Below are 144179 nucleotides of genomic sequence, written 5' to 3'. Positions count from 1 at the left end.
AAAGTCGGTGTTTGTGCTATATGTTACTCGCAGAACCATTAATTAAGAGATAAGATTAAATCTTTATGAGTGCTTTATTCAGATGGCCATCAATCTGAGAAGATGGCAGGTTTTGTACCCTAAAAAGAGTGTTTTTATCTCAGACCTACCCTTTTTAGAAGTAGAAGATAAATGTAGGTAAAGGGTTTAGAATTCAGGAGAATATAGATAAGAGTTTGGAATTCAGGAAAAAAGGTTAATCAAACAAAAGCTGCCTGGTGATTTTCCAAGCATCTCTTTATCTGCTGATTGGTGATTCTACTTTTGTTTGTTTTTTAATCCTCAGCTGAGGATATTTTTCCCATTGGTATTTAGAGATAGTGGAAAGGAGGGAGGGGGAAGGAAAGAAGAGAGAGAGAAAGAGAGAGAGAGAGAGAGAGAGAGAGAGAGAGAGAGAGAGAGAGAGAGAGAGAGAGAGAGATTGGTTGCCTCATGCACTCATGCACATGCTCTGACCAGCATTGGGGACTGAACCTTCAACTCAGGTACGTGCCCTTGAAAATCAAATTCTGGTGCATGGGCCGATGCTCTAACCCACATGTGTCAAACACAAGGCCCACGGGCCAAATCCGTCCCGCCAGGCCTTGCAATGTGGCCCGCACCGGGCTGTCATCACTGCACGCCGCTGCGTTTCCATCACAATGACAGTTTATTACTATTCAGTAAACCATTCGGCCCGCGATTTAGGCTGGATTTTAGATTTTGGCCCCTTCTCTGATTGAGTTCGACACCCCTACTAACCACTAACAAACACTTTCCAGGGCTGACTGGTGATTCTTTGCATCCTGGGCAGCTGATGTTCTCTCCCTGGAGCACAACGGCTCAGATAATGTCTTGGTCACTTGCAGTCCTCCTGGGGCACAAAGGTCCAATTGCTTGCAGGTCTCCTAAAATCAGGCAGGTCCACTCATACATTCCAGTCCCTGGAACAATAGCTTTCTACCTGCATTCATCACCAAGCCTATTAACTATATAACTAAAGTCAAAGATATTTAATTTCTTGAGTCCTCCCCCATCATCCCACACTGTTATTCTTTAACTACCATATGTGAGATTACACTCCTGAAAGTAATCATTTTGCTGTTGAACATGTATCTTAGCACTAGACAGTCTCCTAGGGGTTTTAGGAATACACCTATTTGCAGATCCACATGAGGGGGAACATTGGAAGCAACAACAAGCTCTGGCACTGAAATAGATGAAAAGAAGTTACACACTCTCCAGCTGGGCTACATTAGTGACTTTTAAGGAAAACATTTCCCTGACCTTTAGAGTTGCCACAGGTCTCCAATAATAAATATCGGAGTAGGTCATAGACTTGTTGATATGCTGAAACAAAGAATAATTTTGAAGGCTTCCCAGGGGAGTACGATCACCTATAAGATGTGAAGTGGAAGTATATTCAACATGGGTTCCTCCTGAAAGACTAAAGTTGCAGATATTTAGAACGTTTCTTTCTTTGCTAATATTTTCATCTCATTTGAAAAGAATAAGTTCTCCATAACATGGGGTTAAACAGAAGTAATGAAAAGAATATGTCATTGTTTTTGAAAGACAACTTTCAGGTCTTGTGGTTTGGTGGTCCATTGTTCTTCTAGCACTTTCTTTACTCTGGTGTGATAAATACAAGGTTTTATTCCTGCCAATTTCACCTTGATTGGGGTGGTGACTAGCATGCCCTAAGATCCAGTCTACTTTTCTTCTAGTTGGCTCCTGGGGATCCTGTCTTCCAAGGCTTGAATAGTCCATTTTTATCTCCATGCTCAAAGGAATGCAGTGAACCTGTGGGGAAGTGGTCTCTATTACAAGCAAGTTAATGACAGCTAAGGTCATACTTAAATGCTGTATATCATTCTTTATCTTCACTTCTTGATCTACATACATATCTCCCATCCCAAACATAGCCTGAAATGGTTGCCTGTACACAACTTCATAAGGAGTCAATTGAATCCCACTTCGAAGAGACACCTCTATCTTGAGCAGAGCAATAGGTACAAGCTTGATCCAAATGAGGCTGAGTGTCTTGACACAGAAGCCTAAGTATAAATATTTCTTCTTTTCTGGGTCCAGTGCAGCTAGAGAGCGGTCTGGTTCCTGAGTAGGGGTGGCTGGGGATTGAGAAAATGAAAGAAAAAGACAGACACAGAGATAGAAGGAAAAAGCTGGAGCTGAGTGGGACAAGTGACCTCTGATGGAGAGACAGTGACCCAAAGCCAATACAGCACATTTATTTTTTATAGCAAAATACCAGGAAGCTTTACTAAAGCCCAAGACAAAGGAGATTATGTGCATTCTTGTAGTTTCTTTGTAATAGTCACTTCTGGGTAGGCCCAGATAATCTTGTTTGTTCCTGGTGCCTGAGCTGAAGATATGTTCTCCTGGCAAGATATGTTTTCAGGGCATGGCTCTGCTGGGTACCACTGGATTCAGATGACAATCAGCTCTGGGGCCTTTCCCAGGCACTCTCTACACCTGAGTTTTCCATGTCATGTGAAGTCTCCATTTGAATCCTAGAAATTTACTAACCTTCTGTGGAATTTCTGAAACAAAGCAGACCCATTATCTCTCTAGATTCTGCTGCATAGGCCACAGTGGGGAATTATTTACTTCAAAAAGGCCTTCACTACCTCCAAAGATTTCTTAGTTTTAATAAGATAGACTTTGGCCCATCCTGAAAAGGCATTAAAAAAAAAAAAGGAATAACAAATATTTCCACCCTGAGACCTCCAGCATCTGGGTAAAGTATATTTTCCAGTCCTCAATGGGGCATTGTCCTTGGTATTTTCCCCCTAATTTCTTTTGAGGGGGATCTGTCGTGGAGTTATTCTTCTGGCAACAGCACTTCTAGCTATTGTTTTTCACATGGACTTAGAAACTCTGGGACTTGTGAACCAGGTTGATACAGGGTGGTTAAAGAATCCCTTCCATAGCGAGTGGTCTCATACCAATGTTCATGACTGGCTCTACTAAGTGTTCAGAAAGCAGAGTAACTCCTTTTTTTCTTCCTCCATCCACCACAGGGATCATCTTTACCAGAACTTCAGCTCTTAGCTTTCTCTAAGTCTGCAGGCAAATGTTCATGGTCAAATTCTGACAAGTCTAAAACATGTACCAAAAGCATTATAAATGCTGCTTGATTGGCCATATTGTTTTCTTTAGCCACTCAGTGTCTTCTTACTGATGCCCAGGACAGTGCATACCCAGACAGTTTTTAATAAATTTGAAATTTCTGCTGCATGCTTAATTTACTTTGTATTGGAAGGTAATTGTCCTCTTTCCTCCCTGATCGAACCATGTGCATAAAAATTAGGAAAGTGTACTTCAAGTCGGTATACAATTTCTTTTGTGTGACAATTCTAGTGCCCTTGTCAATGCAATCAGTTCAGCTTTCTGAGTAGAGGTTTCCAGTGGTCAGGCCTCAACCTCTACTATACATTACCGAGTCATCTAACCTTTCTGTCTCCTTTGTCCATATAACTGCTTCTATTTGCATATAGTGTCCATTCTGTCTTTTTTAAAGGCTGATCTTGCAAATCAATCCTGCTAGAAAAACACACACAAAAAAACACCTCATCAATGATTTTAGCATAGCCATGCATCAGCAGGGCATAGTTGACCCAGGAGCACAGAGGTAGGGTTTAACTTACAGTTTTGAGGGGGAGATTGGGATTGTTGAGAGGAATTGCTTGGTACCTGCCCATCCTTCCAACAGGGAGTCACAAATTCCCTTTCTGCTCTAGCAGGCTCTACACTTGGTGGAGTGCCTACATAGTGATAGGTTGCCCCAAGGGAAACTGTCAGCTTACTGTCAAAGCTGGCAGGTGGCTGCCACAGCTCTCAAGCAGGCTGACCACCCCTGGCTACACTTTGTCCCCCGACTGTTAGTGTTACCTGAGGTTCCTGGGAGGTGACTTTAATAGATTCTATAATAATTGAACCCCTGGGTTTGGTCACACATCATTAGAGCTATTTTCTTTTCCCAAGAGTTCTCAGACTTGGACCCTTTTCCCTTGCTTGGGGCACTCATTTTTCAGTGCCTCTTTCCTTTGCAATATGCGCACTGACCAGTGGCAAGCATTTTATTTTATTTTATTTTATTTATATCTTATAATTTTTTTATTTAATTTATTTTTTTTACAGAGAGGAAGGGAGAAGGATAGAGAGTTAGAAACATCAATGAGAGACAATCGTCGATCAGCTGCCTCCTGCACATCCCCTACTGGGAATGTGCCTGCAACCAAGGTACATGCCCTTGACCGGAATCGAATCTGGGACCTTTCAGTCTGCAGAATGATGCTCTATCCACTGAGCCAAACCGGTTAGGGAAGTGGCAAGCATTTTAGATGGGGGTCAGGCACTTCTTGCTGTTGATGGAATTGCCCAGATACCTATTCCCCCAAACTACTGGCCACTTTGGCCTTTTCCTGTTCTATGATATTATAAAATGTGAAGACAATGTCTACTAAGTGGGAAGGATTCATTCCTATTCCTCCCTCTCACTTCTGAAGTTTCTGATATCAGGTGCATTTGAGAGATCAAGGTCAGACTCACTATTCTAATCTATTCAGGGTTTGTGGATCCAAAACAGTGTATTTTCTATAGGCCTGGCAGGTTCTTTCAAGAAACTGAGAAGGGTATTCTGTGGGCTTTTGTTGTATCACCTGCCTGTAACATATTTAGACTTTTCCTCAAAGGACCTCCTTCCTCCAGTCCCTCAAGGATGCCCTCTTGTTCTGCTCTAGGATAGAAGGACATCCTCATTAGGGCCCCTGTTGGGCTCTGTTAAAGGCATTGCCTTAGTAGGGTGGGGAGTCCCATGTGGATGTTCTTGGTGCAATCTCTGAGTCTCTTCATTTGTCTTATCAAATGGTGAGTGGCAAAAACCATCATAACTAAGTCAATCATTTTAGCAGCATCATCCCAATAAGAAGGAACTGAGTTTTTCCAGTTTAGCCAATCTGATAAAGAAATCAGAGGATGTGTACAATAATATCCATCAGTCTTGCTCTCTGACCCTACTCTCATGGGAAGTCTTGGCAAAGGGTACTGCCATGCCCTGGTAGGGGCTGGTCCTCCACTGACTGTGGTTCCCTGGGAGGTTAGGGATGGAGAGACCTGATCGGGCTCACTTTGTCCAGCTCCCACAGCCAAGTAAGGAGGGAGATCCCCAGGCTTGGAGGGGCCGTGGACCCCTGACCATGCTCTCAGAGGCATACCATCCAGGTCTTCCTTGTCTCTCTCTTTGGAGCTTCTGCTGTCTATCATAGGCAAATTCCCTTTTCTCTGGACCATTAATCTATTTCCTTTTCATCTTAATTATGTAAAGTCATAAAAGCTTGTACATAAGGTATTTTATCCCATTTCCCTAATCTTTGATAAAACAACTCTAATAGCAAGACAGGATAATACAGTCATTAAAAAACCTGTTCAGCGGCCAGTGCTCTCCTGAGCCTGGGTTACACATGAGCCAAGCAGTATTACAATAACCATCACTCTTCTCACTGACAGGACACCTTCTACCCCTGAGAGTTTTCTGTTTGAACTTGTCTCTGACTCTGCAAATGCCTTCCTAGAGCAGACTGAAATTTCTAGAATATGCATTTTAATAAAACTAGATGTATGCAAAGATGGACCCTAAAAAGACCATCTTACATCTCATCTCAAGCTGAACTCCTTTTATAAGGAGAAGAAAGATGTAAGTAAAGGGTTTGGAATTCTGGAGAAAGTAGGTAAGGAGTTTGGGATTCAGGGTAAAAGGTTAATGAGATAAAAGCTGCAGTCTAGGGAATTTCCAAGCACCTCTTTATCTGCATCCTGGGCAGCACAATGGCTCAGATAATGTCTTGGTCACTTGCAGTCCTCCTGGGGCACAAAGGACCAATTGCTTGCAGGTTTCCTGAAGTCCTGCAGGTCCACTCATACATTTCAGTCCCTGGAACAAGATCTCTCTACATGCGTTAGTTACCAAGGCTGTCAACTACATAACTAAAGCTAATACTCTATAACTTCCTGAGTTTCCTCATCAATATAAATCAAATTGTATGGTTCTTGACTTTTTCTGCCTTATTTATTTTGCTCTTTCCTTAGCCATACATTTTTTTCTTTAGTAAATGTCTCAGTGGTTTTATTGTGTTTTCCAGTGGCATCTTAATTTTTTTTTTTTTAAATAAATCGTGTTTGGATGAAAAGTAACTTTATTTCAATAGTATAAAAACTTTTCTTTCAATATACCACCAACACAATTTTAAAACCATTGTTTTATATAGGGTATTAAGCTAATTTATTAATACCTGGAAAGGGCAAAGAGAAAGCTAAATATTATAAGCATCCCCAGTAAAGTCTGGGTGATGCAGGGAAGGTGAATATTTGGCAGTCACACCATTGGCTGAAGTAGGGATGGCCACTGCAAACAAGGGACTAGTGGACTGCAGCTGCCTATTGCTACACTGGGCCAGCTCCACCCTGGGACATAAACTTTGGACACTGGCTTTACTTCTAGCTCAGCTGAAATGCCAGCTGCACATTTTCCAGGACCGGCTTAAGGGAAATGGGACTCTGGAAATGCAGAAATATAATTCCATGCAAATAAAAATCACTTATCCTTCCATGAGGATTACATATCTTCTCAAGATAGCATAAGGACCCAACCCCGAGCACACAGGGGAACAGGGATTCCCCCATTACCACTGCTGGATACCGTACCCCTGATAATAAAATGACTACAAACCAGGTATCATTGGACAAGAGAAATTAATTCTATCTTAGTTATGAATGCTAGTCACCCATATAAAGGTATCCACAGAGCCACGTTCCCTTTGAAAGCTCCAAAGAGGAATCCTTTCTTGCCTCTCCCAGCCTCTGGTGGCTCTCAGAAAACCTGACGCTCCTTGATTTGCAGCTGCATCATTCCCACTTGCCTCCATCTGCACATGAACATGCTGAGCTGTGTGGGCCTCCATCACCTGTACTGCGGGTCTCCTGGTGGAGCCGCAAGCCGCCCAGCATGCCTGGCCTCACTGTCCTCAGGGCACTGAGTATGCTCTGTCCTCTCAGCACTCTAAGACAGGCAAGACAGAAACCAGTCTCTTCGAAGCACCTCAAACTGTTTCTACAATGGGTTATTGTTTCAGTCTTCTTCTCTTTTCAGGAAGAAGTTAGGAGCTGGGAATTTTCTCTCTATGTTTCATGCAGCATGTAGCCAGGGAGAAGGACTATGGTAAGTAAATGCCACAATTTTCCCATCAGCTTCAGTAAGGCTGGTTTTGTGCTCACCTGGGATACAGAAGCCTCTTAACTGTTTTAAGATTTTCAAAGAAAATTTGGTCTGTGCATTATTGTTGAGTCAATGTCTCCTGGTGGGTGTAGGGGTATAGGTGGGAGGTCCCGAGGCTTACCATTATGCCACCTTGCTGATGTCCCTGAAAATAATCGTACACACTCCAGATTGTTTACATATGACAGAGAATTAATTCTTGTAAGATACAGTATGTTTTCCTTTGTGACATTCACTTATCAGAGACTTTAAACTAATGAAAGCAACAGCTGACCCTCAAAGCTCCCAAGCAGATGATTTAAGTGCTTTTTAAAATTAAAATATTTGCTTTGAGTATTAGAGATAGATAATGAAGCTTAATTAAGTTTCCATATGCTCCTAGGCTAGATCGAGTTTCCTTTGGTTAAACAGAAATGAAATGGAAATCCATCTCTGGTCTGATTTCCCTGTGTGCTCACTGTTCTTCTCCAGAGTTCCAAAGGCTAATTTTAAAATGGATAAATGTAGAAAGGGAAAAGTAATACATAAAAATGGCAATCCTTCCAAACTAAGAAAGAGCAGCACCGATCAACTTTCTGAATGCAGCTGATACTTTCTGAATGTCTGTAGAGTGACAGATAGCAAGGCTCCAAAGAGGAATCCTTTCTTGCCTTGAGATAACATAAGGACCCAACCTTAACATAAGCACTCAGGGGAAAGGGATTCATTCCCCCATTTCCACGGGTGAGTACCAATAGAATCAAGTTGTCTAATCATACCACTTCAGTATGATGATCCGAAGGTTGATAATTATTTTATTGAAGAAGTTTTCTGACTAGCTTCTTTATTTCACCTTAGCCTTCACACAGAACCTACCTGTGAATTCAGCATGACTAGTTTAAACTTCCTGTAATTGATAAGAATACAGGAAGCTGGGAATGGGTTTGTGATCCTTGAAGAGCTAGACCACACTTGAATTTTATATTTACATCTTAGGATAAATAGGATGCAATGACACTTTTGTGTTGAATCCATTTCTATAATAAGAAATTGGTTGATTGCTTACTACTGTAACTAAAGGCACTTCTTACCATTGTCACATGAAGAGGTCGAGTTGGAGATGGTGGATTTTGTCATCCCAAGGAATATATGGTAGGTTAGAAATCTATCTCTTGAGGTATTTAGGAACCATCCCCAATTTTGTTCTTAAGAAGATGATTTTTCAATTAAAGATCCTTAAAGGAACTGAAGCAGATATTAGACTCTATAATCATTATTTTATATAGGGTATTAAACTAATTTATTAATACCTGGAAAGGAGCAATGAGAAAGTTGAATATTATAAGTAAAGTCTGGGTGATGCAGGGAAGGTGAACATCTGTCAGTCACCTCTGGAAACAGGTCATTGGCTAGAGTAGGCATGGCCACTGCAAGCAAGGAACCAATGAACTGCAGCTAGCCTATTGCTACACTGGATATAGAGAATATAGAGAAAAGTAGAAACCATTAGAATCTCAAATTCCATGTTGAGTTGAGAATCACAGATAATGATTATCAAAAATGTACCTAAAAATATCCCGTGTTTTTGTGTGTCCTGTTGAGTAGACTAAGCACATAATAAGGCTTTATATTCATTGTAATGATTTAAATAAACAAGTTTATGTATTTTGTAAATAATGATTGAATTTAATTTTAATAAATTAATGTGACATTCTCAATTACATGTGTAATTTGTTCACTACTTAAGCTATAGTAAGTGGTTTTTGTATCCTAAAAGAAGTATGGATGTTTATGTTAACCTGCACATTTAATTAGCATTTAATTTGTCACCTTGATAACTTATTAACAGGCTCATTTCTGCATGCAATAACATTACTCTTCCTTCTGGAAGAACAAAAAAAATTATTAATATTCAGTTAGTCAATAAACAATTTAGGTTGCACCTTAATAAGGTAAATTATGTGGATAAGAAGTCAATCAATAGCAATTGGCTTCATTCTTCTTTAAACAAAACTTGTTCCAAATTAAATGTATTACTGGAAAAATATTTGTTGCTCTATTTTTCTTGTTTGTAAGATTCTTGGGAATTAAAAAAAATTAACATGAAATTCTAAATATGATTACAAATTGGTACAATATCTTCTAGATTGTGGTATATTTTCATGTTCTTTATGCTAAGTCACAATAGTTAATTTTATATAGATTGATTCTAGTCACCTCATCCAGACTGGCATCCAGCTGAGCATAGCTCCTGGTTGTGCCTCAGATCAAGAACAGAATTTCCAACTGCTTTCTTCTGTTCTTCAATTGAGTAGTAAGGATAATTTAGTCACTCTTAACATTTCTTCCATTCAAGTTACCTGATGCCATCTCTAAAAAGATAATGGAAGCTTCTGAAATTTTAATCATTAACATATTGCCTAAACTATGGTTTTGGTTTCTGGGATCTTTTTGGAACATTAAGAATCTGTTGTAGAGGCCCATGCATTTAATTCATGATATATCCTAAATACAGACCTTTACATGATTGTCCTCCCAGCACCTTTGTTTTATAGGTTATGTGACAGAAGTTATTATCTAATCAGTTCATAAGAACTCAAAAAATATATTCCTGAATGGTAGACCCTTTGAGGTATGCAATGTGGTATTTATAGTACTCATTAGTTAGGTTACTTTCCATTCTAATTTTCTTAATCAGAAATTTACATGTGAAGGGTATTTAGTTTGCATTTTAATTAAAAAGTTCTGCATAAGTGGCATCCAAAGTGTCTTATTTATCTCTATATCTGATCAATATCACTGTTTTTTTAATTAAAATTGCAAATATTAGAAATATTTTTTGTATGTGTCTGTGTTTTAAATAAGTGGCATTCAAGAATATAAATTTTCTAACACATCTTTGAGATAGTATTTACCTATCCAGGAAGAAAGTATAAAAATCTCAGAATCTATGTGCCTTTTAATATTAGAAATAACAACTAGGATTGTTTCTTACTGTTCTTGGGTCTTCTTGAATTGGAGGATTATTATTATAATTGACTGAAGCCAATGAGGTTAAGTGAAACTGCTTCCAACATATGTACATTTTAAAATATATATTTTATTGATTTTTTACAGAAAGGAAGAAAGAGAGATAGAGAGTTAAAAACCCCGATGAGAGAGAAACATCTACCAGCTGCTTCCTGCACACTCCCATTGGGGATGTGCCCACAACCAAGGTACATGCCCCTGATCAGAACTGAGTCCGGGACTTTTCAGTCCACAGGCCAATGCTCTATCCACTGAGCCAAACTGATTTTGGAAACATATGTACATTTTTATATCTAATAAATTATTCATGAGAAATGTAGTGTAAACTGTTAAACAATAGGCAACTAAAACTTTATCCAGATTATAAAGCAATTTAAATAATTGTTTTTATGCTTGCTTGATAATCAATAGTTAGAGATAAATTAGAATTCAATCTGATTAGATGTATTTTTATTTTAACCTGGTAGGTGGACATTCAGGTAATGATTTATCCTTGACAACAATTAGAGACTACTAACATCTGCAAAAAATAATCTATTAGTTATAAATTACAAAAATCAATATAGGTCACTTTGCAACAATTAAGTCTGTAGGCAATGCTCAAAATATTTTGGAGTTGCATGTCTTTTCATTGTGAGTATTTGTTTCACAAGACCCTTAGTCATATTGTCTAAACCTAAAGTCTCCTAACATATACTATATAATAAATAATATTTCTCTCTTGTAGGAAACAAAATATTAAATAGTAAAATATTGTGCCTTATTGATCATAAACTTCATAAGGTTGAATATTATATTCATGATTACTGTTGTACCCTAATACATTCTAAATGGGCCCACCATATTGGCATTTAGTAAATATTTGCTAAACTTATAGAGTTCATTTAACTCCTTAATTACTAAAGAGAAATTTCAAATGCAAAATTTTACTTGATACCTATAGGGAAATATAAAACATTTCACATTCAATGAATGAGCACATATAAGGGGTATTGTGACAAAATAGAAAAACACAGGTTCTGCATGAAGAAGAAATACATTCAAACTCTCACTTGCTATCCACTATTCACAACTTATTCAACTTTTCTAAACCTCCATTTATATTTATGTGTCTCTAGAGTGAAGACAATTCATCTAACTGGGTTTCTGTTCTCTCTATATATAAAAGCCTAAGCAACTGTCTGACCATCTTACTGTCCAACTGTCTGAACAGTAGCTATGATGTGAACTGACCACCAGGGGACAGACACTGGATGCAAGAGTGTAAACCACAGGCATGGAAACATGGAACAGACTGATGAATCTCAGAAGGAAGTGGGGAGGGTGGGAAGAGATTAACCAAAGATCTTATATGCATACTAGAGGCCTGATACACAGATTCGTGCACTAGAGGGGTCCCTCAGCCTGCCCTGTGGAGATCGGGTCAAAACCAGCTCTCTGACATCCCCCAAGAGATCCCACATTGTGTGAGGGTGATTCTCAGGTCATGCACCTCAAAATCAGGTCCCCTCCTCACTGGTTCCAGATGCATTATCCAAGAACTGCAGCTGTCAAGTCACTACAGCTCAGCAGCTTCTGCGTTGAGTGTCTGCTGCTGGAGGTCACTGAGCATCACAGCTACCAGTTGAACAGTCAAATGGTCAGATGGTTGCTTAGACTTTTATATATATAGATATGCATAACTCATGGAGTCGACAATAGTGTGGTAAAAGCCTGGTACAGGGGGCAGGTGTGGGCTAAAAGGAGTCAATGGGGAAAAAAGAGACATCTATAATACTCTCAACAATAAAGGTAAATTTATTAAAAAGTTAATAATAAAAAAGTCATAAGAGCTTGATTTGATGTAGGTTCTTGAAAATTGCCTTCCACATATCTGGTGTCTGAAAGATTTTATTGATTCTGATATTCCTTGCAAACATAATGATTTTTTCAAGGACAAACAAATATGTATTGTGTTATAGTTATATAAACTCTGGATGGCTTAAAGTTCAGAAATGTGTTTATCCAGGTTCTGGAAGCTGGAAGTCCAAGATCAAGGTTTAGCAACTTAAGCTTCTAAAGCCTCTCTAATTGTCTTGCAGATGGTCATCTTCTTGCTATGTCATCATAGGTCTATTCTCTGTGCACACATACTTGGTGACTTTTCCTCCTCTTATAAGGAAATCAGTTATTTTGGTTTAGGGTCCCAGTTTTGATTGTGTATAACATTAACTATCTCTTCAAATGCCATATCTTCAACAATATCAACATTGATTTATGGATGGACACAATTCTATCTATTAACTTTATCCTCTCAGCTTGTACTAGGAATATCAACAGTGCTGGGATCTAATTTAGAGTCATGGACATGTTTGTCATAGATTCTCCCATAAAAATATAGACAGTCCAATTGGAAACCATTCACTGATTCTTCACTGCACATGGTTTAGGAAACTTAAAACAGAGTTTAAGGAAAAGACTTCCTCTGAAAGAGCACTGCTCTGCTCAAGTGATTTATCGTTCAGAGTGAAATGAAAAAATTGACTAAGAGTACGTAGTCTGACAAACATTATTTTCATCACCCTCTGCACATTGGCTGTCTTCTGGAAGGATCATTTGCTCTTTTGTTGGTGTTATTCTATGCAAACAATAAACTACCTTTGGGTTTCCATTGTGAAGAAAGTACTCATATCTTATACTAGAGGCCCAGTGCACAAAATTTATGCATGGGGTTGTGTGTCCCTCAGCCCAGCCTGCACCCTTTCCAATTTGGGACCCCTTGTGGATGTCTGAATGCTTGTTAAATGGGCAGTCAGACATCCCTCTCATAATGTAGGCCTGCTGGCTCACAACTGCTTGCATTTCTGATTGTCCCTAACCGCTTCTATATGCCAGCCTGATCACCCCTTACCATACCTCTGCCAGCCTGATTGATGCCTAACTGCTCCTCTGCCAACCTGTTTGCTTCTAACTGCCCTCCCCTGGTACTCCCAACTGCCCTCCCCTTCAGACCTGGTCCCCTGCCTGCCATTTTATATTATAAAACTGTCCTTTTCTACAGGCCTGGGTCCCCCCCAACTGCCTTTCCCTGTAGGCCTGGTTGCCCCTAACTTCCCTTCTCTGCCAGCCTGGTCACCCCTAACTGCCTTCTCCAGCAGGCTTGATTGCCCCCAACTGCCTTCCCTTTCAGGCCTGGTCCCTCCCAACTGCCCTTCCTTGTTGGCCATCTTGTGGCAGCCATCTTGTGTCCACAAGGGGGCAGCCATCTTTGACCACATGAGGGAAGCCATCTTGTGTGACTGTCAACTTGCATATTACTCTTTTATTAGCTAAAATAGAGGCCTGATGTGTGGGTAGGGGCCACTGGTTTGCCCAGAAGTGTGTCCTGGATCAGGATGGGGGTTCCCTTGGGGCATGGGGTATCCTGGGTGAGAAGCCTGTGGTGGTTTTCAGGCTGGCCATGCCCCCCAGTCACCCAAGCAGAGGCTCTGGTTTCTGAGATTTATTTATCTTTTATAATTGAAACTTCATAGCCTTGAGCAGAGGCCAGGGCTGGCCAGAGCGTGTGGGAAGCTTGGATTCCTCCATTGCTGGGGAAACCCAAGCCTCCTGATTGCTCCGTAGCCAGAGAAATCTCGATTGTGTTTATTTGCATAATTACTCATGTTTGGCTTGTGGGCATGACTTGTTGGCGAAGTGGAGATATGGTCAATTTGCATGTTTCTCTTTTATTAGTGTAGATGGTAATCGAAATGGTAGGGTGAATATTTTTATATGTTAATTGATAGAGCAATGTAAGACTTTAATTTAAAACTCTAGACTTTAGTTTCTTTGTAATTTTATTTCTTTTTAAAATTTTATGGAATTTATTGGGGGTAACATTAGTTCACAAAGTCATACAGGTTTCAAGTGCACAACCCAACAAAGCATCATCTACATACTGAATTGTATGCTCATTAACCCAAACAGACTCTCCTACAATCCCCATTTTCTTACCCTTTTGCCTGCCTCAACCTACCCCCACCCTCCTTTTACCTGCTGGCTATCACCACACTGTTGTCTATTCTATACCTTCTTTCACTCACACTCCCCTCTCACAGATGACAGTTTGTTTTATTCTGTTTATCAGTTTATTTTGCTCATTAGATTCCACACATAATTGAGACCTTATAGTATTTGGGTGTTTTTTTTTTCCTCACTGGGTTATTTCACTTAGCATAATAATATCCAGGTCCATCCATGGTGTCATAAAAGCTAAGATTTACTTTTTTTTTTTAAATTTTTATGGCTGAGTAGTATTCTTCTATCTAAATGCATCACAACTTTCTTTATCCACTCATCTATTTATGGGCACTCAGCTTTTTCCAGATCTTGGCTATTGCAAATAATGCTGCAATGAACAAATAATGCTGCAATGTACCTGTATCATGCTGCTTTAATTACTGTGACCATATCTGATAGCTTGGTATTAGGTATTGGGATACCTCCAATAAAGGGGTGCATATATTCTTTGAATTAGTGCTTTAGATTTCTTTGGATATATTCCTAGAAGTGGAATTGTTGTGTCAAAAGGCAGTTTCATTTTTATTTTGAGGAAACTCAATACTGTTTTCCACATTGGCTTCACCAGTCTGCATTCCCACCAGCAGTCACAAGAGTTGCCTTTTCTTCACAACCTTACCAGCACTTGTTTCTTGTTGATTTATTGATGATAGCTATTCTTACAGGCATGATGTGATACCTCATTGTGCTTTTAACTTGCATCTCTCTGAGGATTATTGATGTTGAGCATTTTTCATGTATTTATTGGTCATCTGTGTGTCCTCTATTCATGTCCTTTGCCCATTTTTAAAATTGGATTGTTTGTCTTCTTGCTGTTGAGTAGTGTAAGTTCTTTATATATTTTGGAAATTAACCCCTTGTCAGATGTGTCACTGGGAAATATATTCTCCCATACAGTGGGTTATATTTTCATTTTATTGATGGTTTCTCTTCCTGTGCAAAAGCTTTTTAGTTTGATGTATTCTGATTTGTTTATTTTTTAAGTTTCCATTGCTAGCATAGATATATCTGTAAAATTATTCCTAAGATAAATGTCTGAAATTTTACTGCCTATGGTCTCTTCTAGAATTTTTATGGTTTGGCAAATTACATTTAAGTATTTAATTCATTTTGAGTTTATTCCAGTGTATGGTATAAGTTGGTGGTCTAATTTCATTTTTTTCCCATGTACCTGTCCAATTCTCCCAACCCCATTTACTGAAGAGATTGTATTCACCTCATTGTATGTTCTTGTCTCCTTTATTAAATATTAGTCACTACAGCAAAAGTTTATTTCTGGGCTCTCTGTTCTGTTCCATGGATCTATATGCCTACTCTTGTACCTGTATCATGCTGCTTTAATTACTGTGACCATATCTGATAGCTTGGTATTAGGTATTGGGATACCTCCAACTTTGTTTCTGAGGCTCTTTGGGGTCTTCTGTGATTTTATATATATTTTTGGATCATTTGTTCTAGATCAGTGGACTATGTATTTGACATTTTAAAAAGAATTGCGCTGATTCTGTAGATTGCTTTGGGTAGTATGGCCATTTTAATAATGTTAATATTTCCTATCCATGCACACTCTTTATGCTTCCACTTATTTGTATCTTCCTCAATTTCCTTCCTCCATATTTTATAATTTTCCAAATATAGATTTTTTCACATGCTTGGTTAAATTTATTCTTAGGTACCTTATTTTTGTTGTTGTTTTTGGAATAGCATATGAAATTGTATTCTTAATTTCTCTTTCTGATAGTTCATTTTTGTGTATAAAAATGCCACTGATTTTTTAATATTAATTTTGTATCTTCTATTTTATCAAATTCATTTATTAAGTCAAGTAGTTCTTTTGGTAGAGTCTTTGAAATTTTATATAAAAATCTAATGAAATATAATGATGTTTTATGTTCTTCTTTCCAATTTTGATGACTTTTATTTCTTTTCCTTCTCTGAATGCTGTGGCTAGTACTTCCATCATGATGTTAGTAAGAGTGGTAAAAGCTGATCACTGTGTTGTTCCTGATGTTAAATTTTGGGGTTAATTTGAAAAGGATAAGTGTTAGCTCTTCTTTGATAAAATTCTCTGGTGAAACCTTTTGGTCTAGAACCTTTGTTTAGTGGAAGGTTTTTGTTTTTTTTAATTTTTATTACTGCTTTGATTTCATTAATTATAATTGGTCTTTTCAGCTTTTAGGATTTTTCCTGATTCAGTTTTGGAAAGCTGTATATTTCTAATAACACATCTATTTCACCCAGTTTGTCTAAGTTGTTCATAGTATCTTCTTATAATCCATTATATTTTTGTGGTATCATCTGTTAACTCTCTTTAATTTCTGATTTTATTTGTGTCCTTACTTGATTAGTCTTATAATTAAACAATTATAGGGCTCAAAAACTAAGGTTAATGTTATATTTGGCTTGTTTGTATACAAAGTATTAATATATGAACTAAGAGTCAGAAATACTCTCTCCCCATCTCTCCCCTCCATATAATATCTGTTTAGGACATGTATATCTTTTATGCATATTAATCAACCAATTAAAATGAATGACATTATGAAGTTCAAGTAAAACCATTTCAGTAGGTGCCTAGAATATAGGTCCTGAATCTAACAGGAAACAATCCAGTTTCAGTTCTGTGCATTCTGTATTCCTCTCTATAACTACATTTTGTGAGTTTACACTTCAAATAAAAACAAGCAGACTGAAAAGTGTAACTGTGCCTTTTCAGCTTACTTGCAATGTGAGATGAATACTAATATTTCACTCCTTTGAAACAATGTGAAAAATTGGCCATTGAAAACCCTAAGTATGTTGGTGGTACACTTGCTGGGTTCAGTGCTTCATTCATTCGTACCTTGCTTTAAATTGAATTTCAACTCACAGAGAGAGAAAAATGAAAAGGGGAAAAAAAAAAAAAAAGAATCAGTGGAAGCAATAAAAAGTGTAGAGAGTATACACATGAACCTGCCTCCTCTCATTCTGCTACATACTGAGAAAAATGATTTTCTGAGACCCACATGGGAGAAACAGTGATTTTTATTTGCATGGAATTAAATCCCTGAGTTTCTGAGTTCTCCTCTCCCTCAGTACCTCCATAAAAGAAGTGTAGCTGTGGCTTCAAGTGGGCTAACATCAGCCATTGCCAAGAGTTTCTCTTCCATGTTGACGCAGAGTCCAGTCCAGAATCAGGCTAGGTTAGTTTGTGTTCTCCACTGTAGTCCATCAGTCCATTGCATGTGGGCTCCGTGGAGCCACATGGCTCTGGAGAAAACACAGGCGAATGCACGGAAGCAGGAATGAGAGAGCCCCATGAGCCAAGTTAAGAAACCAAGAACCAATAATCACAAGAGAGAGAATTCCTTTCTTGGGGGATTATGTATGCACAAATTTTTATGAGCTTGCATGCTGGCCAACAATCTCTGTTCACACGTGTGACAGACACTTTTCCTAGTCACCCCAACTTCATTGCGCATATGTCTATTTCTCCTTTGTTGAACCCCTTTCCCCCAGTGATCTGCAAGGAATGGGCAAGGTCATTCCCAAATAACATGTCTAAAATATTTGGCCTTCCCTTTGTTTCTTTTCCATCTACAATAATAAAAGAGTAATATGCAAATTGACCCAATGGCCAAACAGCAGAAGGATGACCACGCTATGACATGCAATGGCGCCAGGTCAACCAAGGCGATTGTGATATAATTGGTCTGAGGAAGGGGGAGGGGGCATCATCAATCACCCCTTGATTGACCAGCAGAGGGCGGCCCAGGACACCCTTTGTGGGGCGATGGATCAGGGGGCTCTGCAGAACAGGGGAAGTTGTTGGATATGTGGTGGTGGATGCAGGCAGTGCCAGGCCAAGGCGGGTGTGGGTGAGGGTTAAGGCTATGAAGCCAGCAGTTGGAGGAAGGAAGGAAGCCCTATCCTTTCATGAATTTCATGCATCAGGCCTCTAGTTATTAATAAGGAGCTAATTACAATGGTATTACTATTAGACATCTCCTTTTGAATATGTCACATCAACTTTATCCAAACCCACACTTATCAACTTGCTTTTTTCTGTATGTCTTTTCAGTAAATGCTAAATGATCATGCTGGAGTCCAGGCCACCATCATATATTCTCTCATCACTATGACTCTCATTCCTCAATCAATAAACAGCTATTACTGATTCCATATTCTCATTTTCTTCCTTCTTCTCAAGACTCTCCTTTTCACCATACCTACCTTAGTCATGATCACCGTTGATTTTATGGCTAAGAGTCTCCTAACTAGTCTCTGCACATGAAGTGGAATTTCTAAAGTGCAAACCTTAAGTCATCTTAAGACTCTCTACTGTTTTCCCATTATTACAAAGTTCCAAACATTCAGAAATGGCCCTCTCCAGCCTCTGTTCTCTGTCCTTTCATAGTGCACTTTGAGTTCATACCACACTCATTTATGTGCTTCTCTTTTCTTGAATCTTTACCTTTATGTGTGACACTACAATCAACTTTTACTCATTGTCTATGCATCCTTTATATTTCAAAGTGAATGGGGGGAGGGTAGGAGATATCTATAATACTTTCAACAATACAGATCAATTTTTTAAAAAGAAAAGAAAAAATTATAAACCTGTAAAAGAAAAATGTATGATGATACCTCTATACCCAAATATAATTACATTAAATTAAAAATGACCTAAATAAAATAATATCAGTTTAGTTTTAGAGCATGTTTTTCTTCATTAATTTTTATGATTTGATGTTTAAAGTATGTTCATAAACTGGGGAAAGCATTTGACATTTGAGGCTATAGTGATTAGATTAGTAACTTCTTATTTAATTACTATATATATATATATATATATATATATATAGTAATATATATATATTACTAATCTAATCTTTCCTTTATATATATATATATATAGAGGAAAGATTAGATTAGTTATATATATATATATATATATATATATATATATATATATATATATGAAAGTACACAGATCATAAATATAAAGCATAAAAACTTTGCACTTATTTAACTCATCCATATAAGAACTCAGATCAAGAGAGAACATTACCATAACATTTCTATAAGTGTAAAAGCTATAAGTTTTAATATGTATAAATAATTGAAAATATTTTGAAAGGATTTCCATTGCAAATTTTCATTTGATCTTTGGACTATATAAAAGTCTATTGATTATTATCTATGAAATAGGAGGTTTCCTTTATTTTTTTAATTATCTATGTCTTCTTTAATTTCGATCTGGTCAAAGAACAACTTCTCAATGATTGTAAACTTTGATATTTTTGAGACTTGATTAGCCAGCACTTGACTTTGGTAAACAATCTATCAGAACTTAAAATAAATTTCAATTACATCGAATGCAATGTTTTTTATTTGTAAATTAGGTCAGTTTTACTAATTGTGTTAATTAGATCTTTTATAAACCTGACAAATGACTTTTGTTTCTATTAAAGGGCTGTGCATTTATATCTCATCTATTATTCAATAATTTAGATTCTTCTATTTTTTTCTTTTTAGTTCTGCCAAGTTATGATTAATATATTTCAAAGCTATTTGTATTATAAACACTAGAGGCCCAGTGCCTGAAATTTGTGCATGAGGGGGTGGGTCCCTCAGTCGGGCCTGTACCCTCTCCAATCCAGGACCCCTCAGAGGATGTCCAACTGCCAGTTTAGGCTCAATCTGCTAGCTCCTAACCACTCACCTTCCTACCTGACTGATCTCCCCTAACGCCTCTGCCTGCCTGCCTCTAACCCCTCTGCCTGCTGGCCTAATCACCCCTAACCACCCTCCCCTGCCAGCCTGATCACTCCTAACTGCTTCCCTGCTCCACTAATTGCCCCTAACTGCCTCTTCCACTGCCCCTGCCACCGTGGCTTTGTCGGAAGGAGGACCAGACAACTGAAAGATGTCCAGTCAATTCAGTCTAATTAGCATATTACCCTTTTATTAATATAGATATAGATCTGATATTATGATGTCTTTCTGCTGAATTAGTTATCTTATCATGAAATACCCATTTTTTAATTAATATTTCCTGCCTTAAAATATTCTGTGTCTAAATTTGTATAGCTAAAAAAGATAAACTTTGGTCAGTGTTTTCATTATATGACTTCTTTTATACATTTGTCATCATTTTTTTTCTGAATGATGAATGTTTATATTTTGAGTGTGCCTTATATTATGTTTATTTATTTTTGGTTTCCTAGTCTCAAATATTATTCTTTTTTTATTTTGATTAGTTAATTTACATATATGTTAATTACTGATACAGCTATTTTTATGTCTATCATCTTCCTATTTGTTTTCTTTTTCTTTTATTTAAATTTTTTAAAAGTTTATTTATTTTGAGAGAGAGAGATTTATTATTTCACTTATTAATGCATTCATTGGTTGATTTTTGTATGCGCCCTGACTAGGGATAGAACTTGCAACCTTGATGCATTGGATGATACTCCAACCAACAGAGCTACCCAGCAGAAGTATTAATCTCATTTGAACTGCCATATTTTTATTAATGGGATCTTTTACTATATTTCTCTACCCTGCCTTGTTATTCACACATTTTTCTTTTAATTATATTAGCTCTAAAGCAGATGTTTTACATTTTGACATTGCTGATATTTTGGTCTTAATAAATCTCTGTTATGTAGAATCTTATGTTTATAAATATAGAATATTTAACAGCATCACTGGATTCCACTTGCTCAGATGCCTATTGCACCCAATTGTGATTTTCAAATGTATGGAAATTATGATATACCACTTGGTGGCAAAATTGACTGTTATTAAGAGTCACTAATTTAAACATATATCATACATTTAAAAATATTATAGTCAATAAAAATAATTTCATTTGAACAGTTCTATAATAAATACTTGGAATACTTTAAATTCATTTACCCTTTTCAAGTTCACATTATTTTAATGTAGTTTTAGTAATACATATATTTTAAGCTCCATTAAATACAGTAATGTAGCAATGTATTTACCATGTCTAGGTTTTACTTTTTATTTTTTTTTTGTTTATCTGTTTTGCCTTGGCTTTTAATAGATAAATGAAATAGTTTTTCTATAATTAGACTTCTCCTCACAAAAAAATCTTTCACTTTTTCTTTATACATTTTATTTGCAAATTGAGATATAATCTTATATAATAAAAGCCTAACATGCTAAGTATCCAGTCATCTGTTCAACCAATCAAAGCATAATCTTACCTAATAATAGATAAACATGTAAATTGACCATACCTCTGCTATGCCCACAACCAGTTATAGTGTGTATGCAAATTAGAAGGCCAAAGATGGTGGCTGCCCTGCTGCTCCAAGTGCGGAGTGGCCAGGTAGGGCAGGACACCTGCTATGAAAAGGAGGGCAGGAATGGAGGAATCCACAGGAGTGGAGTGCCACAGCAAAGACCAGACTGCAGACTCCGGAGTCTGCAGCGAAGATGAAGATGGAGATGGCAGACTCTAGCTGGAGTCTGCAGCAAAGAGGAAGAAGGCAGACTCTTTCCTGAGCAAAGGCCTGGGTCCCAGGTGCCAGAGGAAAACCGGTGCAGGAAGCCAGGGGAAGGAAGGCCTATTGCACCAATCTCTTCATGCAGTGGCCTCCGGTATGTTATTAATGCTAAGGCCAATCACTTGCTCGCTATGACATGAACTGACCACCATGGGACAGATGCTTTGACTAGCAAGCTAGCTTGCTGCTGGGGTCTGGTCTATTGGGACTGAGATGGGCCAAACATGCCCTGGAACCCTCCCATGGACCCTCCCCAGCTGGCCAACCTCCTGCATCCCTCTTTGGCCCTGATCATGCACCAGTGGGGTCCCTCGACATGGCCTGCACCCTCATGCAATCCGGGACCCCTTAGGGCATGTTGGAAAGTCAGTTTCAGCCCAATCTCACAGGCCAGGCTGAGGGACTCCCTTAGTGCTTGAATTCGAGTACCAGGCTTCTAGTTGATATATAACATTATATTAGATTCAAGAGTGCATATAATAATTACATATATATTGCAAATTGATCGCCACAATAAGTCTAGTTACTGTTCATCACCATACATAGTTATAATTTTTTCTTGTGATAAGAACTTCTAAGATCTAATCTTGAGCATCTTTTAAATATGAAATATGCTATTATTAAGTATAGTCATCATGCTTTTACAGTACCAAAGTTATAAGGGTGCAATTTGAGAAAACAAGTCTTATACATCACAGTGACAGAAATAAAATTGGATACATGTTGCTAGAAGAAAAATGTTCTAACAAATAACCCTTCTTCTTATCATGGGATAGAGTGTGCTGATTTTATCTTGGTGTCATACCTACTGATCAAAGCTCAATTGGAAATTGAAAGGAAAAAAAAAGATACTTAGCAAATTGTTGACATATGTGAGCTTTTGTTTTTCTCTTTACGTATGCTGTTCAAAATATTTCATCATTCACTCAAGTGTGTATGTTTAAAAAAGAGAATATGCCCAGCCGGTTCGACTCAGTGGATATAGTGTTGGGCTACAGTCTGAATGGATCCCTAGTATGGGCCCTGGTCAGGGCTCATGCAGAAGGTAAGCAATTGATGTATTTCTATCACATGGATGTTTCTGTCTGTCTTCCTCTCTCTCTTCCACTATCTCTAAAGTCAATACTCTTTGGTCAGGATTAATAAAAAAATAACACCAAAAAATAAAAAAAGAGAAAACTCATGGACAGGGACAACCGTGATGGCAGTGGGAAAAGTGTGGGTAGAGGTGGAGGAGAGTATAAAGGGCGTAAATGGGGATGGAAAAACAAAATAAAGAAAAAAGTATAAGCCCAAAAGTGTTCATTAGAACAAAAATACAAACCTTCTTATATTATTTTTTCAAAAGAGCAAAACATAAATCTCATAATTAAAAAATACATAGTATATATAAATAATACACAATATTATACAATATGTTGATAGAGTCAAGACAAAAATTATTAAGTAATAGCAATAAAAGGAAAGGAAAGTATTAATACAAAATAACTTTCAATTTGCCCTACAATATAAAACTTATATATCTGTTATATATTACATATACATGGAAAATAAAGTAGCTCAGGAAGGCTCAGGAGCTCCAAGTCCGATAACAAGGTGGCTAACTTCTATGATGTTACTAACAGCTCGGCCTGTTCCTGGGACCGGAAAATGGTCAGCGTTCCCGAGAAAGACTCCTGGAGGGAGTCAGGGTCCTGGCACAGCAACCAAATCTAAGCACGTCCTGTCCTTGGTCTGTTCTCAAAATGTATTTTATTTTCTAAATAATGGACCCGTCGAGGCATCTTATCTTTTTAAAGCCTGGTGTCATCCTCCAGTTTCCCATGGTCTGTAAGTAAATGCCTTATCTGTAGTTAGTAAGGTGAATAATTATTAGATAACTGTGGCTCTATTCTCATTACATGCCCTTCGCACTATATCACTCAGAGTATAAGTAAACCGAAAGAAAAAAAGTTTAAAATTTCCCCAGATATATGTACCAATATAGGCTTATTGTTTGACATGGGACATAGCCCATAAAATAATGAAATTTTATTTTGCTTTTTGATTAAAACACAATCTTTATTTATAGTTTGTATTCTGCAGAGGATAACATGTATTAAGAGGAGCAATTGACATTTTTTACTATTCTTTATTTATATTTTTATTGTGGTAAAAATATAAATAACTCAACATGAGATACATTTTTTAAACAAAATCTCACTTTTTTAAGTGTACAATACAGTACTGTTAGCTGTAGGCACAATGTTGTACAGTAGATATCTAGAATTTTCTAATTACGCATACGTCAAACTTTATATTCTTGAACTTAATGCAGTAGAGGGAAAGTTTCTGGGAGATTCCACTGCTCTGTGTATGAGTGCATATAAAGCAAAACGACTTCGGTATAATGTGGTATCCAGAGAAGAGCATTGAGATTGATTATATCATTTCTGGGTTTGAGTTTAAATGTTGCTACTTAGGAAATGTACGATTTTTAAAATTGCTTCTTAATCTTTAGAATAAGCATGTTAGTAACTGACTCTCAGAAATATGAGAAGAGGAAAAGTAAAGGATATAAAGGTTTTGTGTTGTTCTTAAGTCCAGAGTACTGAAGATCTCTCTGTAAGTTGCTGTGTTCTTCTTAGACCCATATCTGATACTTTATTGATATATAATATTCTTAGGGTATCTGGTCAGACAATTAAAATTGGGCACTAAATGCTAGCCTTTTTCTGGTATTGTAGCAATGTTTTTGCTTGGGAGAATAAGCAAGAATGATATGAATATAGAGATTCAGACCTGTGACACTGGCTTAAAATTAATACCTGTTTACCTGAACATTCAGAGATTGTACAATACATGAGAGATCTGTATCTAGAAATACATCTAGGAGACCTATTTTTTAGTCCTGACTCTGTTACTCATTTACATCTCACTGGGCCTCAGTTTTCTTCGAATATTAACTCTCCAGAGAAGATACTCATTTTATTTAAACTGGGCAAGATAGTGGCCACCGGAGGTCAAGAAAAGCCAAAACGGTGATGCGAAATTAGACTTTGGGATCCCTGCCTACCCCATTCAGTCAATACAGCTCTACTTTTATCTTCCTCAGTGTCAGGAAAGAGGCACTATCCTGGAACAGTTCCACAAATGAAAATGTAAAGATCCTTGTGGTGTAATATCCTCTGATTAGAAAATTCTGAATACAGCTCTGGTGTGGAAAATTGAAAATCCACACTGAGTTTCACAGAGACAAATGTAATAATAGTATTACTTCAGCCACCAAAAGATAAAACAGTTGTCTCAATGGCTTACTCTCATGATGGGTTGAGATGCATAATCACACACACAGATTATATCATGCGTATTTCTCCTAAAAAATGCTGTGTTTTTACATTGATAATGATGGGCAGAGCTAAACAGAAAAGGACTGGAATATTCTGCAGGTAAGACAGTCAAGAGAGATCCATAGAAACAGGCCGGGAAAAGAGGCACTGGTAAAGAATATGATGACCGCAGGGAAACCTGGGAGTTGGGCATTATACCTTTAAGTCAACAGGATGCAGTCCTCTTTCAGACCCCCTCCAGCACAGGGTCCGATGGAGGAGCTCTGAGAGATAGACATGAATGATGGTGCTTGGGGAAGGTGGTAGGAGTGAAATATTTGTTGGTGAACATGCTTTCTCCTTTACATTGCCATTCTTGGCCTGGGCCTAATAAGTGCTATTGTTACCATAATAGCAACTGATATCTCAAGTGATTTCTTCTGGCAAAAATCACTTAAAAAGTAAAGCTTTTGGGATGCATCACAGAAGTCATGAAAAATAGGTCTGATGAATCTAAAATGACACTGATCTTCACAATGAAGCATGAAGGAAAAAGCAAACAAGTTCTGATCCTTCCAACTTCTTCATATTGTTTGAATTTAGTTTGAATGTATTTTATGAATTTAAAGTAGACATACTGATTTCTATAGTACTCTATATGTATATTCTATAATTATAAGAGGGGGAAAAAAGACCCTACTAAAATTTTAGAATTTGTTTCTCTTCGTTTTCCAACCAAGAAATAAGTATCTACGGCATGCCTATCACTGGGTTAGAAGTAACATGATAAATTAACATCCTATTTGCTCTCAAAAAACAGAATGTAAGGTATATAAAATGAGAATAAATAGAATGTAATATGATAAATTCCACAATAAAAAAATAAAGTGTTTGTTAGCATAAATAGAAATTCTTTTCCTGATTTTCTTTCAACATCACTTGAATTTTTATGGGTCATAGGACTTACACTTCAACTGTTCATTTTTAAAGAGGGACAAAATATCAACTAACCACTCAAAGTGAAAAAGCAGTGGGCCTAAATAAATACCTTGCCAGTCACTGCTCTCAATAGCATAGTGTATTGTATATTAGGGGGGAGGAGGGGAAAGCCACTTGATATTTTAAAAATAACAGTATGTAGTTTGATAGGGGATGGATTGGTTGGCCTATATTTAAAGAATCATTGCCCAATTTCATACTAAAATTCATTATTTAAAAATAATCACATTTAGAATAGATTAATTTCAGTGGTAATTAGAAATTATTTTAGCTACTCATAGATATTCTTTATTTGACTTTATTTTCCTTTTTGCTTTTTAAATCCTCACCTAAGGATATGTTTTATTGATTTTACAGAGAGAGAGAAAGAAAAATTGATGTGACAGAGATACATCAATTATTTGCCTTTTGTACTTACCCCAAATCCTGATATGTGAACCCAAAACTCTGGTGAGTGTCCTGCCCAGGAGCAAAACCAGAAACCTTTTGGTGTGAGAGACAGCATTCCAGGCCCCTTGAGCCACCTGGCCAGGGCACTTCCTTTTTCTTTTTGAGAGGTAGGTTGAAATCTCATTAATGATTGTTGATTTTTTTTAAAGATACAATATTCCTTATTTTATAAAATTAGCATTTTATCAATAAAAAGTCCACTTTTAATTTTTAAAAAGTTTTATTAATATTTCCAGAAAATTAATGTATTACACTCTAATTCTATAACTCTTATGTCAGGATATCATTCTTCATGGCATAATTAGAAAAGCTTGCCAATTAGGAAAACTACTTCTGTTCTCTAGTGCGTTTCCAGAAAATAGCCATAAAACTTACCATACAATTGGGGTGAGGTTTCAATCAAATGATAATGTGTTCCATCTGTGCTGATTATGACTGCCTGCTTATCCCAATTAGTGACAGAGAAATAGGGACTTAATATGAGCTTGGTGATGCTCACAATGGGACATGGAATGAAAGAAAATGTGGTGTGGTCACACCTTTCTTGGGTATTCTAAAATTTGTATTCTGTAATGCTTTCCTGCCTTCCTTTTCCCCAGAAACAGAGCAATAACTTGACAGTGCATACACACACACACACACACACACACACACACACAGTGACTGTATTTGGAGATAGGGTGCATAAAGAGATAAAATAGATTAAGGTTATAAAGGTGAGGCCTTAATTTAAAAGGCCTGGTGTCCTTATAAGAAAAGGAAGAGACACCTGTTACATCTGTCTCCTTCTCCCTCTCCCTCTCTTTAATTCTCCCCCTCCTTTGCCCTACTCCCATGAACAGAGAAAAGGTCAAGGAAGGGTACAGCAAGAATGTGGGCATCTACAGGCCAGGAAGAGGGGTCTCACCAGAAACCAACCCTGACAGCGCCTTTATATTTAATGTCTAGCCTTTAGAACTGTGAGAGAATACGTTTCTGCTGTGTAAGCCACCCAGCCTGTGCTATAGCATTTTGTTAAGGCAGCTGAAACATATCTATATCTAGTTCTGTCATCTATTTACATGTCTATCTCTACATAATGCAATTATACTTGTATTTTTTTCCTTCCTTTCAAATAAAGGAATCAGGGTATCTATTCAGTTTAGTGACTTATTTAAACATGTTTTTTTGTAAATTAAGTTGCTAGTTTCTCCATTTGTAATACAGGAAGAAGAGACTTAGCATCTTTTGGAACTCAAATTAGGACAACTTTCTTAAATGTATTCTCATTGCCATACAGTACACTAATATTATGAAAAATCAGAGAAGCTGTAACTATTCTCCATGATATAAAAGTAAGACCTGCTTCCTGTTTAGTGTGGTCTTCATAGGGTGCTGCTGTGTTTCAGATAGTTTCTTAAATCTGAGTATGAAATTGTCTTTTAAATAGCCCTTTGTTCATGCAAATAAAACATAGACCAAGATCCACTTTGATTCATTTAATGTTACGAAAATTTTTAGAGTAGATCTATGTTTTATTTGCATGAGAATAAATTTAACCCAAAGCTAAAAACCATTTATCAGGTCACAGGGAGGTGATTTGGTCTTATATCATTTATCTGCTTTTAGAGAAATGCTCATAATACCTGGAACGGATAGAATGTTATGTAAATATTAGAGGCCAAATGCACAAAATCTGTGCTCGGGGCTCTGCCCTTGCAGCCCCGGCTTTGTCTGGAAGGTCGTTTGGCTGTCCAGTTTAATTCACATATTATGCTTTTATTATTATAAATATTCACAGAATTTTTAGAGAAGGAATATTATTATGTATGAGTAAAGTCATAAGTATGCTGTGCTAGATTTAATGGGCACTGGGTTTTGAGAAACAAACCTGGAAGATGAAATAGATTAGATATTGGAATGTTTCTTTTCAGAGACCACTGTGGTCAAAATAGCTGAGAAAATGGAGAACTTTGTCAAAAAGAGTACTGTAAACAAAATATCCATCATTTTTACTGTCGTAAATCATGTGCCTCTTCTGCTGGAATGCTGAATGCAGTGAAATTTGGCTGTTAAACATAAAAATAAAAATTTGAAACACTCCAGAGAAAAAGCAGTAGGAGAGAGGTCTTTTTTTTGTGGGAAGAAAAGTTTATGACATGTGGTGCTATCTCCTGTAGCGTACAGAACAAACTGGTGTAAGTAACAATTGTTTGTTAAGACATACATCACAATTCCAAACCATCAATTTATTTTAATTGAAAATAATTTGACAATATGTTTATTGATTTTTTTAAAATTTTGTTTTGTGGAGTGGGTTTGTTAGAACAGGGAGGTATTATTGTTTTCTCAGCTGATATATTATGATTTTAAAAATTTGCCAAAAAACTTATTATTCTTAACTGTAAAGAAACAACAATCCAGTTCTGACCATTGATATCTGTGAAAGGTGATAGAGTGCTGGACTAAATTATATTAGTGCAAGGACAGAGATATCTAACATTTACTTAATACATATATATATATATATTTAATATATAACTATTTGTATACATAATTATATATAATATAAATTACATGTTACATACAATAAGTTATATATGTAATCTATTATATATATTATTAATTACCAAGCAGGATTAAGAATTTTTAAAGTATTTTTAAAAATTTCTTTATTGATTAAGGCATATTTGTCCTCATTCCCCCATTCCCATCCCAAATCTCTCCCCACATACACCCCCACCCCCTGCTGTCCATGACCACTGGTTAGGCTTATATGCGTGCATACAAGTCCTTTGGCTGATCTCTTCCCTTTTCCCCCACCCTCCTCTACCTTTCCTCTAAGGGTTTGACAGTCTTATCGATGCTTCCCTGTCTCCGAGTCTGTTTTTGTTCATCAATTTATGTTGTTCATTATTTCCCCTAGATGAGTGAGATCATGTGATACAAGAAATACACTTATAAGAACCAAAAATGGGACAAGCAATAAGGTTATGCTGGGAGGCAAATGAATCAGTCTGTAGTGAGTTTCATTCTGGGCCAACAGTTCTTTTGAGACCCAATTTCAATGTCAAATAGTTCCTTATGTGTACATGTCAGCCATGATATTTCAGTTCTGGATGGTGGACAAATGGTGGTAATTCAGGTCTGACTCTCTCTGGTTTGGTCCTGGGCAACCTGCAGCGATGCACAGCTGCTAACTGCTAGTATGGCAAGGCCATGTCAGCGTCTTCCATCTCTGGACTGCTTCTCTTCTGTCTTCATGGCTGGAGCACTCCTGTCAATTCCTCTCTGTTGCAAGATTCCACATGGTCTTGGAGTTGTTTTCTGAAAATATGCAAACATATTCTCGACCAAAAGTTAATAAAGGAATATTTTCTATAAATTTGAGTTGGGATCCTTTTTCATTTTTTGCCCAAATGATTTTCCTTTGGCTTGTTTTGACACCATGTGTGTTTTTCATGGATGACTTGCTGTTAGCATTACAAATAAAAGTTAATTTTCTAAAGTAAAAAATTTCTAGATGTAATTTACTTACAGGATATTTTTCCTTACATTATATTCTTCTACTATCCCCTCTTTTTTATTTAAACATTAGGATACTTGTGGAAATTTTATAATGTAGTCTTGATAGCTTTTAAATTTTAATTTTTACACTAAAATATGACTGTTATAGGTTCATTACATGTTATGTAATTTTGCCATGAGATGAATTTTATAAAACAATAACAATTTTAGTTATCACTTTAGGAACAGCTTTTTGTCCAGTACAATTAATTTTTCTAGAATATTTGCTTATTTTAATTAGCCAATTTTTGTGCCCATTTTATAAATGAAGATAATTACATGCATCAAGTGATAGAATACCTTCTACCCTAAAAATAGAGGCTTCAATAAAAAACTCATATGCTACAATTCTCTATATTAAATTCTCTATATAAAAACATCTATAGATATGCTATTCTTACTTATTCTGCATGACTATTACATAATATACTATTTGGTTTGGGAGATTCTACTCTGATGAATATTATAGTATACTAGAGGCCTGGTGCATGTAATTCGTGCATTGGAGGGGGGTGTCCCTCAGCCAGCCTGCTTCCTCTCCAATCTGGGAACCCTCAAGGCATGTCCAGCTGCCAGGTAGTATCAGGCTTAATGGGCAGTCAAACATCCACTCACAATCCAGAACTCCTGGCTCCCAACTGTTCACCTGCCTGCCTTCCTGATTGCCCCTAACCACTTCTGCCTGCCAGCCTGATCACCCCTTAATCACTCCACTGCCAGCCTGTTTGCTCCTAACTGCCCTCCCCTGCAGCCTGGTCACCCCTAAATGCCCTCCCCTGCAGACCTGGTCACATCTAACTGCCCTCCCCTGCAAGCCTCGTAACCCCAAACTGCTTTCCCCTACAGGCCTGGGTTCCCACCCAATTGCACTTCCCTGCAGGCCTGGTCACCCCCAACTTTTCTCCTATGCCAGCCTGGTCATCCCTAACTGCCCTCCCCTATTGGCTTGATCTCCCCCAACTGCCTTCCCTTGCAGGACTGGTTCCTCCCAACTGCCCTCTCCTATTGGCCTGATCACCCACAACTGCCATCCCTTGCAGACCTGGTCCCTCCCCACTGCCCTACCCTGTTGGCATCTTGTGGTGGGCATCTTATGTCCACATGGGGACAGTCATCTTTGACCACATGGAGGCATCCATCTTGTGTGTTGGAGTGATGGTCAATTTGCATATAATTCTTTTATTAGATAGGATTAAATAGAATAGATGCCTAGTACATGGGTGAGGGCTGGCTAGTTTGCCCTGAAGGGTGTCCTGGATCAGGGTGGGAGTTCCCTTGGAGCGTGGGGCGGCCTGGGTAAGGGGCTTGTGGTGGTTTGCAGGCTTTCCATGACCCATGCAGAGGCCCCAGTACAGTGGTGCCTCACACAACGAACTTAATTCGTTCCAGGAGCAAGTTCGTTATGCGAAAAGTTCGTTATGTGAAACGTGTTTTCCCATAACAATACATGTTAAAAAAAGTAATTCCTTCTGTAGCATAAAATATGCTAAGATGACATAAAAGTCGTGGAAGCTCGGGCGACTTCGTTGTGTGAAACGAAGTTCGTTGTATGAATCATGAAACGAAGTTCGTTGTGTGCAGCATTTGCTGTGTGAGGCGTTCTTTATGCGAGGCAAACTGTATTTGGGATTTATTTATCTTCTATAATTGAAACTTTTCAGCCTTAAATTGAGGCCAAGGCAGGCGGAAAGCTTGGCTTCCTCCATTTCCAGGGAAACCCAAGCCTCCTGCTCTCTCTGTGGCCTTAGCCAACTTGGTTGGGTTAATTTGCATACTCATTCCTAATTGGCTGGTGGACATGGCTTGGGGGTATGGCAGAGGTGTGGTCAATTTACATATTAGTCTTTTATTAGATATGATGATGAGAAATGTAAATACATAGGTCATAATAAAAAGTCAAAAGTGGGTCACAAATGTGGCATAAAATTGTAGAGTTATTTGATAGATAAAAGGGCTGAATTATTGCTGTCCTTACACATCCAGAAGCTTTATGAAATGAGATTATATTTGATTTAAGTCTGATAGTGTGGAGAAAATGTGAATATGAGATAGAGCATAATTTGAGAATCTAGATCTACAAGGTAGAATAAATTGCATGGAAAAAATGTTCAAAGCAGGGATATGTTTGGTGTGTATAAGGATTAGCTGATAGTTAATTTAGGAAGAAATATAGATGTGCAAAAGTAGTGGGAAATAAGATTTAAATATAATAAAATGTATTCAGGAAATTCTAAATAAATTTTATCTTCATGAGAAAATGGAGATGAGCAGGTTTTTGTACTCTCAGGGATAATTTAATTATAAATCTGTGAAATAAGTATAGTTTAAGTAAAAGTAGTGGGATATATAATGTATTGGTCCATACTGCTTTCCAGAGAAATACTGTCTTCCAAAGAAAATTTTTATCTCAAGGAATGACAATTACAGTTTTGCCATTTTGTAGAATAGGAGGAAAAATAATTTTGAAAAATTTAAGTGGGGTTTTATATATAAGCATTTTCCACAGAAGAGTTACAAATCTTGAGGAATCTTTTAGTGACCATTAGGAATCCTGAAATATTTGAGACTGGGAATTCATCCAAATCTTGGGTCAATAATGTACAAGCACCTGTATTATGCTGATGGTATATGAAAATCCACAAGCACATTTGAATTATAGTTATTTCGGGGCAAAGCTTATAGCAAGGACAATATATTCTACTCCAGTCATAAGTAAAATATTGATATCGAATTTCTAACCCTGTTGCCTAATTGAGTAAAGGCTATTCCATTTTCCAAGATTGAGTAATTTTTACATTTATGAATCGAAATGATAACTAGTCAATAGTTTTTAAAATCTGTCATATCAACTGAAATGCATGAAAACAAATGTTTTAATGAAATATGAAAAAATATTAAGCATTTATATATACATATATCTATGCATATGAGCTGAGCAAAAGATTTACAGTTGTGATTACATGAAACCCAGAGTTTATAAAGAACTCTCTGGCAAAGTGTGTTTGAGTATAGCAAATAGACTATACGAATGTGTAAATTATGAAGGTTGGTAAATTACACACTTATGATATTACTAGAGGTCCAATGTATGACATTCATGCAGTTGAAAGGGTGTCCCTCAGCCCAGCTTGCACCCTCTTGCAGTCCAGGACCCCTCAGGGGATGTCTGCCTAAGCCAATAGTCAGACATCTACCGAGGGTTCCTTAGTGTTGCCACGGAAGCACGAGAAGATCCCACCACCACTGGTGCACTCTGCCAGCCGTAAGCCTGGCTTCTGGCTGAGCAGCATTCCCACTGTGGGAGTGTACTGACCACCAGAGGGCAGCTCCTGCACTGAGTGCATCACAGTGTCCAGTCATTCTGGTTGTTCTACCATAACAATCGCTGGGCTTTTATATATATATGGATGCCTACGTGCGCTGTGCCACTATGTCATTCTTTTGAGTTAATAAAGCTATTGTAATAATCATGTCTTTTTCCAGATTAACAACTATAACCTATTTTTTCCTACTCGAATAAGCAACAGGGTTAGAGATTCTATATCATCCATTCTATACTCATATTTCACTTGTGACTTTAGTGAAATATTTTGTCCTTATTACATTATATTTAGCTATTGTATGACCTTAGGCCACTCTTGACTGTGATAGTTTCTTAGATGACTTTGTGACAATTCTGAGTGTAAATTTCCAGGCATATTGTGAAATATCTTTTCTTATTTATTCTCTGTTGTCCTTGTGTTTCCTTAAGAACTTCAGAGCTGGAAATCTGCACTTCTTTCAGATATAGTCCTATTATCATGGAGTCCAGTTGATCTGGTCATAAAAGGTGAGCGACAGAAATTATTCTACAATCTTATGACTGTACTTGAGTCTTTTATTGAATCACTATTACTGGGCTGTGACTTTAAAAGTGTTTCAGAGAAATGGTTATATATTCCTAAACTATTTAGTTTCTCATCTCTATCACTGTCACATCATCACCTATGTCATCAGATGTTCAAACAATCTTACAACTTCTTTCTCATAATTTTCCTGATGACCATGCTTCTATTTCACCACGAAAATAGCAGCAGCAATATAACAATCTGACTTCTCCACCTCAAATGTACAGGTCTACCAGTATCTTCCCTACAAATCCTGTTTTTATTCTATTAGGTTCATTAGAAATATGGACCCTCAAGTTATTATGGGACCCCATCTTTCTAGTCTATAAAATGGCATCCCCCTTACTTAGCTCTTTTACTCTATCATCAGTTTTTCCTCTTATGTGAACGTTTCTAAAGACATACTAAATATTAATTCCTTGATGCAAAATTCAACTCTTCCATTTTAGCTACTGCTCCTTTTTATTTCACATCATAGCAAAACTACTCGGGCACATTTTTCATGCTCACTGTCTTTACTTTCTAATGTTTTGACTTTTCTAGTGGCTTGCTCCTCAATTAACATCAGTTATTTTAAGCATTATATTGTTCAGCCAATATTTAGTAACTATAAAATCCAGTGCTAAACACTATTCTAGGCACAAAAATGCAGTCATCTCCATGGCCTGTAGTTCAATTGGTTGGAGTGTCATCTCATAGATCAAAAGGTTGTGGGTTTGATTCCTGGTCAGGGGGCATGAAGAAGGCAACCAATCAACGTATCTCTTTCTTTCTCTCTTTCTCCTTCCTCCTTTCTTTAAAGAAAATTAATTTTAAAAAGTGCAGTCATCAAGACAATGTCTGTGGCTTCATGAAAATTACATTTTAGAGAGGAAAATGGGTCATAGGATACAAATACCATTTGCAATCTCAGGTATAGATGGGAGTTATGAAGAAAAAAAAAGTAGGATATAAATGTGAGGAAGAAAGCTTTTGTGAGAGTGAGGTCACTCTGTCAGAATGAATCAGCCATTATCTTACTATAAAGCTTTGTTTATCTAACTTCTGAATCTTTTTTAACTTTCTCCTGACTATACTGCTATCACAATCTCCTTTTCTAGATCCTCCTTATGTCCCTAACATTAAATATTATATTGTTCCTTGTCTAATTCTTTACTGGTTGTGTTTCTTTTCTCTGTGTGTTTTCTCCATAGTTGATCTCATTCAGCTCTATAAGTTTTAAAACTATTAATAAGCTAATACATTCTAAATTATTATTTTTTTACCTTTATCTCTATATGCAAGACCAGAACAATGTATTACATTCATCTACTTAAAATGCCTCCTACTTAATGTATCTTAAATTGAAAACTTCATTTACCTGCTTTCCAAATCAGTGCCTCACTTGTCTTTCCCCTGGTAACATCCTCCCACGATACACCATAATATTGGAGCCCCAAACTCCTGCCCAATAAAGCATCAGGTGACTTCAGGTAACTGTTTGACCTGAGTAACCACAGCTCCAAAGTGTAGGTTGGTGGGGCAAAGACTATCCCAAGGTACCATTGACAATTAATGTTGAAGAGAATGCGATGGGTAAATTGCCCATTCTCTTGACCTTTATATGGGTTATTCTGGGAGATATTCTGTACACTCCTGAAAGGTCCCAGAATCAAGTCTCAAAATTAACACATTCTTAAATTGCTTTGCCTCACTGTCTTCACTCTCCCACACGTGTTTAATGACATTAATTCACTCTAAAAATACCTGAAATCAAATCCTTTTCTCAGAGTTTACTTTTGGGGGAATCCAAACTAAGTTAGTTATCCTTGGTTTCTCTTATACCAATCAATTGTTCTCAAACCACCAGCTTTAATCCTGCCTGGAGCTCTTGAAACGATACCTGAATCCAACCACGTCTCACCCATCTACTGTTTCTCCGATAAACTATGAACTCTTTATTTTTTATGGTTGGAGTACATGAACTCTATTCCTTGTAGTAGAATATCTCGAGCCTCTGATCAATATCCTTTCCTAAACTCATTCTCATACAAGATCTATTCTATACAACAGCACAACTGAGCATTATAAAGTATACTTAAATGACATCTCCTCTCTATATGTGACTTACTCTCATATAAAAAATCTTTTTCAGAGACTATCATGATTTGTTTCTTACCTACATGTCTGATCTCATAATAAAAACGTCTCTCCTTTTTTTTTTTTCTCCTATTTTTGATTTTTATAAACTTGTCCTTGCTAAGGACTTTTATTAGTTGCAATGTGGAGTTGAATTTACTTTAGATAGATAGAAAATATATATTTCATTTGACGGCTAAAATTTAATTAAACCTTGGGGAAAATGTAAGAATGGAAATTCCAGTCATTTAAAATGAAGATGATAAGTGTTCAATATGATAAATATACAATCTGACTTGTGTTTAATGTGAAATCATTTATTGGAAGAGAGTAGTACACAGATCAATAGTTGCCCTGGGAAAGAAACATATTCTATTAAAAAATATATAAGTCTTTAGTGGTATTTTTAGTGCAGAAACATTTTAGTCACCTAGATTACATTTGATTTAATCTCTTTGTTCTGCAGATCTAAAACTACATTGTGTAACTGTCATTTACATTCATCTTGTGAATGATTGATAGCTATTAGAAGCTCAAATGTTCACATACATAATTTAAACTGATGAGTGTTAAATATTGTGTAAAGTAAATGAATGAGAAGAACAAAAATCAATATATCAATATTAACTTTTATGCAAAGACCTCTTAAATTAATATTGATATAACTTTTTAAGAATAGCTGTTATCTTTTAGAAAGCCAGACTTTGCCTTGCAGCCTCTAAGTATTGACAAGGAATCGTAGGGAGTAGCTAATGTTATTTAACCATGATTTAAAAGAACATTATGAATCTATAGTCTAAAAATTCATTATCATTTTGCATAGCATATAGAAGAATAAGGTAGCAAAGACTGATGATTTTATTGTATTTTTCTTTTGGTAATATTAATTTTTTCTGGATACATTAGTTTTCTATTGCTGCTAAAACAATGTAACATAAGCCCAGGAGCTAAAAACAATATCGATTTATTAACTCACAGTCTATAGGTCAGAAAATGTAGCATAATGTCCCTTTCTTAAAATCTGTTGTGACATTTAATGTATCCATGTCATGTGAATAAAATCTATCAAATTCATAGTATCTCAGATCAGGGCAGGTATACCACTGGCAGGTGGATCTTGGGAAGCCATCTTTATTATTCTGCATGATTTCTGAATAATTCAACCTGCTCAAAATACTTAAATTTTCTTCTACCATTAAAAAGATGGTAGTTCAATTACTGTTAAGCTAAATGTTTATTAAAATATTTACTCTATTAAGACTTTACTAGAATTTATGGGATGGAGATATACATATATATTTTACCTAATAATAGAGAAACATGTAAATTGACCATACCTCTGCTATGCCCATAGGCAATCAGAGTGAGTATGCAAACTAACCCAACAAAGATGGCAGTTAATTTGTATGCATACCGGAGTCCCAGGAACCTTCTCGGCACTCAGGTCACTCCCAGCTGGCCATTGGAGGGGTGGGGTGGGGGGCTTCCCAAGTCTAAACCCTGGGTTGGATGCTTTAGGCTTGGGTAGGGCCCGAGACTGCAATTGGAGGGAAGGGGAAAAAAAATCAATGGAAATATATCCTCAGGTGAGGATAAAAAAAGAAAAAAAAGAAAAAAGAAAAGAAAGAAATGTCATATCCTATGAAAGACACATCTTGAAAATGCTTAAAAAGTTGTCATTTTTTTTTTTAATAAGTTTTTATTGTTCATATTATTACAAATGTTCCTTTCCCCCCACCCACCATTGCTCTCCTCCACCAGGTTCCCATCCCACCCTCTGCCCTTTCCCCTCTCCCCATTGTCCTCATCCATAGGTGCACAGTTTATGTTCAGTCTCTTCCCACGCCCCCCTCTCCCCTTTACCCCAAGAATCGTCAGTCCACTCCCCTTCCATACCTCTGATTCTATTATATTCAACAGTTAATATTGTTCATCAGATTTTTTTAATTTCCTTGGTTTTTAGATTCACTTGTTGATAGTTATGTATTTGTTGTTCATAATTTTTATCTTTGTTTACTTTCTCTTCTGAAAGAACCCCCTTCAGCAATTCATATAATTCTGGTTTGGTGGTGATGAACTCCTTTAGCTTTTTTTTATTAGTGAAGCTCTTTATCTGGCCTTCGATTCTGAGTGATAGCTTTGCTGGGTAGATTATTTTTGGCTGTAGGTTCTTGCTATTCATCACCTTGAATATTTCTTGCCATTCCCTTCTGGCCTGCATGGTTTCTGTTGAGAAGTCAGCTGACAATCGTATAGGTGCTCCTTTGTAGGTTACTACCTTCTTTGCTCTTGCTTCTTTTAATATTCTCTCTTTGTCTTTTGCTCTTGGAATTTTAATAATGATGTGTCTCGGTGTGGTCCTCTTTGGATTCCTTTTGTTTGGAGTTCTGTGCGCTTCCTGGACTTGTAAGTCTAATTCTTTCACCAGGTAGGGGAAGTTTTCTGTCACTATTTCTTTCAGTATGTTTTCCATATCTTGCTCTCTCTCATCTCCCTATGGCTGAGCCTGAGTCCCCGGGGTCTGGCCCAGAACCGGGGTTCAGAGCAGTTGGGGGCCCAGCACAGTCGGAGCTTTTCTCTCCTTTCCGCTCAGGAACGCCCGCCAGGCACTCGGCCTCCCCCTCCTCTCCGGCTCCGTCCTCTCCGCGCGCCACGTCTCCGTACCTTGGGCTTTTCCAGCTCCTCCGCGCCTCCTTCTGGTTTTCTCCTTGCTTCTCGCTGTAGAATTTCCAGTCAGTCAACCTTCCTGTAGTTCTGGGCAATGTCCGTTTTATATTTTAGTTGTATTTTATTGAAATTGTTGTGTGAGGCTGCGGCTAGGTGTTCACCTGGGCGCAGCCATCTTGGATCCTCCAAAAGTTGTCATTTTTTTATGGTGAAGGGACTGGAGTCTTTTTTGATGAAAATACCTTGGTGGCTGCGGTGACTGGCAGTGGCAGCAGCAGTGGGGTGATGGGGCTGGCGTCTTTCCCTGATCAGCCCAGTTGCCTCCTGCAAAGGGAGGCCAGACTGTGCTTAGGTCTGCTCCCAGTGCAGATTGGGCCTAAGGCATCAGTAGGACATCTCTTGAGGGCTCCCATTTTGTGAGAGGGGGCAAACTGTGCTGAGGGACCCCTCCCCAGTGCATGAATTTTGTGCACCAGGCCTCTAGTTTATGGTGGTCTAGTTTCATTTCTTTGCATGTACCTGACAATTTTCCCAACTTCATTTTCTGAAGAGACTATCTTTGCCCCCTTGCTTGAGTTATTTTAGTTCCCCTCTTTGAGTTGGGTCTTGAATGTTATTGTCCCATTCATGAATGAAGTCCACTCTCAGGCTGTCTATGTGGTTCACCCCCAACCACATTGTGCAAGCTGTTGTGGAAGTGCTTATTGAACAGAACAAAATACAACATAGTAACAAAACATGAAACAAAAGAAATAAAACAAAAAGATACATATGAACCTTATAGTACAAAAAAAAAAGAGAGAGAGATAGAGAAGAGAGAATTATGAAAGAAAAAAGATAGCAAGAAAGATAGACTAAAAAGAAAGAAAAAAAATACAAGGAGAAAATAGAACAAACAAACAAAATATAGCAAAAAGTAGTTGGGGAAGGAATATGTTGGTTCAGAGTTGAAGTAAAAAAATAAAGATAAAGAATTAGGAGAAATAAGGAAGGTGATTGGTTTAAAATAAATGAGGAAGAAAAGAAAGAAAGAAATTTGAAAAAGAAAATAGAGAAGAAGGCAGATAGAACTAAAGTAGGAAAAGGAAAAAAGATGAGAAAGCAGGAGACAAAGAAATTGAAAAAATTTAGTAGTGAAAAATAGGAAAAAGAAAAAAAAAAAGAGTAGAAAAAGGATAGATATATAAACAAAACAATAGAGACTAGAATAATAGTAACTCAATAAAGCAGATAAAGAAGATACATTTTAAAAGAGAGAAAAGAAGGAAAGAGAAAATATGTAAAAGAAAAGGAAAAAAGAAGTGAAGTGGTATTCATTTCAGCAGTTTAGTGCCCCATGGGGGCTCCTTTTGGATCTTACTCTTCTGATGACTGCGGCTGACTGTTCTGTCTGCCAATTCTGTGCTTCCTGTGAAGTACTTAAGTGCTAACCCCTATCAGGAACTGCCTTAGTTGGCTGTCTGCAACCTGCTAGAAGCTCCAAGCCATCCACTGTCTGTGTCTGTCTGCATAGGACTTGGCTGCAAGTAGGAAGGGCCAATATGCCCTCAAAGCAGGTTTGTTAGCAGCACAGGGCCCAGGGCTGGATGAGCAAACTGCCCCTGCTCCCCAGGCTCTGCCTCTACCTGCCTCTGCCTGCTAAGCAGGCTGTCAATCTTAATCACTCAAAAGTCTGTTTTTGAAAGGTTTTAGGCAGGGAAGCTGCTGCTTAACTTCCAGGGAAAGGGGTGGGTGAGCTACTCCTCCAGGAGAGATCCAAAATACGACTCTGCCCTCTGGGCAGAGGGCCTTGTATGGAGTCCAGTGGGATTGGCTGGAATCCTGGAGTTTCTATCAGCTCTTCCTTGGAAAGAAAATATCAGACAGGTTCCCAGGGTCCTGGGGTGGATGGCTCCTCCCCCAAACCAGTCACTGAAGCACCTGAGATTGTGTAAACCCAGAGGCTTGGCAGCTGCTTTTGTTTTCTAGGAAAAAGTTAAAATGCAGGGTGTGGCAGGCACGGATCCTGAGGGTGGGGTGAGCTGTATCAGCTAGGGAGGTTTTTGTTTTGTTTTGTTTTCTTTTCTTTTCCTTTTCCTGCCCTGCAGCTACTTGGAGCAGATACTAGTTTCCTCGGAAAAACATGAGCAAATGCGGGATTCCTAACGGCTGCTTTCCCATGTTTCTCCACAATGCTTCTCCCCCCAGATTCTCCTTATGCACCTCAAGTCCACACCTCCCTCCCTGCACCAAAGCTTCAGGGTAGAAGCTGCAAATGACAAGTCCTGTGCTGATTCCTTCAAACAAACAAACAAACAAACAATCTCAAACTGCAGCTTTCTCTCCAACTGGCTCCAGTCTATGGGCTCCAGACTCCACCCCGGTCAGCAGCCCTCAACCTTTCTCTCCTGGATGCTACATGGGCCGCGGTGTCAGCTCTGTGCTCCGGCCTTAGAGCCCAGCCTGAGTTCTGGGCCTCTGTCTTCTGAGGGAACAGACCCTCCTCTCTCTGCCTAGAGCTCCCTCCTCACTTCCACCTGCCTCCCCGGAAGCTGGGTCAACTCCTCTTGCAACCTCGCCCTTCCTACTGGTCTGCAGGTATTTTCTGTCCTTCCTCAGCTGGACTCCAGGTGTAATTCCAGGTGAATGTTCTCCAATGTAGTTGTATTTCTAGCCTGGCCTTGAGAGGAGGTGCACAAAAGGTCTGCACATTCAGCATTCAGCTGCCATTTATTCTCCCCAGTAACTGTAATTTTTATATGCATACCATATGCTTATTATTATATTCTGACTTGAATACCCTCTCTCTAATTATTCCCTTTGTCTAGTTAATTAGTACACATTTATTTCCATAAGATGCTCCGAGTCATCTTCTGAATCATTTGAGTGGAAGATTCAAATAAATGATCATAAATTACTTGCAGCTCCTCTCATTACAGGTTGATTGCTATTTACCTGTCCACTGACTGTGAGATTGGCTTTGACCTATATAATTCACAGACATGAATTTTGTGTGGTTTCTGAGAAATGGTTCAAGAAGCAATTGGTCTTCTGATTTCATTTTCTCTCTGCTCTGAGATTATCATGTACAAACAGCCTGATATATGCAATTTAGGAGAAAAAGATGGTAGGTTTTGGTACACGTCTGAAAATGATCTGCAGTCAGTGGCCTTTTAGATATGATTAAAAATAGCACTTGGTTTATTTCCAAGTGTGAGGCATGTTAGTGTTGCTTTCTTAACTACCTTTTAATTCATTATTTCTGTTTTTTAATTAATGAAATTTGTGGTTTTTAATTAATTAAAATGTAGAAAAATCTGTTAGGCAATTTAAAAAGAAACATAAAAGATGAAATTATCTGCATTATCCACAGTAGAAATACTGTGACCATTGAAGGTAAAAGTCTGATCATTTTATTTCCAGTTTTATGATCATTTTTCTTCCCAGTTTTATTTTCCAGTACTCAAGACAGAGATTTATAGATATTTGCACCACTGGTTAATTCTTATAGTTTCCAATGAAGCCCACAGTAGTATTGTTGCCAGAATTTTCTAAGCTTTGCATAGGAGAATGAATGGTTTTTATTGTCATCAAATTATATTCTTCAGGTTGTAAAGTCCCATGTTCCTTAAACCAGTCCTGAAAAAATATGCAGCTGGGGCTCCAGAAGAGCAAAGTAGGGCCAGTGTCCAGAGTGTCCCTTCCATGATGGAGCTGGCTCCCATGTAGCATCAGGCTAGATTCAGTCCTTCAGTCCGTTGTGTGGGTCCCACAAGGCCATGAGGCACATGGGCAATGCAGGACAGGAGTCCCAAGCCAGCAAGGGCAAGAGAGAACTCCCTTCATTTAGGAGCTCAAATACCAAATCATCCCTCGCTTGCAGTGGTCACACCTATTCTGACAGTGACCTGTTCCCAGGTGTGACTGAAAGGTAATTACTCTCCCACATCACCCAGATTTTACTGGGCATGCGTCTATTGTCCAGTCCCTTTCCCTGGCAATCTGTGGGGAACAAACTTGGATAATGTTAACTGCGGCTTCCTGGCAAAGCTGTATAAATGGCATGCCTATATTATTTGGTCTTCCTTTTGCTCCTTTTACATTATATAATAATCAGATTATTAACAGTATCAGTATATCTGTCATTTCCATGGCATAGCTGATTCAATTTGATGATACAGAGCATCCACAGTGAGAGATATGTGGGAAAAGTCATCACCATTTCTAAGTCAAAGGGAAATAAAAGTCTTAAAGCACTGGTTATATGAATGCCATAGTTATTACTGAAATATAGGTTACCAGCATTTTATTAAATTTAGTGATTTGAATTTTTAATTCTAATTTTAAACAAATAAAATTATTGTATGAACAATTTAAATTATGGGTGGCTATCCATAAGAAATTGATTTTCAGAGGATTGTGGGTAGAGATGTTGAGAAAATAATGATGTACAATCATAGCATTCTGTGATCTAACCACATTTTTCTTAATAAAAATAATTAATAAATTTTATTAAGTATAACTATGGAAATAGAATATAAGATATATAAGATAGGTATTAAGAACTTCAAATTCACATATTAAGAATCTTGTTAGAAGCATTTAGAAAGCTGTTTAAAAATATATTTTGCTTTATATAGTCATTTTGATTTACCACCTATGAACTAATTTTGACTTCAATAAAACTGGATTTCTGAGACTATAATACTATCTAGATAAAGCATCTGATTAGATAAGTAAAATAATAAAAAAAAAACACTTTTACAAAACAAATGGAAAAAATCCCTTGACAAAAAAAATCATGTAGATGATTTTTCAAATCCACACATTTATTAAGTTTTGTAATTTTGCAATAGCAGAAATTTAACACAGTACTTCAACATAGCAATGTTGGAGAAAGATGAGTTTGATCATTAATACAACCCAGTAGTCAGATTAGCTGGAATGTGCTATGCATGCATGCCAGCTCACAGGACATTCACAAAGATTCTCTTATTTTTTACAGACTCAAATAAGTATTGAATCTATCAATATAAAAAATAAAATCTGTAAGCTTATTAGCACTATACTATAGTTAAAAATGTTAATTCCTTATTATGTAAAAATTAATTTTACTCTAGATAAAGCACATTCACAGGTTTGCTTAAAATGTGTAAATTTATATAAATATACACAACCATAGGCATTTTTATAAGGACCTGTTTATTGAGAATCTCACAGTACCTATCTGTGAGTGGCTGACAGAAAGGTACCTACAGATTGACCCTCGTTGTTTAACCTAGACATATGGGGAGTGCAGGTACATTATGAAATTTACCAAAACACTTATAACCAGAAATAGATGCCACAATATAAGTAGATAGTGTATTCTGAGAGGTAATAATTCATATATATGTATATAATAGGGAAGGAGGTAATTATAATAGAAAGAAAATAGTAAAAAGATGATAGTATAGCTATCAAGGTAAACCTCAACTACTAATTAAGGCCTTTACAGCCGAGACCGGTTTGGCTCAATGGATTGAGCGTTGGCTTGGGGACTGAAGGGACCTGGGTTCGATTCCGGTCAAGGGCATGTACCTTGGTTGCGGGCATATCCCCAGTAGGGGGTGTGCAAGAGGCAGCTGATCGATGACTCTCTCTCATCGATGTTTCTAGCTTTCTATCTCTCTCCCTTCCTCTCTGTACAAAATCAATAAAATATATTTTAAAAAAAAGAAAAATTATAAAAAAATAAAATAAAATAATTAAGGCCTTTACAAAAAAAAAAAAACTCAAGTAAAGCAATGACTCATTTGACCTGGAACTCAAAGACAATTCAGAAAGTAATACAGCACAATTAATTGAATAATCATTCTGGGTGCTCTGAATATTCTGACCAAACTAACTGTAACAATAATGTAAATTAGCTCTTCTCAGTATATTTTATGACTATTCCTCCACTGTCAACTATCTCTTAATAGTCTCATATTTAAATTCTTATACTTGAGAAGAGATTTTAGGCAATGCAATCTCAACGATAGAAGAGGGTATAGGTTAGCTTTCTATGGGTCTGGTTCTGCCCCCTTCTATTTTGCATATCTATTTGGTTCATCTTTGATAATCCCCAGTTTCTTAACATAATCCTCTATTATCAGCTGTCACTACTTATGAGATTCTAAGTGACGTAATCATCCCACTCATTCATGATTTCTTTATTGTTTCAGTAAATGACATGTCTTCTGGAATTTCCCAAAGAACATAGTCATCTTGTAGGTTGTTTGGGTCTTAAAAATATATTTATTCTAATATGTGTTTGATTTATTTCTCAAAATTCTGCCAAGGAAGTTCTGACATTTACACTTCATATTACATTGAGGGCCATTATTTTTGCCAGTCTAAGTGCCATTCCAGCACGGTATTAGCATAAACTCCAGGGGTATCAAACACTAAGATAGGGGTTGTCCCCATATCAACAAACTCTCCCTTATTGAGATTTCTTTTCCACTCTCCTTGGTTTAGGACTTTCAACATCACAGGACTTTCAACAACACTTCACATGATCTTATAGGTATATCACTATTTTACTCAGGTCCTGTGATTCCTTTCAAAAACAAGTCATTTTCTTCCATAATGGAGAATGCATTCCCTCTGGTGAACCATGCAAGACCCTTTGCCATTGACAAGTTACCAAGATAGAACTGGGAGAAGGTCTTGAGGAGGACAAATATTACTTTGTAAGGCATTTATAGAGGCCTCATTAAGAAGGAGCTTGACATATCTTGCCATTACAGATGGGGACCAGGGGTTTTAGCATTAATAAGGTTATCTATCTCTATTCTTTCCCAAAATCCAACTCCTTTCATGTGAGAGCCCCACCCCAGAAATTTGCAGAAGCTGAGAATATATACTTTTCTAAAATTATGATACTCTTGTAATCGGGTTGAATTCTTGGTCTTCATTATAGTCTGTTCTCTAGCTATAGAAAATGAGGGGCTCCATAAACAGTACCTTTTTTTGTTTATGTATTAAATTGGTAATTTTCTGACCTATAACTCTAGATCTCATCTTTAATAGATATACTTCCCAGGGGAAAAACAAAACAAAACAATTTTTGGTTCTTTCAATTATTAGTTTCACATCACTGAAATTTAGAGATATTACAAAATCCAGTGTTTTAAACTTTTCTATGGTTTCTGTCTTTAGTACCAAAGAAAATGAGAGCTATAATGTTGTCCACAAATAAACACCCCTCATAACCTTCATCCTCTGTTGCTAGGATAACATGCTCCTGTATATACCATTTCCATTTTATCAGTGTATGCTGCTGAGCTATTCCATCCTAATTAGTATTTCTCTCTGATATTAATCATAACATAATAGCTTTTTAACTTTCAGAATTTTGTGATAGCTCAGTGCTTGGAGTTGTTTTCTACCAAAGCCCAATAACAGGCCAGTTATGTGACTTTGGAAGACATATATTTAGCTTATATGTCAGATAACTTGCAACAAAGGTAGGGAACACTATTCAATATCTAAAATGAGCAAATAAAAATGTTATTTATGTGCTTTTGAAGCAAGGAAGAACTACACTTATGAGGCAGGGTTTCTCAGATTCTACAAAATCATAGAAGCTGAGAAATTTCCCAATTAATTCTGGAAGGAGCAAGGATGCATACTATCTCCTCTTCTACTTAATGTTTACTGTAGTACTATATTAAAACAGGAATTTTAAAAAAAGCATATTTATAATGAGAGAAAACAATCCTATCATTATTTACAGGTGACAATTTGTACATAGAAAATTCAGACAATAATCTACAAACAATTTGAATATACCTTGAAAATTCATTTGACCTCCAGTCCCTGTGTCTGTGTGTGTGTGTGTGTGTGTGTGTGTGTGTGTGTGTATACTACAACTAAATAATTCCTAAGTTATAAAAAATCATAACAGAAACACAGTAATACTCAGAAGTAAATTTCAAAGAAAATTCAGCATATCATTCCTGGATTATAGGTAAAATAATACTAATATTTTAACAAAACAAAAGGAATAAAGTAATCAAATTGTCATTATTTAAGAGTGATGATTTGCCTATATAAAATTCTGAAAATTGCTAGAATTACAAAGAAAGCTTAGCAAGGTGTCTACATATAAGAACAAAATATGTTATTTGTATTTCTATAAATAAAAATTTAGAAAAAGTTATTATTTACCCAAAAACTAAAATTACAAGTCACACACAAAAAAACAAATTTATAATAGATGTATAAAAATTTATTAAGAAAAATGGAAATCACAGTAAAAAAAAAATAAAGGAAATTTGACCAAATGAAATGATATATTGTATTCATGGATGTGAAAGCTTAATGAAGACAAATCTGCATAAAGTAATTTGAAAACTCAGAGTATTTCCTGTGTAATTTCCCAAGAGAATAATAATGGTACTTAGAATAACGACAATCTTTATATTGAGAGTAATTATCCAAGAGGGAAAAAAATTGAAGAGGAAAAAACTAAGGCATATTACTTAGATTGCATCAAGATTAATTATAATAATATGATAGTAATTAACAGATGGATTTTACCGTCTATTATCTTCCTGCTTAAATTTAATGTCTATCATGCCAATCGTTTCTTTTCAATTTCCTGAAGGCATTTTATTCTGTTAATTTTTCATTATATAAAAGTGATGGGAGCCTGCAGCCCTTCTTTCTCCATGCTTGTACTAATATACTGAATATTCTGGAAGATTATTTTTCATTGCGGATTACTTATTTAAATAATGGTCATCAAACTTAATGAGACTCTAAATATGGTAATCCTGCTATTTTTTTTTTAAAAAAAAATCATTAAGTTCTCTAATTATTTACAAATACCACTAAAAACTTCACTATATTTTTTAAACATTTAACCTGCAACCCTATGTCTTAAACTTTTTAAAAGATGGTCCTTAGTGTTCTATCAAAATACCCACACCTTTCTTCTTTCAGCCCTGATACAATTGTGTAAAACATTTCTTCAAATTTCATGACAATGTATCTCCATTTTTGCTATGCTCTTCTTTAACCTCATTAGGACTCTTGATTTATATTCCCCTCTCCTGCTACCACATCTCCAATTTGTCTCTTTCTCTTAGGTTATTCTAAGAAATAGGTACACATACTTTCCCAGATTTAAAATTAACAAGACAAACAATAATAAATACATTTTTCAATCCTACTCAAGCTTCAGGCACTTCTTAATATTTGTCCTTTCCTTTAAAACCAAACTTTTGAAATAAGTTTTCTATACCTACTATTCCAATAACTCCAGTACCAACTTTTCAATGCACTGGAATCTGAACTCTATCTCACCAGTCCAGAAAAGTTTTAATTCCTGAAACTTTCCATGCCACTAAATTCATTTTTTTAATCTCTAATAAAAATTTTAGGACTTTATTCATTGATCACCTTCTGTTTATCAGGGAATGTATTTGCTTATTGGAATGTAAATGGTAATCAAATTCATATATAATTGATGCCCCAATGAAAGCAAAGAAATATATTTATCAAATAATCACAATTATTAAGGGAAGTTAGTACATTATAAAATAAGGGTAAGTAAAAGTTTATGAGCTGATATATGATATAGAATATGACAATGAGCAAAGGTAAGAGTGTTCCAGGCACAAGCAAAAGCTCTACAATTACCTGGAAGTCTGAATGAGGAGAATGAATATGTGTAACCAAAAGAAAACTGTAGGGAGCAGATACAGGGTTAAACTTTGGACTGACCTGTTGGCAAAGCCACAGACAAGTCCCAACTTTAGAGGGCACAGCCCTCTTTGCATAATTAAGCTTGACCTTATGACTCTCCCTAGATCCTTCTTGGATAGCTAATGGGCTGTGGGAGGTGCAGCAAGTGCTGCCAAAACAAGTGAAACTCACAAGAACATTGTAACTATGGTGACCACTACCTTGTTTACCTCTGACTATAAAATAAAGGCTCAATTTGCTGTCTGGATCTTTTCTCTGTGGCCTCAGTCAGGCACAGGAAGGTCCACCTAGATCCAGCTTATTTTCTTTGTTTATCTTTTCTACATCCTTCTCCACCCTCCCTCAGGCTTACTGAACCCTTGGCTGTGCTGGCACGGCACAGAAAACTAATGTGACTGTGGAAATGAGTGTGAGAGGGCATCTGTGAAGCATAGACTAGAATTAATGGAACAAATGTCATAGTCAAATATAGTGAAAGAATACATTCTTGATTTAAGATTTAATCTGATTATTAAAAATGCTCAGTAAGAACAAAGAAAAGAATGTTGTCATTGTTTTTATTGATCTTCAATTAAACAAATAATACATTCTCTTAGAAACAACATACTACTTAAAATGCTAAATGTCTCTATTAAAATATAAACCCTCATCCTTTTCTGTTGCACTTTGCATCATGATAGTCCTTTTAATGCATTTAGTATGCCTTCCATAACTCTTTCTTATTATAGAATATGTCCAACAAATACTGCATAGTATTATTTTATAATTAAATGATGAGTAGGAAATTGTCCTTATGTAAAGAAAGCCTCAAAGCACACTATCAGGCAAGCTATTCTAAGAGTTATGGAACAGAACAGCTCTCGGGCCAAATAAAATTCTTAAATCACATGGTTTAAACTATCTGTTAAAAACTAAAAGCAAGAGGCAAGGAGAAGGAAACACAATAAGATGAAAAAGTGAATTACCTGAATCCTGGGTTACACAATATTGTGTCTGTATCTCCCTATGCCTTGTCACTCTTCTCAACCGATGGTGGCTTATGGGGACCAAGTTTAAAATTTGAGAAAGGAGCACAACAAAATAAAGGTGCCAACACAAATATGTTTACCCTGCCCAAGAGATATGTGAGAAAGTTTTCCTGGTCATGGGTGCAGGTCACTAACTTCTACTGAACAGTTACTTGTCTTAGCTGTGTCTTGGACAGAGTCCACGAGGGACCAAATTGGCACATAGTGAGAGTCACAGACAGATGGTCAACTTAGAGACAACAGTTGTCAGCCTATTGTTGCCATAATCATAGGTTACGAATTGATCTTTCCAATGATTTCTATTTAAATGTAACACTATTGTTTGTTCAAATTATTCCACTTGCCCTTAATTTGTCTTAAAGTTTACTAACTTGTGATTTATATTGAAAATACGTAGATATTCTATTTACCTCACAAGGTTGTTGACTTCTTATTCATTACATACCATAACACAACTTATTGCCTATATCTCATAAGACACTAGCCTATTTTTTCAAGTAAATTCTTGATTTATTTATGAAATAATTTATGAAAAAATTATCTTATGCTTCAGATATATTATATATGCTCTTTTAAAAAAAACTTTTACTAAATTTATTGGGGTGACATTGGTTAATAAAATTAGATAGGTTTCAAATGTACCATTCTACGATACATAATCTGTATATTGCATTGTATTCCTAACAACTAAGGTCAAATCTCCTTTCCTTCTTATGCACTAAACCCTCTCTCCCATTCACTACCTGCTACTTACCATTCCCTCTAGTAACCACCATACTGTTGTCTGTGTCTATGAGTTTTTGTGTATTTGTCTTCTTTATTCATTTGTTGTTTTCAGTTTTATTCCCCACATATGTGTGAAATCATAATAAATTGTATCAAATTCTATCTTATTTGCTAACTTTTTCTTCCTCAATATTGAGTCAACAGATTGATTAATTTCTTATACATCTGATTCTTCCCTTTTTATTGAATTGATTTGGGTGGACATTGGTTAGCAAAAAGATACAGGTTTCAAGCGTGAGACTAAATAACACATCATCTGCATACTGCACTGTGTGCTCACCACCAAAGTAGTCTTTTTCCACCACCACTCATCCCCCTTGGCCCTCTTCCACTTTTCCCCCACCCACCTTTCCCTCTGGTAATCACCATACTGTTGTCTGTGTTCCTGAGGTGTGTTTTCCAATCCCTTCAGCTTTTTCCCCTAGTCCACCTCCTCCCCTTGCCTCTGACAGCTGTGTTTATTCTATGTATTTATGATGCTATTTCTGTTTTATCGGTTAGATTAGTTTGTGCATTATATTCCACATATAGGTGAAGTCCTATGGTGTTTGTCATTTTCTGAGTGGCTTACTTCACTTAGGCTAATACTCCAATTTATCCATGCTGTCACAAAGAACAAGATTTTCTCCTCCTCCTCCTCCTCCTCCTCCTCCTCCTCCTCCTCCTCCTCCTCCTCCTCCTTTTTCACTGCAATGAACATAGGGGTGAATATATTCTTCTAATCAGTGTTTCAAGTTCTTCAGATATATTCCCAGAAGTGAAATACTGGGTGATAAAGCAGTTTCTGTTTTAATTTTTTTGAAAAAACTTCACCCAAATTTTCCACAGTGAATGCATCAGTCTGCATTCCTACCAACAGAGCACAAGCATTCTTTTTTTTCTCCTTATCCTTGCCAGCACTTACTGTTTGTTGATTTATTAATGACAGGTGTTGAGGTGATATCTCATTTTGGTTTTAATTTCCATCTCTCTGGTAATTAGTGTGTTGGACATCTTTTCATATGCCTGTGGACCATTTGTAGCACATAAGGTTCTGTTGGATAAAACCATACATCCCCACTACAGAAGCAAGCTCAGAAGGACCCAGTCACCAGGACTCAGCAGGGCATCCCCCAACGTGTCTCCTGTTGGGGGATGGGGTGGTGCTAGCCAAGCCTGTAGGAGAGGGGCAAGTCCTTTTCCTCCCTCCAGCTCCACAGCGCTGGTAATTATTTTATAGGGTTTATACTTTTCATCTTATATTTATTGCAGTTAGCCTCTTTGGAGAAGTATTTATTCAGGTCCTTTGCCCATTTGGTAATTTGGTGTTTGTTTACTTGGTGATGAGTTTATAATTTCCTTATAAATTTCAGAAATTAACTCCTTATGAGTTGTATCATTGGTAAATATGTTCTCCCATTCATTAGATTTTCTTTTCATCTTGTTGATAGTTTCCTTTACTGTGTAAAAGCTTTTTGGTTTGATATCGTCTGTTTGTTTATTTTTCCTTTTGTTTCCTTTGCCTGAGGAGCTATATCAGAGAAAATTATTGCTATGAGAGCAGTCTCAATTTTACTGTCTATTTTATTCTATAATTTTTATGGTTGTGACTTATACTTACATCTTTTATGTATTTTGAGTTTGTTCTTTTGTATGGTGTAAGTTGGTGGTCTTTTTTCTGTCCAGTTTCCCAACACCATATATTGAATAAACTGTCTTCACCCATTGTATGTCATTGCCTTCTTTGTCAAATATTAATTGACCATGAAAGCACGACTTTATTTCTGGGCTCTCTGTTCTATTCCATTCATCTACTAGTATATGCCTATTACTGGCCAATACCATACTGTTTTGATAGTTTCACATTAGGTAGCATGTTTTTTTTCAACTTTGTTCTCTTTTTTTCAAGATTGCTGAGGCTCTCAGGGTCTATTGTGGTTACATATCAATTTTTGGAATATTTGTTCTAGTTCTGTGAGATATATCATTAGTATTATTTTTTCATTTGTCTTTATTGTAAAAGATATTACAGGTGTCCACCCTTTCTTATCCCCCATTGATCACCTCCACTCCACTCCACTCTCATTCCCTCTCAGACCTTCACTGCACTATTGTTTATGTTCAGGAGTTATGCATATATGTATATAAGTACTTTAGTTAATCTCTTCATTACTCCCCCCTCCCACCTTCCCTCTGAGATTCATCAGGCTACTCCATGTTTCCATGTCTCTGGCTCTACTATACTCATCAGTCTATTTTGTTCATTTGATTCCACATACAAGTGAGATCATGCGATACTTGTCTTTCTTTGCCTGGCTTACTTTACTTAGCTTAATATTCTGCAGGTTCCTCTAGGCCAGTGGTCGGCACACTCATTAGTCAACAGAGCCAAATATCAACAGTACAACGATTGAAATTTCTATGGAGAGCCAAATTTTTTAAACTTAAACTTCTCCTAACACCACTTCTTCAAAATAGACTTGTCCAGGTTGTGGTATTTTGTGGAAGACCTGCACTCAAGGGGCCAAAGAGTCGCACGGCTGTAGGCTGACTCAAAGGGTAAGAGAGCCTTCTTTTTACAGCTGTGTAGTACTCCATTGTGCAGATGTACCACAGCTTTTTTATCCACTCATCTACTAATGGGCACTTGGGCTGTCTCCATATTTTAGCTATTGCAAATTGTGCTGCTATGAGCATAGGAGTACATGTATTCTTTCTGATTAGTGTTTCAGGGTTCTTAGGATATATTCCAAGAAGTGGGATCACTGGGTCAAATGGCAGTTCCATTTTTTTCTTTTTTGTTTAACTTATTTTTCAATGAAAGTTTACATTTAACATTATACCAAGCCAAATTATCCTACTGCCAGATGCAGTGAGAGAATGGACAGACTGTGCACCACAAGGTTGACTTTCTCTGAAGCAAACTAGTTCTTATGGGCCCAAAGCTTGCTAACTTATATTGAGACAGTGAATCCTTTAGAAATAAGGCAAACACTGAAAATAAATGTCACATGCTGATTCTTCTTTAAAATTTATCTTTAGCCAAAACCGGTTTGGCTCAGTAAATAGAGCATCAGTCTGTAGACTGAAGGGTCTCGGGTTCGATTCCGGTCAAGGGCATGTACATTGGTTGTGGGCACATCCCCGGTAAAGGGGTGTGCAGGAGGCAGCTGGTCGTTGTTTCTCTTTCATCGATATTTCTAACTCTCTATCCTTCTCCCTTCCTCTCTGTAAATCAATAAAATATATTTAAAAAATTATCTTTATTGTTGAAAGTGTTTTAAATGCCCACTTTTCTCCCATTGATATCCTCCACCCACACCTGCACTCACCAAGGCCTTCACTGCACTATTGCCTGGGTCCATGGGTTATGCATATATGCATTTAAATTCTTTGGTTAATCTCTTCCCACCAACATACTTACTCCCTTGCCCCTGAGATCATCAGTTTGTTCCATGATTGTATGTCTCTGAATCTATTTTGTTTATCAGTTCATTTTGTTTATTAGATTTCCCATATAAGTGAGATTATTTGATATTTGTCTTTCTCTGATTGGCTTATTTTTACCTAGCATAATAGTCTCCAAGTCCTCCATGCTGTCTCAAAAGGCAAAAGAGCCTTCTTTGTACACTGCTTGGAATTCCATGGTGTAAATGTACCACAGCTTTTTTATCCACTCATCTACTGATGGACACTTGGGCTGTTTCCAGGTCTTAGCTATTGTAAATACTGCTTTCATGGACATAAGGGTGCATATATTCTTTCTGATTGGTGTTTCAGAACTCTTAGGATATATTTCTAGAAGTGTAATCACTGGATTAAATGGAAGTTCCATTTTTAATATTTTAGAACCGTCCACACTTATTTTCATAGTGGCTGCACCAATCTGCCTTTCCACCAACAGTGAACTAGTGTTCCTTTTTCTCTAGATCCTCATCAGCAATTTTTGTGTGTTTATTTATTGATGATAGTCATTCTGACAGGTGTGAGGTTATACATCACTGTGAATTTAAATTTTATCTCTGGGGTGATTATAGACTTTTTCGTAAGTCTCTTGGCTTCCTGTATGTCCTCTTGGGAAAGTGTCTTTTCAGGCCTTTTGCCCATTTTTTAATTGGATTGCTTGTTTCTTTTTGTTGAGATGTATGAGTTCTTTTTATATATTTTGGAAATTAACCCCTTGTCAGATGCATTATTGGCAAATATATTCTCCCATACAGTGGGTTCCCTTTTCACTTAGATGGTGGTTTCTTTTGCTGTACAGAAGTTTTTATTTTTATGTAAATCCATTTTTTTAAATTTCCTTCTTTGTTTGTTTTGCCCAAGGAGATTATCAGCAAACATATTGCCAAGAGAGCTAGTTGAGATGTTGCTGCCGATGGTTTCTTCTAGGATTTTTATGGTTGCACAAGTCACACTTAAGTCTTTTATCCATTTTGAGTTTATTTTTGTGCCTGGTGTAAGTTGGTGGTCTAGTTTCATCTTTTTGCACACGTCTGTCCAGTTTTCCCAAAACCATTTGTTAAAGACACTGTCTTTTACTCCATTGTATATTCTTGCCTCCTTTGTCAAGTATTAATGGATTGCATTAGTGTTAGTTTCCAGGGTCTGTATTCTGTTCCATTGTCTAGTCTTATGACAGTACAAAGCTGTTTTCATTACAATGGCTTTATAATATAGTTTGATATCTAGTATTGTGATCCCTTCTTTCTTCTTTCTCAAGATTTCTGAGGCAATTAACTCTTTTTTGGTTCCAAATAAATTTATGGAATATATTTTCTAGATCTGTGAAATATGCTATTAGTATTTTAATAGGGGTTGTGGTGATTCTATATATTACTTTGGGTAGTATGGGCATTTTATTTTTTTATTTTTTAAAATATATTTTATTGATTTTTTTTTAACAGAGAGAAAGAGAGAGGGATAGAGAGTTAGAAACATCAGTGAGAGAGAATCATTGATCAGCAACCTCTTGCACACCCCCTACTGGGGATGTGCCCGCAACCACAGTACATGCCCTTGACCGGAATCAAATCTGGGACCTTTCAGTCCTCAGGTCGACGCTTTATCCACTGAGCCAAACCGGTTTCAGCAGTATGGGCATTTTAATGGTGCTTAGTCTTCCAGTCCATGAATAAAGTATATACTCCCACTTGTTTGTATCTTCCTCTAATTCTTTATTCAATGTCCTGTACTTTTCTGAGTACATGCCAAACTCTACTAACCTGAATATCTTCTATAGAGAAATCAGCTGACAGCCTTATTAGAGCTTTTTTGTAGGCTACTGTCTTTTTCTTACTGCTCTTAAGGTTCTCTCTTTATCTTTAACCTTTGCTATTTTAATTATGATGTGTCTTGATGTAGACCTCTTTGGGTTCATCTTGATTGGGACTCTTTGTTCTTCCTGAACTTGTGTGTCTTTTTCCTTCAATAGGTTAGGAAAAATTTCAGCCTTTATTTCTTCAAACAGGTTCTTGATCCCTTGCTCACTCTAGTCTCCTTCTGCGACCCCTATGATACAGATATTATTACATTTGATATTGTCCCAGAAGTACCTTAGACTCTCATTTAAAAAATATATATTTTTTCTTTTTATTGAAATGCTTGGATGCTTTCTGTTATCTTGTTCTCTATGTCACTGATTTGATCCTCTGCTTCATCTAAACTGCTATTGATTCCTTCTAGTGTATTCTTCATTTCTGATTGGTTCTTTTTTATTGTTTCTGCAAGAGGCACGGTGTATGAAATTTGTGCCTGGGAGGGATGTGTCCCTCAGCCCAGCCTGCAGCCTCTTCAATCTGGAACATCCCTCTCACAATTCAGTACTGCTGGCTACCAACCACTCACCTGCCTGCCTGCCTGATTGTCCCTAACCATTTCTACCTGCCAGCCTGATCACCCCCATGCCAGCCTGATTGATGCCTAACTGCTCCTCTGCCAGCCTAATTACCTCTAACTGCCCTCCCCTGTCAGCCTGGTCATCCTTAACTGCCTTCCCCTGCTGGCCTGGTCCCCCCAAACTGCTCTCCCCTACAGGCCTTGTCCCCCATCCCCAACTGCCCTTCCCGGTAGGCTTTGGATCCCCCCAACTGTCCTCCCCTGCAGGTCTGGTTGCCTCCAGCTGTCCTCCTCTGCCAGCCCAGTCACCCTAACTAACCTCCCCTGCTGGCCAGATCACCCACAACTGCCCTCTCCTACCAGCCATCTTGTGGTGGCCATCTTTGACCACATGGGGATGGCCATCTTGTGTGTTGGAGTGATGGTCAATTTGAATATTGCCTCTTTATTATATAGGATGTTTTTTGTAATGCTTATTATCTTTTTAAGTTCTCACCAAGATAATTCACTCTTACCTAAGGTTTTCCATTTTTACAACCATTATTTTAAACTCTGCATCTGGTATCTTGGTTGTTTCCATATCATTTAATTCTTTTTTTTTTCTGGGAAATTCTCTTGTTCTTCAATTTGGGGCATATTTCTTTGTATCTCCATTTTGTCTACCTTTCTGTGCTTGTCTTTGTTTATTGATTCAATCTGTTATGGTTCCCAAACTTGTTATGATTGCTTTATGATGTACCAGTTTGTATCTTGTAGGTCTCAATGGTCTCTATCTTTCAGGTTACCTGAGCTAGGTGCTCCAGGAATATTTCTTATGTGGATTATGTGCACTCTCCTGTTATATTTAAATCTTGAATCCTGTTGGTCCATTCGTGGATGGATTTAACTCTCAGTATGGATGACTATAAAGATAGACCTCAATCACCATGTATGAGTTTCTGTGAAAACCCTGCCCCTCATCCCACTTCCTGAGACAAGGTTTTTTTGTTTGTTTGTTTGTTTGTTTCCAACAGGATCTGGTTCCTGTCAGATTCTGCGTTATGGTACTTGTGTGTCTAGTTGGGTCAAATTTATATGTAGTCTGAAGCTCACCATTGGTTGTGTTGGTTCTGGGCCCACTTGGGCAGGGTTCTGGTGCAGGTTGATGTTAGAAATGTGTCACTGGCCTTGGACTACATGTCTGGAGCTTCTACACAATTCACTGTTTGTGGCTGTGTCTACTGGACCTGGATGTTCATGGGGATGACCACACTGTATACAAGGGTCAGCTTCATGCAGCTCTGAACTGGAGGAAGTTCAATTAAAAATTCAAGGCTCCCTGATGTTGGCATCCAGCTATCAACTACTTCACCACTGCTGAGATTGCCTGGACTTCCTCCAGAGCCTTTAAAAAAAAGAATGTAGAGCCGAAACCGTTTTGGCTCAATGGTTAGAGCGTCGGCTTGGGGACTGAAAGGTCCCGGGTTCGATTCTGGTCAAGGGCATGTATCTTGGTTGCGGGCATATCCCCAGTAGGGGATGTGCAAGAGGCAGCTGATCGATAACTCTCTCTCATCGATGTTTCTAACTCTCTATCTCTCTCCCTTCCTCTCTGTACAAAATCAATAAAATATATTTACAAAAAAAAAGAAAGAAAGAAAGAAAGAAAGAATGTAGAATGGGCCCAAGTTAGCCACAACCTATAAACCCTTCCACATTCACATTCATAAGTATGGTTGGGTAAGACAACTGGGATAATCAATTGTTTAGATTCCAGGGGTTGTAAACCTAGAGATCTTTTCCCCTTTCTGAGAAAATTTACTTATATTCCAAACCAAACATCAATTCCTTTTTAACTCTATAAAGGTAGATGTGCCAGTTCTTTACATAAGCTCTCAATTTCAGAGCTTTGTGGTTACTCTTGTGACACACATCCTGAAATACATGCTGCGTACTGTCAACATCTGCTTCCAATCCTTCATTCTGTGGTGATTTAAAACTTGGGGAGGGAACAAGATATGTTGTAAATGAAACTTGGTCTCTGATTCAGGGAACTATTTATTATGTGCATTTGTGTGTGTGTATATATTGTATGTAAGCCTATCTAATAAAGAGGGAATATGCTAATTGATCCTCACACTGTCACAGCGCCCATGGCCAATAAGGAGGGAATATGCTAATTGACCACCACACCTTCAAAATGGAGGCGCTCACAGCCACAAGATGGCAGCGCCCAGCACCCTCAGCCTCGCCGTGTGGCAGGTATGTGGCAAGGCCTAGGGGCTGGCCCGGCCTTGGAGCACACCTGCCTCTGGAGTCCCCCAGACCCGTCAGGCCCCAGCTAACCAGGGCCGGCCTGAGGTGTAGGCAAGCTTTGGATGGTGGCTGCCCAGCCATCCAGGGCCTCCTGAGTTTTGTGCTTTTAGCAGTGGCAGCAGCAGAGGTGTGATGGTCACCTGATCACCTGGTCATCTCCCACCCCTCAGGCTCCTGGACTGTGAGAAGCAATGCCCCCCTCCAGTGCATGAATTTACATGCACCGGGCCTCTAGTAATGTATAATTATGTAAGTAGTGTAACATCTCAAACCAATCTTTCATGTAGCAGACTGGCTAACTACAATAAATATAAAATGAAAAGTATAAACATATAAAATAAGAATCAGAGCTATGGAGCTGGAGGAAGGCAAAGGACTTGCCCCTCTCCTACGGGCTTGGCTAGCACCACCCCATCCCCCAACAGGAGACACTTTGGATTTGTCCTGCTTAGTCCTGGTGCCTCTGTTCTTCTGAGCTTGCTTCTGTGGTGGGGATGGCTGGCTTTATCCAATCAGAACCTCTGCTTGCTACTCCTGGGGAGCTAGAATTGGATATTTTGGCAGAGATTGAGTGATGTGACTCTGGTGTAGGGGCCCATTATCCCCTAATAGCTTCTCTATAGGCATATGTATGTAAGCATAGCTTCATCAATAAAAGATGAACGTGAACACCTCTACCCCTTGGGTAGGCACCAGAATTTCTGCTATAAGTTAGAGTATTAGAATTACATGGCCTACTTTGGAAACAGTAAGCTATAGTGAATTAATTGTCAAGAATAATTCATGGCAAGACAGATACAAATGGGTTAACTGGGAGAGTTTTTCTCCCTGTACCTATTATGGGATGAATTGTACCCCCCAAAATTCAGAATGCCTTCTTATTTGGAAATAGAGTTACTGCAGATGTGATTAGTTAAGATGTGGTTATATTGGGGTAGGCTAGGCCCATAATCCAGCATGACTGCTGTACTTACACTAAGGAGAAATTTAGACATGGCCACTCACTCGATTAGAATGACCTGTGAACATGAGGTTGGAATGATTCAGCTAGGAATGCCAGAAAGCACCAGCAAACCACCAGCAGCAAAGAAAGAAGCCAGGAACAGATTCTCCCTCAAGGTCCTCAGAAGAAAACAGCACTGCTAACACGTTGACCTTGACCTTCTAGCCTCTAGAACTGTGAAACAAAACATTTTTGTTGTTTAAGCCACAACACTTGTGTCACTTTGCCCTAACAAATGCTTCCCTTCTCATCACCTTATAGGAACTTATTCCTCCACATTAGGAAAGAATAGATAAAAGAATGAAAAAAGAGGTTATTGATATTCTAACCAGATGTTATAAATCTTAATATAGAATAGATTTTTGAAAGTAAAGGTGTAATGATTTACAGAGACCTGAGGTTTTCAGAGAGGAAATATTAATGCCATTTTTAATTTTAAAACCCAGCTCTGTTTTGATAAACAAATATAATACTTAACATAAAGAACTTAAAATGTACTCTACAACCACAAGATTTGGGGAAAAGCACACGTGAGACCATTTTTTTCTGGTCTAAATACAAGAGTCACAATATTTCTATGAAGTTCTTGCCCTTGCTTTCATATATTTATAGATAAAGATGTCTTAAAACAGTTAAGCAATGTATTCAAATGCCATATGGCCTCTTCATTCTTGGAGCCAGGATTTCAACTTTGTTTTATCTGAACTCAAAGTGGAACCTCTACTGGTGAAAATGTTCCATTATGGAAAACATGTGGTGCAGTGATTGAACATTCATACTTAGTGCTAATCAGTGTTTTGCCAACTGTATTTAGCATGGGCTAGAATCCCTAAATGGAATACTTCTAAGTATCGAATGCTGCAGAATGTTCCCCCATTCCATAGCAGTATACTATAAGCTTACTAGAAGATAGCCGCATTCCAGACACTTGGTCCCACTGTGTATTCCTTCAATGAGTGAAGTGTGTTTTCAAAAGGTAAAGTAGAAAGAATAATCCATACATTTGTATATGCTGCTATCAAATATTGCTTACCACAGTAGAGTTTTAAAGAGCTATGCTTTGTGCAATCCCTGCAGTGAAGTTTTTCCTAAAAAGAGGGTTTCAGACACTGTTTCCAGCTCAGACTACAATCATGGAATGAAACATGTATGAATGAAGACATGAATATTACAACATGCATCCTCAGTTAATGGCACTATATTATAATACTAGAGGCCTGGTGCATGAAATTCCTGCACTGGGGGTGGGGGGTGCCCCTCAGACCAGCCTGCCAGTCCCCACAAATCAGCAGTCTGATATCCCTCTCACAATCCGGGATACTGCATGCACCAGTGACCATACTTTTCATACAGGTGAAAGGCATCTTGCTGTTATATGGGTAGCTACATTTTTTTTTTTTTTGCCCTGATTATAAAAAGTAGTACATAACATAATCCTTCTGAGACAGTAGTACCACTTTCCCTATCTTATGGGTGGAAACACTGAAGCAGAGAGAAGATAAGGAATTGGCTTTGTCACTCAGTTATAAGTGTCAGAATCAGGGCTGACCACAAAGTGTGCAAGCCAGAGTCCATGCACGTCATCGCTGCATCATCCTGTTCTTTCAGTGTTAGAGCAGCCTTGCCAGGTTTTAATTTTTAAATCTAAGAGACTGTTCCCAATATATAGGGTAGGGTCCCCAGGCCTGGCCAGTGATCTGGGCCAATCTGTGGGGCAGTTGGCAGGGTGATCTGGGGGGTGGGGGGGCCATTTGGCATCCACATTGGCTCACAGTCTGGCGCTGCCCATTGACCCCCTGCCCCCTAGGCTCACCAGTTGGCCCCACCTTCTGATTGCTGCTGCCAGTTGCCTCTCTCTTGTCATAACAACCAGTGATTCTGCCATTGGGTTGATTTGCATAGTAGCTCTTTATTATATAGGATCTCACAGAACATATGAGCATTGCACCTACTCGGTTTATCTCTGTATTTTTTCAATGAGTCCAACATATTCACATTAGATAAAGCTGTATTCTGAAACATAAATGATAATCAATACATTTATAAAAGCTACTGGAAAACTCTGTCTAGAAGACCATCTATTTAGTGTTTCTGTTAGCTGAATAATTTTAAGTCAAACATGTAAATGAAGTGTTTAAACACTTTAGAACTAATTCATAGCAAGGGGCTTTTTGGAAAACTCTTTTCAGCATTGACTATAATTAGTGATGGAAACAACTGCTAAACACATCATGAATATTCCCACGTGAATCCCCAACAGGTGGCATTACATTACAATATTTTACAGAACATGCCAGCACTCTAAATACCAGTTTTGCCTGTCATAACAGTCTACAGTTAGTGTTCAGGGAGATGCATAAATGTGTGAAACCTGTAATGCAACGTGTCTGGACTCTTGGTATTATTGTGAACAACATGAGATTTTTGGCAAAGTGTTTTTAGCACAGACTCTAATTCTAAAATGAAACCTGTCCTATCAATGTCACAAATATCCCAAAATGCCTCCTAGATACTTGGCATTACAAAACCATACTTCACAAAAGATAACAGACTTCCATAGTGTGGGTCACGTATGTCCTGCCTCTAAAGGTGAAACACATTTTCAAAGGTTAATAAATGTATTACTCTACAATGTAATATATAATCCTTATATTTGTGAATGTGTCTCACAAACTCTATCTAGAAGAGTCTAGTTTTTTTTAATGGGCTGTACACTGTGAAAACCCAAAGTATAGTGTTTGAACAGTCATAATTATTTAGTATGAATCAATGGTTAGGCCAACTGCTTTAGTAATTCTTGATGAAATATTTATTAAGGTTGAATGAATATTTCAACATGCTCCCTTCCCTCTCCATGAACGGTAGTACACCATAATGTTTCAGGAAAAAATGCAAGCATTTTCAACACTTAGTTCAGGTGTGTATTCATTCACAGAATGAAACATATTCCCAATAGATAATACATTAGTCTAAAATATAATTTATGCAATTTTAAAAGCTACTGGAAAACTCTGTCTTGAACATCATACATAAAGTGTTTAAACTAGTGACATAACTGTCTACCACAGGTAAGTGAAGTGTTTAAACACTCTTAGAACTAATTGATACCAGGTGGCTTTTTGGGACACTCCTTCAGGGTCGACTATAATTACTGATGTGAACACTGACTTTGTTAAGAATGTTATCCTAAAATGCTCCCCAAATACATAGTATTATATAATAACTAGAGGCCCAGTGCATGAAATTACTGCACAGATAGGGTCTCTAGCAGCTGTTGGCTGCTGGCAGTGACCTCCCTTCCCTCCCTTCCTTGGCTGCAGGCCTCTGGCAGGGACCTTCCTTTGTTCCACACTGCCCCTGGTGGTCAGTGCAGATCATAGTGAGCCTGGCCAGTCAAACTCCCACCTGTGGGGACACTTTGAATATTAGGCTTTTATATGTAGAGATATTTCACAGAAGATACCAGCATCCCACACCCTGGGTTGCTGTGGCTGACCAGCAGATCCTTAGCTACAGATGAATGATTACTCTGACACGCGTTTCTATGAAAGAGGGGGCTAAGGGATTGCTTGGCTATAGAACCAGCAGCCCCATTCACCTGCTTTCCTAGACTTTTATTATAGCAACAACTTGAACTAAAATTAACTTCTAAATATAATCACCAGGGTAAGCATCATTGAGAAAGTATATGCTTCTACAATGCCATGTCTAAAGACTAAACATAGAGACTCCAGTAAAACAACCAGAGACTCAGACTTGTTTGGAAAAGTCAAGGCAGGGGCTACCGCATTTGGCAAGGTCCCCCAACCTTTCGGAGATTCCTCCTTACAGACTTTCCAACCAAGTCCCATGCTTTCCCACACTTGGTCACTGGTGTACTACCTCAGGCAGTGAATGATTATCAATATTCATGGATATATTAGTCTATGATATAATGTATAATCATTATATTTGTAAAGGCTACTCACAAACTCAGCACTCATGAACCTGTAGCATGTTAACTTATTAACTGGTAAGTAAAGTAAAATAAAATTTTAGACTCTCCATAGTTTTTTTTTTTTAATTCTTTATTGTTGAAAGTATTACTTATGTTCCCTTTTCCCCCCCCATTGACCTCTCCCAGCCTGTTCCAGCCCCCCAACCCAGGCCTCAACCCCTATTGTCTGTGTCCATTGTTTAATCTTATATGCATACAAGTTCTTTGGATGATCTCTTACAGCCACCCTCCCTTGTTTTCCCTCTGAGGTTTGATGGTCTGTTTGATGCTTCCTATGTCTCTGGATCTATTTCCCCCCCCCCCCCCCCATCAATTTGTTGTTCATTATAATCCACAAATACGTGAGATCATATAATATTTATCTTTCTCTGACCAGCTTATTTTGATTAGCATAATGCTCTCCAAGCCCATCTATGTTGTTGCAAATAATAAGAGTTCTTTCTATTTTACAGGTTGCATAGTATTCCATTGTGTAGATGTACCACTATTTTAAAAATATATATTTTATTGATTTTTTTTTTTTTACAGAGAGGAAGGGAGAGGGATAGAGATAGAGAGAGAGCTAGAAACATCAATGAGAGAGAAACACTGATCAACTGCCTCCTGCACACCTCCTACTGGGGATGAACCTGGGACCTTTTAGTCTGCATGCTGACACTCTATCCACTGAGCCAAACTGGTTTCAGCAGTGCCACTATTTTTTTATCTACTCGTTTGCTGATAGGCACTGAGGATGTTTCCAAATCTTAGCTATTGTAAATTGTGCTGTTATGAACATAGGGTACACATACTCTTTATGATTGGTATTTCTGTTTTCTTGGGGTATATTCCTAGAAGTGGAATTACTGGGTCAAATGGGAGTTCTATTTTTTAAATTTTGAGGAAACTGCATACTGTTTTCCACTAGGGGCTGCACCAGTCTGCATTCCCACCAGTGTACGAGGGTTGCTTTTTCTCCATATCGTAGCCAGCACTTGTCGTTTATTGATTTTTTGAGGTTAGCCATTTTGACAGGTGTGAGGTGATATCTCGTCGTTTTGATTTCATATCTCTGATGATTCATGATTTTAAGCACTTTTTTCATATGTCTCTTAACTTTCTAATGTCCACTTTGGAGAAGTGCCTGTTTAGGTCCTTTGCCCATTTTTGATTGGGTTGTTTATCTTCCTTTTGTTAAGTTGTATGAGGTTCCTATAAATTTTGGAGATTATACTCTTCATAGTTCTTAATATTGACTTCTTACATTCAGCCTCAATATTTTGAGAAAAAGTTCACTATGTCTTAATACTGGGACAGTTTATAGCACTGGCTTACAAATATTTGTGGTGAAATATATGCAGAGGCAAGTGAACATATTTTATCCTGGAAGGCTAGTCGTACAAGCTGATATTTGATTCCTTTTCCTGGTATTGTGAAATTTATTTTAAATCACATTTTAATGTGAGAAAGTCATGTTAATTTTTCTTTCCTCTACATAATAAATTTATACTTGTTTTGATATAAAAATGACACATTACATCACTTATTACATTGTTTACCAATTGGAACTACTTAACTTGCTCTCTGAGCCTCTTTCACCCCATCCGATTTTCACATAGTAATGATGAATTGGAGTGTTCACTGACATCAGACTCTTTTTACCAAGGGAACACATATGATCAATCCTCTGATGGTTCGTTTGGCTAACATTTCAGGTGGTGGTTGTGGCATTCATCATCTAAACCCCAGATATCCTGATTCTCCAAAATAATGTTAAAACCTAATAATTTCATCCTGAGGAATGAATGCTTCTCGCAGTATTTTTGTCTGACTGTCTGCTAATTTTCAGAGATTCCAATGGTACACTAAAGTGGTCTCTCACCAAACATTCTCTGGGAGTCATGAAATAATGACTTCTTGGAAATTCCACCACCTTATTAGCCAATTTTGAAATGTATGAATGGCTGCCAGGCTTCAGATAATGTCATTACTTTACTTTCCCTTCTTTTCAACTAGATATTTTGGTTTTAAGTGGATTGTAAGTTGAAATGTAACTTTCATTAATATTAACAATATTTCTCTAGATATTAAACATTAAGTTACATAAGTAGTCACAGAATTATATTAAGAATTTGGATTCAAATACTATGTATGACTCTATCAAGATGGTTGACATATTCATGTTCAACCAATATATAAAATAAGCAAACCAAATGATAATTTATAGGCTTTAAGACACATTAAAAGTTATATTTGTGTGGAAACATGTTTAATAGTTTACATGGTCATATGGCAAAGTGGAACAATGAAGGAACAAACATTATTTTTATTCATTATAAATCTAAATATAATTTACAAAGAGTTATAATCTATTGTTTTCAGTGAAATTATCCTTCTTATTTATTGTTTTGAGGAAGAAACAATAAACTCTATGAATTACAATATTAAGAAAAAACTGTAGTTTTCTGTAGTATTTTTAAGGTCAAAGTTTATTTTAATAAAAAATAATGAGATAGTTATTTTAAGCGTCTCTTTTCAGTACATTTATTGTGGATATGTTATTACTAAAATACTCTAAAGTGTTTGAAATTGGTATGTAAGAATATAAAATAAGATACTTGCCCTTAAAATATTATAGATATGTAATTAGCAATTGCCTATTAGTAATCAGTAATACATAATAAATCTGAAAGCAAGAAACAAAGAGGTTCAAAGGAGAGAATTAAAGAGTAATTGATGAAGGATATGGCATTTAAGATACATATTTATCTATCCTAAGATTTTGAAACCTAGAAATTTAGTATATTCCTTTAGGGGAGAATATTAACAATCATTAATATTTAGGCCACTTAGCATATGATTTTTAATTGTTAAAAATATGAAAATAAAGGAAAATGAAACTCCTCAATGACAATTGATCCCCAAGGAATTATTTTTGGAACCTTACAGAAGAGTGAATTTTTTTTTTTTTTTTTTTTTTTTTTTTTTTTTACTCCTGATGCTATTCGAGGCAACAATCACAATATGTGAATGAGAAGCAAGCATAAGGTAAGAAGACAGGAACTAGGCACCAGCGTGAAGGTGACATACTGGAAAGTAATTTTAGTTTGTTGGTGTGTTGTGCTACTCAGGAGATTCCTTTAAACCAACTGTTTCTGCTCAGGGGATATTGCCTTGGAAATTAGAATACAGGTAAAAAAAAAAAATTCTACTTTTGTCTCATTTAATCAGGTACATCCTATTTTAAAGGCTGCCTATGAAAATATGGGTTGGCATTTTCATGTCTAATTTTAGTTGAAGAAAAATGTGATGGTTTGGTAAAATGTCTATCATATTTAGTGAGTTAATAACACATATTTTCTTTATTTACTTGGGTAAACTTTATGGGGAGTAACTGATATGCCCTGGATCTGAAAATGCTTCCACTGCATGGCCATCTGGCTGATCAGATGGCAGTTTTCCTTTTTTATCGGAAAATTAATTTCTCTGGTAGAGAGGACGTGAGTATTGCTAGCAAACCTTCGGAGATAAGATTACCAAATCCTTTTCAGAATTCTTGTGTAATAATGCTCTTGCTTCTATCAATTTCGCTTTTTTTTTTTTTCCCAATTAGAGTAGCTGAAGGTGAATTAATTACTTGGGTAAAAGTATGTCTGACTATAATGGAAGGAAATTATGATCTTTAAAATTCATGGTACAGGGAAATATTAGATTACTTCAGAATATAAATATAAGCTCTGCCGCTTATAATCCATGACATTGAAAAGAATTTCCTTCCCCTGAATTTTTCACTTTGTTTCTACATACATAGCTCAACCAATCTTATGCAAAGTTGTAAGATAAGGAAACATAATAGAATCTACTAGCATAGTACAAAGCACACTTCCAAGGCTTCCTGCCAGCCAGTTAAGTAGCACAGAAGCCATAGCTCAGCCTGCAACTCATTGAGGGTAGAAAATATATCTTCATTGTTATTACTAGCTCTTAGTGGGATAGTACATGTCAAAAGGGGTTCATGAATATTTTTGTAAGAAACACTGAATAACACAATGACCTGAGTTCAACTTTAAATTTAGAAAGTGTTTATATCAATTTCTGAGTTAAACTCTAAAACCCGTTTAGTAAAATCATGGTAGATTTTCTATTCTGATACTCTAGAACCTTGGAATCAGAATGGAAAACACATCTGCATCCCATCTAGTTTCTGGATGAAAAATACACCTATGAAATTCTCTACAAATGCTTAGGAAATGAATAATTCAATCATTCAATTTGAGGTCTACATTTGAAAAGCTCATGGTATAATTCTTGTGAGTTCAATTCTAGTTACCTTTTAGTTAAATTAATTGTGGATATTTAGTTTTGATATTCTAGAAATGTAACTATTGAATGCAATTACACATACTCTTCCAAGTATTTTGCTTTTTATCATGTTTTCAACCTGTACTAATTTTATATAACAACTTGGTGCTAAACTTTGATAAATAATGCTTTTCCAATATAATGAAGAGTGGCCTATAAAAATAGAAAGTCAAAAATGCCAAGCTGTTATAAAGATTGGCACTTGCATATTTTGCCACACAGATGTCATGTGCATCAACTTATGAGATCTTGCTAAAGTACATGTAAATATTAAGAAAATGCACTGTGTCTTTTTCACTGATTGGTTAATTTCTTTATGTATCATTTTTTAATTAAAAACTATATTTCATTGATTTTTTTTACAGAGAGGGATAGAGAATTAGAAACATTGATGAGAGAGAATCATTAATCAGCTGCCTCTTGCACCACTGGGGATATGCCAGCAACCAAGGTACATTGCCCCTGACCGAAATCGAACCCAGGACCCTTTAGTCTGCAGGCCAACGCTCTATCCAATGAGCCAAACTGGTTTCAGCAGCCCCTTTTACCCAGCTGTACTGTTTCTACCTAAGCTGTGCTTTCTCTTATATTACATCATTAGCAGCCTACTGTTTGGGTCATCTCCTCCAGTGCTGCCTGACAATAACACATTATTCATGCTCTTGTCAGAGCTATCATTCAAAGGCATATATATCTCCTGACTCTTCTACTTGTATCATTTAAAAACAGCCTTCAGGAGGATAATCTAAATCCTTAATTTGTGATGCAAAGTCGTTCATGATTTACTTTTTGTTTAACACTTCAACTTGGTCTTATAACATACACAACCCACTGGTATGCCCTGCTCATATGAAATGCTTTGCAGGTCCTTAGGCTCTCTCTTCTTTTCTATTACTCCACACCTGGGCACACATTGTTCCTTATGTTTAAAAGACATCATCTTTCCCCTACCTTTCACTATCTGGCCTATAAGCATTACTGTTCAAGATGCAGAAAAAAAAAATCACTACTATGGTTTCACAGATACCTCAGGACTATCCTGCTGCTTATATTTTATTTTCCTTCTTTAAAAAAATCCTCACCTGAGGATATTTTTTCATTGATTTTTAGAGAAAGTGGAAGAAAGAGGGAAAGACAGGAAGAAACATCTATAATGTGAGAGAAACACTGATTGCAAGATGTGTTTCTCTCATATCATAGTTGTTTCTCTCAGACTTTCTTTGGGGAGGAGTCTATAACCAAGGTACTATTGTAGTATGTGCCCTTGACCAGAATCAAACCCAGGACCCTGTGGTCTGCAGGTTGACACTCTATCCAATGAGCCAAACCAGCTAGAGCTTTACTTTCTGATAGCGTTCTCTACACAGATAGCTACTGAGCACTTTACATATGGTTAGTGAGGCTGAGGAATCCAACTTATCATTTTATTTGATTTTTAAAATGAATTTCAACTTAAACATACATGTATGAGTAGTGATTACTATGAAGGACACTTCACTTTTAAAGAAGTTGGGTAAATTATACCTTAATAAGCAATATTAAAACAATATTTCCCCCTACCCCTAAAATTTAGAAACTTTTAGTGAAGATTATTTACTTTTCATGATAATATGATTGTTTACGTGAATTCAGTGAGAATCTGTTCTCTTTATTACAGGACACAATTGAAATCTGATTTTGTTAACCAAGACTTTGGGTGGCCTGTCATATTAGTAGGAGACATACATAGACTCTGAATGTCATCATAAAGCTTTAAAGAATTACGATTGTTTTTGACTAAGTCCAGATCTTGACTACTATAAATTAAAAATTCAGTCAACAAAATGGTGATTACTAGAGAAAAAGAGAGGGAGAAAGAAAAACATCGATATAAGAGTGAAACATCAATTTGATGCCTCCCGCATACCTCATTACGGGGATCAAGCCTGCAACCCAGGCATTCACCATGACCTGGAGTCAAACCTGGGTTTGGGGTAAGGAACCAACTGAACAACACCTGCCAGAAATTTTCATTTCTTTGCTGAGATTTTCATTTTCCTCCAATTTTCAAGCAAATGTGTCAAAACATTTATTTATTTATTTATTTATTTATTTATTTATTTATTTTATCATTACTAAAGAATATTTTTCTAGGAAGGAGGAGGAGAGAGAAAGAGAGAAATAGATAGATAGATAGATAGATAGATAGATAGATAGATCAATTTGAAAGAGACATATTGATTAGTTGCCTGCACACACCCTGACCCAGGGCAGGGTACGATCCCATGAGCAAGGTATATGCCTTTGACTGGAATTGAACTCACATCTTTCAATCCTTAGGCTAACACTCTAACCACTGAGCAAATCTGGCCAGGGCATAAAGCATTTTTAATGTCTGCTTTAAAATCCTTATTACTTGATTTCAACTTCTGACTTATTTTGTTGTTAGCATATTTTATTGTCCTTTCTCATTCAAGTTGTCATTTATCTTGTTTTGGGTATAGTTAATTATTTTCTAATGTGATCTTGGTGTTTGCATGTTATGTTATCATACTCTTGTTTTTCATCAAGAAGACCTTTCTGAGATATAGCATGATGACTCTTATGCTCAGCTTCTCACTGAGGTCCCTTTGTGACTCACACTGAGTCACACCACTTCATTGCAGATCTGAGGGTGGTGGAAGTTAAGACTTCTCAACCCAGTGTACACCTTCCCTGCAAAAGCAGGCCAACTGGTAGTGCCTCTTTACCTTTTAGTGCATGTATCAGCTCACCACCGCCACTGAACCCTGCTCAAACCAAAGCAGGCCAGGTAGAGTAGTTGAATGCCAAACAACCCATTTCCCACTGAGGCAGGATAGTAAGAAACTAGAAAATTACTGGGTAAGTAGAATGGGAAAACAGAGTCAACCTAATTCAACAAGACAAAGAAATTTGAACAATACACAGCCAGTTAGTGATTCACAAGATCTTATCTTCCTTAAGGACACCAATTGGTTTATATCTCTCCTCCTCCCTAACCATTAATGCATAGCTTAAGTCATGCTGGGTGGGAGAGAGAGGACAGAGACCCAATTAATTCCATTTGTGCCAGTTGAACACAGAGAGCATGCCCATGACCCTTCTTGAACATGAACTTCTAACTTTGCACTAGAATCTAAGGGTCCCCACGAGACTTGCAACTAGGGGAGCAGTGGGCAGCAGCACCTTGTCCTGAGCTTACTCCCGGATCCTATATATTTGTTGGTCATTATTATGTATTCTTGGGAGAGTTGTCTGTTCAGAACCTCTGTCCATTTTCTAATTGGATTGTTTGTTTCTTTGATAAAACTTATTGTAACTGTAAGCAAACTGAAAAGTATGCACATAAAACTTCAGAATTTTTAACAATTCAACCTAAGTCCAGACAGAAATGTTTTTTTTTTACAGGCTCTTAAGAGCCATAAGTGAAAATTCAGCTAAAATTCAAAAGGAAGATATCTGAAATCTCTTCAGTGTTTTCCCACTAATTGGTTATTTCAAGCTCAGGGAGTTTACAAGATTGACTTAAGGAAAATGAATAGGGGTGCTTAGTCACTTATGATTAGTGAAAATAGGCAAGCCAAAGACAAAACTACTTGCTTGAAAGATTTTGGAATTCTGCAAAATCTTTTTAGAACTAATGTTTATACAAAGGATGTGTACTGTTATTGTTGTCTTAATCAAGTCATGGTTGTCATATGAAGCCTTGGAAGTCATTGTGTGGTTTGTTTCAAGATGTGCTATATATACCACAACCTTATGGCTATATTGTTTGGAGAAAAGCTGTAAAGACAGAGACTGTGTAAAGCAAATAAAGCATCTGTTTTCATGAAGGACTCCATAAGACAAAGCTTTTATTTTATTTTATTTTATTTTATTTTATTTTATTTTATTTTATTTTAATTTTATTTTTCTCTTTTAGGTGCCCAGATAATAGTTTGAGGCAAGTAGAGAAAGGAGAGTTCTTCCCCCTTTTATATGGAAGAGGGCACGGCTCGGCACATGACAGGTCAGGGAGCAAAAGGACTTTTATCTGAGTCCTCCTTTGCTGAAGAGGAGGGTAAGAGTAGCAGCAAAATACAATCTCAAGTGGCTTCTGAAAGAAGATAATTCAATGAGAAAAACTAGCAAAAGGATAGAAGAGGATTTTGTGTGTGACACACCCTGGAAAGACCGAGAAATATTGTGAAGTGAGGTCATTAAGGAATCTGTATAATAATCTACCTTATGCAGATAGGAAATTGGTTCATTGAAGTTTGCCTGTTGCTTTTTTAAAAAAATAAATTGATTTCAGAGAGGAAAGGAGAGGGAGAGAGATATAGAACTTTAATGATGAGAGAGACTCATTGATTGGGTGTGCCTCCTGCACACCCCCTATTAGGGATAGAGCCCACAAACCCCTCATGTACCCTGGCCAGGAATGGAACCCTGATCTCCTGGTTGATAACTTGATGCTCAACCATAGAGCCACACCCACCAAGCTGCCTGGTTGCTCTTAATGTGGTGCATTAGTACCTCTACATGGAACATAACATGTCACACCAGCAGTTAAAATTATGCTCATTAGAAAATATTTCATCAAAGCACTTTCTTCCTTAGTCACATTTAAATCTAAGATATTGAATGCACTCACAATAATGAGAACCATTCCATATTTGCCACCTAACATCCTGAAAGTGGAAACAGATTGGATTTTTACTCTTTTTACATCTATAAAATAAATATCACAATGATACTTATTTATGTCATTAACATAAGTGGGAACATACGTAAAAAAATACAGTTATATAGCTCCTTAGAAAAGCTTTTTCATGAATCTATTAATTTAATTCTTATATAACACATTTATAATATTTCTTTACAAGTTAATTTCAATTTACACCATTCATTCATTTTCTGATTCATTTATTAATAACTAGAGGCCCAGTGCATGAAAATTTCTTCACTCAGGGGAGGGGGAGGTCCCTCAGCCTGGTCTACGCCCTCTCGCAGTCCAGCAGCACTCAGAGGATATCTACCTACTGGCTTAGGCCTGCTCTCCAGGGGATCAGGCCTAAGCTGGCAGTCAGACATCCCTATGGCAGCCCAAGAGCCTTTGGGGGATATCCAACTAACACAGTGGTTTTTAACCTTTATAATGCCACCACCCTTTAATACAGTTCCTCATGTTGTGGTAACCGCCAACCATAAAGTTATTTTTGTTGCTACTTCATAACTGTAATTTTGTTACTGTTAATGAATCATAATGTAAATATTTGTGTTTTCTTATGGTCTTTGGCTCTACAGCAGGTCCCGACCCACAGGTTAACTATTAGCAGGGGGAGTGTGCCTAAACCAACAGTCATACATCCTTAGTGCTGCCATGGAGGTGGGAAAGGCTCCCATCACTGCAGCTGGGTTGTGCAGCTTGAGTCCGGCTTCTGGCAGAGCGATGCTCCCCCTGTGGAAGCACACTGACCACTAGGGGACTGCTCCTGCATTGAGTGTCTGCCCCCTGGTGGTCAGTGTGCATCGTGGCAACTGGTTGTTCTGATCATTCCACCATGAGAGTTTATTTGCATATTACCCTTTTATTATCTAGGATTGTGAACTGTTTAAAAACTGTGCATGATCAAAAACATACTATCTGATACTGAGAAATCATTGCTACTTATGGCATATGATATTTAATAACAAATTCAAGGTAAATACACAATAATATTTTGTGCCAACAAATACCATTGTGAAAATACCATCTGCCTTTCCTAATATACTGCCCTTGAAGAACTAAAAAATGATCCTTTCCTTTTTTTTTTTTTTTTTTAGATCCAGACCTACTGAGAAACTCTTACAGTGAATACAGATGACTCAAATATAAAAGATGGATTGTTGCTGTTGGGAAAATATAAAGTAGCATTTTACAGTAATCAGATGAAGTACAAAGTGGATCAGATTCTGGAAAACATTTTTAAATTTGTTCTAAATGTTCTATATTTTGATTCATTCATTTATCCATTAAAATATTTAGTCAATTAGAATTATAAGATTGTGAATAATAAGAAAAAAATACTACAACGAATAGAGAGTAGCATATTAAAATAAAATATGGTGCTGCATTTTTGCTAAAAATTATAAAGCAAAAAAAACCAAACATAAAATAAAAAGACCTCAAACATGTCAAGGGTAAAATGTAAAAGGAGCATAATTCTATTACAAATTTTACTGTTAGAATCTATTGAAAATGTTTTTCTGCTATATTTCCTCTTTGAAAACCAACTGCTCCTATTAAAAGGTAGCCAAGGAAGAAAACTATTTTAAACAGAAAAACTACACTCGGCAGCATTTCTGAAAGGACTCTGACAGCTATCAGCAATGTAAAAAAGTAAATAAGCTGATCTCATGGAGTCGGTAGCCCCAACTTTAGAGAGGAGAATTGTCATAAAGGCCTATTTTGGGGAAATGCCATTGTTTTAGTAGCCAACTCTAAGACAGCTTTGAGAGAGCAGTCACGGTCTCCTAGCAAAGCTGTGGAGCTGAGGAGCAATTCCATTCCAGCCATTCTATCAAGTAGACCTGTTAGTGATTCTTCAGCCTCAAAGGCCCAGAGCTTGACTGTCAAAAGCAGGTCAGAGAACTAGGAGCATGAAGGGGGCAATGCATCCTTTGCTTCCCCACCATGACATCACATAGGCAGACAGGGATAGGACTTAAGCAGGCAAACTTGGTTAGTGATACTAATAACACATACTAACAACTTTCAGAAATATGATCTAAATTAAATTTCACAAACCACGAAAACTGAGATAAAAGTGGAACATATACTACTTAAAAAATATAAAATGCAGAATAACAACCTTATTTATTGAATTTCTGGCATTATTCCAGGGTCATTAAAGCCCATTACTTTATTAAATCACTTTTAGAGTAAATATTTTATCGATGAGGAAACTGGTGCTCTGAAATACTCCATATCTTGAATCTTTCAGAGGTCAATTTGGCTCCCATAGTCATCCCACTTCACCAAACACATACCTTCACCAGATGAAAGATGCTGAAAGTGAATATTTAAATGGGAAAAATGAGAATACATTGCAATATGCCTCCTAGGTAAGGGAGACTTGAGAGGTTATGATGGACTCTGGATTCAACTTGATATTTTCCCCTTATTGTTTGGATACATTCCACCCAACTATTTAATTGAAATATAGAAACACTAAACCAAGGATTATAATTGAACACTGAATAATACTTATAGACACAAACATTCATCTGAACCTTTTGGATTGTACGATTTTCAAATAGAGTGTAAATTTCGGAGGACTGGAATGGTATCATTCTCATGTGTGGCCTTCCTGGTATCTTTTCTCATATTATGAGAAGACTCTTTAGCTTCTTATTTTTCATTATATTTAGAATAATTAAATAAATAATTTTGGCATTTGTAAAATATCTCACTCCCTTTGTGAGGTTGGAACTCTGGCCATAGGAATTCCATCAAAACAAGTTCGATAAACTCTCAAAGCCTCAGTTTTGACATCTGTAAAATGGAGATCAGAACAAAATCTACATATAAAGAGTACATCTGATTGTTAGCTTATACATAAGATTTATTTCTCACACACTAATAACTTAAAAATGATTGTCATCATGTTGTTATTAGTCAAGAATATCCTAGAATTACATAGAAAAGAGTACCTTAGAATTTTTAGACTTTATGTGTCTATATACCTTATATTGTGGCTGCATCAAATTATCACACCTTGTGGCTCAATACAGCACAAAGATATCACCATATACTTTGCAAGTGAGAAGTACAGGATAGGTTTCACGGGGCTAACCTCCAGTTGTTCACAGAGCAGCATTTTCTCTAACGACTCTAGGAGGAAAGTCCTTTTTCTTTCTTCTTCAGCTTCTGAAGGCTTTGGCTCATGACTTCTTCCTCCATCCTCAAAGTCAAAAGCATAACACCTTCAACTCTCTCAGATCCCAATCCTCCTGCTTTCATCATTCACTTAAAAGGACCCCCTGGGATTATATTGTATTTGTTTTGATAAACGAAGATATTTTTTTCTGTTTTAAGATGACTAATTACTCCTATTTACCAGGTAAGGTATTGATAATATATTTAACAGGGGTAAGGTATCATATTTAAATGTTTGGGAAATTTCAAAGTGGATATCTCTGGGGGCAATGAGTTGATTATATGACTACCATAATTTCCATGGTGGATTCAGTATTGGCTATATTCCTGCTAACTCTGTGTCATACATATTCAGTAATGATGAGATATATTAAGTTCATTACTTTAATAAGGTTGTCATGACACCTATTCTGGTGTATTTTAAACAGTGACTAGATATTCTTTAGGATATTTTATTTAAATGTAGAATACATGGTAAAGCATATAAACTACTTGGGCACTTTAATTTTTAACAAATTTTAAAAATCTTTTCTGTTGAGCCAAAACTGGTTTGGCTCAGTGGATAGAGGGTCGGCCTGCGGACTCAAGGGTCCCGGGTTCAATTTCGTTCAAGGGCATGTACTTTGGTTGCGGGCATATCCCCAGTAGGGGGTGTGCAAGAGGCAGCTGATTGATGACTCTCTTTTATCGATGTTTCTAACTCTCTATCTTTCTCCCTTCCTCTCTGTAAAAAATTAATTAAATTTTAATTTAAAAAAAATCTTTTCTGTTGAGAGTATTATAGATGTCGCCATTTTTCCCACCGTTGCCCTCCTCCACCTGGATCCATCCTCGCCCCAGGATTTCACCACCCTATTGGCTGTGTCCATGAATAACTCATATATGCATATAAGTTCTTTCATTAATCTCTTTCCACCATCCCTCTGAGATTCTTCAATCTGTCCCATGTTTCCGTGCCTCTGGTTCTATTTTATTCATCAGTTTATTTTGTTCATTAGATTACTTGTTCATTTATTTTGATTTTTAGATTAAACTATTGATAGATATTTATTTATTGCCATTTTATTTTTCATATTATTATTATTTTTCTTCTTCATCTTAAAGAAGACTCTTCAACATTTCAAGTTAGGTGGTGATGAACTCCTTTATATTTTCTTGTCTGTGAAGCCCTTTATCTGACCTTCAATTCTAAATAAAAGCTTTGCTGGATAAAGTATTATTGGTTGTAGATCCTTGCTATTCATTACTTACAATATTTCTGGCTTGCAAAGTTTCTTTTGAAAAATCAACTGACAGTCATATGGGAACTCTCTTGTAGATAACTAAATGCTTTTTTCTTGCTGCTTTTAAGATTTTCTTTGAGTTTAACATTTGGCATTCTAATTATGATGTGTCTTGGTGTGGGACTTGTTGCATTCAACTTGTGTTGGACTCTGCACTTTCTGGATTTTTAAGTCTATTTCTTTCACCCAGTTTTCTGTCATTATTTTTTTCAAATCAGTTTTCAATTTTTTTGCTCTCTCTCTTCTCCTTATAGTACCCCAATGATGTGAATGTTGGTACACTTGAAATTAACCCAGAGACTCCTTACACTATCTTCATATTTTTAAATTCTTTTTCTTTTTACTCTTCTGTTTTTTGCTTCCTCATTTTCCAAATCATTGATTTGATTTCAGAAAATTATACTCTATTCTTGATTTCCTATAAATTATTCTTCATTTTAATTAATGTATCCTTCATTTCTGACCGGTCCTTTTTCATTTCTTCGATGGTCTCACTGGGATCCTCGAAATTCTAATTAAGTTCCCTCACATTCTCAATAAGTCCCTCGAGCATGTTTGTAACTATTATTTTGAACTCTAAATCTAGCAGTTTGCTTGTTTCTATTTCTTTTAGTTTTTTTTTTCCAGGAGGTTTCATTTGTTCTTTCATTGTGACATATTTCATTGTCTCCACATTTTGGATGCTTCCTTATGTTTGTTTCTACATATTAGATAGAGCTGCTATGTCTCCTGGAGTTGGTAGAGGGTACTTATGTAGTAGGTGTACTGTGGGCCCCAGTTACTTAGCCTTTCCAATCACCTGAGCTGGGCACTCTAGGTGTGCCTCTGTGTGGGTTGTGTGCACTATCCTGCTGTAGTTGAACCTTGATTGTTATTAGTGTCACTGGGAGGTATTTACCCCTCAGGCCAATTGGCTGTGATGACCAGCTGTGACTAAAGTGGAAGAGATGTTATGCAGGAGACATATAGAGCAGGACTTGCTTCAGAGGGGCTTTGGTGCTCACCAAGTCTACCCCTTGAGTATGTTGCTCATGGATAGTGGTATGATTGTAATGTCATGTGGACTGAAGCTGTCCACAGAGTTCACTGGCTCTGGGGCCTCCTGATAGGTACAAAGTCAGCCTCTGTCTGTGTGCTGCCTGGGGCCATTAGGCAAGAGCTACAGAGTGATCTGAAGATGGCTGCTACATGTGTTGGGTTTGGAGGTTCCTAGCAGAAGCCAACTATAACTTTTAGCAAGCTGCTGCTAGTGTAAGGTCTGGGGACCACTCATCAAAAGGTATGAGGCATGCTGAGTTCAGCTGCCACTTGTTGAGAGATTTTAGGAAAGTCTGAGACAGAACAGGCCATTCATGTGGAATGGCCATTGCAAATAGTTTGAGTGGAGCTGCAAATTGAGTGGGGTGGGATCTCAGGGAATAACCAGGGCAGAGAAAACAGTGTGGACCAGACTGGTGGAAACTCCAGATATGGCTACCAGTTAGCTCCGTGATGGGGGAGGTCTCAGTATAGGAACAATGACCTCTGCATTGTACCCCTGTCTGGGAGAAAGCCACCCTCAAGTTCTTGTTCTGATGGCAAACAATACATTTCCTCCCTCTAAGTCTCCGGATCCCACAAGCCACTGCCCCATGCTGGAGCTCTGAGGAAGTGAGTCTGAGCAAGCCCCTGTGTTGGCCCTTTAAGAGGAATTACTTGGGACTCCAACAGTGTCAGTGTCACTTAGCTACACTCACTGCTGTGTTTTTTTTATTTTTTATAAATATATTTTATTGATTTTTTTACAGAGAGGAAGGGAGAGGGACAGAGAGCTAGAAACGTCAACGAGAGAGAAACATCGAACAGCTGCCTCCTGCATATCCCCTACCGGGGATGTGCCCACAACCAAGGTACATGCCCCTGACCGGAATTGAACCTGGGACCTTTGAGTCTGCAGACCGACGCTCTATCCACCGAGCCAAACTGGTTTCGGCTCACTGCTGTTTTTTAACAGACCCAAGTATGGAGACTTTTCTTCCCAGCTCTGAAACCCTGGGCTGATGGTTCTGGCGGGGGGGTGTTGGACCCCTTGCTCTGTGTGGGATGCCTCTGAAGCCAGGATATCCCTCCCAATTAAAAGCAAACCACACGTTCTGCACTTCCACACCTCCTACCAGTCTTAAGGTGCCTTCTTTAATTCTCTAGTTTTAGCGCTTCCATTCAGCCAGATTTCCAGCAATTCTGAATGATGGTTGCTCTGTATTTTAGTTGTAATTTTGGTACGGTTGTGAAGGGATACTGCTTTTACCTACACTGCCATCTTGGTTCCTCTCCATTTGATATTTTAGAATTGGTAGTTTCCCTAAAGCAACACAAATGTTGAGGGTTGATTGAATTAATGCATAAGAATAAACTGTTAATGACACCTCTATACTTAATTTTTCCTGTATCCTGGGGATATATCTTTGAGTGCTACCCTATTATTCAGTAAAAGGAGGTATTTTGCCATCAAAATAAATTACTATTTGTCCATTTTAGGGTGCAAATGAGGCAGAGAATTAACCTCCAACAAATTTTAGAAATCATTTAAGAGTTGATGGCTAAACCATTTACTGCTGCAGGCGCCAGACCTGTGGAGCATTTGCAAAAATGCAAGTTGTAGGGTACAAGTGTCATGACAGCATTTAAAAAATACTTGCTTATTTATTCTAAACTTTCAAAGTATTCTGAACTTTAGGACTTATATTTTAATTTTACTAATAAATAAGTTCCTAAGGCCAAACAAGAGATTATGTTCTCAGAAGCAAACTGAAATTCTCCAGTCACTTAGTTAAATGATTCCAAAATCTACATTAAAGTTAAATGTTAATGGCAAAACCTGAATCCAGCTGAACCCAGTTTGGCTCAGTGGATAGAGCATTGGCCTGCTGACTGAAAGGTCCCGGGTTCGATTCCAGTCAAGGGCATGTGCCTTGGTTGCAGGCACATCCCCAGTAGGAGGTGTGCAGAAGGCAGCTGAACAATGTTTCTGGCTTTCTGTCTCTCTCCCTTCCTATCTGTGAACAACCAATAAAATATTAAAAAAAAAAAAAACCCACAAAATCCTGAATCCATATTAACATTGCATTGAATTTCTATTATAATAAACAGTGAACACTCATAAGTTTTTACTTCTATACATGATGAATTGTAGTAAAATAATCAATTACCTAAGACAAAGAAAATACATTTCATATCGTAATATTTTTTCATGATGCAGTTACCTTTTAAGTTCTAAGATATTGAAGCAATAATAAAAAATATACTAATTGAAGTTCTACTTTGATAAATCTTTTTAAGGATTTTATCATTTGTTTTGAAATTTTAAATATTAAAAGCAAAATCTAGTTTTTTTCTACTCTGACATATTGTGAGCTTGGAAGTCATCACTTCCATTCTTAAAGCAAGAAAAGTAAATGGAATGGACCGAAAATCAACAGCTCTTCTTAGATCCGTCACAGAACTGAGGCCACATGGCAAACTTCTGTCTCCAAAATAGGAAAGCAAGAGGTAGGTGGCTATCAATCCATAACAGGAATAGAGTCCAAGAGCAGAAGCCCAAGCTGGAACCAATGTTGGTAGGAAGGCTTTAATTTCTAACTTTAATTTCTAGTGGCCAGAGACTCAGTGTAGGCTAGTGTGATGATAATTAACCAGAGGACTATAGGATACTTCCCCTGTCCTTCACACCTTATCAGCACATCAGTCAGAGTGCTGTATGACAGTAGGATTACTGCTAAAAAGTTACAATGCTCAGACCCTAGTGAATAAGTCTTTAGAAAAATTCATTGACGGCAAGGGTGACAAAAACAAGAACAATACAGAAATGTTGGCATCGAACACACTACAAAAAACAGTAAACAGTTTAACTTCTAGACAGATACTCTAAAACCTCATGTATGAGAGATGAAAATTATAAAAAAAGGAAATACTAGAAATCAAAACAATGCAGCAGAAATTTAAAAAAAAATACATTTGATGGGTATATCAGTAAACTGGATATATTAAGGATATAATCAGTGAGCTAGAATATATGTTAATAGAAACTTCTAAAACTTAAATGCAAACATATGAAAGAATGAAAAAAAAATGAACCAAAATACCCAAGAACAGAGGAACAATTCCAAACTTTATAATATTTTTGTAATGAGAACACCAAAAAAGAGGTGAGAAAGAAAAATAAGAAACATTTTAAGTAATAATGGCTGAGAATCTTACAAGATTAATGACAGACTACTAAACCATAGATACACACACACACACACACACACACACAAAATGCTAAGAATAATTAGTTTATTTTCTAGCTATTTTATTTCTCATGTAATTTTATTGCAAGTCTCCTAAAGTAAATATTATTATCACCTTTTCAGCAAGAAAAATTACTGAACATAGGTAACGGGCACCTACAAGTAAACTGCAACATGGGTGACATTTTCACCTTTTGCCTCATGCTTATATTTTAAACTGTTGCCAGTGCCTTTATGTGTGTGTTTTCCCAAAATGACCCAAGTCATTTGAGACTCAATGCTTAAAATTTCAGAAAACTAAAGTTATTGAATAATGAGGTTTCCTTTTTCTGCAAGAATTTCTTGGTGTATTTTCTGTACTTAAAATTTGTGAATTTAGGATCTGTGATTTTGTGTGCAATATCCAAAAACATTATGCATAAAATTCTCCAAACTGCTATTTAATTCCTTTAAGAAATCATTTCAGAGACACAAATTTCAAACAGATCTGCAATGAAATATTAAAGAAAGATAAATTGTTTATCACTGGAGTATGAAAATGTAACTTTTATATTATTTTGGGCTCCTAACCTATGGGAATGTAGATTGTAAAGCAGAGAGAAATATTTGAAAATAAGTTTATTCTGGCTACAGATAGGCAATTTAATCACCAAAGCTTCAGTCTATTTGAATGTCTCTGTAAAATTCAGAACATTTCATTTCTTCCATGTGAGGGTATCTTTTCCACTCCTCTATAGGGTAATACATATTTATTTCTATAAAATGTTCCTAGAATAAACATAGACTATGAATAAAATTACTAAAGAAGTTATTTGATATTTATGAGTAAAAGGACACTTAATGGTATAAACATTATCAATATTTCTCTGAAATTTTTATTATGCATTCTGGTGTATTGCTCAATTGATTCACATCAGCCAGAAAAAGAAAGATAAATTAATGAGGGTATAGGTGAAAGTAAATTCATACTAAGTCAGGGGGAAAAAAGAATAAATGAAGCATTTGTTAGAATGTTTTCAGACTACTCTGACAGTAATTGGGTGATTCGACAAGACTTTACATAGCTACATTTTCAAAAGACTAAAGATACTTTAATAGTGTTTATCCTATATAATAAAGAGGTAATATGCAAATTGACCCTCATGCCCTCACACAAGATGCCCCCCCATGTGATCAAAGATGGCTGCTACAAATGGCCATCAGGGGAGGGCAGTTAAGAGTGACCAGGCCAGCAGCGGAGGACAGTAGAGGGGGACCAGGCCTCCAGAAGATGAGCAGGCTGACAGGGGAAAGCAGTTGGAGGTAACCAGGCCAGCAGGGGAGGGGAATTGGGGGTGACCAGGCCTGTAGGGAAGGGCAGTTAGGGGTTACCAGACCAGCAGGGAAGGGCAATTGTGGGCAATCAGGTAGGCAGGGGAGCAGTTATGCATTAATCAAGCTAAAATTGTGCTCTCATCAAATGATATACCTAATAAAGATTATACACACTTCACATTAAATATTACTTTAATTGTTTTAAAAATATAAGTAAATGAAGTGGCTATCTAGCATATCCAAATCCCTTTCATTTGATAGTAATATCAACATTGAATCTGATTCTGTAAAGTGAAACAGATGGCAAATGTAAATTGCTTATCCCAATACATAACATATGCAAAAGGTTAATTGAATTGCCCAATTATCAATTCAGAAAACAAATATGCAATGCTATCCTCAAAAAATTAGACGTAAGTCAAGCTACTTTTTATTTATAGTTCAACTCAACTAGTGTGGTTACATTAATTACTATAATGATTTTTGCTTTATTAGAAACAAAGATTTAAAGGATTACTTTATTTTAAAAATAAAATATTCATTGATCTCTTAAAGGAGCATCTTATGCTCATGACATTGAAAATGACATTCAGATATGCTTTTACTCACTATGAGTGCAGAGCAATCTTTAACCAATAATGGTGGCAATTTGTTGATCTGTTCCATGTGCAAAATCCAATAAACCAATTTCAAGCCCCGGAAGTTCTCTCAGGCAAATGAAGCCTAGAAATCATATTGAAGCCATTAAAAATTCTGTGAAGAAGATAGTTATGCTAGCTGGCTCTAGCCTCTGAAAAATATGAAGAAAAAATTGGTGATAAAAGTCAATCCTGGATCATAAACTTTAAATCTGCAGTCAGTAGGCATCTCACTTGTTACACACACATACATACACACACACACACACACACACACACATATATATATATATATATATATATATATATATATATCTTAATAGTTTTTCTCTTCTTATTGTTCCTTTATAAATTTTATGGTTGTAACTGTAATTAGCTCCATAAATGGAAATAACCTATATAATCAATTCTCTCATCTATGTGTAAGAATATATATATATATATATATATATATATATAATTTTAATATATGTGATATATATGTATGTGTGGACATGGGTGAGTCTTTATGCTTGAAGACTATCTATCCTCAAGTACTTTTATCTTTATGGAAGATTCAGTGATATAGATGGACACCTAGTAGTGGTTTACATACATTACAAATGAATAAATTAATATTTAAAGTTTTAATGTGCAACACTTTCTAGAATACTTAGCACCACTGGAGAAAATAATAAATGTCCATGTTAATAAAACTGAATGGAGAATATCTTTCCAAGGTCCATATTCATATTTTGGAATTATTACTGGACATTACACAAATGTCCTGTTGAACCCTAAAGTTAGACTATCAAACCTCAAACTTAAACTACTACATAAATGCCTCAGTTGAACATCAAACCTAAATTGAAACATACTACTTTATTTTTTCAAGTATGTGCTAGTCATCAGTGTCCTAGAGTTAAATCTCCACTGATTATTTACTATGAGTTTCCCAACTACTCCCTAAATTTGCCTAAAAACTGTAAATGTTAAGTTCACTCCACTGCCTAAAGATGTTGATAAGTCTTCTGCAATTTGTCTTAAATTAACTTGAACCACATTTTTTCTTTCCCAAGCACTTCTACTTTAAGCCACTGGCATTTTCCCAACATGTTCTGCAGGCTTCCACTCCTAAGCCTTTCCTCCAAGTGTTTCTTCTGTATGAGAAGCGCTCTCTCTCTCTCTCCTTCATACCTTTCATTTACAATCACACAACTTTTAGTAATAAATTAAATAAATTACCTTCGCTACCCGACAAAAAAGGGAAAAGCGAGCCCCAGACACTAAATATATTGTAGGTCATTATATTTTGGAAGTGTTTTGTGGGTTATGACTGATTATCAATTATTAAAAATACCCATGACCATAAATAAACGAAAAACTGGACAAGATTAGAGCTTGTGGAAATAAGCAATTATAGTCAATATAATGGAAAAATGTATATCTCTCTCAGAGTTACTGGCAACCAGTATTGAGTTTTCAGACTGAAGATTTAATAATACACAGAATTACAAGCAAAGAATTGTAATAAGAGAAGTTAGTGGAGGTAGGCAAGGGGTGGGGGACATCTGTAATATTATCAACCATAAAATTAAAATTAATTTAGAAAAGATCCAAGTCAAATAAAAGAAAAAGACCAATGATAATCATCATGGATTGCTTACCCAAGGAGCACTAAAGATAATGACAAAATATGGCACAAATGCAGAGTATACTGTGGCCTACAGGAAACTGCCTAGGGTTCTTGCATACACATATGAAGGACTGAGGCTACCTTCATCTTGAACAAATATTATAGTTAATCCAGGTAAGCACAGCTCATATGCTAGAGCCCTTAGAAAATGAACAACTCAGCTGTATTTAAAGAGAGAGATAAAGGCAGAGGAAAAGGAAGTAGAGACAGAGGAGGAGGAATAGCAAAAGTAGTGGAATAATATTGACATGGTAAGATTCCTTGTCGTAAAAAACAATTCCAGAAGAAAATAATAGACTTAATCAACACTTGAATTATATAGATTTCTGGCCTCTAGTAATTCTCAAATGGGGGTTTACTAGATCACATTCAGTCAGGAACAAATAAAAAAACAACTAAACTGAACTGTTATCAAATGAACATTTTCCTAGTAGTCAGAATTCTCCCTCTCTCTCTCTCTCTCTCTCTCTCTCTCTCTCTCTCTCTCTCTCTCTCTCTCTCTCTCTCTCTCTCTCTCTCATATGTGCATTTCACAAACATACATTGTTATGCTTTTTTTAACAATCAAATTCCAGTGTGGAAATTTTGCTTTCACTGATATTGTCCAGTATGGTTGCTGCTGGCAAGTATGGCAATACTAAAGATACAATGCACGTGGAACAGCTTTAAAAATAGAGGGATCTTATATTAGACAAAGGTCAGGAGACATGATTGTATTTTATCAACAATACACATTCAAAAGACCATATTGCATGTCATTTTTTCTTTTTACCTTCCTAGGTATTTTAGTGCTTGAATGGTCAGAATGTGTATTTTGAATCTAGTCACAAGCACTCTGCATTATAAAGTTTTAGAAGAACCACATTGAACATTAACCTGGCAAAAGCACGTGGAATTCCTGTAAGTAATATTCTGTGCACTGGAGAGGAAGAGGCATTTTGAACACAGCGGATGCTGAGAAAAATCGTGTGAGAGGGTATTACTCCAAGGGACACTGTGTCTTATTTTTGAGGTCTATCTGGGCAACAGGGCATCAGAAAGGCACGGCCGCTTTTAGCTATGTGTGCTCACTGAAACTCTAAAAAATGGAGATGACAGCCGAAGCTGGTTTGGCTAAGTGGTAGAGCGTCGGTCTGCGGACTGAAAGGTCCCAGGTTCGATTCCGATCAAGGGCATGTACATTGGTTGTGGGCACATCCCCGGTAGGGGGTGTGCAAGAGGCAGCTGGTCGATGTTTCTCTCTCATCGACGTTTCTAGCTCTCTATCTCTCTCCCTTCCTCTCTGTAAAAAATCAATAAAATATATTAAAAAATAAATAAATAAAAAATAGAGATGACAGAACTGAACCATATTAGGAATGTATTGCTTGAAACCAAATGAGTGCTTGAATATGAAGTATATTCACAATCTTAAATTTGTTCAAGTCAAAATAATAAACAATGGCTTACAAGGCAAATATCTTGGCATTATTAATGTTAATTTATCCTAAATTCATGTCAAAAGGGGCAAACAGATTATCCCTGAATATGTTATCACTTGCATATCTTACATACATTATTAATAGTTGTGCTTTACTCTTTCAGTTAATCATGGTAGCATTATGGACATAACCTATTTTTTTTAATCCTCACCTGAGGATATTCTTTCCATTGATTTTTAGGGAGAGCGGTAGAGGGACAAAGAGAGATAGAGAGAAACATGGGTGTGAAAGAGACACATTGATTGGTTGCCTCCTGCATGTGCCATAACCAAGCAGGGAATCAAACCTGCAACCCAGGTACATGCCCTTGACCAGGAATCAAACCCTCAACCTTTTGTTCCAACCACTGAGATCACCAGCCAAGGCTACAATCTAATGTATTTAATTTTCTTGAGAATTAAAAAAAAATTGCCTGCTTTCTGGTAAGAACACTTGGTGTTAAAAATATCCACACATTTTCACATATTTAAAAAAACAAAAAACTTGCAGAGTCCATGCAAATGTGAACTAAGTCACCAAAAACACTTCAAGACTACCATCAGTCTAATTTTGGAAATGAATTATGATGATAATAATAAGCTATTCATTCATATGTGTGTCAGTCCTTTCTCTAGGACACAGGCTTCTGTCCAGCAATCTGAAACAGATTTTATGATCCATATGGATAATCTAAACACTCAATAGAGGTTTCTGGGTTTCTTGTTCCACCAGGACTCTTTCTAAGCAGTGTACTTTTCTCTTCTCATGGAGGATACAGTGACATATCAACCAGTGTTAATCACCAAGCCCCAAATAAGAATCCTATTTGAGCCGAAACCGGTTTGGCTCAGTGGTAGAGCATAGGTCTGCGGACTGAAAGGTCCTAGGTTCGATTCCGGTCAGGGGCATGTACGTTGGTTGCGGGTACATCCCCGGTGGGGGGTGTGCAGGAGGCAGCTGGTCGATGTTTCTCTCTCATCAACGTATCATAGCTCTCTATCTCTCTCCCTTCCTCTCTGTAAAAAATCAATAAAATAGATTTTTTTTAAAAAAGAATACTATTTGAGATGATTCATTCATGTTAACATGTTCTGAATATTTTGAAAGGAGTAGTTAGCCCCACCTTCAGCCCCCCACAATGAGACTTCTACTACTATTTGCTTCAAGCAATCTTCGCAGTTGCTCTTGGCAATAACCCAGCAGTTGTTTGGCACTCGTGGTAGTGACAGTGGCCTCCAAAGTAGCTTGGATTTGCTGCTTGCACAAAGGCATGTTTTATTCAGAACAGCAGTAGCTCCTAGAGGTAAATACAAAACTTCCACTATCCCTTTCTAAAAAGTCCCTTGGATCATTAGAACTAAGAATTGCAAAGCAACTTTGTTAGCAAATTCACAGTAAATAAAGCACTTACCCTAAAGACTCCAGTTCCATGGTAGCTCTTTTAGAAAAAATATATATATTTTTATGATCTGCTCAAAATGACCAAGTGTGGCATTAGAAGAGTATTCCCTTCATTCTCTCTGTGCATTCCTGTGACCATCATAAAGTCTTCAAGCATATACTCTTTCTTTCACATTTCAGGTGTAGTTTCTTTATTTCACCATGTTCTGGGTGAGCAGCCACGTCTCAGCTTAGTAGGTCAGACACCTATGAATTTTAAGGAGCAGAATATAGTCTACATGTTTCTGTCTCCATTTTCTTCCTGTCAGTTCACATTACGTATCATAACTTCTGAGATTAGCATTCCTACTTTAGAGTGCTATTACACATGAGTTGCTCTTTGTCACTTTAAAAATGTTTTAAGTCAACTTTCTGTTTTAAAATAAAGCACACAACAGCAGGCACTGTTATTCACTAGACCAACATCCGTTCCTTCCGAACTAGAGGCCTCGTGCACTAAAATCATGTACAGATGCGGTCTTAGGCCTGGCAGGCAATCGAAGTGTGAGTGTCTGGCACGGGAGGGCAGGTCCCAGCTGATCTATGGGCCCTGGGCAGCACCTGGGCCCACAGGGACCCCTGCACCCCCCTCCCCTGCCACCACTGCTGGTCACTGCCTGAAGGGCAATCAGAGGGGCAATTTGGCCCTGCTCACCTGTTCCACCATCCAGCCATGGCCTACACTGCTGTGTTTTGGACACACCCCCTGATGGTCAGTGAATTTCATAATGAATGGTTGTTCAGTTGTTCTGGTTCTTCCACCGTATGGTCTATTTGCATATTAGCATTTTATTATATAAGATATGCACAGCCCATGGATACAGTCAACAGTGTGGTGAAGGCCTGAGAGGGGCATGTGCAGGGTAGAGAGGGTCAATGGGGGGAAAAGGAAACATCAGTAATACTTTAAACAATAAGGAAAATTACAAAATAAATACAATAAAATAAGAAGAAAAATGGTTAATGTATTATTCATTTGTATCTTTTATTTATTGTTTTGGAACATTCTATATTTGGTTAATTGATTTTCAGAGCTCATTGAGTTAGGACTACTTGCCAAATGTCACCTTATTTTCTTCAGTGATTGTTTCTACTGACCACTGTTGCTACTTGATATTAAGCAAGTGTCAAGAATAAATGTTTCTCAAATTATATGTAAGCTTTCGTTGATATTCAGAATGCTAAAATGGTTGTTTTTATAAATTTTGTCCATCTGTATGATTGTTTTATGGAAAGGATTTGCTAACCTTCTCACATAATGACAGTGGATAATTTCTCCCCAGCACGTTTGGATCTCAAGTTATAAGATGTTGAATAATTCAGAGTGACTTAGGTAAAGATTTGCCCTATGCTGAAGGTTATGGGACAGATACAGCTTTTCCAAGGGCAAAGTCTGTAAGACAGCTCAATGAGAGAGAGAGGCACTATTTTGGTTCAGAGCGACTGAAAAGGAAATATCATGCCTTCCATTGGATGAACCAGGCTTTGAAAAGATTCCAAAGTACAATGACCTAAATGTCTACATTTCCCTTAGTCATGATACCATTGATATGTCAGTATCAATATATAGAAACAGTGAAATAACATTTTACTTGGAAATGTATTCTGATGTTAGTTGCTGACACTTGCTTGCTTAATGAATGACCAATAAAGTACTAGATGTTACCTGAAAGAAATCACCACTTCATTTCTCCACATACCCACTTAGGTTTAAGTGACACTGGATTGTTTTCAGTGGGTAGTCACAAAACAAATTAGGGAAGAGAAATAGAGTTTGAACATGAGTAGATAGCAGTCTATGAATATAGCTTGTCCTTATCCACATATTTTAAAAATATTGATACATCTACAGATGGGAAATGTATTGACAAGAACTTCATCTTTAATTTAGTCTATAAAGTGAAGATGAATATTTTATGGGGATATATACTGTATATATTTAATTCATGCATTTACTATTAATTCTTTAGTAGAGCATAGTTTACCAGGCATTGCATTGTGCATTGTGTAAGTGTTAAAGATCTGAAAAATATCTGAATTAGAATAGGAAGTGGTCACAGCCTTCAGAAACTTTACAAAAAATAAAGAAGCAAAAGGCTGCATGTTGTACAATTCAATTCATATTAAATGGCCCTTAAAAGCAAACTATGAGGCTAGACACAGATTATTGGTTGTATTGAGGGAGATGTAGGGCTGGGGGTTAACTGAAAAGTAGTCAATGCACCTTTTTGAGGTGAAGGAATGTTCTAGAAACAGATTATGGTAATTGTACAATTGTATAAGTTTTGTAAGAAAATATTGACTTTATACTTAGAATAGGTGAATTTAAAAATATGTAAATTTAAAACATTTTTGTAAAATAACACATGATGGTGAAATCTAGCATAAGAAAGATTGGAGAGAGTGTAGAATTGTATTGTGAGGCCAAATAAATAAAAGGAAAAATTGAGGATCAGTTGCCAAAATTGTGGCATTCTTACCACTGGTATCACCTCTTGAATCTAATATCAATAATTTTAAAATAATGCAATTTTTAAAACAAGGCTACTATGATCTGAATGTTTGCTTCCTTCCAAAATTTGCATGTTGAAATCCTACCTCCCGAGGTGATGCAATTTGGCGATGGGGCCCTTGGGAGGTGGTCTTAGTGGACTTATAAATGAGGTCTGAGGGAGCTCCTTTGTCCCTTCTGCCACTGTAGGTGCCACTAGCAGATGCCTCTTGTGGACCAGAAAGCAGGACCTCACAGAATATGGAATCTGCTGGTGTCATGATCTTGAAATCCCCAAACTTCCAGAACACTCAGGAAAAAAATGTCTGATTTTTATAAGACACCCAGTCTGTCATACTTTGTAACAGCAAATCCAAGAAGACTGAGACAAAGGCTATAGTTGTGCCAATCAGTATTGATTTTCCATTCTTGGTTTAGATAGAATAATCACTTCTTCTCCATACTACAAAGCTTCTATATTACTTGACTTGAATTCCTTTTTCCCCCCACTAACAACAGCACGAAATGTACTTTCAAAACTAGTATCTTTGCTATCTATAGTGTAGTTGCCAGGCAAAAAGCACCTCTGTTATATTTTACACCAACAACCTTGCAATCTTCTGGCCTCTATTTATTCTTCCACTTAGCATACTCTCTCTCCACCCTGTAGCTGAAGTGATCTTTCTAAAATGCTAACCTGATTACCAGCTTCACAGATTAAACCTCACTGATGGCTTTCCATTTCAATCACTGTACATTTTAATTTTCTGAACATGGATGAGCTGTTATGTATCTGCATTGTGTTCCATCTCACATGGTGTTCCAGCTCACATGCCAGCTAGCTCAAGCCAGAATGTGCCATATTCTTGCTTGCTCCAAATCTTTGTATGTTATTTTCTCTGCCTGCAGTATCTACATCCTTACATCATCCAACAATGTATCCCCTATCCCAGCTGACTTTGTCTAGCTAGTTCCTAATCATCCTTTTAGACTTATCATAGTCTCTGGAAAGCCTTCCTTGAAGTCCTTCAGAATGAGAGCTCTTGCTATGCACTCCCATTGTATTATTAACCTTTGGGGCAACCAGAACTCCAAAGTACTGTGTGTATTCAATCTCCTATATAAAAGCCTATGTACTGAACTACCAAATGACTCGATTGGTCAACCAGTCACTATGATATACATTGACCGCCAGGGGGCAGATGCTCAATGCAGGAGCTGCCCCTGGTGATCAGTGCACTCCCACAGCAGGAGTGCTGCTCAGTTGACTGACCAGTCCTGGCAGCTCAACAGCATGGTGGCAGCCACTCATTCCCTCAGAAGTCCTGCAGGTCCAACCTCTAGAAAATGGGCCCAGCACCAATGGACCAGGGTCACCAGCCTCCTGGAAGTTGGCCTCAGGCACTGTCGCCATTTATCCTCCCTAGATGCTCCACAAGGAAGAATTTATATAAAAGTGGCCTCCAGGTGGCTCCCTAAAACTGGTGCGAACATTAGCAGGGCAGATCCAGATCCCAACTGGCAAGGGCATCCCATTGCCCACTTGGACAGCCAATCACATCTCGGGTCCTTCCCTACCCCCCTCAGGATGAGCATCAAACACAGGCACATGGATGGCAAGCACGCTGTGGCAGTGTGAGCTTCTCCTGATCAGGACCCACTGAGTGCGAGTCCACAGCAGGTGCAGCAGGGCCAGTATGAGCGGGAGTGGCAGGCAGTAGGTGCAGGTGCCATTGGACTGACGGTTTTGTCCCAAATGCCATAGGCCATACCAAGGAACCACACCGGGCCTCTAGAAATTAATTATATAATGAAGAAATGAATGAATGAGTTAATTTTGAATATAGTATTAATAATTGAGTTGAGCAAAATTTAATGTTATGCCCTGTGAAATTTGGCATATCCGTTAAAGTATGCGCACATTTCCAAGCTCTGGCCAACTTTCTATGATTAAAGCTATAAATTAAAGAAACTACTGGCTGACACTTTGTCAGCATTCAATCAACTCCCCCAAGTGAGTACCTAATTTTCTTCTCAAATAAATTTTCTCCTTCCACACTCCCTCTGGCAATAGACTGAGTAAATACATGAACCTTGAACTGAATTCTGTAGGACATTTAGGCTCTTTTTATATGGAAAAGCGATTTTAAGATTTAGAAATTTACATTCTTATTTATATTATGTCTCAGCACCTGGGAATAAAATAAGACATTGGTAGATTAAACATTTGTCTTTATGTTATCTATTAATAATTTATATTGGTAGTGTAGAAAGCTGGGAATTGGTATTGAGTATATTTGTCATCGTTAATAAATATGTTCTGAAGGGCAAGCCATCAAATGACTTTATAAGCCCAGGAATGATTTATTAGCTTGTTATGTTCTACTTTTCATAACTAAGGTATTTAAGAACTCCAGAATGAATATATCTGGAAAGGCAGTAAGGTGAGTGCTGATGAATGTGCTCTTCCATGTGCAAAATGATATATTTTATTATAATTACATAGAAAATAAACCTTAGATATTAACATCAAAATTATATATGTTATATTAAAATATGAGCTTTACATGTATGTACGGGGAAATTAAGGATTGCACCAGAGCAGGTATTTCCATTTAAATTTTTTAAATTTAATTTTTAATTATTTATTTGATTTATGATAACTCTTTTCTCTAGTACAAACAAATAATGCTGAAAGGGCACACTAGCAGTTTTATTAAGGTGAAAAGAGAAGCAAATATTACTTTTGTATATGCTATCATATTTATACATAATATATAAATGTGTATATATGTGTATAGTATATACATACACACTCATCAGTGAGAGCAATGCAAAAATAATCTCTTAAATATTAATTTAAACTTGGAACATAACATTTAGACATATTCTGTTAACTTTAATAGATTGTTGAGTGAGAAGTTGAAAGTGAAGATGACTGTTATGAGATGAATTATACTTTCTTAAAATTCAGATATTGAAGTACCTCAGAATACAACATTATTTGGAAATAAGGTTATTGCAGATATAATTGATCAAGATGAGATCACGTTGAAGTAGGGTAGTCTTTTAATCAGTATGCTTGATGTCCTTACAAAAAAAATTCATATGAAGAAAAAAGACACACACAAAAAGATGACATGAAGTCACAATGAGAATGCCACCTACAGGCCAGGAATGACAAAGATTGTGAGGAAAATGCCAGAAGCAAGGAGAGAGGGATGGAAAAGGTTTTCCCCTACAATCCTCAGAAGGGAACAATCCTGCGAAAATATTGATTTCAGACTTCTGTGAGACAGTGAATTTCTATTGTGTTGTATATTTTCTATTTGCTGTACATTGTGACAGCAGCCCAAACAAACTAATAGAATGACTAAATACTGTGCTCTTTTATATGCATTGTAAAGGAAGATTTTAGCTGACTTGAACTCTGAGTACATTAGTCAAAGGCACATTAACTCAAGATGATCAGTTTGACCAACGTGCATGCATTGGTGTGAGTGCACATCAATCTTCTGTAAATGAGTGTCAATTAGAATGGTTGCATGTGCTTGCTCTGTCTCTTTGAATTATGTCTTTTGAATTCTAGTATGCTTGTGATTTTTCTTGATTGTAGGACCTGTTGTAATTGGTAAAAGAAACTGTTTAAATAGGCTTTTAGTGATGTGGTGGTAACATGTGGGAAAAGCATTCTGGAGTCGTATGGTTAGACCTCAGACTTTTAGAAAAACGATGCCTTTGGACTGTGAACTTCATAAATGTTTCTGTTTTTTTCTCTTCCCCTTACTTGGGACAAGGTGGCCAAATGAGCTGAAGATGTTATTTCCTCCTCTCACATGGAAGGCTAGAGTAGGCTGGCTTTGGGTATCCCCCTTCCCCCAGGTTTATTATGCTCTGATAATACCCAGGCTGTAGGTTGGCTCTGATTAACTAGTTTCTCCTAAAGGCAGGCCTTGCTAAGAAGCACACTGCTCTGGCATATTTGACTATTCTCACAGAGAGAGAGAGCCTCTGTGTGTTCCACTGCCAATCACCATGAGTCTATTTGGATATTTTAGTAAAAAGATACTAGTCTATGAAGCTCAAGTAGAAACTATTTGTTTTCTAGACTTAGTCTCGTGTGTGTGTGTGTGTGTGTGTGTGTGTGTGTGTGTGTAAAAATATGTAGGATTTAGGGTATTAGAAATCTGTATCTCCTGTTCCATTGTTTTTTCACACTGTTAACATTCTACTTGTGAGTCACATGTTGATTATTTGCTCACATGTTTCCCTTTTCCCTGCACTAAACATCTAGAAGATATGGAGCAGATATTACCTACATGCTTTTCCTGGATACTTACATGTCTGTCATATACTTGATTCTTACTCAATGACAAATAAAAAGACTGAATGAACTACTGAAAGAGCTATTGAAAAACAAGAAAATATAGATATGATGATATTGTACATAGAAAACCCTAAAGACTCCACAAAAACTAATATATTTAATAAATGAATTTGGAAATGTAGCAGGATACAAAATTAACAATAGAAATCCATGGCACTTTTATACTTTAATAATACATTCTCAGAATGTATTATTTATTAATTAAATAAATAATCCCATTTACAATTGCAACAAAAAATTAAGATACTTAAAAATAAATTTAACCAAGAAGGTAAAAGACCTGTACTTGGAAATTTACAGAATGTTGAAAAAAGAGATAGAGGAAGATATAAACAAGTAGAAGAACATATTGTGTTTATGTATTGATAGACTTAACATAATAAAAATCTCCATACTACCCAAAGCAAATTATAGATTCAATGAAATCCCTATTAAAATACCTATAGCGTATTTCACAGATCTAGAAAAAATACTCAAAAAATTTATATGGAACCAAAGAAGAGCCCTAATAGCTGCAACAATATTGAGAAAAATGAGCAAAGTTGGAGGTAACAGAATACCAGATATTAAGTTATACTACAAAGCCACTGTACTCAAAACAGTCTGGTACTGGCACAAGAACAGGTATATAGATCAATGGAACGGGACAGAGACCCAAGAAACTGACCCAAGCCATTACTCTCAATTAATATTTGACAAAGGAGACAAGAATATACAATGGAGTCAAGACAGTCGCTTCAATAAATGGTGTTGAGGCAATTGGACAGACATATACAAAAAAGTGAGACTAGATCACCAAATTATAACATACACAAAAATAAACTCAAAATGGATAAAAGATTTAAATGTAAGTCATGAAATTATATATATATATATAGTTTCTTCTATATATATATATATCTAGAAGAAACCATAGGCAGCAAAATCTCAGATATCTCTCATAGTAATATATTTACAGATAGATCTCATAGGGCAAAGAAAACTTAAAAAAAATAAACAAATAGGACTATAAAAAATAAAAAGCTTCTGCACAGCAAAAGAAATCATCAGCAAAACGAAAAGGAAGCTCACTGTATGAGAGAACATATTTGGCAATATTACATCTGATAAAGGGTTAATATCCAACATACATGAGGAACTCATACAACTTAACAAAAGAAAGACAAACAAGCCAATTTAAAAATGGGCAAAGGGCCTAAATAGACACTTCACCAAAGGGGATATTCACATGACCAAGAGACATATGAAAAAATGTTCACAGTCACTGATCATCAGAGAGATGCAAATTAAAATGACAATGAAGTATAACTTTACACCTGTCAGAATTGCCACCATCAACAAATCAAGAAATAACAAGTGCTGGCAAGGATATGGAGAAAAGGGAACCCTAATAGACTGCTGATGGGAATGCCAACTAGTGCTGCCACTATGGAAACAGCATGAAGTTTCCTCAAAATATTAAGTAGGGAACTGCCATTTGACTTCTAAGAATACATCCTAAAAAACCCGAAACACTAATATGAAAGAATGTATGAACTCCTATGGTCATAGCAGCACAATCCACAATAGCTAAGATCTGGAAACAGCCCAAGTGTCCTTCAGTAGACTAGAGGATAAAAAAGCTGTGGTACATTTACACCATGGAATACTATGCAGTAGTAAAAAAACACAAAAAACGGATTTCTTACCCTTTGAGACAGCATGGAGGAACCTGGAGAGTATTATACTAAGTGAAATAAGCCAGTCAGAGAAAGACAAGTATCACATGATCTCACTCATAGGTGGAATCTAACGACCAAACTTAAATTGATGAACAGAATAGATCCAGAGACATAGAAGCATGGAACAGACTGCGGAATCTCAGAGGGAAGGCTGGGAACAATGGGTGGGTGGGAGGGTGGGAACAGATCAACCAAAGAACTTGTATGCATATATGCATAACCCATGGTCACAGACAATAGGGTGGTGAAGGCCTGGGACAGGAGGAGGAGGCACTCTAGAAGGGGTCAAGGAGGGACAAATGGGACATATGTAATGCTTTCAACATAAAGATTTAATTAAAAAATAGATGTGATTAGTTCAGTATCATTTATGTTATTCTTGTGGGAGCTGAGGAAACTCAGAAAGCCACTACAACATCATTGTAATTTTGTACGGGTGCTACAGTGTAGAGCTAACCTCTAAATAAAGATCAAGTTAGTGTTATAATTCCCTGGAGAAAATAGTTGAATCTCAAAGACAAGTTGTTGCCTTCAAGGTAGTAGATGGGTTTTCGTCTGCAAAGAGGAGAAAAAAAACAAGAAATTTAATCTTTTGCTGTATTTCCAAGCTAAATCGTCTTAACCTCTTAGACATATTCCTCATACTGTTGACAAAAGGCAAAGGGCAAAAGTAATTCCCAGTGCTGCTTCCCTCCCCATGGCTGTCTGTGTATCAAAGGCATGGGCCTGCACATGCTCACAGCTGAGGGAAGAGATTAATCTCATTCTCTCCAAACACAGCAGAGGCCTCGAAAGCGTCCTTGTTCACTTCAGGACCTCAGGCTAAGTTCAGAGCAGCCCTGCAGTGACAGTGTTTAGACTGCAAGGACCCATCAGAATGATGTAAGCTGTCATGAGGTGACTTTGCTCTGATTTTTAAAGGAGCACTACCTATGATTCTGGGAGTGCATCCTCCTGTGAAAAGCAATCTAGCTGAGACCGGTTTGGCTCAATGGATAGAGCGTTGGCTTGGGGACTGAAGGGACCCGGGTTCGATTCCGGTCAAGGGCATGTACCTTGGTTGCGGGCATATCCCCAGTGGGGAGTGTGCAAGAGGCAGCTGATCGATGAGTCTTTCATCGATGTTTCTAGCTTTCTATCTCTCTCCCTTCCTCTCTGTACAAAATCAATAAAATATATTTTTAAAAAAAGCAATCTAATGTACTTTCTGAATTGTGAAATTTTGATGTCACACTTAGCATAGTGGGCTTCACATTTTTTTAAAAAAATATGATGATCTCTAGTTATTTCATTTTTATTCTCATTTAGATGTATGAAATCATTCTAAATATTATAAAAGCTAATAATCCATTTTAAATACTAAAAGCACAACGACAACCACTACTTTGTTATTTCACTGTCATGCCTGTAGATGATGATTTAAGTGTTAAATAAAAATAGATTGCATCATTTTAGAAAGACATTTAAAATTCTTCAGAATTATAACATTTCCTGGTATTAATTTATAATTCTTAAAACCAACTGGCAATTGCTATTCAGAATCTCATTTTCTGTACTGACTATAAAAGGGCTAATACCAGTGAAGCGAATTCATCCTTCACAATCCATGAATACAAGATACTGATTGGGATGATGGACCTTAATCACAGAAAGTGTCTCATCCTCTTCTCCATGCCTCTGGCTGCAGTGGAGAGGTATGATTCCTCCCCTCCATGTCTCTCAATATCCCATTCACACTTTGATTTTTTTTAGTCCTTACCCGAGGACATGTTTATTGATTTCAAAGAAAGAGGAAGGGAAGAGAGAGAGAAAGAGAGATTGATTGCTTGTCTACTTCTGATGATGATATCTTAAGCAGACAGAGTAGAAGTCAACCTGGGGAGCATTGACCTGTGGCAATAAAAGAAACTTCTACTTGAATGGTTACCTTCTACAAAAAGTTACTTTAAGATTTTTTTTTGTTGTTGTTGTTAATCCTTACCCGAGGATATTTTTCCATTGATTTTATATATATATATATATATATATATATATATATATATATATATATATACACACACACACACACACACACACACACACACACATACACACACACACACACACACACACACACACACACACACATATATATATATATATATATATATACACACACACACACACACACACACACACACATATATATATTGATTTCAGAGAGGAAGGGAGAGGAAGGGAGAGGTGGAAACATCAATGATAAGAGAGAATCATTGATTGGCTGCCTCCTGCATGCATCCTCACTAGGGATACAACCTGCAGCCTAGGCATGTGCTCTTGACCAGAATCCAACCTGGTGCCCTTCCGTCCACAAGCTGATTCTCTATCCACTGAGCTAAACCAGCCAGGGACTTCCATTGGCTTTTAGAGAGAGTAGAAGGGAGGGGAAGAGATAGAGAGAAAAACATCAATGTGAGAAAGACATTGGTTACCTCCCCCACATGCCCAGACCAGGGCCCAGGATCAAGCCTGCAATGGAGGTGTGTGCCCTTGACCAAGATCAGACCCAGGACCCTTCAATCAGCAGGCTGATGCTCTATCCACTGAGTCAAACCAGCTATGGCCAAAAACACACTTTAAATAAAATGTTTGGCAAATTATAGTTTAAATCATGAGTTTTCTAAAATATGTAATGAAATTAGTATGCATTTTTTCTTCCACATTTATGTATCAAGGAACCACTTCACATACAATAATTAATTGACTGAATATTGTATTAAAATGTATGAAATAAAACAAAGTACTTTATCAAAGAGAATATGAAAGTATACTATGAAGTTACTTTTTTCAAGGACAATCTATATGTACTATTTATGTATTATTTTTCCCATGAAACCTTAATGAATCAGAATAGACACTGCATCTGTTCTCATTTTTTAAAGATTTAAATAGCAGGTGTCCAAGAAATTAGTGCTTTTGGGGGTCATTTTTTTATACTACTAGTATATTAGGTAAAACATTCAATGCTCTGGAAAAAATAAATTGCTAGTAGAGGAGCAAAGGATTATTTGGAAGAGTGAACATGATTTAGAAGGGCTTTGCCCAGAAGCTTACATGTAGTGAGATATTAATAGTTTGTTTTTGTTTTTTTAATTTTGAAATTTAATGATTTCTATGACAGTTTCTTTTTCCCTAATAATGATAAACATTTATATTTGTATTTTGCAGGGTATATTTTTATTTATTCAGAGGAATGATATTTATATACATTAAAAATTACCTTCTACTAAATGTCATAACATAAATATAAAAAGGGCATGAACAGAAATTAGTGCTCTAGTTTAGTTAAAAACAAAGGCAATTCTTTGAAAATTATTTTTAAAAAAGTCATTGCCAAGTATAGGGGAAAAGGCAGTTAGTTGATCGCTACAGTATTTATCTAGTTCAAGAGACTAATTTGTGTGCAAATATATGATTTTGATGTTATGATATTAAATGAGGGGATTTAAAACTCATCAGCCATAATAGACTCATTAACCAATAAGGGAGTTACATCAACATTTTATATAGTTTTTAAGCTGATTATTTGGCTGGCCAGGTGGAGATTTTGCAATAATTGGGTTGGAATATCTCCACTTGATGGGTTATTTTCCCTCTGTTTATATTAGAAAACGGTATTTCCTAGCTAGAATGTCAATTCACCACTAATCATGCCTGTTTTTGTTTGTTTGTTTTGTTTTCATCAAATAGCTCTCTCTTTATTCTGTCTGGTTTTCATAGTTGAGTTGAGTGAGAAATAAAAGGTGGTATCTATTTATCTTATCTGCATCTGGTACCCTATTTTTATATTTTAAATATTTATAGGATTACCTATCTATCAATATATATATATATATATAAGCCTAGGCAACTGGCCAACCAGCAGACCAGCTGGTAGCTATGATGTGCACTGACCACCAGGAGGAAAAACTCAATGCAGGAGCTGTCAAGCTGTGGTGATGTGGCAGCTGCAGTTCTCTGGTGACCCACTCGGAACCAGAGAGAAGGGACCCCGATTTCTGTGTGTAGCACCCAAGAACTGCCCTCTCTCAATCCAGGACCCTTTGGGGGATGTTGAAGAGCTGGTTCCAGCCTGATCCCCACAGGCCAGGCCAAGGGACCCCACCTGTGCATGAATGAGCCTCTAGTTTTTTTATGACTGATTAAGCACTTCATGTTTTGTATATAGTTTTTTATAACTAATTAAGCACTCTATGTTTTGTATATAGGCATATAAGTTCATTACATACTGCAATGTTGTGTTTCATAGCTATTCTCTATCTAACAACGTAATATAACTGGATCCACAGAGTTGGAATCTTAAACCATTAAATTTTCTTCTAATGGAATAAGAACCTTTTAATTTATAATTCTTAATGTATTTTTTTTTATGTCCTCAGAGGAAGGAGTTAAACCAGATGAACTATAATCTATTTATTCACTCCAATGTGTCTAGAGAAGTGAAATAAGAAAGCATAATACCTGGTCTAATCTTTCTGTCAACTGGACTCCCAAGGAAATCACTTAATGATATTTGCCAGGAGGAAGATATTCTATCTCTAACATGCCCCGGGTATAAATGATCCTGGATAAAGGATGCTATCTAGTTTCTAAGACCTATGATCTATGGGCAATGAGGCCTGACTCCCTGGGGAACATCACTGTGCAAAATTGAGATGTTTTATTAAGTAAATGCTTCTCGTTATGTGAGGAACCCCACAAACCTCACTTTGAGGCCTCATCTACTCGGGGCCAACGAAGGGTGAAAGAAGTGCCTGGGGAGCCCCTTGATGTTCTTGATTTCCCTGTTTCTTGTCAGTGTGTCTTGATTATCCTATTCTTCAATTTATTTAGTAAAATTAGACTCTGGTTAAGATCTATGACTTGTATGAGTCTGAACTGATAATCCTATCTTATGATAGCATATGTCACAATTTTTAAAATGTTTTCTGGTCAATTTTACTTATCACTTTTTATTATATATCTCCTCATTTTGTTTTTTAAATTCTTTTATTTAATTTTTTTCCTGGGATAGTTCCTTGAGAGATTACCTTTCCCTTTGTGAAGGGAGGATCATCTTACAAGTGCTTCCTTTTTTTCAGATGGTGTGTTCCTGAAATACATTTGGTATATAATCTTTAAAAGTGTGTTTCTTACCTTAACTGCTCCCATAATTGAAAGGTCATGAGGAAAAAAAAAATACAGTGAAAAGTTCACATATTTAAACAAAACTACATAGATATAATTCCCATCAAATGGTGTTGATAATGTAGTTCCTTTCCTAATTTTTATTAAAAAATATAGAACCTAAGAGTCTTTTTTTGCTTATGAATATAGTATATTTATGGTAAAAATGAGAAGCAATGTTTAATCTTGGGTTTATATATATTTAAAAACCCTCATAATTTTGAAAAAAATAATCTTATGTAATTGGAGAAAAATAGAAATGAAAGACACAACATATAAAAATAAATCCTTTATGATTTTTGACAAGAACTTTTAATTATTTTGCTTAGTATTTACATTAATGTATTTTATAGCAGGTTCTTTAGTGTTCAAATTAAGTTTAAAAGTTCTTTACAAGGACAAAGAGAGGGAGTGGTTATAAGAACCCAGACATAATTGAGGATATAGTGGAAGTCACTTGTACAGGAGAGGTAGTCAGAGGTGAAGGCATGGAACCACTGCCTACCTGAAGCCCCAGGGAAGACACCGTGAAAATAAATACCCCAAATTCTCCCCTTCTCATACTTTGCATAGGCTTTACTAAAGTAGAAGGAGATAGCAGGCCAAATAGTTGAGCTGAAGCAAACCATGAAGCTCAGACTCCTGATTCACATAAGAGAATAGAGAGAGTTGGGGAGGCGTAACTACCCTGTTTCCCTGAAAATAAGACAGTGTCTTATATTAATTTTTACTCCCAAAGATGGGCTAGGTCTTATTTTCAGGGGATGTCTTATTTTTTCATGCGCTAGGTCTTATTTTCGGAGGATGTCTTATTTTCGGGGGAACACGGTAGCACTTTACACTTAGGGATAAGGCAGTAGGGAGAAGGTGAGAAGGCCAGCACTGCTGGAGAAGTATGAAGGAAAAGGCAGAGGGAGAAGGCCGTTGCCACGGGAAAAGGGAGAAGGAGATAAATACAATAGAATTTTACTTTTTGTTCTGTGATTTATACATTATAATATCATTATTGAAAAGACAATGATAAATTAAAGATACCCATTTTATTTTAGAGAGCAACCACTAAAATGGTTGGAAAGGTATATCTAGAAAGTCAATTAAGATGAAAATGAAAAAAAAAAATTAAGGTGAATAAAAAATTTAAAAGATGAGAAAAATAAGAAACAAATATCTAGAGCTAACAGACAAAAATCTATAACAGTATTTATATGAAATATAAACATTCTAAATTCTACAATTGAAAAAGAGACTCTGGCCATTTTGGCTCAGTTGGTTGGGTATTGTCCCATACAACAAAGGCTTGCTGACTTTTTAAAAATTTTATTTATTTATCTTTATTGTTGACATAACAGATGTCCCCTTTTTCCCTATTGACCTTTTCCACCGCAGACCCACCCCCTAGGCCTACCTCACTCTTGTCTGTGTTCATGGATTATGTATATATGCATATAAATTCCATGGTTAATCTATTCATTCCTCCCATGCTCTATGTCTCTGGATTTATTTTGTTCATAAATTTATTTTGTTCATTAGATTCCACATATGAGTGACAGATTATTTAAAAACAATGAAAGCCCTAGCCAATTTTGTTCAGTGGTTAGAAAATCTGTCCATGGATTGTGGGCTTGATTCCTGGTCAAGGTCATGTACTGAGGTTGCAGGCTGTGTACCCACCAGGGGCAGGGCATGTGCAGGAGGCAACCAATTGATGTGTCTCCCTCACACTGGTGTTTCTCTCTCTCCCTCACTCACACCTTCTTTTCTGTCAGAAAATTAGTCTGGGTTTGTATGCCAATAAACTTGAACACAGATGAAAAGAGCAAAAACTTTGACAAACAAAATTTATCAAAACAGAAAGAAGAACCATGATTCTAAACTCCCCAAACAAATTTAGAGGAAAGGCAAATTATTAAATAGTATATTTGATAAATTTTGACACACATTGCATAATAAAGTTTTAACAAGATTGGGTGCATTCAGGATAGTTTGGAGGTCAAATGTGATGAGGGAAGATGGTTTCACTTTGGGTTTGGTGCATATGATACATTATACAGATCATGCATCATAGAAATATACACTTGAAACTCATATAATCTTATTAAGCAATGTCACCTCAATAAATTTAATTAAAAAAAAAAAACTATAGAAGCCATGGTAAAAAAAAAAAAATTTTTAGAGGTGAAGCATACCACTTTTTACAAAGATAAATAACTCATGCCACTGAGTTTTATTGCAGGGATACAAAGTTGGGAAGCATTTGAAAATCAATCAATGTAAGTAGCTATTTTAAACAAAGAAACTCAATTTTCTCAATAGCTGCAAGATTCACTTCCCAAAGTTGAACATTATTCATAATAATAAAAAAAAATCTGTGGAAACGAAGATCAGAAGGAATTATCCTTAATCTGATAAAGAATATTCATGAGCCAAAACCAGTTTGGCTCAGTGGATAGAGCTTCAGTCTGTGGACTAACAAGGTCCCAGGTTCGATTCTGGTCAGGGGCATGTACATTGGTTGCGGGCACATCCCAGGTAGGGGGTGTGCAGGAGGCAGCTGGTCGATGTTTCTCTCTCATCTATGTTTCTAGCTCTCTATCCCTCTCTCTTTCTCTCTGTAAAGAATCAATAAAATATATTTTTTTAAAAAAGAATATCCATGAAATCATCACTTGGGATTTTTCTAATAGTGTTTAATTTTAATATGTAGAATGTTCTTCTTTAGAAATATTTTCCTTCTAGTTATAAGTTTAAATCCAATTATTTTCCTTCTAGTTATAAGTTTAAATACAAGTTAATTCATTTCTTATCTTTTAGTTTAGACTTTAAGACACTGCCCATGGTTTCATCTTAATTATAATTAACATCATTAAAATGAGTATGCTCTGGTCAGTTTGGCTCAGTTGATTGGAGCATCATCCTATACATCAAAGGTTGGGGGTTCAATCCTTGGTCAGGGCACATGCCCAGGTTACAAGGTTGATCCTCGGTTGAGTGTATTGGGAGGCAACCGATTGAGGTTTCTCTCACATTGATGTTTCTCTCCCTCTAAAACCAATAGAAGCATATCCCCAGGTAATGATTTAAAAAACAAGGAGTATGAAAAAATCTCTTGTTCACATTCTGTTAAGCAACATGGCATATGATAGTGTTAGAAATAAAAGGAAATAAAAATTTGTTAGTAATGCATGTTGCCTTTTGGGATTATGCTAATATATATCTATTTTATCTTTATAAATGCTAGTTGCAAAAATTATATAAAATTAAATTCTATGTTCAGTAAATCAATATGCCTGTCTTCTTTACACATTTTAAAACACATTTCCAGTATGTTTACCTTCTCTAAAAGCACTCAACTGAAGTGATTAAACACATCATCACCATTGCCATCCAAATCATTTGCTTGTGCTACAGGCTTTGTAGGTTCATTACCAAACAATTGTTGTACCTATAAGATGGATTTCTTTTCCACAGTGCTCTAACCCTTTCTAAATACTCTTATGGGAATCATGTAGTTACCACATTAGTGTAATATTCTCATTAAATTATATGGTTTGCCAGTAGTTTATTAAATTAATATCTGTATGTAATCTGAATGATCTTTCAATAAATCAGAAAAGTATCAGGAATAGAATATTATTTCTAATATTTAATTATCACCCAAAACCCCAATTGGTTAGCATTATATATACTTCCTGTAATAGCTAAAGGCATAAAATTTTAAATTAGCTCTTATCAGGAAGGCACTTAACTAATATATATTCATTTTGCAAATATTTTTAGAATCCTTAGTCTGAAATCTTTACATTTTTAGTATTTTACTTTTGGTGCTAAGTCTGAGGAGATTCATGAGTAATTCAGTTTTTCGCTATTTGTTTTAAAATGCTTGATATAAAAACAGCTCATTCATCTAATTGTAGGCAGTTACAAATAGCTTTTTAACATATTTTTAAGGCATGAATTTGATAAAATATATCATTTTACTTATTGGAATTCTATTTTAGTCGTTGTCACAATAAATAATTTTATATTCATCTATCAAATCTGGGCTTAGGATATGAAAATTAGTTCAGCGCAACTGTAGATTGAAAAATGAGAGCACAATTAGAGTTATTGTCTCATGAACAGTTTCATTTCCTTAACCAGTAGTTTTCAAAAAGGAAATAAGAATAGATTAGTTGTTCCAAAGATGGAGTAAAAAGCTCATAAAGCAGATATAAAACTCAAAGTAGACTTGAATAAAAAGTGGCTGGAAGGCGCCACTGCCTAAAAATAAAACCTTGAGTAAATCACATTGAATTATCAGTGGAATGGCTCTTGACTGCTTCCTAATGACTGTACCCCATTTGCATTGCCCAAATTCCATTTGCATTGCAGCATTCCATCTTGATGAATTGGAGAGTTATGAAATAAATTATAAAATTAATAACTTACAGCTTTCCAGTGAAAATTTATTGACTCGTTGCTAGGTTTTTAAGCTTATATTATTGTTATTATGTAATCCATATGGTAAATGAATGGGGGGGGGGGAAAGAACCTTCTGCTTCATAAGCAGAGAAGAAACAAACATTGCATAATAAAAGTAAAATGTTCTTGTCATTTTCCTCTTTTAAGCTTTGAATTAAGAAATTTTAAATTTTATTTAAATTATGAAAAGGTAAAACATCTAAAAAAAACCAAAATAATCAACAAAATCAAGACAGATTCATAGATACAGAGAGCAGACTTATTATTGACAGAGGAAAAGATTTTGGGGACATTGGTAGCTACAGAATTTTCACAGAAATGTAAATTACAGCTGAGGAATACAGTCAATAATATTGTAATAACCATGTATAGTCCAGGGGGATCAGTCTATAAAGTACATGATCGTTAGATCATTATACTGTACATGTAAAACTGATACAGAATAATATTGCATGTAAACTATAATTTAAAAAATAAGAATAATAAAGAACTTTGTAAAACAAAATCTAGTCTTTGTAATCAAATTTTAATTTTCCTTTTAATTACTGATTCACGCACAATTTTGGTCATCCCGTGTAATTATTTATTTTGATATCCGAAAATGAGATCCTGAATTTTGGTTGCTTATATTTTCTACAACTATAAAATAATTTCTAACAATGGCAATGACAAGTTGAAGTTAAAACTATTTAAAAAAAAAAAAAAGAAGCAAAAGTGGCTGAACCAAACTTGGATTATATCATATGGAATAGACTTACCATCTTTTAAAATATTTAAATAAATGTATACTTAATAATGTATTCAGGTTTAATGAAAGAGCAAGAGGTGACTGAATTGGAGCAACCTGAAATAGGTAATCAATAATGAAAACCAACAAAAATAAGCAGAATTATTCTTTTTTACTTTAGTATTATCTGAGTCTTAAACACTATGGTTATTTAAATAAAAACATATGGTCTTAATGTGAGTTACCCTATCCATTTATAGATATTTAAGAGGAAAAATGGGCAAAGCAACAGTCAGCTTCCCTCCAGAATGAAGCAACCATGCTGCTCATGTCAACTGGCTATTGAGTAAGAAGTTAGGAAAAGAACTCGGTATCTTGTTGAAAGACAGTATGCTATGCTGGCTGTATCTTCAGCTGATTAGATATAACAAATAATTATTACCAAAGAAAATTTGAGAGGCAGATAATTGCTTTTTAAATATTATTTTTATACCTAATACCTAGGTATAAATCTAACAAAGGATATATATTTTAAAAAAAAGTAATAATACATGGATTAAAAATAAGAGAACAAAATAAATGGAGAGTTACCATATTTAGGGATACATGACTCAATATAGTTAAGATATTAATTCTTCTCAACTTGATCTAAAGATCCAATACAATATCACTCAAAATCTCAGCAGGCTATTTTATAGATATTGATAAACTGATTATAAAATGCATATGGAAAGGAAGAAGATTTAGTATAGCAAAATTTACTAAAGTAAAGAAAAACAAAGTTACTGGACTCATACTACTGTGTTTTGATATTTAATACAAAGCTAAAATAATCAACATATCATTATGGAGAAAATAAGATGGTCAAAGATAAATGAAACAGAATGGAGAACCCAAAAATAGAACAGTAAACGTGTGTGTTTGTTTGTTTTTGTTGTTTTTCTCAGAAGCAAAAAGAAAAATCAATAGATGGGGGAAAATCTTCAATAAATTATTATGGAACACTTGGACATTCATATACAAAATTAAAAATTGATGCAGTTTAAACTTTTCCTAAAAATTATCAGAATAGAGCATATTCTTAAAATTAAAAACTAAAACTTTAAAAAGAAAACATAAAATAAACTTTATGTGACCTTGGTTTTAGGGATCAGTTTATAGACATAATAATAAAAGTACAATAACAAAAAATAAGTTGGGCTTTATTAAAATTTAAATTATTTGCTCTGTAAAGAACACTGCTAAGACAATGAAAAGATAAGTCACTACTGGCAGAAATATTTGAAATTTATGTACCAGACTTATATTAAAAATATACAATGAACTATTAAACACCACCCTAAAAAATTAATAATACATAAAGGACCCATATAAATACTATAGCAAAAGAGATGTATGGATATTAAATAAGCACAAGAAAATATGCTCCACATCATTTGGCTTGAGGGAACTGAAAATTCAAGTAATGAGTTATCAATAAACACATATTAGAATGGCTAAAATAAAAAATAAAACCCCTTCACAATTTCAGTTGCTAGTGAGTGAGGATATAAAGTAACAGGAAAACATACCTACCATAAGGTACAGCAACTGTTATTCTCCATGTTTACCCAACAGATTTTAAAACATATGTCCACACGAAACACTTGCCAGTGAATGTTTATAGCAGCCATAGTCTTAAGCAACAAAAACTGGAAGCAATTGAAATGGCCATTTAGGCCAATTTATAAGTGGATAGGAAAATAAGTTGTGGAAATACTATTAAGCAATAAAAATGAAATAGCTGTCAAGCCCCACAAAATGATCATTGTCATGTTGGGGTTAAGTAAAGAAGCCAATCTGAAAAGGCTACATGCTGCATGATGGCATTATATGTTTTTAGAGAATGCAAAACTATGGAATCTGTCAATAGAAAAGTGATTTACAGGTAGTTTGCAAATTGGACAGGTAAAGCACAGATGATACTTTTGGGGTGGTGAAATTCTTTTGTATGATACTGGATGACAGATACTAGATATTATAAATTTGTCAAAAGTCAGAGAACTTTATAGCACAGAGTTGAATTCTAGTGTTTGCAAATTTTAAGAAGTCATCTTCAGAGTAGGGAGATCCCAGAACAGAATGTGGATTAAGACAAATGAATCTTGCTGCACTACAAACGTTTGATATGACCTCATGTAAGTAGATAGGCTGAAATGGTGTTGACTTAAGTGACTTTGGAAATGAGTGGAGAGATTATTAGATGATTCCAGAGAATATTAGTACCAAAAAGTAAGAAAGTGCTACAAAATAAAAGCACAATTATGACCTTATGTCAAGGGACATCGGTGCCACCTGAAAGTGTTACCAATAACCGGAGCTGGAACAATTTGAGCAACATTCTATCTAATAAAAGAGCAATATGCAAATTGACCATCACTCCAACACACAAGATGGCCACCCCCATGTGGTCAAAGATGGCTGTCCCCATATGGAAACAAGATTGCTACCACAAGATGGCTGGCAAGGGAAGGCAGTTGTGGGCAATCAGACCAGCAGGGGATGGCAATTAGCAGTGACCGGGATGGCAGAAAAGGGTAGTTGAGGGGAACCAGGCTGGCAAGGGAGTGCATTTAGGGGCAATCAGGCCAGCAGGAGAGCAGTTAGGTGTCGATTGGACTGGCAAGGGAGTGGTTAAAGGTTGATCAGGCTGGCAGGCAGAAGCAGTTAGGGTCAGGCAGGCAGGCAGACAAGCAAGCAGTTGGGAGCCAGCAGTCCTGGATTGTGAGAGGGATGTCCACCAGGATCAGGCCTAAAGAGTCAGTCAAACATCCCTCAAAGGGTCCCAGATTGGAGATGGTGCAGGGTGGGCTAAATTATAACCCAAAATATAATAAATATCCATGAGCCTATATTGATAGAAATAAATATTCAGATAAGTGAATAAAAAAGATAAATAAATAACCTTAGCAGAAGAATTCAAAAGAGATGGAGCATAAATCTTACTCTTTATACATGAGCTGTTCATAGTGACTTTCTTCCAAAGACTACAGTATGAAAGGGTGGAGGGAGGGAAAGAGTCACTTTAAAGTGGAGAAATCTGGCAAACATTACCTCAGTCAGGTGATTAAGTTTGCATCAACAGTGCTAAATCATTTTGATAGCATGTGTGCTTTATATGATGTGATAAGAATGGAACCTTACCTCTATGGTCTTCCTTCCAATACCCTATAACTCCAGCTTACCCAAGAGGATATCAGAGAAAAATCCCAATAAAGATTATTCTACAAAGTATCTTACCTCAAAACTCTATTCCTGCCGAAACCTGTTTGGCTCAATGGACAGAGCTTCAGCCTGCAGACTGAAGGGTCCCAGGTTGATTCCAGTCAAGGGAAGGTACACTGGTTGCAGGCGCATATCCAGTGGTGGGTGTGCAGGCGGCAACCGATCAATGTTTCTCATCATTGTTTCTAGCTCTCTATCCCTCTTCCTTCCTCTCTGTAAAAAAAAAAAAAAATCAATAAAATATATTTAAAAAAACAAACAAACACCTGTATTCCTCAAAACTGTAAGGTCATCAAAATCAAAGAAAGTCTAAGAAATGTTCACAATGTAGAGGAAGCTACCAGACATGATGACTAAATGTAATGTGCTATTCTGAATAGGTTCTTGAAACAGAATTAAGACAGGTAAAAAAGACTTTACCAAAAATCTACTAATATTGGTTGATTTGTTGTACCAAATATACTCTACCAATGTAGGATGTATTAATTAAACAGTCTAAAGGAGACCATTAGACTGAGGTGGCTCTGATATTCTGCTGGCCATGTGAGCAAATCAAAATCTATACCTGCAAATGCCTAGTGGTTATTAGAAATTGAAACCTAAGGATAGCCAATCAAAAGTAGCCATCTAGGCTTTATGCTATAGCCATCCAATCATAATTTCCTTACTTTGCTTCTGTCTTTTCTACATAATGTTTCTTATGGCTCCTGCTGTTGGAATTCTCTTAACCACTTCCAGTTTGACACCATGATTCAAATAAATTTTGTTTATGTAAACTCTTGAAAGTTTCAGCATACCTCAGTTAAAGTTTTTGAAGGTAAAGAAGAAGCTGTGGTCAGGCTATATGGGAACTCTCTGGACTATCTTCACAACTCTTCTGTAAAGTACTTCTAAACTTAGATTTATTTCTTTAATGGGTTTCTTAGACACCAGTAAGTTATACAACACTACATTCTAAGAAGTAGATTTGAATTTGAAGCAAGATCATTTCTATTCCAAACTTATATTGTATAAAGCCTGGTCTTAATAAAAAATTGAATACTTTATTGGATACTAAATGATCTTTTAAAGGATGGATTAAATGAAATTCACATAAGAGGTATTTTATTTGTGAGATAATAAACGAAACCAATTTAAACTGCTACATTTAGCACAGCCACTAAGGCTCAGTGATTGAGCATCAAACTATGAACCTGGAGATCCTGGTCAGGGCACATGCCTGGATTGCAGGCTCAATCCCCAGTGGGAGATGGGCAGCAGGCAGATGAATGATTCTCTCTCATCATTGATGCTTCTATCTCTCCTTCCCTTCTCTCTCTCTCTCTCTCTCTCTCTCTCTCTCTCTCTCTCTCTCTCTCTCTCTCTCAAATCAATAAAAACATATTTTAAAAAAATATTAAACTTCTATACTTAAATTTGTTATATTATAATAAAAATTTCTAATACTATTCAAGTTATGTCTTAAGATTGTCTTTCACTAGGGTTTATGAACACTGATTTTCTTATTAAATAAATTCTTAATTATTTAAGGCTTTTTTATAGAACCTTTAAACATTTTAATAGCTATGTTACTAATTAGAACTGAATATTAGAACTGAGGTAGAAGTGGGATGCTGGGAGAGTGGGTTATCCACATACCTATGATACATATTATCTTCAAACCCTTTAGCCTTTGCCCCATCCATTATCCTTTCATTATAAAGGTAGAATGAATTACTTGATCACTGAATATTGGAAATAACTGGCATGTGTAACTCAGCTTTCTTTATCCTCTTTTTTGGGGGAATTTTTGTACATATACAGATACATTCTGGTCACCCGACTTTAATAGAGACAGACTCTTGTGCAGAGCCTAATCATTGACATAGGTGTGCAAGAAAGTTTATCTAATTTTTGGTGCAGGCCTGTTTTTACTGCACATCTAAACTTTATCTTGAAGTATCTATGTTTTTAGAAAAATAAATGATACTTTTAATACCATTGTAATAAAGTAGTTGTTAATAACAAGAAAGGAGAATAGAGAAGGCCAGAGGTTATGGGCATGTTTCCTGCAAAACACTGGGCTGCGGGGGGCGGGGGGAGGTCCAATAAAGAAAAGACAGAAGCATGCTCATTAAAGTTAGGGTGATTAGAGAAGGTTCTTGCCTGTCAATAACACCTGGGGACAGAGATGATTGGCCAGAATGGGCATGGCCATTGCAAGGGCAGGACAATTTGGGAATACATAATCCCAGAAACAAAGACATTCACTCTCATGTTGCACTAGACTGTTGGCTTATGGGGCTCTTTTGCTCCTACTCTCTTACATTCACCCTTATGACCTTTGGCAATGTGGACCCCAAGAACAGTGGAGTAATGGATTACAGTAGAAAAATGCAGGCTAAGGTAGCCCAATGCTGAACTGGACCAGCTCAAACATGGGAGAGAAACTCTGGACACTGACTTTGATTTTAGCTCTACTGAAATCCCAGTTTCACTTCTTTCACTATTGGACTAAGGGACATGGGGTTTTGGGAATGAGGGGTATAATTCCATGAAAATAAAGCTTTCTACTATACATTGTTCTCCCACAGGGGCCTTGGGAATTGCTTATTCCAGAGATACCCTAAAAAGCCCACTCACATGAGAACTTCTTTGTCAATCTCAACTGATTCTAATCCAAGGCAGGGAGCATAGACATAATATTAATTGCAACTTCCCCAAGCTCTCATCTGAATCTAGAGAAAAAGCATGGACTTGTGTTTGTTTATTTTATAAATATATTTTATTATAGTTAGCTTGAGCTTTGGAAATTAAGTCCTGATGTTGGGCGACTTATATTGTGTTTTGTGGTAGCTGGAAGGCACACTAGACAGATCTATGGCTTGACTTTGTTCTTTAGGCAGATGCATGAAAGAGGACTCTCTCCTGTCTAATCTATGTGCCTTCTCTCAACTCCATAGCCAGGGAGGAGAAAACAGCAAACTTGTTGAGCTTCTAATGCACTCCACTATGCCGAGAGATCTGGTACATCAAGGACAGTTTAACTGTGTTTAATCAATGATTTGTTCCTTTCAAAGATTCAGGTGCTATAACTGTTACATATTTATTTATAGTGAAGAGGGGGGGGGAAATGTCTACACTGTCTGCACTTGTTGACCCTATTAGATTCCAGGAAGCTCTGAGGTCTCACATATTCTAGGTCTAGGACACTGACCTTCTGGGGTCGTCAAAGCTAATTTCTTGTAAGATGTAGATGATCTACTAGTTTAAGAGAGGATAAGGAAGACTTGAGCTGCTATCTACAGAAATATTACTCACTCCCTCTACATTTCATCTATTTTACTTTTTAAAATATATTTTTTTATTTATTTCAAAGAGGAAGGGTGAGTGAGAGAAACATCAATGATGAGAGAGAATTATTGATAAGCTGCTTCCTGCATGCCCCCTACTGGGGATCGAGTCCACAACAGAGGCATGTGCCCTGACTGAGAATCAAACTGAAGTCCTCTTGGTTTATGGGTCAATGTTCCAATGTTTAACCATCGAGCCACACTGGCCAGGCTGGTTTTTTAATTCTTAAAAAATAATTATTTTCCACTTCATAATGTTTGTAAGTCACTTCAAAAGTATCACAAAAGGAATTAAAAGATCTGGGAGGGAAAAAAAGGTACAGTTGAGTTGGGAATTGAGAAGCCTTCATTGAAAAGATGGGATTTAATATGTGATTTTTGAAGGATATGTAGGATATTTGAAAAACAGAACTAGGAAAGGAAACCCAAGAATACAAGAGGTGACACACTTCGAGGGGGCTGTTTATATAATAGTGAAGATACAGATTGAACAACACAATCTGTATTTGTGTTTTTTATTCTGTGTTTGTAGAATAAACTAGAGAATGTAGAGAATTAAGGTAATTTCTATGAATTAGAATGTCAGGATTGAGAACTGCCATTGCCAGGTGAGAAATCAAGTCTTGACCCCCTGTGATCTACTTTTGTCTTTTGAACATCTTCAGAGATTCTTTATATCCTGCAAAACACAGGTGGTTATAAGATATAATTAAAGTTTTAAAGGAAAAATAACACATCCATAATTATGTATTATTTAGTAATCATTTATCACTTAGTTGCTGAATAATCTATCATAGGCCCCTTGTTATTTAGACATAAATTAAGCTCATGTTGTTCCAAAAGGACCCTCTTCTTAAGTGATGAAATAGTACTTCAATAAAAATCTTGGGGCCAAAACCGGTTTGGATCAGTGGGTAGAGCACTGGCCTGTGGACTGAGAGGTCCCAGGTTCGATTCCTGTCAAGGGCATGTACCTTGGTTGCGGGCACATCCCCAGTAGGGGGTGTGCAAGAGGCAGCTGATAGATGATTTTCCCTCATTGATGTTTCTAACTCTCTATCCCTCTTTCTTCCTCTCTGTAAAAAAATCAATAAAATATATATATTTTTAAAAAATCTTGGGGTATAGTAGCAGAAGGGGAACTACATCTTAGTAAGCTAACTAATGGTCTCTATTAATAAATGTATATTAGACAATAGGCATTTCTAAATAGAGGAACTGATTTGTCCTTGTCCTATATACTTCGGACCATAAGACGCACCAGTTTTTAGAGAAGGGAAATGAAGAAAAAAAGATTCTGAAACAAATAGTGTCCTAAAATATTTTATGTGCATTAAAACCCAACATCACAGTCATAAACACATGTAATCAACCCTGTAAAGTAAACAGCAGCATTTAGAACCATTTTAGAGCCGGGCAAGCACACAGAGACCACACAGAGCCGGGCAAGTAAAAAAACTTTTTTTTAAGTATATGTGTAGGCTATATTTGGACCATAAGACGCAGGGACTTTTTCCCCCCACTTCTGGGGGGAAAAAAGTGCGTCTTATGGTCCGAAAAATATGGTAAAAAAAAAGGCTAATATGCAAATTGACCTAAAGGCAGAACAACCATCACTATGATGCACACTGACCACCAGGGGGCCAATTCTTAACACAGGAGCTGCCCCCTGGTGGTCAGTATGCTCCCACAGGGGGAGCGCCCCTCAGCCAGAAGCGAGGCTCACAGCTGGAGACTACAGCAGCAGTGGCAGAAGCCTCTCCCGCCTCCCTGGAAGCACTAAGGATGTCCAACTGCTGGGAGCAGGTGTAAGCCATCCGTCAGACATCCCCTGAGGGCTCCTGGACAGTGCCCCCCTGCCCCTCCAGGGCCTGTATTTCATTCACCGGGCCTCTAGTATGTAAATGAGAGAGCATTGGGCTAAAAAGCTGCTTCTAGGAGTTTTATTCTCCCAGTCCTAAGTTAAAATGGCACAAAACAAATGTTTGGCACTTTGAAGTGCATTATTGTTCCCAAAGTACCACCTGACATAGTGATCTAGGTGTAGAAAGTGCCTCATGCCCATCCTAACTGACAGTGATAGCCATGCCTAGCTGATACTCTTTTAAAAAAATCTATGAGTATTTCTAACCAGACAGATGACAGTCACAAATCTCAACAGGGCATTCAGTTGTTTCCAACTCCCAAGACCTTTAGATTGTGAAATTTAGCAAAAGAAAGCAGTCTGCTAAGCAAAGTTGGAGCATATCCTCATGCACAATGAAATATTCAATAAACAACAAAGGGACGTTACTGAGAGCTGCTGAATTCTTGTTGTGAGCAGCACTGCTACATGACTTCTTTGCAGGAACTGCAGGGACCAATCATTTGCTGTATTTCATGCACAAAAACCAGCATTTCCCTGAACTTCATCAAGTGATCACATTTTTAACATAAATTCTATGTGTGAACTGACAGTAAAAAAGGCAAATTAGAAGGAAACTAAGAAAATCAAGGGGAGATAAGCAATAAAACAGGTGTATAAAGACTCGTGAAGTCATAGAAATTACGCTTGGATACTAGTTATTACTTGAATACTTATTTCTAACTTCTATATTTCTGATCCAGATGCCACAGAGGACTTGTAGAAACTGCATCAACAGTTTTAACATGGACACAGAAATCTCAAATGGGAAGAAATGCTGTATGTTTGCATACTTCACTTGGCATTGAAAACGCTATTTCTGACTTAAGAAGTTAATCCAAGGTAAGCCTAACTAAATAAACAAGTAACCTTTACTGAACTTTGCCATGGGATGATAAGTACCAGGACTAAAGAAAAAATATCTCTTTTATCTAGTTAATATTTTCTGACCATAGATTGCACATTTATATATTTATAACAATAATATTACATTAATAAGAAACTAGGCAGGATCTATGAAATAGATGGCATGTTCATATTTTTAGATATTAATGGTCCTGTATTCTTTTCTTCAAGAAGGGCCTTCCGTATGCATGTGTTAGATCACAGAAAGATTAAAAAGACATGGCTCTGCCGAAACTGGTTTGGCTCAATGGATAGAGCGTTGGCTTGTGGATTGAAAGGTCCCGGGTTCGATTCCTGTCAAGGGCAGGTAGCTTGGTTGCAGGCACATCTTCAGTGGAGGGGTGTGTGTGTGTGTGTGTGTGTGTGTGTGTGTGTGTGTGCAAGAGGCAGCTAATCGATGATTCTCTCTCATCAATGTTTCTAACTCTCTATCCCTCTCTCTTCTTCTCTGTAAAAAAGATCAATAAAATATATATTAAAAAAAAGACATAGCTCTTGCCTCAAGGAACACACAGTATAGGAATTATACAGTCTGAATATTTTCAAGTAATGTGGACTATTTGGATTTACTGAATCATTCATCTTCCCTGGATATTTGTAATCACAACCCATTCTGTAGACTGTCATCATTAAAGAAAGCTGCTTTAAGATGTGCAACATATCTCTCATTCTTCTTTGACCTAAGTTTATGGCATCTTTTAACAGTACCTTGTGACAAACTCTAACACATGAAAGCCTGAAATTGGTTCAACTTGCAGTGCCAAAATTCCAAACCATACACATCTGCTTGCTGCCATTATTTCAATGATAAATGCCTGTCACCAAACAGTTTTTAAATATAACTTTATTGTTGAAAGTATTACAGATGTCTCCTTTTTTTCCCCCACATTGACCCTCTCCACCCTCCCCAACGCTTACCACTAAACATGATCAATGCAACAATCTACAAAATAGTGAAAGTTCATATCACTTTCAGCGTTTGTTTGTAAGTCTGGACATGGGACTGGTTCTGTGCCTCATCCCGCCCTCCTTGCCCCAGGCTGGCCTCATGCATCATTGGGTAAGGTCTTGAAGAACAGACCCCATGTCTTATTCATTCATTCATTCAGTATTTGAGGCATGAGTAGAGCAACTAAGATGGAAGAGTGGCTCACCATGATGAAGCCAGTTTGAGGATAAACTATAAGATGAGCGAGGCAGAACAGATTGTTAGAAATCTGCTTGCAGTGGAAAATATGAATAGTGAATAGCATGAATATCTCTTTTCCTATTTTGTACAGGAATTCTAAGGCTGCCTGTTTTATCATTAGTTGATTTGAACATACCTGAGTTCATGTCATGCCAGAACATAATACTATACACTAATTATAAGCATTTTCTACATATATATAATTTTATATATTTCAAGATTACTTATTTAAGGAAGATTTTATATTTATACTTAACTAATAGTTTTACTTCTATCTTTCCCTAGATTTCCAATTTTTGCAATGTGTGTATATGAAATAGATATGTTAATGTGTGAGGGTTCGTGTATAATTCTGTATGTTGAATACCCCAAATGTGTAATGGGTTCTCATAAAATTTATTAGCAATGTAACATATTTATGCCTAATTCATCACACAGTTTCTACAATAAGTATAACATTTCTATAGAACAAAAAGCTTCTTTCAATGTAAAAATATTATCAAAATATATAAATTGCTCAAAAACATTATATATAATCTTGTTTACTTATGTAATACATTTTGAATATCATATACATTCTTTTTCCTTTCTTTTTTTGCTTCTTTGATTAAGACTACAATAATGTGAATTACAGCTACTATCTCTTAACTAACCATAAGCACTTCATTGCACCAATACATTAGAGCCTCTAAAGTTATCTTTCTATAACACAAAATTGAATACAAAATTTTAAAAATATAAGAATTAAAATACAATTGCTAACAAATTTAAAAAACAAAATAATTACATACACATAAAATCTAAAACACCTTTATATTTTGCACATTGCCCAAAGCATAAAGTCACATTATTGAGTATGATATAAAGGAGCCATTGCAATCTTACCACAACTTGATTTTCCATTAGTCTCTAATTGTCCATGTCCCAGCTACATGAAACATTTCCATTTTCTAAATGAATGTTGCTATAAAATGATTTTGGGGTTGCTCAATGAAAAAAAGTATATTTCCAATATGTCCTACATGCTATTTCCTCTGCTTAGACCACATGTGTCAAACACAAGGCCCTCGGGCCAAATCCGTCCCGCCAGGCCTTGCAATGTGGCCCGCACCGCACTGTCATCACTGCACTCCGCTGCGTTTCCATCACAATGACAGTTTATGACTGTTCAGTAAACCATTCGGCCCGTGATATAGGCTGGATTTTAGATTTTGGCCCCTTCTCTGATTGAGTTCGACACCCCTAGCTTAGACTGTCCTCTAATGCCAGTTATTGGAAGGCCTCTACAACTCATTCTTTATGGTTTAGAGGTATGTCCATCTTCTTCAAAATTTCCCTTAACTCCTGCCTCTGGCTGTCCAGCATGCTTCCCTGACTACTTACATTATGACTTCTTATGTACACATGAGAAGGCAATGAATCTTTAGCTGCCAGTAGTATCTTCTGTTTTAGTTTTGTAGTTGGACTTGTACTCAGAGAAGAGCCCTTTCTTAAAAAAAGAAAAATAACGAATTTGAGGTCCCAGGAGAAAGTGAAATTATTCATGGGGTCCATCTCTTGAAGAATACCCAGGCGTGAAGTATGTACATACCATCTAAACTAAGAGAGAATCAAAACAAAAAATGAGTCTCTTATTCCCTTCATAGTGACTTTAGAGAATAAAGATGTTTGGTGGACTAATTTTGCTTAGGAATTGCTGAAATGCTCATTTCTAATGTGGAGACTAGGCAGGAGCTTGAAAGTAAAAGCAGTCAAGTAGCTAAAAGGTTATACAAGCACTTTGGGAACCAAAGATAATGACACTGACAGTAATTGGGTTGGCATAGAATCCTCAAACTCTGAGGACATGTTAACTTATGGAAACATGGGGATCTATATTGTAAACTGGAGTATTTTGTTTTTATTTATAATGTTTACTTTTGAGTAGTCCTTTGTATTTGGGAAGACTGAAAGTTCCAGATTTTATCAGCTTAACTAAGAGGAACAAAAGGAAGAGTTTTTTGTAACTTAGAATCTCCCACAGGTGAGATATAATTTATGGGGACAGAATTGGTCTCACTGATCAGTATTCTTTCCTACCTTTATATCCTATTTCAATTCAGGAGAGTTTGAATTTTGTTATTCTTGAAGATTTGGTGATATATTATGCCAATTCCTCAATAATAGTTCCTCAAAGGTCTGTAATACATTGGTTGTGGTTTAATTCTTGGTTTTGTGGCCCTTTAAACATATGTTTTTTTTTGTTTTTTTTATTAAGTTATTATTTTTGTACATATACCAATGCCCACCCCCTCCTGTACATACCCTCCCTCCCCAGAGTTTTGTGTCCATTGGTTGTACTTATATGCATGTATACAAGTCCTTCAGTTGATCTCTTATCTCCCCCAGATCTCTCCAGCCTCCCCACTGTAATTTGACAGTCTGCTTGTTGCTTTACTGTCTTTATATCTATCTTTTGGTTCTTCAGTACATAATGTTCTTTATCATCCATAAATAAGTGAGGTCATGTGGTGTCTCTCTTTCATTGACTGGCTTGTTTCACTCAGCATGATGTTCTCCAATTCCATCCAGGTTGCTGCAAATGATGAGACTTTTTTCTTTTTTATGGCAGCATAATATTCCATTGTGTAAATGTACCATAGTTTTTGGATCCAATCATCTGCTGATGGGCACCTAGGCTGTTTCCAAATCCTAGCTATTGTAAATTGTGCTGCTATGAACATAGGGGTGCATATATTCTTTCTGGTTGATGTTTCTAGCTAAACATATGTTCTTAATAAAAGTGTATTATAAAATATAAATAAATGTATCACTTAATACATTTTTATTCTTTACATCTGATACACTCTTCTGAAATAACACTATTCACAAAAACCTAATGTAGGTCTTTGCCAACATAAAAGGACTACAAAAGGCTACTATTTGTCTTGTAATTGGTTTGCATTTTTAATTTTTTTCATAGATGTTGAATGAATCTTCCTTTTAGCTACTGCCAGAGAAAATTATTGTAAAAGAACCCCTCCCTTCTATTCACTGTGTATTTAGAAACCAAGGAAGCAATCTTTTGTAGAAGGAATTAAAATGCTCTGAAAGAAATAGGTCTAAGGATATCAATTTGCTGTTTTACAAAGAATTTAACTTTTTTCTTCATTATCTCCAGTGTAGTCTGATTAGTTGAGATTGACAGGTCAGTTCCAGTTTATTTAGCAAAATCCAATGTTAACAATAGAGGTTAGGGTTAAATATTTCATATATGGTTCGTTTAGGGAAATCTGTGTTATTAAAAGAATACATATTAGTATTGATAGTTGATAATAAACACTGATCTGCTATTTATGTCCCCTCCTATATTATTTCCATAAGTTGATAAATCTGTTTTATCCTTTTTATATCGTTAAGTTAATCACATCTGTACTTTTTATGAAATACTGTCCACAAATTTCCAGGGGAAAAAAAAGTTCTTATAAATGGCTTAAGTTAAAATGTTAAACTAATGAGCATTGGCTCTAGTTACATATTAAATAAATATGCTCAAACTGTGTGAGTACGGGTAGGTCTTAATTTTTATAGTAATGGTTGATGCCTGCACCTGTCAGACCATTAGCTGACCTGTTAATCAGAGATTGATTTAATTTGCAGGTGTTATTCCTGATTGTACTGCAACAAAACACCCATCTGCCAGTTTACTTATTGAAGCTGGAAAGGAATTCATCTGAGAAGACATTTATCAAGCATCATTTGAGAAGCATTTGTCTATACTCAATCGATTTTTTATATTTCTTTGATAACATCTTTCTTGCTATTGGTAATTTGAAATGTTTATGGCAATTTAGCAGTTGCACCTTAAGCTGCCATTTTTCCAGAATCTGTCAGGTGACTAAATTTCTTGGCAGCAATAGTTAAAGCCTGTTACTATTGTACAGTTACTCATGTCTTTACAGAAATCTGAGTGGAACAAGTTATTCCAGATGTATGCTTAGACTTATCCTAGAATTGAATAGTAATTCAACTCCTCCATGTGCCTGTTACATGGAAAGGGGCATTTGAATTTATAATTTATTACTTATTTCACTTTCAACTGAGTGTCCACTTATTGGAAAAGGAGCCAAAAATAGATTTAGGTGACTAATTATTTTGTTGCTTCATTCAAATGTTGAGAATGCTTAACAATGTTAAACCCAGCAGAGGTATACATATTTTTTTTGTTCTTAAGTTTCAGTATTTTTATTCTTGAAATGACCTGCTTAAAGATTGCACATTTCAAATTGCAGCTCATTTTCATAGTTTCAGTAACTAAAACAGTGTTTTCAAAATACTGCAGTCAGCTGCTGGCTTGTCTATGCCAACCTAATCTAATTACTTGGGTGGGATCCCTTGTCTTCACTCCATTTGCTTTTTCTTTCATGCAAAAGGTAGTGATTCACTGTTTTGCAACAAGGGGTTGCAAAAACAATTGATTAACTTTGATGTTCTCTGTTAAAATAGCATTTGGATATGCTTTGTTGAGGATAGTTCAAGTCACTGTTGAAGATAATACCAACTTTATTTCTTAAATTTTTGATCCTCTAGAGAAGATTTTTTGAAAGGCATTAGTTGACTGCTGTTAAACCTGACCTTCAAGAAATTGTTGATAAATATTTCACTTCTTTCTTTCATTTCAGGTTTTCTAAATCTTCCAACAAAACATTTATTGGCTTCCTCCATCTGATTTTTATAGTCATTTATTAGGAAATCAAAAGAATCTATTCTATGCTTTATAATTGGCATTGGCACATAACATGTCTGTGTTAATGCAACCAACTACTAATTTAGCAATAGCTTTGTTAGGATTTTACAAATCTGTGGGGAAGTCAGTCAGTGTAGTCCCATTCATAGCCAACTATCCATACAGAATACGTAAGAGAGAGAAGAAACCATAAACCCCATGTCAATACTGTTAAACTTAGTCCACAGTGTTTTTTGAACAGTAAAACTACAGCAGAGCACTTTCTGGAAATGAATTTGGTTTTAATAGCACATGGCTCTAGGGATCTTTTCATTGTCTGATTTAGAATGCCAGCCCAAGTGTGAGATTTAAAAGTTGAAATAGCTTGGTTATTCCTGACATTTTACTTTAGTGTTACTAATGTGGATTATTAAAACATTTGTTTTCCCAGTGGGGTTTTCATTCCTGGTGTTTTGATTGTGATAACAGCAATAATCCTTTAACTCTCCCTTTGGGTATAACAAAATTCTTCCAAGAAACGAGACTCAATCATAGATTTCCTATAAACTGGGTAACCTTTAACCATGGCAGTGAGAGCTGACATTGACATTTCTTGCTTCCTCATGTCCATTAATTTTATTTTTCACCTCTGTCTATATTAGCACATGCCATTTTTTTTTTTTTTTTTTTTACTGCAGTAGGGCTCCTCTTCTGTGCTGATTTGTTTTCTATCCTGTGGGCAAAACTGTTCTCTGCATATTGATAAAAGAAACGTTTTATCTGATTGATTTCTGTTAAAACAAAGTAAGCCAGTTTTCCGTTTCAGCAGTGATTAAGAACAAACTGAAACTTACCCGTAATGTCTGTAATATAAGAACAAATGTGCCTGCATCCATACACACACAATGCCTTCTGAAGCACTCTCCAAAAAACTTCTGTTCATTTTACAATCATCAATCCTATCAATAAAACGTTTTATGAGTTTTCTGATTTTTTTCTTTGCAGGTAGTAAATTAGAATGACTTCTTCATGCCTGGTGGTAATTTACTAATTACTGACATAATCTCTCATTTTCAGTAAGGTGTGTCCAGACCCAAGGGACTGGACCCAAACGCATAGCTGACTTGAACAGGCTGATAATTCAATGGCTTTCAAATAAATAATCTTTATTTTTTTGTGAAAAAAGTTTCATTTATTCTTTTTTAATTGAATTTGTTGTGGTGACATTAACTAATAAAATTATATCTGTTTCAGGTATGTAATCTGCAATACAACATCTGTACATTGTGCTATGTGTTTATTGCCAAGGTCAAGTCTCCTTCCATCACCACTTATACCCCCTTTACCCTCTTCTAACCCCCTCCTCAACCCTTCCAATACATACTTCAAAGAGGTAAAAAAAATAGCAAACAATTGCATTCATGGCCAGTGTTACAGCCACGATGAGAGAGAGAGAGAGAGAGAGAGAGAGAGAGAGAGAGAGAGAGAGAGAGAGAGAGAGAGAGAGAGAGAGAGAGAGAGAGAGAGAGAGAGAGAGAGAGAGAGAGAGAGAGACTAACTTGGGGGGGGGGGCAGAGGGAGACAAAGAGACATTAGTTATCTCCTTATCTCCTTCATTCTTCAACCACACACATATTATGCACATATATATGAGAGAAAAGGCAATAAAAATACAGAAAAGTACATATCTTAGCAACAGCAAGCATACTGATGAAGACTTAGCCATATAAAAAATCAGAGGAAGAAAAGAAAACAGATATCAGCTACATAGCCAATCTCACTATGTAAAAAGGGATATGTGTATGTTTCTTTGACTGTATTATAGCCACATAAAATATAATTTACACACAAAACAACACACACGTTAATTATATTAATTATGGAGCATGACTCATTTATTCATTCATTCAATCATTCAGTTTTTATCCACTAACTCATTCAGCACCCATAATATACTTCTACTAAATGCCAGATGAGATTATAGCTGTTTTTAATTCTTGTTAAACATTATCTCTTTTTAATTAGAGAAAAAAATTTTTGGCTTATGAAGTTTACATAAAGTACTATTACTCAATGTCAGCACTTTAAAAAAAATCAGAAAACACCACAACCATTTTAGTAGTTCTATATATAGTTTATGTAATGATAACTGGTAATTAAATAAACTGAGAAAAATATTTTTTAATTTTTTAAAAATATGATTTTATTGATTTCAGAGAGGAAGAGAGAGGGAGAGAAGATAGAAACTTCAATGATGAGAGAGAGTCATTGATTGGTTACCTCTTCCCACCCCTTATTAGGGATTGAGCCCCTCCTGGGCATGTGCCCTTAACCAGAATCAATCCCAGGATCAATCCCTTCACTCCCAAGTCTGATGCTCTATCCAGCTAGGGCAACTGAAGGAAACATTGAGAAAATATTTTGTAATGACTTGTTTCATTTTAGATTGATTAACAATGGGGCTTTTTCTTTTCATCTACCAAAATTACACTTTTCTTATATCCTAAAAAGAATAGTTGAAGATAAGTAGACACAAAGGTTGTTCTGTTCTCTTAAAACACTATGTGTTTATCTGGATTAATTTTAGTAACTTGGTTCTAATCAGAAATGAGTAATTAATAATGGCAGGTAGAAATCATCTTTCCAATTATTGAGACTATGAAATGCACTAATTAAATCATATAAATTCTGTAAGGTTCCACTCAAATTTTATTTTACCTTTAAATTTTATCTATTAATAACTACTTTCTTTTAAAAATTTGCTCTTTCTTCATCTCCACTCCTATAACACAGTGTATTCTTTTATAGCACTATAGCTCTTTCTCATATACCTATTTTCCTGAGATCAAGGACAGAAATTAATCATGTTCTTACAGGTTTTGTAGCTCTAGCTTCCAGATGGCCTTTGCCTCTAGCTTCTGAAATTTCTTCTAACTACCTTCATTTAAGAACTTCCTATTTCTTCCTCTCTACTTCCACAATGCACTGTTCATCTCTCCTTTACAGCAGGTATAGCTCTTTTTCGTATACCTCTCTTCCAGACTTCAAGGACAGAAATTAATCATGTTTTATTGGGCTCTGTAGCTGCAGCTCCTAATTCGTGCATGTGGTATTGTGGATGTTTTTCTATAAGGGATTGACGACAAAAGACATAACAATGTTAAGTAATATTAGAATGAGACAATTCTTACCTTACATACAAAATACCAATCTAAGTGTGTGAAAGACACACCATATATATGATGTCTATGCATACAGATAGAATGTATACACAAACATACATACAAACAAAATGTATAACGGAATCATTAGAAAATACTGTTTCTTGTCTTTGGAATTCCTCAAAGATGTCATGCTTTATTTATTTATTTTCTTAGTTGTATATTTTTAATAATTCTTTACTGTTGAAAATATTATATATGTCATCTTTTTCCCCCCACTTAGACTCCCTCCAGCCCTCCCTGCCCTCTATTGTCTGTGTCCATGAGTTATGAATGTATGCATATAAGGTCTTTGGTTGATTACCTCCCACCCACCACTCACCCTCCCCAACCTTCCTCCAAGATTCCGCACTCTGTTCCATGCTTCCATGTCCCTGGATCCACTCTGTTCTTCACTTTATTATGTTACTTAAGTTCCACATATGAGTGAGATAACGTGGTACCTGTATTTTTCTGACTGACTTATTTCACTTAGCATGATACTTTCCAAGTCTCTCCATGCTGTCTCAAAAAGTAAGATATTCTACCTTTTCACTGCTGTGTAGTATTCCATAGAATAAATGTAGCATAGTTTTTTTTGTTTGTTTGTTTGTTTTTTTATCCACTCATCAACTGATGGGCACTTGGGCTGTTTCCAGATCTTAGCTATTGTAAAGCATTTTAGAAAATTGGAGAAATAAGAAAATAATCTAGAGTTCTATTTGGAGGACTGTTACCCTGGATTCTTACCCATAGTAGAGGAAAAATGATGGGCAACAGAGCACACAACTTTCTGAGAGAAGTTTCAATAAATTTCTTGAAAAGTTATGAAATATCCTTCCTCCACTATAGAGAAAGGTTGGTGCACACTATATGTGAAATATATAGATGAAATAAAGAGTAGGGAAATCAGCAAAAGACACAATAATCTTATATACATAATAAAATAATCTTATATATGTAAAAAAAATAGAGATAGGTCACAAGTTTGCATCTCTGTTGCACAATTTTATCTTTGGATTTTTTAAAAGTTAAATTTATTGGGGTGACATATAGGATCATGTAGGTTTCTATGTACATTTTTATGATACATGATGTGTATATTGTACTGTGTGCCCACCACCCAAAGTTAGATAACTTTCCTGGACAATTTTATTATAACCAAAACTGATCTGATGCTCATTTTGTCCAAATTATAGTCTTTATCCTAATGAATTAAATTACTTTGTTTTTACAACATACAATCATTAGCTGTTCCCCTAATCCTATCTAAAATTCCATTGAACCATTAAGTGCTATCAATTGTGCTTTCTGTTCATTTCCTAGGTTGCTTCCATCTTCTCCTTCCCATACCCTAATTTCCTAATTTAGCTTTCTAACTTTCTATCCCTCTCCCTTCCTGTCTGTAAAAATCAATAAAATATATTTTAAAAAAAACCAAAAAACCCACAAACAATAAATATAATTTTTTAAAGAAAGTTAATGAAGAAATTTGCCCATAAGAATGTTCACTAGTAAAACTTAGGTCTTTAAAAATTGAAATGCTATAAAAACAATTTATAAATAATACTTTAACCCTTAATAAAAACTTTAGAGGTAAATAACATTACTGACCATAATTTATAAATTAGAAATAGTCTTTTATAGGTCAAATAGCCTAAATAGTATTATCTTTCCAGGCTTAAACCACATACAATATGAGTGTATTATTTGTTCAGCCCATATAAACAACTCAGATCATTCATTGTAACAACTCAAACATAGTATTAAAATATCAATGAGATATCACATTTTTAACAATGTGTTTCTCTGAAAAGACCTCAAAGATCAACTAGGTTCCAGTTTATAATTCTCTGCAATTGAATTCTTTGGCATGCTACCTAGTGTTTGAAATTAAGTTTCTTAGGTTTTGAAGTTATATGCCAAAGTCAATGAATATGGTTTCAGGCTAATTCATGTTAAGCCAGTCTTTCTAGAAATAATTAATTGTAGTATTGATTGTCTGGTTAGACTATCTCCAGTGTTTAATAATAAAACTGTAGCAAAGGCTGTGAGAACAAATTACTTAAATTTCTAGTGTCAATAACTTTGATAAATCCAATTAGGTTATCTTCCAAAATTTTTCTAGTAACCTGATTCAAACAGCAAACCAATATGGTATTGTACATCAACTGTAATTGAAATGATAAAAAAAAAAAAAAAAAAAAAAAAAAAAAAAAAAACACCTAGAAGAGTTCACCTGTTGTCTTTTGCCTGATGTGGTTGCTAGGGCCCTTCATGCTTAGACTTCCCTGGGCCCTTCCAGGCCCCGCCCAGGAGACAGTAGAGAGAGCACCCAGGGTTGGGTTAGGGGCGTTGGGTCAGGGGGCTTGTGCAGGCTGCCGCTGTGAAGGCAAAAGAGTTAACCTTGCTGTATGGGATACAGCAGGTCAAGAGAGATCCCATGCATTGGATCAAATTTCCTACAGAGATTAAAATGAAACTCTTTTAGCTTATGATGTAACAGACGAAGATTCTTTTCAGAAGGTAAAATGCCGGGTCAAAGAATTACAGAAAGTGCTGGGAAATGAAATCTGTATATGCATAGCTGGTCATACAACAGACTTGGAAAAGGAGAGACATGTTTGCAGTTAGGAAGCAGAATCATATGCGGAATCTGTGGGAGCAAAACATTATCACGCATCAGCCGAACAGAATGAAAGAACTGAGGAACTCTTTCTAGACCTTTGTGAAAGGATGATAGAGACAGCACAGGTGGGTGAGAGAGCAAAGGGCAGTGGCTCGAGTCAACCCGGAGCTGCCAGGAGAGGGTACAGATTAGTGTGGTGGAGGGTGTGTTCTTCTGGATAACTGTTCACACCTGAGAAATTAAACACAAACTAGATCATTGCCCTCCACATGAAGACTGCCATCTTCCAAGTCACATTACCAATGGAATCATTAGAGTATTTTAAATTATGTGCACAAAACGGCAGAGACCTTCAGTGCTCAGCTTAGTGGAGTTTGTGAGCAAAGATTTGGCATTTTCTACAACTGTTGACAAAGCAATTACCAATGGCGTTTTCATATATATTTTTCTTTAATAAGGAATGATATGCATGTAGAAAACAACTACTTAAATGCTTCATTCATATTCTTTTAAATCAAATCTTAATTTACTAAGTACATGTTGTTCGAATGGTATACATTTTGCAGCTCTTTGTATTTTGTGGCAGTTTGAATAGCATCATTCCCAAAGAGCAAACTGATTTTGTTTCTGTTTTTTAATGAGCAGAAACTCGAAATACTATTTGTGTAGGGTTTGCACAGGCCTCTGTCTACTACATTGATATAATCTATATGCACCCTTATATGCTGAGCTGGTAAAATACATTATAAATTATATTCAATATTTTATCTGCTTTTACCCATGCAAGGTAAAAATTATATACATTAGCCTCATTGGTGACTGTAAAGTGATTAGCATTTGGAGACAATGCCTAATCTTTCTAGTTGACACACAAAGATCATAGCTCCCTTCACTTACGTCATAACTTAAAAGTGGAGTGTTTTAACTTTCACATATGATTTACTTGAACTATTGCTGTTGTCACATGTTTGGCCTCTGAAAGTCCATCTGATTATTGAACTGCAACATTTGCCGTTTGGTGTGTGTTGTTTCATTTGTGTGTATGTGTGTGTATAAAAGAGATGACATCTGCCAATTTTGCTTTGGAATGGTTATCTTAGGAATATTTGAGGGGAGCATGAGTTTCACTTCTTCAATGTCTTTAGTTTTCTCATAGGTTTCATAGGAAACTGGTTCACAAGTGTGAGAAAAGAGGAGAGGTTCTGGACAGTAACCACTCACCACACTGCATATCAGGGTGGTTTATGCTCTGGAGGCAGCACTTTTGGATCCTCTGTGAGGAGAGGCATGTTTCCGTTTAGAAAATGGTGAGTTGTGTTCATTCAGTGCTGGCCAGAGATGAACACAGAAGGCTTTGCTTAATGTTGTAAGAGCATTTTCCGAGTTTCTGTGAAGGGAAACATTTCATGTAATGCAGTTACAGCGAACACTGGAAAGATTTATTATAAAATCATATTCTTGTATGCTTTATAAATTAGCCTCTCATCAGATTTTTTCATTAAACATAATTCTGAAATTAAATTTGTTAATTTTAATAGAATCAGGCACTACTAACAGGAGGAACACAAATTATAAAAATTAACATAAATTGTTCTTATTCACATATATATATATATATATATATATATATATATATATATATATTTCTGTTGTACTTGAAAAACAAGTAAATGTTATGTCTAAGAAAAAATGAAATAAAATAAAACAAAAAATCTAGAAGATTAAGGATCAAAGCACATTTCTATTATGTACTTTTCAGTATGATATTTTGCCTTATATCTAATTCAAACCAATACTAATCCTTATAATAAAACATAGGTTGTTATTAATATCTCTAACTGGATGCTGACATTTATTTCATATAATTCAATATTGAGTATTCATATAATCCATAACCACTTCTGATTCATAGAACAAAATAAAGTCAGAGTTAGTCATCCCTGAATAATGCTGCTAGCAGTCTGAGAGAATAACAATGATTAGTTGTGGAGCAGCCATAACTGAGAGACACCTGGACTTTATGATGAAATCTGGCCTGAGAGATCTGAATTTGCAATTTGTGATGACAGGATATGGTGGACAAAAGAATGACAGGCCTATTATGTTAGATGCCTGCCCTTTGGAAAACTGGGGTTCAGTCATTATCCATCCAGGCAATAAAACACTCATTGGATGAATCAGAATACGCAAATGGATACAAATTCAAGATTCTAACAGAAAATGAATATTAAAAAGTTCTGGTTATAGTTATAGAAAATCTTTAAAATTTAATTTTGAATAATTACATATGAAAAATGACTTATTCTATACAAATAGAGGGGTGTCTGGAAATTGCAAAATGTAGGGTAATTTTCCTCATGTTATATTGAATAAAATATAAGAAAAGTGGGATTTGTAATATTAATGAATTCTAGGATTTGAAAGTATCACCAGAGACGTAGGGATATTCTCAAAGTTTCACCTGGTTGTTTGACAGGATATCTGGGCTAGGGAGTCTACAAAAAAAAAAAAAAAAAAAAAAAAAAAATTGATTTTTTAAAGGAGATAAAACCTTTAAAGAAGAGTTTAAATTTCATCTCATTTTGAGTTTTTAAAAGTTCCATGGAACATATTTTCTCACTAAAGTAAAAAAATAATTTGTTAAAGGGCTAAAACATGGCAGCAGGCAGGACTGGAGTGAGGGAGAGAGTGTGAGTGAGTAAGGGAGTGAGAGGGGACTGTATGGCTGTTCCTGGTGGGTACATGTGTGTGAGTGAGGAACAGTTAGATCTTGCCAGAATCAGGCTCTTTGGACAAAGAGCCCCTGCAACCACAGTGGGCACTTTCTGGGCTGCATGCCTCTGGCACAGAAATCATGCCATCTTGAACATCTTGAAGGGGAGAGCAGCCATGACTAGAAGCGCAACCTCACCACCATCCAGATTGGTCTAGAACCCTATTCCCAACTGCTCAGTGAGCCTCAGAGAGCACCCTACCCCACCAGAGTTTGCCACCTCAATCAACTGTAGTCATCAGGATCCTCACCATCCAGCTGTTGACCCCAGGACCCCTGCAGTGAGTCCCAGAATGCATGCCACACTGGCCAGAGTCATGCTAAGAGTTGCAGAGTGCACCCCAGCCCAGCCACAGGCTCCAGGACCCCACAGTGAGTCCTCACAGGGACCCGACAGTGAGTCAAAGAGTTGTGCATATATATATATATATATATATATATACTGTCTACAAGAGACCCACTCGGAACAAAGGATTCATACAAACAGAAAGTGAAGGGATGGGAAAAAAAATAATTCTCTGGGCAAATGGAAGTGAAAATGAAGCTGTGGTAACAATATTTATATCTGACAAAATAGTCCTCAAAATGAAGGCCATAACAAAAAATAATAAAGGCCATTTCATAATAATAAAAAGATTGATAGAACAAGAGGATATAACTTTGGTAAACATATATGCACCCAATACAAGAGCATCCAAATACATTAACAACTTGTGAAATATATCAAGGGAAAGAAAGGAAACAATACAATCATAGTAGGGGACTTCAATACCCCATTGAAATCATTGGATATAAGCCACTGTACTCAAAACAGCCTGGTTCTGGCATAAGAACAGACATATAGATCAATGGAATAGAACAGAAAACCCAGAAATTGACCCAACTCAATTTGCTCAATTAATATTTGACAAAGGAGGCAAGAGCATTCAATGGAGTCAAGACAGTCTCTTCAATAAATGATGTTGGAAAAATTGGACAGATACATGCAAAAAAAAAATGAAACTAGACCATCAACTTACACTATACATAAAAATAAACTCAAAAATGCATAAATGACTTAAATGTAAGACGTGAAACCACAAAAGTTCTAGAAGAAACCATTGGCAGCAACATCTCTTGTAGCAATTCATTTATGAATACATCTCCTAGGGCAATGGAAACTAAAAAGAAAATAAACATGGGACTACATCAAAATAAAAAGCTTCTGCACAGAAAAATAAACCATCAACAAAATAACAAGTAAGCCTACTGCATGGGAGAACTATTTGCCAATGATATATCCAATAAGGTTTAACTTCCAAAATTTATAGGAAACTCATATAGCTTAACAAAGGGAATATAAACCATTTAATTACAAAATGAGACAGTTCTTCAGGGTAGATATACAGAAGGCCAAAAGGCATATGAAAAAAAAAAAAGCTCAATGCCACTAATCATCCAAGAAATGCAAATCAAAACAACAATGAGGTATCACTTCACACGTCAGAATGACTACCATCAACAAATCAACAAATGACAAGTGTTGTCTAGAATGTGAAGGAAAGGGAACCCTTGTACACTGCTGGTGATAATATAGAATGGTGCAGCCTCTGTGAAAAGCAATATGGCGTTTCTTCAAAAAATTAAAAATGAAACTCCTGTTTGACCCAGTGATCCCACTCTAGGAATACATCCTAAGAAATCAGAAACACTAATCAGAAAGAATATATGCACCCCTATGTTCATAGCAGCACAATTCACAAGGGCTAAGATTTGGAAACAGCCTAAGTGCCCATCAGCAGATGAGTAGATTAAAAAACAGTGGTACATCTACACAATGGAACACTACCTGTCAGTAAAAATAGAAATAACTTACCATTTTCAACAGCATGGATAGAACTGGAGAGCATTATGCTAAGTGGAATAAGCCAGTCAGAGAAAGTCAGGTATCACATGATCTCACTCATATGTAGAATTTAATAAACAACATAAACTGATGAACAAAAATAGACCTGGAGACAGAGAAGCTTGGGACAGACTGTTGAACATCAGAGGGAAGGCAGGGTATGGTGGATGGGAAGAGATTAACCAATAAACTTGTGTGCACATATGTGTAACCCATGGACACAGACAATAGGGTGCTGAAGGTCTGGGGTGGGGTTGTGGAGATGTGATGGGAGAGATCATAAGGGGGAAAAGGGTTATATGTAATACTTTCAATAATAAAGACTTAAAGTAAATAAAATGAAAGATAATTGTAAATGAAAATATATTAAAGTCATTAAAAAAGAAAATAATTTGTTGTAGTTTTTATTGGTTTCTGTTCATCTTTTGCTCATGATTATATTTTTCAAGCCTTGAGTAGTAGTAGCAAGCCTTATTTTCATTAAATAGAAACCTATTTTCTTTTATCCACTGATGAAGCACTAAAGAAAGGAATATTTTTCTCAATAAAACTGAATACAATTTCAGTAGAATTCAAATAGCACTCAACCAGGATCATGCCTGGGTTTTTTCTGTGAATAAGTTGACAGAAATTTAGAAGCTGTTTGACCAGCTGCTCAGGCTGTTTGGCCAGCTGGTCTCATCTGGTGTTTGAATCTTATTAAAATATTCTGAGCTTAGTACTGTTCTTTCATTTTGTCAAATTCAGAAGATAAACATCTATTCATAGAAAGATATTGAGTTCATGCTGAAGTTAACTACTTTTCTAATTTATAATTAGAAAAAATGATGAATTAATTTGTAATTTATATATGGAAAGATAATTGCTATTTCTAATTTTAATATAGTTATAAAGTAATATAAATTATAAGACCTACAATCTTAATTTTTAGCAAAAAAGGAAAAGATGATTATTCATGAAAGCATCATGAATTATTGTGGGGTTTTTGTGTGTGTGCGTTTTTTGTTTTTTGTTTGTTTTTTGTTTTGTGTGTGTGTGTGTGTGTGTGTGTGTTCACAACTAAGAATATTTCTGTCTGGATAACTGGCATCTTCCTATACCTGTAGTATTTTGTTACACTAATTCACCATTATTCTGTGCCACAATATAGCCATACTACAAATTTATGTTTAAACTTTTTAAGTTGCCATCTTTGGTGGACTTTTGGAGATGCCCCACAGTCTTTTGAGAAATTGTCAGAACACTCCTGTTTATATGACCCTGGCCTACGCTTTTTCTACAGGTACCTAATGCTATTCTACGTATGCTCATTCTTACTTTTTATTGTTGTTGTTGTTGTTTTATTTTTAGAGACACAGAGAGGAATAGAGAGAGGGGAAGGGAGAGAAGGAGGGAGGGAAACAAACATTGATGTGAGATGAAAATATCCATTGGTTGCCTCTTACCCTCTACTGGGGATCTAGCTGGAAACTTTGACCAAGAATCAAACCATAAAATCAGCAACTTTAAGTGTACGGGACAATGCCCAACCAAATGAGCCACACTGGCCAGGGCACTTATTTTTATTGAATTCCGTTTCATCAGGCAAAATTTAGTAACGCATTAAAATTTGAAAGTTTGTTGTATTTGGGTTACTGTTAGTTCAGTGCATTAATAACCTCTCCCCTCAAATGCCTCCATTTATCAATCTTGCATTGGTCTCATTAAGAAGCTCCAAGAATGTTTGATGCAAGTTTTATTTAATAGTAGGAAACCTGAGTTCTTTGCTTCATGTTTTCATTCTTTATTTTAATTTCCAAAAAATGAATTTTAATTTTTAAACACATGAAATAATATGCCAATTCAGGTTCAAATGATTCTTCCAAAATTAGGCAGAGGAAAATACCTAACAACCATAAGACAAAATTTTTAGAAAGAAAATTTCCTCTTACCAATTATGTTTATTGCAAGTCAATGAGATGTTTACTTATAAAATGAAAAGTTGACACTAAACTTTATAAAAGATTTTGAAGTAAAACTTAAAGGTCTGGATCTCATATCAAAACATTCAAATACCTATATCCTTGAAGTAATGGCATTAAATCATTCTTACATATCATTATAATTATGTATACAAATAGAGCATATTTATTATTCTAGTTTTGTAAACTACATACAGAATGATCATTCTATACAAATATTAAATGACCTTAGCATTTAACTGTCTTTAATTTGACATTTTCACATTAATATTTATAAATCAACATTTTAACAGTTATTTAGTACTCAATTGTATAGAAGTAATAATATGTTCTGAAGACACGAACTTGTGCGAGTTTTTAAAAATTGTATAGTTAATAAGCTATCTTGTACATATATTTTGGTAGATTTGTTCAAATTTATCATTAAGGCCCATTTTTACAAGACAGATTGATGAGACAAGGAATATGCATGCAACTTGCAAATGTTGACTTTCAAATAACACTCAAAATAAGCTATTTAAAAAAATATATTTTATTGATTTTTCACAGAGAGGAAGGGAGAGGGATAGAGAGTTAAAAACATCGATGAGAGAGATACATTGACCAGCTACCTCTTGCACACCCCGCATCAGGGATGTGTCCGCAACCAATGTACATGCCCTTGGCCAGAATCGAACCTGGGACACCTCAATCCGCAGACCTATGCTTTATCCACTGAGCCAAACCGGTTTTGGCTAAAATAAGCTATTTTTATTTACATTTGAATCACAAAATACCAGAAGCCTGTTTTTTCATGTTATTAAACATTTGTTATTTTTTTTTAACACAGTCAAAAACTGGCACAAATGTATTTTAATAATATCTTACTAAAAGCCATTACTATACAGGGTCAATATATCTTGATAATATTTTTCTTTATCATCATCTTTTTTTTAATGTTATATATAGTTTAGCATAGTGCTTAATAAGAAGAAATCATTATATTTCTTTATTTTATAATTTTAATCACAAAATCTGTTTATTAAAAAAAATCAGAAGTTAGCTGGCATAGAAAATGAGTGCTTAAAAATTTCCTTTGTATTTACCTTATAAAACACAACATTAATGAATTATAACAACAGGCTTGAAAAGCAAAACTATTTAAGATATGATATTTGACAGTTATATAATCTTTTGTCAGAGGGTTTCTAAATTATTCCCTCTCCCATCACATTGTATACTATAAATGTATATAGAATTCACAATTTCCATTTCTCTTAAATAGGGAATGGGTCCTTGTGTGTAAAAGTAGAATTGTTTATGCCTTCTTTTTTTATGTGTTTTTATAATTGATTTTAGAGAGAAAGGAAGGGAGAGGGAGAGACAGAGAGAAATAAATATCCATGTGACAGAAAAACATCAATTGGTTGCCTCCTGCATGCACCCTGATCAAGTGCAGATTAAACCCAAGACCTGGGAATGTGCCCTGACCAGGAGTGGAACTGGCAACCTCCCAGTGCATGGCACAATGATCAACAACTGAGCCACACCAGCCAAGGCTGTTTATGCCTTCTTTTTATGATTACTTTAGATATATGTCTATCAACCATCTATGGAATAAGAACATACAGAGAACGCTATTTTATTATTAGGACTAGAGGCCTGATGCATGAAATTCCTGCAAGAGTAGGTCTTCCTTCCCCTAGCTCTGGCACCTGGGACCTGAGCTTTCCTTGCAGCCTTAGCTTCATCTAGAACACATGTGTCAAACACAAGGCCCGCGGGCCAAATCCGTCCCGCCAGGCCTTGCAATGTGGCCTGCACCACGCTGTCATCACTGCACTCCGCTGCGTTTCCATCACAATGACAGTTTATGACTGTTCAGTAAACCATTCGGCCCGCGATTTAGGCTGGATTTTAGATTTTGGGCTCTTCTCTGATTGAGTTCGACACCCCTAATCTAGAAGGTCATCCAGGACATACAGAAGAATGTACAGTCTAATTAGCATATTACGAATTTAGTATTATAGATGGTTATTTTGTATGCATTTAAGACATGATAAAAAAGAATGAGGAACTTATTTTTTAAATCATGATAAATTAAGTTGAGTTTTAGATTTATAAAAGTCATATTTTGAAGTCTCAGGAGGTGCAATCAGGTTGTTATGTTTTAAATAATTTGGTCAGATTAAGTAACACATTAATTGGGCAGTTTAGTACCTTCATGGAGTTAATTTATTCAGTGTTTTGTTTTTATTGATTTTTTACAGAGAGGAAGGGAGAGAGAGAGCCAGAAACGTTGATGAAAGTAACATCGACCAGCCGCCTCCTGCCCACCCCCCACGGGGATGTGCCTGCAACCAACATACATGCCCTTGACAGGAATCGAACCGGGACTCTTAAGTCCGCAGACCAATGCTCTACCACTGAGCCAAACCGGTTTTGGCTTATTCAGTGTTTTAATTTAAGGATAAATGTTTGTAAATAGACTATTTAAATGGCTAATCAGGTTACTACACTCTTGCCTCTCGGCAGAAGTAATAATCTGTTCCATATAAATGAACAAAAAAGTATATATAGAGAGAGATTTCGAGGATTTTTTTCCCCTCCAGGGTTAATATAGTACACAAGCATATAGCACTTCAGTATTGCTTGGCGGAATGTTAGGATTGATGCATAGTGCTCTCTCTAACTGGTAATGTAAACCGTAATTGAATTATGCACTTAAGCAATCATTCTTGGTTTAGATTTCTACTTACCTCAACAATTGACTAGTCATCAGTGAGACTGCTAATCCCTTAAATAGAAAGGATGTTTGAATCTAATTTCTCTCCTTAAAAAGGTTTTCATTGCCAAGCTAATTTCAGAAATCTTTACAAAAGGTTTAATGTTGCATGAACTGGCTCAAAGTTATATTAAAATAAAACTATTCTTTTCTTTAATGGTTTAACATTATCTTTATATTTTTTTTATTTATTAATTCTGTTTCTTTTTTTTCAATGTGCTTTAATTGCACTAGAACTTTAATTGAACTGTAATTGCATTTTATTGCATGCATTTGTATGAATTTAAAAATACGAAAGCTGAAATGTGGTGGATGAAGCAATTTCATACATATAGCAAAACAGTTAGCGTAAAGAAAAGTTTTGTCATCTTTTTTATGGTATCATTCTTGGGCACTTTTAAAATTAAGCTTGCAATCCAACCCGGTTTTACTTATCTGTTCTTTTTTATTTTCTAGTTATCCCTTTTCTCACCCCTCTCTGCCCTCCTCTGTGCTCTGGGAGTTTCAGCCTTTGTGAGTTTCCTTGTTATCTGGCTGTATGTTGGATTCAGCCAATGGGAAGGCTCTTGAAGGAGGTGAAAGCTGTGAGGGAAGGCTGGTCTGGGTGTCTACACTTCCTGTTCTGGCCATGGCTCCCTTCCTCTGTGCTCACAAATCCTGCGCGCTGTGCCTCCTCCAGAGACCTAGCTGGAGCTGGGCTCTGCAAGACACTCACCTTCCACCCAGGATTGTCCTCGCTTCATGATGTTACTAGCTCCTGGGTGCTTATCTCTTCTTGGTGACCTTAACTTCACCCTCACCTCTGTGTAGAGTTGTCTATTACTTCAGTTAAGCATTTTGAAGACCATCTGCTTTCTGCTGGGATACATTATCCGTACAAATTTATGTCAGTTTCTATTACGTGTCTTTTCTTATTCACTAAGCACCAACTGTAGTGTGACTATAGATCAGTTTGCAAAACTATTAGTTCAAACTCATAATTCATTACTGCTTAGACCAGAATAAGGACTCATCTATGATTCATTTACGTGGATCTTTACTGATTGGATTAGACTGGCATGCAAAGTCCGTTTATTAGTAAATTTTGTCAAAAAGCAGGTCATCTGAAAATTCTGTAAGACTTTCTTTTGTTCTGCCTCACAGAGATAGGAAACCTAAAAAGACACAAAAAACAAGAACTTGAGAAAAATGATTCTTAATATAAATATTTATTTCATGTACCAATCAGTTCCTACACCTTTTTCTGCTGTTAATAAGTATCTGTGGGGAAGTGATAAACTTTTCATTATCTATATTTAGTGGTGCTTTCACAGTATACATTTATGTCATAACTTAACAGCATGTATGTATTAAATATGTGAAATCTATGGAATGTCTAAAAAAGATGAAAAATGTAAGTACTGATATTTGTTTGGATTTTTATTTGTTTGTTTTTAACCATCAAAACTGAATCTTCCCCCAAATCCTACAGAAACCCTGAATGTATAAATAGATATATAGATAGCATGAATTCTTGCACTGGTGGGGTTTGTTGGCCTGGGGATTAGCTTGAAACGGCTCTCTGACATCCCCTGAGGGGTGTCAGATTTTGAGATGGCACAGGCCAGGTTGAGGGACCCCACTGCTGGGGAGGGACTGCGGAAGAGCTCCAGGCCATGTCCAGTCCATCTTACCCATTCCTGATCGGGCAGACCCAGCAGTAAACTAACCTACCAGTCGGAGCATCTCCCCCGTGGTGATCAGTGAACATAATAGCGACCAGTCAAATGGTCAGAAGAATAATTAGCATATTAGGCTTTTATATACCATATTTTTTGGACCATAAGACTCACTTTTTTTCCCCCAGAAGTGGGGGGAAAAAGTCCCTGCGTCTTATGGTCCAAATATAGCCTACACATATACTTTAAAAAAAAAGTTTTTTTACTTGCCCGGCTCTATGTGGTCTCTGTGTGCTTGCCCGGCTCTAAAATGGTTCTAAATGCTGCTGTTTACTTTACAGGGTTGATTACATGTGTTTATGACTGTGATGTTCGGTTTTAATGCACATAAAATATTTTAGGACACTATTTGTTTCAGAATCTTTTTTTCTTCATTTCCCTTCTCTAAAAACTGGTGCGTCTTATGGTCCGGAGCGTCTTATGGTCCGAAAAATATGGTATATAGTATTGTGTGGCCTGGAGCAGAGATGGCTGTTTGCCTATCCCTTGGCATATACTCTCTGCACCAGCCCTATGAAGCCAGTGTCCTTCTGACCCAGTGTAACCCTGATATATTACTCTGTTCGTGGAGGACATACAGAACAATCCTTTGTAGAAATATTTCCAATAATTTATGCTTAGATGTTAAAGATTTGATAGCCAAATGCCTAAACTCCAACTATGGGCAAATAGTCATTTACAAAGGCTACCTTTTCTATAGTACCTATGTGTGACTAACAAGAGCCTCTGCATTTTATATGAATGATCTATAAATTCCTTAAGAACTTTAAAATGTGACTTTTATTTATAGATGAGAAGCCAAAGATTTTGAGAGTGTATGAGACTTCCACAGTTATATGAGTAGTAAATGAAAAAGCCCAGATTCAGCCCATATCTGTCTCCTCCAAATTCTATTCTCTTATGACTTGTGACCATATAAAGATATTCTAACTTTCAAAACACTAAGATACTGACTTATGGGACATCAGAATTGGAAAAAGAGATAAGAAATTGTCACTAAACCCTTAAAACAACAACAACAAAAAGGAGAGAAATAAAATGTGTGGTCTAAGGCCATACTTGTTATGATGAAACCCCTCTGGGTTCTACTCCCCCTCAACCATGCAGTTGTCAAAATGATCTATCCACTGAGACCTTGAAGATGGGTATGAAAAATAATAAAAGTGTGTGAATTTGGAGATCCTTGATTACGTTTTGTTTGGTAGGTTGGATATCTTCGGTAGACTTAATTTCCTGAAACAGGGATATCAGAAAGGAAACACTACTTTCTTTTCTATTCTCAGTTTTTCCTCTTTTCCTCTATAATGCCATTATTCAATAAAATGTTCTGTGAACTTAATTTTGATTGGAGACACTTTTTAAGTTAATAAAAACAGAGCCATGGCTATAAAAATATTTCAGAAAAATTAAATTGAACCTATAATTCCATGTTAAGTTATTAAGTAGGCTAATAAGATTGAAATATTTTTTAGACTTTTAAGAACTCAAAGTTTATTAACCATGAGTGTTCTTGAAAGAATACACTGAATTTACATTTCAGTCCTCATTCAAAACTTAAATTCACTTAATGCAAAAGTTTATATCATATATTCTTTTTTTAGTGTCTCTGTTAGAGGTATATTTAGTCACATTTTAGCCTATATTCTCTCTACACATTAAAAAGGGTTAAATAACAAACACAGAAATACATTTACATAGAATCTACCCACACTTTCTCAAACACACAGCTTGCTCTCTTACATATATAAGGGTCAGCACTATTAATTTGTAATGTTTTAAATTCTTATTGCATAATGGATCTTTCTTATTGATTAATTTACTGGGACAAATGTATTTTTTAAAGTAGAAAACCAGATCTATTCAGAATAGGTTCATAGATATATGGTGTCCCAATAATGTATTCACATACTATAAATCATTATAAAGGCAGTTTTTATTAAATACATTTCATTTTTGAAATTGAGCTATCTGTTGTTAAAGTGTGCTTACATTTTTTTTTTTGGGGGGGGGGGAGGTACTGTATTTTAGCCATTCTTTACCATTCTTTATTTCTTTTTCCACCCTGACCACCTCAATTTAGAAATATAACACTTAAAAAAAGATACAGAGCAATATAAATAACCAAAAAGAGTTTTTACAGAGTACATGCTGGAATCTCAAAGTATTGATCTCAAAAGTAAATGGAACAACACATTGATCTAGGCAGAATGAAAAGCAGGTGAGAGCCAGAGAATGGGAGAGATATTAGATCTCACAAAGAGTAGAGCACATCTTGCAGAGAAAATCAAAGGAAGACTGAAAAGTTGGAAGCACAGAGAGATTTTAAAATGAAACTAAGGGGATTGTGATCCAATAATCTTGTTTTGAGAATATAAGGTGACACCATGAGCAGAGAATAAAGTTTTGAGGAAAGTCTTGGAGGAGGATCAATACTCAAATGGGTGAAGTTTAGGTCTAGTTCATGTCTAAACAGAGGGTTTGAGAAAGGCACCCAATCTCACCAGGTTACTTTTCTCTGTGTGTTCACTAAAAAGCTGGCCCATCCAGTGATTGCTGTGTTCTAATCATAGGACTGCCCTGAATCCATCCCTAGTCTATCTGAGGCAGAATTCAGTGTCAAAATAACTTGTCAAGTTGTGCCAATTTTAAATGACCAGTGAGTTTTCCAGGATAAATTCTCTTCAAACCTTATTAAATCAAGAGGTAGGACAGTCCACCTCGATAAAAACAGAATATAATAAAGACTTAAAAAAAACCACACACAAAAAGGAATAAAAGTGCAGTGTTCCTGTTGCAATCCAAAAAGTGAATGCTGAATCCCCCTCCCTCCAATCTCACAATCTATATTATTCTCTGCATAAGTAAGAGATGATGATGATGATGATAGATAGATAGATAGATAGACAGACAGACAGACAGACAGATAGATAGATAGATAGATAGATGATAGATAGGTGACAGAGAGTTCTTTCTAAAAAATAAATTGGTGCTCACACAGAGTAGCATGAAACCTTCCTGTGTTTCTCATTTTGCAGAGCCACACACACTGACCCATATGGTAATGACAAATTACATGTGATTATTGAGTACTATAAATGTGCTGGTTCAAAGTAAGGTGATCTGTACATATAAAATACACGGTGTATTTCAAAAACTTAGTAGAAATAAAAAAGTAAACTAATGCCAATCATATTTGTATTTGGGTTCTTGATTGTTAATTTTTTGGGTATACTGGGTTAAATGAAATATTACTTAAAATAATTTCACCTGTTTGTTTTTATTCTTTTACAAATGCAGCTATTAGAAAATTTAAAATTACACACGTGGCTTGTTAGTGCTTTTTGCATATCTGGTAGCCTAATTGGGAGGACTACACGAAACTGAGAATGTGGTTCTCTGTTCAAAATGCAAGAAAAGAGTTCTCTTCTAGGTGCTGAAATGTTCTTCCTTCTGCAATATCTCTGTCCATCTGTCAGGGGTGTCTCATTTGCTATTTAATATTTCACTCTCTTCAGCATGTGGAAGTGTTCTGTCGTGCAAATACACTCTGGGCAAGGACAAGAGCAGACCCATGACTCAGCACATGTGCTGGCCACCAGCTGAGGAGTTACTCCTCCCGGCTGTTCTGGTTGGACACAAAAGAAGTTAGTTAAGTCATCTAGGTCAAACTGTGAGTTATGGTCCATTGGTATGTAAAAACGAATTCATTGTTTCAATGTCATCACTTCAATTAGATAAAATGGAATAGAATGTATCATGAAAGAGTAGTAAATAAAATATTAGCATACAAAAGAAACTGGTGAAATATTAGTATTATTTTGTGATTTTTTTTGTCAGTGTATGTAAGTATAAGAGGTCATAATATAAAAAATGTATTCTCTATAAGTTGTAGTTTGAAATGTCTTAAAACATGCCAGATAGACCATTTCTTATCCCTGCCCCTTTCCTTAGTTCTATACTAAAATCCTTACATTTCAGGCATAGTTTTATTTTCTGAGTAAACCACACTCTCTGGACCATTTTACTTTGAAAAATTCTACACGCTGAATTTTTTCTTCATTTGTCACAGTCAACTTAGCAAAATCTTACTCATGTTTAAAACTTAGTTAAAATACTATTGACTGTAAGCTTTCCACACACTCTTCTTAGCACAATTCCTCCATCCCTCACCAACCACTTTGGTTTGGAACTAGCGTTTTGGTAGATCTCCAGTAAAGTGATAGCAAGATAGTCCCTTCAACCTTGAAAAGTGTTAGGATGCAAATCACCTCTTTGATCTAACTCTGTCACAAAGACATTTACTAGCAAGTAGGAACCAAACCTCAGGCAACCTATTCAGTGGATTTAGGAGTCTTAGTTTTGGGTATTTTTGAAACACTTTTTATGATAGCCAGAGAGAAATAGGATTAGGGGCCAGGTGGAGGTGGGAAAGGCAGATGGAAAGTGACTTTATTTGAAAGCATATTTATAATTTGACTGACTGTATATTCATATTTTTAACAAGCATAGTTACATTAAAATTTTCTAAAAATAAAAATTTCCTCTCAAATAATTTTTTGGGTTGAAGAACTAAAATTTTACATACCAAAATGCGTAGAAAACAATGATAAATAAAACTTAGTCTGGCCAGTGAACTCAGTGAGCACTAGCCCACTAGCCAGGAGGTCACGGTTTGATTTCTGGTCAGGATACATGCCCTGTCTGTGGCTTGATCCCCAGTAGAGAGTGTGCAGGAGACACTTGATCTATGTTTCTCTCTCATCAATGTTTCTATATCTCTATCCTTCTCCCTTCCTCTCTCTAAAATCAATAAAAATATTTTTTAAAAAATACAAACCCTACATAGTAGAACCTATGAAATCAAGCTAAAAACCCTTTGATAGAAAATCTATAACTTTAAATTCTCACATTATCAAAAAATTAAAATAAAATATTAAAATAGGGTATCTGTCAACATCTTTCACTATGTTAATTGAGCAAAGAAAAAATTAGTCATGTGACCACACCTGTGAAATTACTGGAGATCTTAAGAACTATTTATTGTTAAGTTTTTAAACAAGAATTACTAGCAATTAGAGGCCTGATGCATGATTCGTGCATGGTTGGGGTCCCTCTGGTTGTCCTACAGGGATCGGGCCA

Source organism: Pipistrellus kuhlii, unplaced genomic scaffold, assembly GCF_014108245.1.
Source record: "Pipistrellus kuhlii isolate mPipKuh1 unplaced genomic scaffold, mPipKuh1.p scaffold_m20_p_10, whole genome shotgun sequence".
Lineage (NCBI taxonomy): Eukaryota > Metazoa > Chordata > Mammalia > Chiroptera > Vespertilionidae > Pipistrellus > Pipistrellus kuhlii.
Note: the sequence above shows the minus strand (reverse complement) of the source record.